The sequence below is a fragment of the Leucopleurus acutus genome (assembly GCF_964270905.1).
Source record: "Leucopleurus acutus genome assembly, chromosome: 6".
Lineage (NCBI taxonomy): Eukaryota > Metazoa > Chordata > Mammalia > Artiodactyla > Delphinidae > Leucopleurus > Leucopleurus acutus.
This window is the reverse complement of record NC_139149.1, coordinates 45,764,435-45,879,998: the sequence shown is the minus strand read 5'-3', so window position 1 is coordinate 45,879,998 and position 115,564 is coordinate 45,764,435. Positions and strand designations below refer to the sequence as shown.

The 115,564-nt window shown below is 39.6% G+C and overlaps 2 protein-coding genes across 5 annotated transcripts in view; one reads left to right on the top strand and one right to left on the bottom strand.

The window, feature by feature from the left end:
• Nucleotides 1-16,843, top strand: part of CCDC148 (coiled-coil domain containing 148) — a gene marked incomplete at both ends in the record, with an annotated part of 267,375 nt that extends 250,532 nt beyond the window's left edge. The window contains 3 exon segments of the mRNA XM_082840901.1: nt 10,611-10,728; nt 12,816-12,956; nt 16,697-16,843. Of these exon segments, the coding sequence (XP_082697027.1) occupies nt 10,611-10,728; nt 12,816-12,956; nt 16,697-16,843 (406 nt within the window).
• Nucleotides 16,844-53,609: 36,766 nt separating this feature from the next.
• UPP2 (uridine phosphorylase 2) lies at nt 53,610-97,716 on the bottom strand. 4 transcript variants are annotated; one of them, XM_082840910.1, is made up of 8 exons: nt 97,370-97,716; nt 92,372-92,489; nt 79,934-80,092; nt 72,950-73,064; nt 69,578-69,787; nt 67,088-67,234; nt 55,910-55,952; nt 54,937-55,090 (listed from the first exon to the last, which is right to left on the bottom strand). In XM_082840910.1, the coding sequence occupies exons 1-8, from the start codon at nt 97,429-97,431 to the stop codon at nt 55,054-55,056; spliced, it is 891 nt and encodes a 296-aa protein (XP_082697036.1). In that variant the 5' UTR covers nt 97,432-97,716; the 3' UTR covers nt 54,937-55,053. The 4 variants fall into 4 exon arrangements, 3 of the variants coding, with proteins under 3 accessions (XP_082697034.1, XP_082697036.1, XP_082697035.1); XR_014326275.1 differs by lacking the exon at nt 55,910-55,952 and adding an exon at nt 66,071-66,216 and having other exon boundaries at nt 54,981-55,090; XM_082840908.1 differs by lacking the exon at nt 55,910-55,952 and having other exon boundaries at nt 53,610-55,090.
• Nucleotides 97,717-115,564: the final 17,848 nt, after the last annotated feature.

The following is a 115,564-nucleotide window of genomic DNA, read 5'->3' as shown; positions in this document are numbered from 1 at the left end:
GAGGGTAAAAAAACAACAGATGTTTACCAGTGTGGTCTAATTATTAAAATCTAATTTGGCCATCATAGGCAGTAGCCCTATACAATTACTATCAGAAAGGAGGGATTAAAAAAATCAACTCTTCTAATATTATAAAGTCATTATTTTTGGAAGATATCTCCTATTTGTAAAATGGTTTATAGCTAGTAATCCCAAATGTTGTGGGCCCAGTCAGTTGTTTAAGCACATAAAAAATTTCTTGGTTCCAAGAAGTTATATTGCTCAAAGTTATACATTTTATGATTTTTAAGTAGCTGAAGTGACTAACTGTACTATAAATATTTCAGGCTAAAATTGTTGCAGCCATGTTATAAGGTATTAAACATTGGGAACATAAATCTCAGCCTTTGGATTAGAGCAAACCCAAAATAATTGGCTAGGCAGAATCTTGGCCCTGTCCATGGTACCCATGGTGCCACAGTGGTTCATTTCTAAGAGGATCTGGGGAGAAATTCCAGACTTCTCCTTAGCCGTGTGTCATTAGGTTTGTTCCTAAGTTTTCACAAAAGGATGTCAACACTATACCAAGCTCAGATGCCCATTAAGGCAGAAGCTGTGCATTTAACTATCACTGTAATATAGTTACATTTGAGGGATTTAACTGAAGTCAATCCTGAAATTACATAGAGAAGAAATAAAAGATCAAAGGATTTGGGGCTTTGAAGGAGTTGGAAGCTGCAGCTATTCATGCCTTGATTGTAGCTGAAGTCATATTTCCCAGACAATGTTTTTAAATTGTGGATTTAAAAAGAGGATTTGTGTTGGAAACTTGGGTGGACAGATGAGGAGGAGCCAGCAAAATATGAGGAAAAGCAGTCAGAAATAGGATGTGCATTCATGAAGGAGGCGGTCATCAGTACCAGGCATTGTTAGGTCAAGTCAGAGGAGCTTTAAAAGGAGGCTCTGAGTTTACAATTTGGAGGCATTGGTGAGAGCAGTTTCCACAGAGTGGAAAGGTCAGAGGCCAGACTGCAGGGGGTTTGGACTAAATCAGACTGAAAGAATTAGAGACAAAGTATGGCTACTGCATTTAAGAAATTTTGCCGGGAAGGGAAAAAGAGGACGGTAGCTGAAAAGAGAGAGTTGAGAGAGATGTATTTTCCCCATTTGAAGAAGTTTGTGTGCAGAAGAAAAGGAACCGTGGAGGGGAGAAGGACTGAAGAAATAGGAAAGTAAAAGATTTACTTCTGGAGCAAGGACCTAGAGACGACTAGGTTTATGGTATTAAGAGCCCAGGTTTAAGGAAAGGATGAATAAAGATGAGTCTTGACAAGATTGGAAGTGAACAAAGCATGGTAGGGAAAGTGAACGCTTATGGCCTTTTCTTTTCAGTAAAGTAGGAGGTGAGGTTCTCTACTAAGAGGGAGACTATCAAGCAGCTGAGGTAAATAAAATCATTCTGGAGGAGTGTTAAATGTCTAGGTAAGGTTCAAACCTCACAAATATATAACAAATTCAATAAAGAATGAGGGTTGGAAATTGTCAGAGCAGATGTGGAAAGAAAAGAAGACAATAAAAGAGTATTAATGATAATGCCTTTGAAGAGATATGCCCATCGATCCAAAGCTGGAGAGAGACTTAAGTAAAATCTGATTGTGCCTCATAGCCTGGGAGAAAAGGAAGAGGTAGAATGACAGTAAACTTCATGAGGGAAAGACCTAGCCCAGTGCCTGGCACAAAGTTCATAGTTCATAAATATTGTTGAGAAATGGAGAGCCTGATAAGCCAAAGTAGTAGCAGGTTGAGTAAGGTTAAATGAGTGAATGTAAAAAGGATGGGAGGTTGGAAGGCAGTCCATTGCTAGGGTTATGCAGCATGCAGCCTTCATCGGTATATGTGGTGACCCTAGAGATTGGAGTCGGAACAGAATCCCTCAGTGTAAAATTTTGGCAGGGAAATGGTGTTCCCAGACCAGGTTCGTTTTGCCTGACAGGCAGCAAGGCAAAACGCTGAGAAGCCAGAGGTGTGCAGCAAAGAGAGCGTTTATTAGCTAAGCAGCCAAGTAAGGAGACAGGAGAAAAAGTCTCAGAGCCCCCTCCCCAGAGGCAAGGGGCTCCGGGTATTTGTGGGATAAAGAATAAAGCAGCAGGATGGTCTGAGGTGTATGGAGCATGGGGAAAGTCGGTTGGAAAAAGGTGCAGCAATCATCGTTCTGCTCAGGTGTAACTAAGCTACAGGCCTCTGCATGTTCAAAAATGGAGATGCTTAGCACGATCTGAGGGTGGAGTTTTCAGCTCGCTGACATCAAAAGGTCACCTAGCGGACACTCGTGCATGCTCAGTTGGAGGGTTGGTTGGTGGTCCTATCCAGTCTTAACCAGCTCAGCTGAGCTAGACACAGCTGACTCCTAGTTCCCAGAAAGCAACTCAGGTAAACATCTTATTGTATAGGCTCTGTGCAGCTTGGAGAACATGCAAGTCTTAAAATGACCTTGATTAGTGAAAGCAGGTGAAATGGATTTGAAAATGATTACCCACAGTTTCAATAGGTGATGCCAAGCTCCAAGTTTGGTCTAAGGAGTGGGCTGTTGAAGCAGGGGAGAAGCAAATGCTGCTGGGGAATCAAGGAACTGTAAGAGTGGAGTTTTGAATAACCCTCAGGAAATGTCGGGCAGTGACCTGGGAAGCCAGTAGTTGATCCCAAGAACCCTATTAGAAAGAGGATAGTCTAACCCAAGTCAATGGATAAAACTTTTCTGGAATTGTTGGAGAGCCAGGAAAATGCTAGCCTTCTTCCCTCACCATTGTAAAAGGGTAACAATGGAAGTAGGATCACCTGGGAAGCACTGGTTTTTAGTTAAGGGAAACATTTGAAAGGAGCAGCCAAGAGTCAGTGAGATGGGGCTGCATGCCCCATCTGTGGAGGGAGTTTTTATCACTAACTTTGTTTAGAGTTGCTGATGCGTGGTGATTAAAAAGAAAAAAGAAGACCGGCTTTTATTATTGCTTTTAATTCCCGATAGACAATGCATCTTTTATTTCTTGTACCCTACTTGAAATGCTATTGGAAAGGAGTATTCTAGGAAATTTTTGAGGCTATGTGAGGGTATAAAAGGATTACTGAAAACTAGATGGAAAGGGTTAGGAGTAGTTTGAAAAGAGGAGGATAAATGTGGCAGAAATGTCTTTCTGCACTAACTTGAGGCAAGGGCTAATACGATATTTGCAACATTCTTTCAGTAACCCTCTCCTCACATCTTGTCCTATATTCTGGATTCCCAGGTTTAAGTCCTTGTTTCACAGCTGTTTATATCTCTGCATTTCTAACTCAGGTGAACTCAGATGGCTAGGTTGGAACTGATTACAACCAACAGGAAAATGTACATGACTCTTATTTATGGGTTTTCACTTCCAGCATGAAAAATATTTACCCCCCCTGGAGTTGCAAGAACTATTCCCAAGGGAAGTGGCTCATAGCAGAAATGCTTTCAAGTTGTTTCTTCCTTTTTTGATTTTACTGAATAGACCCTTTAAATATCACCAGGAGTCTGAGGTTTTCAACCGTCATCAGGATACACCAGTGTTTTGTCCCCTGGAGGGAAAGAAAGAGGTTCAGTAACAGCCGTTGTTGCAACTACCCATCACTGACACTGACCCAAGCCGGGGCGGACCACTGCCACTGAGGGAACCTGTCATCCATGTGTGTTAGGGTCATGGGGGTGGGATGGGGTTGAAAGATTCTGCTCTTTTTTAAAATTGAAGGACCCTTAACTTACAATGTTGTGTTAGTTTCTGGTGTACACCAAAGTGATTCAGTCATACATATACATAAACATTCTTTTTCATATTCTTTTCCATTACGGTTTATCACAGGATATTGAATATAGTTCCCTGTGCTATACAGTAGGACCTTGTTGTTTATTCATTCTCTATATAATGGTTTGCATCTGCTAATCCCAAACTCCCAATCGAACACTCCCCCATCCTCACCAGTGCTTGGAAACCACAAGCCTGTTCTCTATGTCTGTGAGTCTCTTTCTGTTTCATAGATAAAGAACATGTGGTATATATATATATATATATATATATATATATATATATATACACACACACACACAGTGGAATATGACATCACTTATATGTGGAATCTAAAATATGACACAAATTAAGGATTCTGCTCTTGAACGTCAGTAACATGAAAGGAGGAACTTCTAGTGTGGGTCAATCCTGAGGCATATAACTATTTAGCACATGCAACCATAAATAAGAAACCCTATCTGGGTAGTAATTTGTATCTGGTTTTGTCTTGTTAACAGTAGGCAGGTAGAGTCCCTCTAATCAAAATATTTGTCTTTGCTGTAGTTCTCAAAGTGTGGTCCCCAGACCAGCAGAATCAGCATCACCTGGAAACTTCTTACAAATGCAGATTTTCAGACCCCGCCTCACTGCTTCTGGATCAGAAACTCTGGAGGCAATCAAGCAATCTGCACTTCAACAAGCCCTCCAGGTGATCCTGACATTAGCTCAAATTAGGGACCCAAGGGGCCAGGTGGTGCTGCACTCAGACCAGACTGCTCATTAGAATCACCTGGGTAACTTTTAACAAAATACCGATGCTGGAGCCCCCGAACCAGACTGTGATGTAATTAGAGTGGTGTGGGGCCCTGGCATCAGAACTTTTTCTAAGTTCAGATAATTCCAATGATAGTCACAGTTGAGAACTGTCGCTTTAGAGCAATATAAGAAGGAGCTCTTTAATTTAGGACTCTGTGATAAATTCAAAAATAATTTATTAAAACAATTTAATGTATTTTACTAGGATGTTAATTTAAGCATGCTTATATAGAATAACCCACAAATAACGTAAGATTTAAGAGGGGGGATCTTGTCTGGTTTTTATTTTTCACTATTGTTATCCTGAGCACCTGGGGCAGTGCTTGGCACATAGTAAGTGCTCAAGTAACTCTGTTGACTAATTGAATTAATCAATTAAAGACTGGAGTTCCAATAGGAACTTGCCTTTACACGGCACAAAGGAACCAGTAAGCGCTCTGAGCCAGAAGAATAGTATCTTTTTCTGGGGCTGGCATGAGTTCATCTCCTTGTGGTTCTGCGGGTTCTCTGTGAATCCTCTTTGTTCTTGTCCCATGCTGATCTGTACCAGGATGTCCCTGCTTTGTATCAGGATTCACATTACATTTGCAGGAACTGGTCTCTGCTTAGGCCCTTAGCCAGAACACCCACTGAGTCGAGTCTCATCACCCGGATGGTTAGAGGCGCGATACCGGCACTGGTTATGTTATCTCCCTTCTTTTCTCTGGGCTGGCTTCTCCACCTCCTCTCCCCCAGACCTCCACCTTTGGACAGGTGCTGCCACCTGGCCTGCCTATGTTTTGATCTGCGCACTCTTCCCTGTTGGAGTTCCCTAGAGCTCACGGAGAGGTTCTCTTTGCTTGGTGGGCAAAACTTTCTGAGTGGGGTTTAAGCCAAAACGGGATTTCCCAGCAGGCAGAAACAGGTTCACCATGCTGCTGCTGCTGCTCAGACCCCTGTGGCAATAGCACCTCCAGTGTGTGCCTGTTAAAGATTCCTTGTTCAGTGTTGAGTAAGCCACATCACCTAAAAATGAAGTAGCAGATTTGTTTAGAAACTGCCTCTAATTCAGCAGGGCAGATTACTTCCCTGAAACATTTTTGATGGGAGTTCCATACTGGTTAATCTAATTAAGATGTGTTGTTAATGCTGTTTTATTTACTGCTTAAGTTTTAAAAACAAAAACAAAAACGGTAGAACCTCCCACTACCAGCAATTATTCTGAAGTCTTTTTTCCCCTCTTGTTTGCTGTAGCTTCCTTTTAGACTGAAGTTACCTGTGTCTCCAGATAGGAGGGAGGTCAAGATTTTGTACTTAATATTTTGCCCAGTTCTTACTGAAGTTTCACTAAAGCAAAGGGAGGCTGTTACTGAAGTTCATGGTGTTTCCAAACCATTTGCATTTGTATACTCATCTCTTAGAGTGCAATACACACATAAAAATTATCCAAAATTATACAAAAATTCTCCATTTCTACATGAAAGCTTCTTGTCCCTTCAACTACACTCAGGTCCAGAGGCTTAAACAAAATCCTTTTCAGATTATTGTTAATGCTGTGCCTGATTCTGCAGCAGCTGTTGCTTTTGAACAGTATGATGCTTCTCCTCCCCCAAGAGGAGTGGAAAAGGCCTCCTCTGCCGCACTCTCAACCTTCGTCAACTCAAGGAGCATAAAACAGACTGAGAGAAGAACCTAGGATTCCTGTTTGGGAATTCAGTGCAGAGCTTAAAGACTATTGAGTTTTGCCACTTCCTGACATTGACTTTCATAGCAACAGTTTAATTTGGAGAAAAGCTGCTACCTCAAATGGCTGAAGGTATTTATGTGGAAAATTTTCCAAATGATTGACTTTACTGTGTTGCTATTTTCTTTCCCCATGAATATGTGAGTATTTGGCTTTCTCCCAGGAGTTTTTCTGCATCACTTCTCTTTAGGCAAAGACATTTTTCTATCCAGACTGGGAAAAGAAAGATGTACCAAGAGCTTCCCCCTTTACAGTGAATTATTATTTGAGTTTAAACGATAACATCTCTAAGAATGAAGAATTTGAGTGTGTCTGTTTCCTGAAATCTTCCCTTGGCCAATCTTCATGGTAGTCAGAGTCATCTTGATCATCACTTTGGAGCCAATGCAACTGTGATCAGCTTCCTCCAGCACTGCCCTGCCTCGCTCCTCCCCGTTGGCATCAGTCTTACTGAAGGGGTTGTCTCTGCTCCCTCTTACTTCCTTATCTTCCGCTAATTCTTCAGTCACCTCTCTAATGCCGAGGTCGCCAATGGCTCCCTGTTATTTAATCCAATGATTATCTGATATTATAACTGATTTGTAGCATGTGACATTGCTGTTCCCATCTTCCTTTGCTTCTTTGCCACCATTTCTCCTCATTCTCTTAGTTTCCTCCTCTTCTGCCCCTTTCTTAAAAGTTGCTTCCTTGGGTTGTAGCAGAGTGGGGAAATTAAACTGATAATATCCCCCACCTTTTGAAAAGAAATTAAACTTCTAAATAGATGAATAAATATATATGTCTAGAATTGAAACTCTATGAGAGCCGGGTTGTTTTGTTTTAATCAGCATGGATCACCCACCCTAGAACGGTGCTTGGCACAGAATGGGCACCCAGCCAACGAATGAATGAATGATATAAAATTTATAAATACTGAAAATATATATAGAAAAGAAGGGAAAAAAGTTGTTTCCTTGGGAACCAATGCAAGGCCTGCCTCTCTTCTTACTCTACAGTCTCTTCCTGGCTGGTGCCATCTGTCCCTCGGACTCAATCCCATGCCATTGATAAAGATCCGCATCCACTGCTCCAGCCCAGATCTTACGACAGCAGATCTATGTCTAAACTGAACCCGATTCCTTCTCTTCCTGGTTTCTCTAAGTCCCCAGTTTTAGTGAGGGATGCCATTGTTCATCATGCAAGACAGAAACCTTAACTTCCTCTCCCCTCTTCCCATAAAAAACACTAACAATTCCTACTTATTCTATTTTCTACATAAATTTTAAATACATGTCTTCTCTCTAACTCCCACCAGCACCCCTCCCTCTGCCCTAATTCAGGAAACCATCAACTTGCATCTGGATAATTCTCTCTGGTCTTGCTTCCTCGCAATCCATCTTCCATATTATAGGAGAGAGCTTTCTGATCCCATTGCCCTGATCAAAGCCCTCATGCTTGCAAAGCCCCCGCCGTCTGGCCTCTCTTGCCTCCCCAGCCTCAGCTCTTGGCACTCCTCACCTTACATCTTTCATTTTTGGTCATTCCAAATATTTTTCAGTTCTTCAAAAGTACCGTGCTCTTCCACCTTCTGGGCCTTCATATTGCCATTTCTTTTTTTCTACCTAGAACATTCTTTCTATTCTCTCCCCATCTGGAGAGTTCCTGCTCCCTTTTTAGATCTGAAATTCAGACCACTTCCTGTTGGATGCTCCCCTGAATGCCCCAAGTCTGGCAAAGGTACCTCTCCCATGACCTCTGCCCCATTGTCCCATCAGAGCAAGAGTCCCCCTGTGTCATAATTGCCTGGGTCTTTGTATCGGCATTATATGGTCGCTTCTGTGAGGACAGGAGTGTGTCTCCTGTGTTGAAATCGTATCTCCAGTGCTTAGCACAGTGATGGATGCAGAGAGGTGCTCAAATTTTTGTTGAAGCAAGGAGTGAGCCTCACAGTAAAGCATGAGCCAGCTTTCTTTACCACACAGCCTCAGATGCCTCACTCTCAACCTCTTCCTCGCTAGTCAAGCTCCTCCAAATAAAACAGCTATTACTTTCCCACAAAGCAGCCAAAACTTTGCTGCAGACAAAGCAACCTATACATCCAGAGGAAGAGAAACTTTTCAAAGGTTCTGAGAATTAACATATGGCAATTGTCAAATCCCAGGGTGTCTTTTAATTGAACCTTCACAGTAGTTCACTTAGCTTGTACTCAGTGCTTAAACTGAGTAGAACCTCATTAGGGAGGTTGTGTCATGCCTTAGTGAACGTGGAGGGAAAGAGAAATAGAACTTTCTATGACAGGGAGGCGGCAAAGAAGGGGAGCAATCTGGTCTTCAGATTCTTTAATCCATGTAGCTGACTGTACTGACTCCTGAAATGGGAGATGATGGTGGAGAACAGCCACAGCCATGAGGCTGTGAGGCTAGGATCTTCCTTCCAAACCCCATTCTGGGTTTTGTCCTCGAAAAGCATCTGCTGCCTGCTTCCCTTCTCTCCTTTCCCAGAGCACCTTCTTCAGTGCCAGCCTCAGGAGCAACCTGATTTTAAAGAGGGTTTCCTCCCCAGGAGCAAATCATTGAGGGAACCATGTAACTACCAGGTTCAGCCCTCCAGTGCTTTTCTTGGCCTCTCTGTCACTGCTCATCCACTTTCTCTGTTCTAGCCACCATGAACCCTTTCCTGCTCAGGGCTGTGACAAGGTGGGGCAAGTGAGGCCCCCGGGGGTGCAAAACTGAAGAAGTCGCCCACTCTTGGATGCCAGCGCTGCACGTGCAGGAGCCTGAATGCGAGTGCCTCCCTGGACTCACCCCCATTCCGGCTCCTGCTCTGTCCCACCTCGGTCACCGTGTCTCCTGGCCTTCTAGTCCTCCAGACCCAGCTCAGACACTGCCTCCTCTAAAGAGCTCTTGCTGAAGCTCACCAGTCTCTCTCACAGCCCAGCAAGTAGTCATCGCACCTTCCTCTGAATTCTCAGTGGACCTTATTTATACCTCTCTGAAGACACTGTATACCTTGTTTAGTTCTTGGGCTTGTCTGTGTCTCTGTTAAACTACAAACTGTTTAAGAACAGTCGTTTTCTCAGTGTGCTTTCAATATCTAGCACAGGGTTTGGCACACATAAGTCAGTGAGGTGAGTGGGGTTGTCAGGAGGAGAAGAGAGAAGAGCATAGTGGTTAGTTGCGTGGAGGCGAGAGGGTGAGGAGTAGGCATGGGCCCTGGGGCCAGTCTGCCTGGGTTTGACCTCAGGCTCTGCCATTTACTGGGTGTGAGAGCTTGGACAATTTACGTCACTTGTCTATGCCTCCATTTCTTTATCTTTAAAATGGGATCAATAGTGATACCCTAACGTGGGATCAATAGAGGTACCCCAACATGTGATGTCTAATTGAGCTAAAAGAGGTAAAGCCCTTAGCACAAGACTTGGTGCCTAGTGAACACCTCAGTAAATGTCGGGATTCAGAATAAAAAAGGGTCTAGCGAAGGGATATCCATGGAAAATGCAGGTGTGCGCGCTAAGGGTAAAGCACGTTTGTGACTGATGCCATAGAGGAAGTTAAATCTAAACCGTTAATGATAGAAGACAGAGGCAACGGCCACCTACTCCCTCGAGAACCCAGGTGCCTACTGTTTTTGAAAAGACAAATCTTATCTCTACAAAGAAGATGGTTAGGGAGGCTGCCTGAAAAGGCAGCCGAGGAGACCCAAATGAACCTGGGAGTATTAAAACAGATATTTAAATATGCCGCTTTAATATCTGCTGTTAAGGGGGATGGAAACAGAATGCTAAGGGAAAGTCATGTTTTTGCTGCCATCTACAGTCAAAGTGCAGTTTTCAAAGTTTCTTAACACATACACACACACACACACACACACACAGTTATGAATAACAGTATAGAGTTTGGTTTAAAGTCTAGTAATTGAGATACTTCGGGCATATTATTCTAGTATTTTATTTACCAGTGTTTCTAAAATTATGTATATTTAATCAGTAATATAGCCTTTTTAACATCTCAAATTGTGTTAGAACTTATCAGATGACATTTCATACAAAGATTTTAATGAAGAAAGAGATAGATTTGATTTTACCCCATGTTTTCCTGCCCCATGACCTGCAGTTCTATGATTGTTATTAGAATTATTATAAATTGTATTTTATACAAGCATCCTTTATTGTTTTGATATGAGAAATCAACCAAAAGCAAGTAAAAACAGTATGACAGTGATGTCACTTATGAGTTGCCTTCTGTCCCTATGCACCCATCCACGTAATCTCCATTATCATGATGTTTTCCTAACTTTCCTGTGCATTATTTTTAAAGGGTTAAATATAGACGAGAATTATTGGAAAAGCGTTTGATGGAGAAAAAAGAAGTGACCCTTCAAGAAGCACTTGAAGAAGCAGAGAGAGAGAAGCGAATAGAAGCCCTGAGGAAACAGGTGTTTTTAATTTGGAAAATTTCATGGGTGGTTTAAAAAAATGTTTCTAAGTGCTCTTAATAACATTATTACTAGGGCTTAGTTCATGACATCTGCTATATAAAATGTAACTTTCCCAAATTGGGACACTGGTCTTCATTGCTGGGAGCAATTAGATTTATGTTGAACCATTTCCAGTTTCTTAGTGTATTAAAAGAATTTTATCAGCACCTTTAAAATAGCTCTCCCAAGATTTAAATGCATCCATATTACCTCTAGTTTATAAGCTGAATAGTATCCATGTACAGCAGTGAAACTCTGCATCTAGCCGAAGGATTTTACTCTCCTCGAAAAAATGTGGTGGAGATTGAGCAAGATAATCCTCCCTAGGGTAGGAACCTCTGTTTGGAAACATCCCACAGTCAACAAACAGGTTAAAAACCACTTTATAAAAATACTGTTTTTGTGGAGAAATAAAAGTCTCCCATTGCTTTGGCTCGTAAAAGTAGGCAAAAGTTCCGAAGGTAGTAGTCGGCAAGAGCAAGAATTTAAGACCTGGGAAATGTAATAAAATAGTTCTACTTGGTAATTTTTCATAGTTTTTAACCTGAAAGTGATTAGCTCAACTCACAAGCTCTAAAGTCTTCATTGACACCATTTCCCAGCTGATAGGAAATGACTGTCTGGTTTCTCTTCTCTGTCAGTGAAGGCAGTATAGAATCTTGGGTAAGAACTTGGCCTCTGGTGTCCTTCAAAACTGGTACAACCTGGTTCACTACTTACTGACAGAGAAAACTTAGGTCTTTTAACCTCCCTAAGCTTCATTTCTTCCTCTGAAAAATGGGAATCATAATAATAGTACCTACTTCACAAGTTTGTAGTAATGTGCATTCACATTACTCTTCTAAATGCTTTTAGCTTTTAGGTTTTACCTCATTTAATCTCTACCACAACCCTATGATGTAGGAATTATTACTATTCCTACTTCATAGAAAACTGAGGAGGCCCAGAGGTTCCCCAAAGTCACATAGCTAGTAAATGTCAAACTGGATTCAAACCAAGGAAGTCTAGTTAAATGAAATATTTAGTAAAGAGGAAGTGTAAATGCATACAACTATTATATCATCTTTTATAAAATAGATTATAGAAATATATTCCTATACTTTGAATTTAAGTCCTGGTCATCTTAGATTCAACAAAATTTAAATTATTCAATCATTAGCAAATAGTGATATACCATGGTCTTCGGGAGACAAAACTTAATGTCACTCTTACTAAACACATTCTTGTTCAAAATATAATTTTGATAACTACAGAGTCCATATGATTAGGATTCTTTCCATCTGTGAGCCCTTTGAAAGAGGAAATATCTGTGCCCGTTATCTGTAATCAGTGTTTAGAACTACAGTAAAAGACATTTTGGCTAGGAAACCTATAATAATTAAAGTATGTTCAACCCCCAGTTATGTCATTACAATTTCTAAATGGCATTAAAAATGCCATTTTCTTAATGCTAATTCTTGACTTTAGGAATTAACAGGCAGGTGTTATTAATGGTGCATATAATTTACAAAATTAGTGGCTTCTTTTCATTAGGATACAGGTTTGAACAATTTCAATTATCATAAAGGACAAGGGCATTTGGGTTGAAACGACTCTGCAGTTTTTCACTGGAAGGGGAAACAGTGGTTTTTAACAGTCCCTGGAAATCTAGTTGCCTGGTACAATGAAAACTCACCCGTCTTGCTGAATAATGCCAACACACATGACTTTACCCATAAATGACATGCTCTAGATTCAGCTTAATCAGATTAAACTTTCTAGAAAGCTTCATGGGGTTGTTACCATGGCCATAGATTGCTAGTGGTTAAAAATTAATGTTTTCTACTTTTGGTTACTTTCAAGGTGGTTGAATATGTGGGTTTTCTATATAAAATTTCCCTTGACTTTGGATGAAAAAGAAATTTTTATCTAAATTTAATCATAACTGTAATTATGTAATCTTTAATAAAATTTCTTGACTTTAATGGACATTATCATTAATAATGTTGCCCAGAAGCATTTTGCTTGTATCTTGTTCCAAGTAGCCATGCTTTTTCTTCTTTTAGGTTGCTATTGTCGCTCAATTTGATCCTGTTAGAATGATGTCAGACACAATGGCATCAAAAGCGAGGATGGGTATTGGAATCGAAGAAGAATTTATTCTTCAAAAGCCACTCTTCACATTGAATACATATAATGAACAGCAGGTAATTATGGAAATTAGCACGATTGATGCAAAAGCCATGATGATAAGAATTGTAGAAGTGTGTGTTTTGGGTTACAAATTATTTTCAATATTTACATTTAAATACCATCCATATTAGCATAATTTTTATTTCTAAATGAGAGCACATAATTACTGAACAATTCTTAATATAAAATAGTTGATAGGTGACCATAGAACAAAACACTTTATGTAAAAATGTCATTGAAAATTATTTTAATCTAAAAAATAATTTTATAAAATTTTAAAGTTGTGTTAATACTGTATTTTGTTTAAATATTTATCATATTCAGAATTTTTAATGCATAACATAAATCCTATTAAAGAAACAACTAATGATACTGATAAGACAAAGCAGAGGGAAGCTTTCTGAAATTAAAATGAACAGAAAATAATGTATCAGAGCTAATGATGAAACATTTGCTGTGGGAAAAGGTATTAAGAGGTTATTTAACTGTTTCTAGGAACTTCTGAATCATTTTAATCTGTTTCTATAGCTGAGAAAGGATTTTTAAAAGTTTTTTTAGATGGATGGATGGAAGAGAAGGAGCCAGGACATGTGAATGAATGGATATCACTGAAGTTAAGGGAGAAAGTAGTTGTTAAATTTACAAATCTAAGAAAAGCTAAATGCTTATTTAATTATTTAAAAAGCAGGAAACTTCATCCATTCACTCACTGACAAATAAATCGAGTGTGCCTCATTTATGCGCTGCATACTTTGCTAGGGAATAAAAAGATGAACAATACACATATTAATTGGGCAAATATTTATGGAACATATACTGTATCTGGCACTGAGCCTGGTGCCAAGGCTGCATCCTGAGCAAGACAAACTTGTCCTGTGTGGAGGAAGTGAGCAGGGGAGTTGCGCTGGGAAGGAAAGTAGCGTGCATGGGAATAACTCCACTAGGGTGAGATTGCCTCCGGCTAAGGGCTGCAGCGTCAAGAGGAAGGGAATGAACGGGCAGCCCTGAATGGGCAGTCAGAGAAATGGAAAAGGGGAAACTAAGCTCCATCTTAGTTGAGGAATTTTGGCAGCAGTGACAGAATTCATTCCAGATAATTTAAGTTAAAAACAAACAACAGCAAAACTGGATTGGGGAGAGGGGTGGGTGTAGGGAGAGGGATTAATTAGAAAATGCACGGGTATCTCCAGAAGCCAAAGCAGGGAGGGCAGTTGGGCTTACAAAGAATTGCAGTCAGAAGCTGAAAAGCTTTCAGGTACCTGGGCTGAGGAAATAAGTGCTTCACCAAGCAGAAGAGGGTGACCCTTACCGATATGTGTTCAGTGTAAGGTACATGGTAAGGGTGGGTGCTGGGGGATGAGACTGTAGACATAAATTCCGGTCAGACTGTGAAAAGTATAGTAGATCTTACTTGCTAAGACTTTTGACCTTTATCCTGTGAGCAGAGGTGAGACTTTGAAGCAGGTGAATTATATAATCAGCTTTATGTTATAGCAATGTGTCCTGAATGGAAAATTGGTGGAGGTGGAGTCAGGTCCTTTGAAGATGGTGGAGCTCTCATAGAAGTGGCATGGAGTGGGGGGAGGGTGGCCTGGCAGGGGCATGGATGGCTCTGGCTGAGAAGAGGAGGGGGATAATGAGTGAGGGTGATTCTAAACTATGCAGTGAGTGATATTGAGAAGAGCCTGCATTTTGGATTGAAATCCACATCCACTATTTACTGGCTGTGTGAACTTGTGTAAGCTATTAACATCTTTATGTCTTGTTTACTTCATCTGTAAAACAATTTGTAAGGTTCTTGTGAGGATTAGTATAATAAATGTCAATTGCCTAGAATATTGTCTGGCACCTAGTAGTAATTCAGTAAATTATAATCATTAGGTGGTGCTGCCATTAACCATATAAGAATTCAGAAGGAAAAGCAGACTTAGGGAGAGAGCATTTATTTTGTTCATATCAGGTTTAGGTTGAAGATGTCTAATACGCACTTACAGGAAACTGATGGGCTTCATCTGGGTAGGAGAATTGGGGAAATGGAGGTCAGTATGTGAGGGAGATCTTCATTTCACTTGATACGTATTGAAAAAAACAGAATTATGAAAACATTTTAAAACTCAGTTCTGGAGCTGGGGGGAAAAAAGGTGAATCCTGGAGATAATGAGGACGTCAACAGCACACAGGTGGAGCATGAATCCTTCAAAGTGGTTGAGAGTGACCAGGGAGACTCTTTTGGAGCAAAAGAGGAGAAACCTAGGTCTAAGGCTCAAATACGTTGCTTTTCAGACACAAATCTCAGTGTTATTCCTGACATATGCATCGTTGCCCCTAGTCCCTGTATTGATTAGTTGCCAAGTTCTATTGATTCTTCCCTTCATAGTGTTTTGGACAGTTCTCTCTTCCTTGCTACCAGCCAATTTTAGGCATTTATTATTTCATGTCTAGACAATTGTAGTCGATTCTTAAGCACTCTCCCTGCCTCCATCTCTTCTTTCTCTGCCACCTTAATTTATCCTGAACTTGTAATCAGATGCATCTTCTTATGCAACAGCAATGATTATATTAGTTCCATGCTGAAAACAGAAACACAACCTCAGTAGCTCCCCAGACTCCGTGGCATAGCCTTCAAGCCTTTAAAATTCAAGTCCCAGTCTTAGAAGTATCCTTTTTCAGTGTTTCCCAATGGAACCAAGTACTCTACCCAGATTACCCCGATCCCAACTTAACCTATTTCGTCTCTGAGTTTGCATGTGCCTTTCTTTCTTGATCTCTCTTCCTCCCCCAGCCCCATCCCCAGCTTTATAGAAGAGTAAGTTGAACTTTAAAGTTAGCTCAAGTAGTCCTCCTTACCTGAGACCATCCTAGTCTCATTGGCACCAGGAGATGTCTCTCCGTATTCTACTACTCTTGGAGCATCTGTCACATGTTGCCACGGACTGTAGTTATCTGTGTACATTTTTTTACCTCTGTTAGTGTAAGAGCTCCTTGAAGGAGGGGTTGCTTTCAATGGCTTATTATCCCATCCTCTAGGGGGACTTCAAGTTCATGTAAAATGTTTCATTAGCTGAAAGCCATACGTGGCCACCTTCTTATCATTGCAAACAGTGTCTGTTGACATTAATATTCATAGAAGGAGGAATAATGTCCAATCAGCTATAAATGAAAAGGGAAATTGAACTACTCATATGTCTATACCCCTTAGAGTCAGATTGATGGAAGCATTTTCTAGTTCTGCTTGAAATAGAAATCTGGCCTTGGAAGAAAAGTTCTATTGATTTTGTTTTTCAAGTAGTGGCCATGTGTTTGAACTTAATTTACATATTTCCAAATGATGGAGAAATTAAAATGTCTGTTTAAAGACAGATTTACAAGGTTGTGGTTTAGGTTTATTTTAATCAATGGTTGTTTATATTTTATAATTACAGCTAACAATAAATAACAAATCAATGATCGTACTGAAAGTAAGCTTCTTTTATCCCATCTTTTAATAATTTTATTGTTTTATTTTGACTAATCTAGTATACAATATTCTGTACATCTTATGTTGGAAACCACTGATATACTGGAAAGTGATAATGTCAAAAAGGTTTGGATATTTTCAGTAAGTTCAGAATATAGTCACTGTATACACAGAATTTACTGTCATCTAGTCATCTCTCCAGTAAAAACAAATTACACGGCTTGGGGAAATACAGAACTAAATGATAAAATTTACTTCAATGAAATGCTATTTATTTAAATCATTTTATTTCTACAGATAATTTCTGACCGTAGACTTCGTTTTGAGTTAGCACTTCGAGAAGCTGGACTTCATAAAACATTTTATGCCAAGGAGATATTACCAAAAATCGGTCCTCAAAAACCTCCAAGAAAGGATACAGAGTCTACTGTATTCAAAATCTAGAGTTCATCCTCAAATCATGTTATACATAAATAAGATTTTTCTTTGAATACATTTATATGGATAACAATACTACTTTCTAAAATTTTTTCAAATATCAGACATAGAAATCATAGCATCTGTTAAAAACAACTTTTTCTTTTATGATTCTTAGACTTTTATGCACTATTTCCAATATCTTTGTTATGTTTAATAGTACTAAATTCTCTAAAGACTATGGAACTTAATTATGACACATATGGGACATATATTATCATTTAGTAAATTGAATTTTGGAGGTTGCATTATGCCATAAAAAGAGCTCAAAATAACCATTTGCAAAAATTACAGTTTATGTTGCTACTACCTACTAATGTTCATTTCTGCTTGTTATTTCAGAATTTGAGTTTTTTAATTATGGAAGTTTCATTATCATTAATACTTCTATTATTTCTCGATTATTATAAGAGGAGACTCAACCTTTCTCTAAATTTAGAAGCCAATTTGGTATACCATGTTTACTGCAAACCAATCATCCAAACAACTTCATGTTGCAAATTAGCCTGTAAGAATAAATTAGAAATAGCATTTCAAGCATAAGGATATCTGTTTTGGCTTGGAAAAATGTATTTGTATGGTTGTTTGGAAGGAATGTTTTAAAATTCAGAATGCTATCAAAATTTCCATGTTATCTATTAAATATCTAGATGATTTTATAGAAAGGAAGTGTTTCAAATAAAACTCAAGCATAATTTTTTACTATTTCTAAACAATCACACAAATACAAGTAGCTGGTGGTACACAGCAGGAGGTAGTGTCACTATTTTGAGAACCATGGAGTTGATACTTGTGGTTATGATGAAAATATTAGTTGAGGTTTGGGCAGCAGCCTAGATGCTGGCTATGCCCAGACTCAGACCTTATTAATTTTCTTTGTTTTTAAAAATAGTATTAATAATAGTTATCATTCATTGAGCACAAACTGTGCTCAGTACCCTATATGTACTTTACATATAATGTCTTACTTGACCATCATAACAACCTTATGAGATTGTCATCCGCCTTTTACAGATAAGGAAATAGATTCAGGAAGGTAAAATAATATGCCCTACATCAGTTGTTTGTCAAACTGTGGGTCATTAAGTCAATCTAGTGAGTCCTGACCAGTAATTTTTAAATGACACAAAATAAAATAAATCTGAAATCCATGTGTGATTTGGGTTTCATCCCCTCTCAGTTCCACAAGAATTTCTCTTGTTTGGTTACCCTCTTTCTCTCCTATGTCTTCAAGTTCTCCTTCAGCATACATATACGCTCAAATAAATTCCACTTAAAAAATCGATTTCCATTAACCCCACATTTTCCCCTAGCCACCAGGCTATTTCTCTGCTCCTCTTCTTAAGTGAACGTCTTGAAAATGTTGCCTCTAGATATTTGGTTTCTTCTCACTTTCTAGTTACGGTCACTCGTTCTGAGCTAGCTTTGCCCTCACGCTCCACTGACACTGCTCTTAGCAAGGGCACCAGTGAACTCCATACTGACAAATTTGATGACCATTTTCAGTCTTCATCTTACTGACTTCATGGCAGCCTTTAACTCTGTTGACAACCACCCCATCTTGGAACATGTTCTTCTCTTGGCTTCTATGACACCAGTCTGCTTTACCTCCTGTTTCTTTAGTCACTCCTCAATCTTCTTGGCTGACGCCTCCATCTCCATTGATCTCTAAGTGATGGAGAGTTCTGGGATTAGACCTTCTAGCTGTCTTTCTTTACTGTTGAATCGCCCAAGGGAGGATCCTTAAACACTATATTTTAGTTATAAAATTATGTCTGAGTGTCTTTTAATCTATAGGCCTCCCCCTCCATCCTTGTTTTTTTCCCTTGAAATGTATTTGTTTGAAAAAACAAATATATTTACATGCAGAATTTCTTATGTTGGAGTTTTTTGATGGTGTCCTCCTGGTGTAGTTTAATATGTTCCTCTGTTCTGTGTTCTTTGTGTGTGCTATAAATTGGTAGTTGAACTTAGAAGCTATATTAGATTTAGGTTCTTTTTTTTTTTTTTCAAGACAACTTAATTTTACTGTTGTGTTCTGTCATCTGAGCATTTTTTTAATGTTAGCTATTACTAATTCTTAATGCCTAGAGCCATTAATTAATTATAGATTACATGCTAGAAATTCTGTAATTCAATCATTCCTTCTTTGTTAGTGGAAACCTTATATGAAGAAAAATTTCCCTCTTCTCTATTTGGTAGAGAAGATAAGAAATGTAAGCTAAGTGTTTGAGCCTTTTTTTTCCCATTAACTTATGAGGTTTGAAAATAATGAATTGGCTTTCTAATATCATCCAAAGGTGATCAGTTTTGTTGTATCTTTATGAAGTCATAGATTTAAAGGAATTTGATGTTTCAATCTGTTGAAGTATTATCCTTATTGCTGCTCAAATTATCTCCTCCTTGCCCAAAGGAAGTCTTTTCAGTTAGGCTCATGGGTTCTTTAAAGACAACTTAATAGACTTGATAACTTCCTTGCTATTCCAGTTATCTATTGCTTTTTAACAAAACTTAGTGGTTCAAAACTACTTTTTTTTTTTTTTTTAACTATCTTTCATGGTTTTGTGGGTTGACTGGGCTTTGCTGTATGGTTCTTGCTTGGAATTTGTATTAACCTTATATCACTGTTGTAACAAATTACCACAAACTTAGTGGTTTGAACAATACAAATTTATTATTGTTCTGAAGGTTGGAAGTCTGATTTGGGTCTCACTGGGCTAAAATCAAGACGTCAACAGGGCTGCATTCCCATCTGGAGACTCTAGTGGAAAATCTGTTTCTTTGCCTTTTCCAGCTCCTAGAGGCTGCTCACATTCCTTAGCGAAAATGTTAGAAGTAGAATATATTACTCATTTACATTATCTCACATTTTACACACAACAAACAGTCTTAGAATAAAATACCAGTATGATAAAAACAAGAACAATAAAAAATTCTATGCACTTTCTATTCTTTTTCCTTTTGTTATAGTTTTACTTTATATTGTCAAAGATTATGTAAATATTATATTCTCTCTTAGCTCTAATTTAATCTTAGTTCTATAAGTAAATATGTATTTACTGATTGCCACCAATCTTTATATCACTGTCTTTCTTCTCATTTTGGTTGCCTGTTTTCTAGAAAAATCTTCAGAAATTACTCATGGAAACAATATTTTCTGAATTCTTGAATGTTGATAACAGTTTGTCAGAGTTCTTTATAGTTGAAAGTCCGTTTTGCCTGAGTATCAGATACTTTATTTACATTTACTTTCCTTAGCATAAAATGTCAAAGGCTGGTTATAATCCGATTTTAATTTCCCTGATGATCACTTGATCTTTTGCCTGATTGTACCAACGATTTTTTTTTTCTAATCATAGTAGTTTTTTTAAAATTATATATCTGTTTATTTTATTTTTTTTATTTAACATCTTTATTGGGGTATAATTGCTTTACAATGGTGTGTTAGTTTCTGCTTTATAACAAAGTGAATCACACATAGTAGTTTTATGGACTTGATCTTTTTTTCTTTTTTTTTTGCTGTACGCGGGCCTCTCACTGTTGTGGCCTCTACAGTTACGGAGCACAGGCTCCGGACGCGCAGGCTCAGCGGCCATGGCTCATGGGCCCAGCCGCTCCACGGCATGTGGGATCTTCCTGGACCGCGGCACGAACCTGTGTCCCCTGCATCAGCAGGCGAACTCTCAACCACTGCGCCACCAGGGAAGCCCTATGGACTTGATCTTGATATTGGCCATTCTGGGTCAGTATACCTTTCACAATATAAATTTAATTTTATTTCAGGATATTTTTAAAATTATAATTGTTAGTATTATGCTCCCTTTTAATTTTTTCCCTAAGGACCTCTTTTATAGTATTATGCTATGTTGGATCTTCTTTGCTCATAGTCTTTATTTGTCACTTACTCTTGAATCCCTTTGATCTCTTTATTTTTCCCAGGTTTTGAAAATCTTTTTGTATAGAATTTCATTCCTTTTTAAGGCTGAATAATATTCCACTGTATTTACATACCACTTTTTAAATTTTTTAATTTAATTTTATTTTTTAAATCATTTATTTATTTATTTTATTTTTGGCTGCATTGGGCCTTCATTGCTGTGCCCGGGCTTTCTCTAGTTGTGGCGAGCAGGGGCTACTCTTTGTTGCGGTGCATTTGCTTCTCATTGCGGTGGTTTCTCTTGTTGCAGAGCATGGGCTCTAGGCATGTGGGCTTCAGTAGTTGTGGCTTGTGGGCTCAGTAGTTGTGGCCTGCGGGCTCTAGAGCACAGGCTCAGTAGTTGTGGTGCATGGGCCTAGCTGCTCTGCGGCATGTGGGATCCTCCTGGACCAGGGCTCGAACCTGTGTCCCCTGCATTGTCAGGTGGACTCTTAACCACTGCGCCACCAGGGAAGCCCCTATATACCACTTTTCTTAAACCACGTTTTGTTCACGTCTCAGTGAACATTTGGTGTGTTTCCACCTTTTGACTATCATGAATAAGGCTTGGGGTATAATAGTTGCATAGCTTTTATTTATTTATTTTAACTACAGGCATACCTCATTTTATTGTGCTTTGCTTTATAGTGCTTCACAGATATTGTGGTTTTTACAAGCTGCAGGTTTGTGGCAACCCTGCATCGGGCGCGATTTTTACAACATTTGCTTACTTCGTGTTTCTGTTTCACATCTTGGTAATCCTCATAATATTTCAAAATTTTTTATTATTATATTATGGTGATCTGTGTTCAGTGATCTTTGATATTACTATTGTAATTGTGTTGGCACCATGCTCATATAATACGGCAAACTTAATTGATAAACATTGTGTGTGTTCTGACTGCCCCACCGACTTGCTGTTTCCCCATCTGTCTTCCTCTCCTTGGGCATCCCTATTCCAGGTGACACAACAATGTTGAAATTAGGCCAGTTAATAACCCTTAGCCTCTAAATGTTCAAGTGAAAGAAGAGTCGCATATCTCTCACTTTAAATTAAAAACTGGAAGTGATTAAGCTTAGTGAGGAAGGCATGTCGAAAAGCCAAGATAGGCTGAAACCTAGGCCCCTTGTGCCAAACAGTTAGCCAAGTTGCGCTACATGATTCTGCATATTCAAAATGGAGACACAGCATGATCTGAGGGTGGCATTTTCCAGCCCTCTGACATCTGAGCAGGCCCAGTTTTAGGGTCATAGTTCCATCCAGTCCCCAGCCAGCTCACACTGGGCAGGAGCTGACTTCAAGTTCCTATAAAACAGCTGGGCTGTATGAAGCTAAGAAGGTATGCAGCTTAAGCGAGGAAAAGAGAAAGAAAGAAAAAAAATACTAAAGTGAACTCAATCAATGAAGACAGTTTAAAAGCAAAGGGGTTTTAACAAGGTGATCCCTTGTCTGTTCTTCTGTAAGACAAGTTCAAGAATTTCTGTAGTTATCAGCTTCTGTTAATTCTGTGGGGCACAGTTTCAGTGGCTACACTAAATAAGAGATTTTCAGTGTAGGTGAAATAGCCTTCTATTAGAAGAATATGCCTTCTAAGACTTTCATAGCTAGAGAGGACAAGTCAATACCTGGCTGACTCTCGTTAGGGGCTAATGCTGCTGGTGACTTTAAGTTGAAGCCAGTGCTCATTTACCATTTTGAAAATTCTAGGACCCTTGGGTTATGCTCAGTCTACTCTGTCTGTACTCTATAAATGGAACAACAAAGCCTGCACAAACAGCACACCTGTTTACAACATGGTTTACTGAATATTGAAGCCCACTGGTGAGACTTACTGCTTAGAAAAAAAATGATTGCTTTCAAAATATTTCTGCTCATTGACAATGTCCCTGGGCACTTAAGAGTTCTGATGCAGATGTACGATGAGATTCATGTTGTTTTCACGCCTGCTAACACAACATCCATTTTGCAACTCATGAATTTTGTAAGGCTATAGCTGCCATAGATAGTGATTCCTCTGATGGATCTGGACAAAGTAAATTGAAAATCTTCTGGAAAGGATTCACCATTCTAGATGCCGTGAAGAACATTTGTGATTCATGGGAAGGAGTAGGGTTAGGAGTTTGGAAGAAGTTGATTCCAGCCTACAGCGATGACTTTGAGGGGTTTAAGACTTCAGTGGAGTAAGTAACTGCAGATGTGGTGGAAATTGCAAGAAGACTAGAATTAGAAGTCGTACCTGGAGATGTATCTGAATCGCTGATAAAACTAACAGATGGAGAGTTGCTTGTTATGGATGAGCAAAGAAAGGGATTTCTTGAGATCGAATCTACTACTGGTAAAGATGCTATGAAGATTGTTGAAATGACGACAAAGGATTTAGAATATTACATAAACTTAGTTAATGAAGCAGCAGCCGGGTTTGAGCAGATTGACTCCCACTTTGAAAGAAGTTGTACTGTGAGTAAAATGCTATCAAACATCATTGCAGGCTACAGAGGAATCTTTTGTGAAAGGAAGAGTTCAGTGATACAGCAAATGTCATTGTTGTCCTATTTTAAGAAATTGCCACAGTCACCCCAACCTTCAGCCACCACCACCCTGCTCAGTCATCAGCCATCATCATCGAGGCAAGACCCTCCACCAGCAAAAAGATTATGACTCACTGAAGGCTCAGATGATGGTTAGCATGTTTTAGCAATGAAGTATTTTATAATTAAGGTACAAACATGTTTTGAACATAATGCTCTTGCATGCATAATTGACTACTACAGTATAGTATAAACATAACTTTTATATACACTGGGAAACCAAAAATTTCGTGTTACTTGCTTTATTGCAATAGGTGCTTTATTGCAGTGTTCTGGAACCAAGCCTGCAATATCTCTGAGGTATGCCTGCATGTTGTATTTTTTCCAGCTAGCTCTGCCAGTGTGTCATCATCATCATCATCATCTCCTTCTCCTCCTCTTCTCCCTCCTCCTTCTTCTTTTTAAAATTGAGGTATAATTGACATATAACATTAAATTAATTTCAGGTGTACAACGTGTTTTAATATTTGTATATATTATGAAATGATCACCACAATAAGTCTAGTCAACATCTATTACCATACTTTTAGTATCTCGCTCTCAGAATAGGTGATGCAAGCAAAGGTGCATGGGACTAGCAGAGCTGCAGTGGGTCTTCAGGGAAGCAGTCTCCTAGTGAGGGCTGAGCATCTTCTCTGGCCCTCCCAGAAATTCTAGGAACTACCTAACACCCTTTAATAAATTGCTTTCCTATTTCAACTAGCTTAAGTGGGTTTTGCTGTTTGCTACTATGGATGCACTGATACACTGTTCTTTTTTCAGTTCCTCTAATGTACCAACCACAAAATTTCCTCTTTTTTCAGTCTCATGCCCTCTGTAGATAATCCCTCCATCTCAGTAGTCTGTCCTCCCAATTATCATTTTCTCTTTCTCCAAAAAGTAGGATAAAAAGAACATTTACATGGTGTTTTTGGTTTTTTTTTGAATGTCACATTAGTTGCTGACTGCTGTTTTCCAAAGCATTGTTTTCTACTCTATGAAAAGGCGTACTGAAAATTACTTTCTTCTTAAAAAGTTTAGCCCATTTTCTCATACCCAAAGTCCTATGTAGTATTTTTATTTTTAAAAATCATGAAGAGGGTGAGGCTTCCTACATCTGGTATATATTTGGTTATTCTTTATGGGGACTGCATTTTCTTGGGTTTTATTTTGCCCCCCTTAACACAGCTTCATCATCTCCTTAGCTATGCTAGATTTTAAGTGTAGGACACAGAGGTAAAATATTGTCATTCTGAAGGTAAAAGACATTTTTAAGGAAACCTGGGAAAATTGGAGACCTTTTAAGACCAAGACTTTACCTAGAGAGGTTATGAGGAAAATCTAAGATACAGACTTTTAAAGATCTCAGTCAAATCCCAGAAATGATGAAGTTTGATCTAAGGAGAAAAAAAAGGTCTGAGAATACTACTGTTTCTGACATCTGATCGAGTTGTTTTGGAAAAATGGTTGTATGATGGCTGATACATTTGAGGATGAACACTTGATAGATTACTGATGAGTACTGGAGAGGTCCTGAGTGGGAAACTTTTCAGGAACTTAAACATGGAACATTTTGAAACACTTGAGTATTTCACTTTGAGACTCAGTGTGGGACTGGATTATAATAATAGAATTCACAAACTCCATGACCCCTTATGGAATCAAGTCTCAATCATTAGGGAGGAGTGTGGCATCAAATCTGTCCTGTTCATATTTTAAAAATCTCTAGGAAGATGTTTTCCAACCCCTGCAGTAATTCTTTTTTTATTCTAACAAGTGACTGTGTTCTTGTTCTTTGCTACCTTCCATAGTATTTGAGTCTGTTTTTTTAGTGCTTAACCTGACTCAGGTTTGTTTATTTAAATTACTTAAATTCATGTTTCTAATGTCAATGTAGGCCTTACTAATATTACCAAATACCTTTTTTAAAATTTTTTGTCCCTTAGAGAATTTTTTATTTTATATGTGGGAATGTAATTTTGGGGAAAGAGTAGTTGCATTATTTTCCTTCTACTTTGCACGTTTTCCTGGACATGTCAATATTACTTAGCACCACATATGCTTAATACTCCTAATATTTATAAACAATTCCAAAAACAATTTGCTTGCATTTCCTTACATTTTATAAATATTGTATTAATCTGAAATAATTACCTTCACATATATTTAAAACAAATGCTGCAAAAAAAATTGTCCTGTTACTATTGACATGTTATAAGCTTAGTTTGGGAAGATTATTAAAGGTAATATTTATTTTTAAACTTACTAAAATGAAATAAAACTTTACTTGGAAGTAAAAATAATTCACTTGCTAAAGAAAATCCAGCACAATGCAACTTGAAGTCCATGTGGATTGCGACTCTATTATCTGGAAAGAAAAGATCCAGATAATGTGAAGAAAATATTTTCTCATCCATGTTTCATATCAATATAACATTGTTACTTAAAACTGACTTAAAAGACCAGCAGAAGCCTCAGAGCTTCTTTATTTTTATGTTTCTAGACAATCTGCTTTTTTACCCTACTTCCTCTGTCCAAATCTGTGGCTTAATTCAATTCAACAAATATTTACTGAAATTATGGCTTAAGAGAAAACAGAGTCTCTGCAACCATTAAAAAGAATGAGGATTGTGGTGATGGTTACACAATTCTATGAATATTCTAAAAACCATTGAATTATACACCTTAACTGGGTGAATTATATGGTGTGTGGATTATATCTCAGTAAAGCTGTTACAAAAAGAAAAAAGCAAGGAGAGTTACATGGACTAATATGAAAAGAGAACCAAGATATATAGGTGAGGCGTGGGGAGCAACAACAGAAAAATACATGTAGAATGATCTCATTTATGTAAAAAGAATAATGCACATTTCTGGAAGGATATATAAGAAACTATCAGCAACTGTTGCTTTTGAGTAATTGGAATAGGAAATTTTGATGGAGTGGTGGCCAGGGAAGTTTTACTTTTTTCTTCATACGCTTTTTACACTGTTTTAATGTTTACCATGAGCCTGTATTACTTTTATAATAATGGTTTTCAAAGCTGGATATTTTATAGGGTGCTATGTATCAGATGCTGGGGAATGTAGGAGTTCTAGAACCTGCATAAACTATTCACTGTGATGGGCAACATCTAGCAGGGCTTCAAGGTGAATAGGGGTCAGTCAATAAGTGCTTGTTGACTCAGTGAATGGATGGATTGAACTATATGATTTTGCCTTTATATGGGATATTCAACCAAGGAATAGTTATCTGTAGCTTCTCTGGATAGGATAAATATACATGGTAGAAAGACAAAGTTCAAAACCCCTTGTCTTCCTAAAGCATGCTCAGAATTTGACTGGGGAGATAAAACATCTCACATATTTAGGAAAAAATACAAGTAAAAGGCAGTAGATATGAGAGAACTACAGAGCAAGACACGTCGTATCCCGCTTGCTTCACTAATGTCTGTGGTCCAACTCCTCAGCTTCTTGGGACATTGGAACAACTTATGTCTTCTCCATTCCTTCTCTGCTCTCCTTTTCCACCTTATGCACAGAGATAAGAAAGAGCTAAGAAGTGAAAGGAACAGAAAAGGTAGACAGGGTTTGATGGGTCCAAAGGACTGTGTCAAGGAGGAGAAAGAGTTTTACAGTAGACTTATGGCCTAGCATATAAGTTAAAACATGAAGTTGGGACGCCATTGCAAAGGACTTCTGTGGAGACCATGACCAAGACCACCCTCAGAAAACCTCTGAGGGGAAATGGAAAATCTCCTAGTCCTCTACACACATGGAGATAAAGGAAACTGTATAACCTGTGGTGCAGGCACAGAACAAACGATTGTAGAATATTATGCAACCAGAATATTGGGACCCAGAACTCAAACATTAGGCATGGATAATTACTCAAAGTGTCATGGTTTGTTGAGTGGCTTTACAAGGTAGCAGAGGTTTATATTGGGACCCTTCCAGTAGGGAAGAAAATAAATTTCTGTGAGTCCTTTTGTTCAGACCTGGCAGAATTTTCACTCCTGCAGGCTGCTGACCATCATCCCCTCCTTGGTCTGTCCCCGTGACAAAGGAAATGATACACCATTCGGATACTTCCTTTGTGCTGTTTGTGTACCCACTGAGGCTTGATAAAGCTAGAAATTGGTACCTATTGGTATCTGCGAGTTTCACTTCTGTCATCCTCCAACCTAAGCCCCTCCTTCTCTGACACAGGCCTATGGACCCTTGAATAACAGCCTAAGGTGTTTGAACTTTATCATGTTGACAGTATAAATAGTTCATGCTTTATTGGTTACAGAAACAAAGACAGTGCTTTTGGAAGGTTAATATGAGAGCAGGGTACACGTTGGATGGAAGCAGAAAGAAGACTAAGATTGAGGGAACTCTTTATGGTTAGTTAGAATAAATCAGGTGTGAGATGATGTGAAAGTGGGCATCAGTGGAGTCTGTGATTCTTATCACTTCAGGAGAAAAACTCAGCTCTGAATTCATTAATTCCTTTCCCTCTTGCAAAGTTCCTTTAGATGGGTAGGGGAACAGAGGAAGCCTTGAGCAAGTAGATACGCAAATTAAAATATGCATAAGACTCCTGAGCACCAAGGTGTGATAACTGGGCTGGCTCTAGATTTTCTTTTCCTCTTGTCCAAACCAGGTATTTCTGAATCTCAAACAGTACACTCACTGCTCTTCCAGAATCTGTGATCAATCCTGATCCCAAGCACAGGTGTTAAGGAAGCCCCCCTCACTCCACATCAAGCCCTTGAGGCTGCTTCTGTGGCCCACTTGTCGCTCCAGCTCCCAGGGCCTGGTCTCTTGCACCTGTCATCTTGTCTGTGGCTACTTCCCTGTGCTTCCTTGGTGATGGTTTTTCTGTAGGACCTAGAGGTGGTGTTCTCTGACCAAAACCCGCAGCTGCTCCGATCCCTGCCTTCACACATCTCTTGTTACTAACCAGCTGCCTGGAGTTATGCCCCGTCCCATCCCAGCTTGAATCTCTCTTACTCTCTGTTCATTTCAGTTATTGGTTCTTCTACCTTATCTGTCCTTCATTTTGAATGTGCCATACTCTCCATACTCATTTCCACATGCCAACTATGCTAGCTGGCACCAAAGACCGCACCCAGTGAGCCAGCTTCCCAGTTGTCAGGCCTTTCTGTAGTTCCTTCCCTCCACACTGAATCTGGGTGGCATTGTGGCTTCTATAATATAACGGACAGAAGTGATGGCTGTGCCAGTTCTGGCCTAACCATTAGAAAAGGCTTGGCATCTTCTGCTTCTGTGTTCTCAGAAGCCAAGTTGCCTGTGAGAAGTCTGACTACACTGATGAAAGATAGGCCACATGGAGAGCCCTGGAGGATGAGGAGCTCTGTAAAGAGACATGCTATGTGGTGGAGCACTAAAGTACCAGATACAGGAGGGAAGAAGTCATCTGGAACATTCCACTACAGTCAAGCCTCCAAATGACTCCAGCCCCAGCTGCCATATGACTACAACCATATGAGAGACCCCCAGTGAGACCAGCAGAAAACCACCCATCTAAGCCCAGTTAACCCACGGAATTATGAGAAAGACAGTAAGTTTGTTGTGTAGAAGCAGAGATCTGAATCAAAACCTTCAAGCAAGAGATCCTTGACTATATCCAGTCCTTTGCCTGAACTTCTAATAGTAGTTGGGTTGGCCAAAAAGTTCGTTTAGGTTTTTGTAGCATCTTACGGAAAAACCCGAACAAACTTTTTGACCACCCCAATAGTAGTCAACAATTTTTTTTTAAATGTATAACTGAGTCACCTTACTGTACAGCAGATATCAACACAACACTGTACAACAACTGTACTTCAACAGCAACAAAAAAACCCTAAAAAAAACCCCTGTAACTATACATCTCAACCCTAGGTATATATATACACGTACCGGCAAATAAATGAGAAATAGGCTAGATATTAACAATTGTTGTTTTGGGGTAGTAGAACTCTGGGTGACTTTTTTTTTCCTTCGTCTATTTGTCTAACTGGCCCAAGTTTTCTTTAGTGAGGAAATCTATATAATGAAGGTATGGAATTTTAAATTATGTCACAATTGGGAGTACTTTAAGCAAAACTTGCCTAAGTGTACAGAGTGTGGTGGACTAGAAAATCTTTCAAAGTTCAGGTTGCTGTAAAAGGATTGGTTCTAGAACTTGGCCTTAGATGGGTGGGTTAGCTCGGGAAGAAAGCATAAGAAGGGGATATGATGGTTGCACACAACCCTTACTGTCATTCAGTGGGTGGTATTTCCAGGTGTCATGTTGACCACAATCCCACGTGAGCTGGGGAACCCCGGTCTTCTTTTCTGCTCAGGGTTAAACATGCCGAGAGAGGGTGGTTCACACAAGTCACCCACAGAACACACCTGTGACTCTCACAGCTGAATCCAAGTTTTCCTTTTCACCTTTCTGCCCACTTGGCTGGAGCCAGAGGGAAGGGAGGAGGAGGAACACAAGACACGGTCTGTGCTCTACAGCTGATCCACATCCCCTGATCATGCCTCCTGACAGCACACAAACGTCCTCACAGTAAACCTCTGGCAACTGATGATATTTCTTTTCCAAATAAGCTCATTGTTCATGGAAGAGACAGGCTTAAACTTGGGAACATTATCATCTGTATAGCTCAGTATCATCTTTAACCCAAACTGAGAACTTCCGTGTTGGGATATGCAGTGGAACACAGGATATCATCTCTGCTCTCATGGAATTCACAGTTTAGCTGCACTGCTGAGATATTTACATATGAAGAAATTACAATATAGGAAGATTATAGATACTAATTTTTTTAATAGATCTTTATCGGAGTATAATTACTTCACAATACTGTGCTAGTCTCTGTTGCACAACAAAGTGAATCAGCCATATGCATACACAAGTCCCCATATCCCCTCCCTCTTGAGCCTCCCTCCCACCTTCCCTATCCCACCCCTCTAGGTCATCGCAAATCACTGAGCTGATTTCCCTGTGCTAGCTGTTGCTTCCCACCAGCCAACTATTTTACATTGTCTAGTTTCCCCAGCACCACTTATTGAAGAGGCTGTCTTTTCTCCATTGTATGTTCTTGCCTCCTTTGTCGGAAATTAGGTGCCCATATGTGCGTGGGTTTATTTCTGGGCATTCTATCTTGTACCGTTGATCTATATTTCTGTTTTTGTGCCAGTACCATACTGTCTTTTTCTTTTTTTTAAACATCTTTATTGGAGTATAATTGCTTTACAGTGGTGTGTTAGTTTCTGCTTTATAACCAAGTGAATCAGTTATACATATACATATATCCCCATATCTCTTCCCTCTTGCGTCTCCCTCCCTCCCACCCTCCCCATCCCACCCCTCTAGGTGGTCACAAAGTACCGAGCTGATCTCCCTGTGCTATGTGGCTGCTTCCCACTAGCTACCAGTTTTACATTTGGTAGCATATATATATGTCCATGCCACTCTCTCACTTACTCCCAGCTTACCCTTCCCCATCCCCTATCCTCAAGTCCATTCTCTAGTAGATCTGCGTCTTTATTCCCAACCTGCCCCTAGGTTCTTCATGACCACTTTTTTTTTTTTTTAGATTCCATATATATGTGTTAGCATACGGTGTTTGTTTTTCTCTTTCTGACTTACTTCACTCTGTATGGCAGACTCTAGGTCCGTCCACCTCACTACAAATAACTCAGTTTCGTTCCTTTTTATGACTGAGTAATATTCCATTGTATATATGTGCCACATCTTCTTTTTCCATTCATCTGTTGATGGACACTAAGGTTGCTTCCATGTCCTGGCTATTGTAAATAGTGCTGCAGTGAACATTGTGGTACCTGACCCTTGTTGAATTATGGTTCTCTCAGGGTATATGCCCAGTAGTGGGATTGCTGGGTCATATGGTAGTTCTATTTGTAGTTTTTTAAGGAATCTCCATACTCTTCTCCATAGGGGCTGTATCAATTTACATTCCCACCAACAGTGCAGGAAGGTTCCCTTTTCTCAACACCCTCTCTCCAGCATCTATTGTTTGAAGATTTTTTGTTGATGGCCATTCAGACTGGTGTGAGATAATATCTCATTGTAGTTTTGATTTGCATTTCTCTAATGATTAATGATGTTGAGCATTCTTTCATGTGTTTGTTGGCAATCTGTATATCTTCTTTGGAGAAATGTCTATTTAGGTCTTCTGCCCATTTTTGGATTGGTTTAGTTGGTTTTTTGATATTGAGCTGCATGAGCTGCTTGTAAATTTTGGAGATTAATCCTTTGTCAGTTGCTTCATTTGCAAATATTTTCTCCCATTCTGAGGGTTGTCTTTTTGTCTTATTTATGTTTTCCTTTGCTGTGCAAAAGCTTTTACGTTTCATTAAGTCCCATTTGTTTATTTTTGTATTTATTTCCATTTCTCTAGGAGGTGGGTCAAAAAGGATCTTGCTGTGATTTATGTCATAGAGTGTTTTTCCTATGTTTTCCTCTAAGAGTTTGATAATGTCTGGCCTTAAATTTAGGTCTTTAATCCATTTTGAGTTTATTTTTGTATGTGGTGTTAGGGAGTATTCTAATTTCATTCCTTTACATGTAGCTGTCCAGTTTTCCCAGAACCACTTATTGAAGAGGCTGTCTTTTCTCCATTGTATATCCTTGCCTCCTTTGTCATTGATTAGTTGACCATATGTGTATGGGTTTATCTCTGGGCTTTCTATCCTGTTCCATTGATTTATATTTCTGTTTTTGTGCCAGTACCATACTGTCTTGATTACTGTAAGTTTGTGGTATCATTTGAAGTCAGGGACCCTGATTCCTCCAACTCCATTTTTCTTTCTCAAGATGGCTTAGGCTATTTGGGGTCTTTTGTGTTTCCATACGAATTGTAAAGTTTTTTGTTCTAGTACTGTGAAGAATGCCATTGGTAGTTTGATAGGGATTGCATTGAATCTGTAAATTTCTCTGGTAGTAGAGTCATTTTCACAATATTGATTCTTTCAATCCAAGAACATGGTGTATTTCTCCATCTGTTTATGTCATCTTTGATTTCTTTCATCAGTGTTTTATAGTTTTCTGAGTACAAGTCTTTCGTCTCCTTAGGCAGGTTTATTCCTAGGTATTTTATTCTATTTGTTGGAATCGTAAATGGGAGTGTTTCCTTAATTTCTCTTTCTGATTTTTCATTGTTGGTATAGGAATGCCAGAGATTTCTGTGCATTAATTCTGTATCCTGCAAACTTACCACATTCACTGATTAGTTCTAGTAGTTTTCTGGTGGCATCTTTAGGATTTTCTATTTATGGTATCATGTCATTGGCAAATAGTGACAGTGTTACTTCTTCTTCTCCAATTTGTACTCCTTTTATTTCTTTTTCTTCTCTGATTGCCGTGGCTAGGACTTCCATAAGAATGACGAGAGGGGACATCCATGTCTTGTTCCTGATCTTAGTGGAAATGCTTTCAGTTTTTCACCATTGAGTATGATGCTTGCTGTGAGTTTGTCATATATGGCCTTTATTATGTATTATGAGGTAGGTTCCCTCTGTGCCCATTTTCTGGAGAGTTTTTATCATAAATGGGTGTTGAATTTTGTCAAAAGCTTTCTCTGCATCTATTGAGATGATCATATGGTTTTTTTCCCTTAATTTGTTAATGTGGTGTATCGCATTGATTGATTTGCATATATTGAAGAATCTTTGCATCCCTGGAATAAATCCCACTTAATTGTGGTGTATGATCCTTTTAATGTGCTGTTGGATTCTGTGTGCTAGTATTTTGCTCAGGATTTTTGTATCTACGTTCATCAGTGATATTGGTCTATAATTTTCTTTTTTGGTGATATCTTTTTCTGGTTTTGGTATAAGGTGATGGCAGCTTCATAGAATGAGTTTGGGAGTGTTTCTCCCTCTGCAATTTTTTGGAAGAGTTTGAGAATTTTCAATGCTAGCTCTTCTCTGAATGTTTGATGGAATTCGCCTGTGAAGCCATCTGGTCCTGAACTTTTGTTTGCTGGAGGATTTTAAATTATGGTTTCCATTTCATTACTTGTGATAGATCTGTTTATATTTTCTAATTCTTCCTGATTCAGTCTTGGAAAGTTGTACCTTTCCAAGAATTTATCCATTTCTTCATGGTTGTCCATTTTATTGGCACATAGCTGTTTGTAGTAGTCTCTTATAATTCATTGTATTTTATTGATTTGCATCCTCTCCCTTTTTTCTTGATGAGTTTGGCTAAGGGTTTATCAATTTTCTTTATCTCCTCAAAGAAATAGCTTTTAATTTTATTGATCTTTGCTATTGTTTTCTTCGTTTCTATTTCATTTATTTCTGCTTTCATCTTTATGATTTCTTTCCTTCTACTGACCTTGGGTTTTCTTTGTTCTTCTTTCTCTAGTTGTTTAAGTGTAGGGTTAGATTGTTTATTTGCAATTTTTCTTGTTTCTTGAGGTTTGACTATATTGCTATAAACTTTCCTCTTAGAACTGCTTTTGCTGTGTCCCATAGGTTTTCGGTCATCATGTTTTCATTGTCATTTGTTTCTATGCATTTTTTAAATTACTTCTTTGATTTCTTCAGTGATCTCTTGGTTATTTAGTAGCGCACTGTTTAGCCTTCATGTATTTGTGTTTTTTACAGTTTTTTTCCTGTAACTGATTTCCAATCTCATAGCGTTGTGGTCAGAAAAGATGCTTTATACGATTTCAGTTTTCTTAAATTTTCCGAGGCTTGATTTGTGATCCAAGATGTGATCTATCCTGAAGAATGTTGCATGTGCACTTGAGAAGAAAGTGTGTTCTGCTACTTTTGGGTGGAATGTTCTATAAATATCAATGAGATCTTTCTGGTCTGTTGTGTCATTTAAAGCTTGTGTTTCCTTATTTATTTTCTGTTCGGATGATCTGTCCACTGGTGTAAGTAGGGTATTAAAGTCCCCTACTATTATTGTGTTACTGTCAATTTCTCCTTTCATGGTTGTTAGCATTTGCCTTATGTATTGAGTTGCTCCTATGTGAGGTGCATAAACATCTATAATTGTTATATCTTCTTCTTGGATTGATCCTTTGATGATTATGTAGTGTCCCTCCTTATCTCCTGTAACAGTCTTTATTTTAAAGTCTATTTTATCTGATACAAGTATTGCTACTCTGGCTTTCTTTTGATTTCCATTTGCATTGAATATCTTTTTCCATCCCTTCACTTTCAGTCTGTATGTGTCCCTAGGTCTGAAGTGGGTCTCTTGTAGACAGCATATATATGGGTCTGGTTTTTGTATCTGTTCAGCCAGTCTGTTTCTTTTGGCTGGGGCATTTAATCCATTTACATTTAAGGTAATTATCGATATGTATGTTCCTATTACCATTTTCTTAATTCTTTTGGGTTTGTTTTTGTGGGTCATTTTCTTCTCTTGTGTTTCCTGCTTAAAGAACTTTCTTTAGCATTTGTAGTAAAGCTGGTTTGGTGGTGCTGAATTCTCTTAGCTTCTGCTTGTCTGAAAAGCTTTTGACTTCATCGTATCTGAATGAGATCCTTGCTGAGTAGAGTAATCTTGGTTGTAGGTTTTTCTCTTTCATCAGTTTAAGTATATCCTGTCACTTCCTTCTTTTTTTTTTTAATTTATTTTATTTTATTTTTTAAATTATTTTTGGCTGTGTTGCATCTTTGTTGCTGCACGCGGGCTTTCTCTAGTTGCCGTGAGTGGGGTCTCCTCTTCATTCTGGTGTGCAGGCTTCTCATTGTGGTGGCTTCTCTTAACGTGGAACACGGACTCTAGGTGTGCAGGTTTCATTAGTTGTGGCTCGTGGGCTCTAGAGTGCAGGCTCAGCAGTTGTGGTGCATGGGCCTAGCTGCTCCACGGCACGTGGGATCTTCCTGGACCAGGGCTCAAACCCATGTCCCCTGCATTGGCAGGTGGAATCTCAACCATGGTGCCACCAGGGAAGCCCCACCACTCCCTTCTTGCCTGCAGAGTTTCCACTGAAAAATCAGCTGATGACCTTATGGGGATTCCGTTGTATATTATTTTTTGTTTTTCCCTTGCTGCTTTTAATATTTTTGCTTTGAATTTAATTTTTGTTAGTTTGATTAATATGTGTCTTCGTGTGTTTTTCCTAGGATTTATCCTGTATGGGACTCCCTGTGCTTCCTGGACTTGGGTGACTGTTTCTTTTCCCATGTTAGGGAAGTTTTCAACTATAATTTCTTCAAATATTTTCTCAGACCCTCTCTTTTTCTCTTCTTCTTCTGGGACCCCTATAATTAGAATGTTGCTGCGTTTAGTGTTTTCCCAGAGGTTTCTGAGATTGTCTTCAATTCTTTTCATTCTTTTCTCTTTATTCTGCTCCTCGGCAGTTATGTCCACCATTTTGTCTTCCAGCTCACTTATTCCTTCTTCTGCCGCAGTTATCCTGTTACTGATTCCTTCTAGTGTATTTTTCATTTCAGTTATTTTATTGTTCGTCTCCGTTTATTTGTTCTTTCGTTCTTCTAGATCTTTGTTAAACATTTCTTGTATTTTCTCAATCACTGCCTCCATCCTATTTCCGAGATTCTGGATCTTGACTATCTTTACTATCATTTTAGTATCATTACTATCATTACTCTGAATTTTTTCAGGTAGATTGCCTATTTCCTCTTCATTTATTTAGTCTTGTATGTTTTTACCTTGCTCCTTCATCTGTGACATATTTTTTTGCCATCTCATTTTTTTTTTTTTAAATGAGTCAGGATTGTATAAGACAGGATTTAATAAGACAGGATTGTGTTCCTGTCTTACTGGTTCTTTGGCCTGAGGCTTCCAGTACTGGGGTTTGTAGCTATTGAGTAGAGCTGGGTCTTGGTGCTGAGATGAGGAACTCCATGAGACCTCACTCCGATGAATATTCCCTAGGGTCTGAGGTTCTCTGTTAGTCCAGAGGTTCAGACACAGAGCTCCCACTGCAGGAGCTTCGTCCTGCCCCTGGGCACATGATCCAAGATCCCGCAAGCTGCCTGAGGTGACAAAAAATATATAAAATAAAGGAAAAAATAAAATTAGACTAGGAAGCTAACAGATTTGTTAGGAAGAATATAAAAATAAAAATATAGATGAATCAACAACTGGAAGGTACATCAGTACCACAGTAGTAAAAAAGAGGAGGAGGGAAAAGAAAAAAAAAAGGAGGGGGGAAAGACCTTTGTTGTGGAGAGCGGGGCCTAAGCAAGGGTGAGGTTTGGGTGGTGGTCGGGGCCAATGCTCAGGACCAACAGGGCTGGAAAAGGCCCTGGGGGCTGTGGGGGGTGGGACTTAGGCTCAAGGGACAAAAGGGGCCCAGTCGTGCCCCCCACCCCTGGTCTCAGAGGACAGGGGACCTCACCTGGGAGCCCAGCAGGCTTCCTGGGCTCAGGTAGGCAGGGCAAATGTCCTCCTCTCCTCTCCTGCTCCTCCAGTCTGGGAGGGCCCCTCTCGCCTGCCTCTCCTGATCTCCCTGGCCTCCCTCCTATGCCCTCAAGAACCCACACAGCCTGGATGGGGCTTTGGAGGGGGGTTACCAGCCTGGGAGCTCAGCAGGCTCCCCGGCCCTAGTGGGCCAGGCGATCACCCTCTGCTCCTCTCCTGCTCTTCCCAGAGAGTTCCTCCTGCCTGCCTCTTCTGATCTCCCCAGCCTCAGGGCCACTGATCCTATCTGGCCTCCACTTCTCCTCCCCACTTAGTCCCCCTGCATCCTACTGGTTCACTTTGGGGTTCTTCCCATCCCCTTGGGTGTCAGAGTCCCTCACCAGCGGCCAGCACGTGCCCTAGTTGTGGGGAAAAACTAACTCTGCATCTTCCCACACTGCCATCTTGACTTCCATATATCAGTCAGCAACTGACTGCTAACTGCATACCAGGGATATGTTATAGGTGCTTTGCATGTATGAAATAATTCGATATGCAACAACAACCCTGTGAGATATGCACTATTTTTAGCTGTGTTGTGTAATTGGGAAACTAAGGCACAGGAAGGTGACTTACCTTGCCCAATATTACACAGCTCATAAGAACCTAGATTTAAAACCAGGTTTCTGGCTTCTGAGCCCTGAACTCTACTGCCTCCTAGTCTCAGGATTTGCCAGTCTGGCCATCCTCTGATGTCACAAATATCTAGAACTATGCTGAGAATCTATAGGAAATGATGGGACATAGTCACAAGTCAGGCATGGGGGCTCTTCTTTGGATTTTTACCTGGGTATGAACTCAAATGTATCATAATGGTGTGATTTAAGAAGTGCTGAAAAAGTCCCCTAGGAGCCCCCATTATCTGGAATAGATGCTAAGTTCCTTTCAATAGTTGAAGCACTTATGAAAATATGAATCCTCCAGGAAGGCTATTCCCTTTAGCCATCATTTCCAAGGTCTATTCCATAGAACTTTCTTTCCCAAGATCTATTCATGCACCCAATACTGTAGTCCCAGCTAGTGAGTCTAAAAATAAGGCCTCACTTCTTTTTTATATATAAATGGCTTTGCCATAACCACCATCCAGTATTTTTACCTGTTTCTCTTCTACACGTTTTCGGAAATGCCTGCATGTTACACAAATGCGTCCTGGTTGAAGCTTGTCATTGTAGACAGCCCTGTGGCTCCATCCACAGGTCCACTGCTCAGCAGATCATCTTTTGCCATCTCATATCTGGCTTCACTTAGGCAGTTGCTGTTCTTCCTTCAAGCTTTGCTCCAAGCATGAAAACAGAGAATTTCCTTAATTCCACACACTAATAGCCTGTAGCAATTCACAAGACTTATTGAAGGCTTGGAGGCTAAAAGGGGATTATGATCAGAAAAATAAGGAATGAATATACTAGTTGTGATCAGAGACCAACTCTTCCACAGGTCTCCCACCAGCCACCATTCTCCTTGGCATTGTGTGCCATGATGTGGTAGTGGCCGGCCAGCCTACATCCAGGAGGGAACCTGTGTGCCTCCTCCACCTAGAGGCCAGCCTCCAACAATCTCAGTCCCCAAGGGATGAAACGATTCCACCCCTTTAGAGTCTTTCCAGGACTACTGATGGGGGTAAGGAAAGAGGGCTGTGGGGAGGTGATGCAGAGAAAAGTGAAAAATCCATCCCTTCCCAATGGGGTTGACTTGCCCCAAGTGCTCACAAAGTACCCATCAGAAGCTAGCACTCAGTGCCTTCTTCAATGAACTATTCATTATTGAACAACACTGTGTTGGGTACACCAAGAATTCACTGCACCAAACCCAACCTGTTACTTTCCAATCTCTTCTCCAGCATGCTGTGAACACTGGTCCAACCCCATACCTTCTGGTCATGGTTCAGTCACTGCCCCAAATCTCCTATAAGCAAATACCTAGGCAAGAACACACAGAGCACTCAGGAACAAGGACAATGTTCAGGCATAGGGTAGTCTAAATGTAGATTTAGAAGAAAAAAAAAATAGTTCTTAGTGTTATCATTCTGCTAAAAAATAAATCCAAACACATTACTAAATGAAACTTAATATTTCAATTTGAAGCATCTACATTTAGTTGTTTCTACTGTGTTCAGGTCTTCCAAAAAGAACGGTGATGTATGTATATTAAAAAAAAAAAAACCCGCATGCTGTAATATTGTGCATTAAAAGTAGCAGAAAGCAAGCAAGCAAGCTGGGGTTAGAGACAAACCACTCCAAACCCATGCAACTTTGTAACCAGAACACCAACATCAACATAAATGTTACCTGGGGAATTAACTGGGACCACACAGGAGACTACCATAGTGAATGAAAAAAACCCCAGACACAGCAGAGAGGAAGTACTGCTAACACCTCATTTAGAGCACAGGTGGTAGGTGCTGAGAAATGCCCTTGGAAGTGGGCCTCTGAGCTGGCAGTCTGCTTTTGTGGTGGGCCTGGGAGGCAGCATGAGTTCAGGCCATGGCCGCCAAACTGAGTAACCCCAGCTACAGCAGGGCCTCAGGCTGCCAGCTCTCCTCATCCGTACCCTTTGCAAAGAGTCAGATTTTCTCTCAACCTGTTCTTTCACAGAGAGTGAAGTGGTTTCAAGTGTCCTATTTGTGGGGAGTCTCCATTTCACCTCCTTCACTGTGCACAGACTAAAGGCCTGGGCTTTGGTTTCTACACCTGACTCCATGCCTCCTCACTCCTGCCCCCTGGAACAGAGGTCAGCAAACTTTTCTTTAAAGGGCTAGATAGTAAGTATTTTCACCGTTGCCAGTCATATGATGTCTATCGAAACTGCTCAGTTCTGCTGTTGTAGTGCAAAAGGAGCCGGAGACAATATGTAAACACTGGGCCTGGCTGGGTTCCAATAAGACTTGACAAAAACAGGAGAGGCGATTTTGGCTCCCAGACTGTAGTTTGCTGACCCCTGACCCAGAGAAGCACCACTTTCTGTATTGTGTGTTCATCTGCTTCTGGGATATGGGCTTACTCTTTGTGTTTTCTCTCTCTTAAGGATTTCCCCTTATTTCTTGTGAGCTTAATAAGATGTTTTAAAGTGTCTTTGTGTGATTTATCCAGATCTGGGTGTTTCAGGGTGGTAGAGGGAGTTTTGTAAAACCTAGTTCTCCATCCCGTTGGAAACAGAAGTCTGGTATGTCTTTTTCTATCTCTTTAATGCCAATCTTCAGTATTATGTTTTAGAAGTTCTCCCATAAATAGGATATAGCTGGATTTTGTTTTACTTTTCAATCTGATAGTCTCTGCCTTTTAACTGATGAATTAAATTAGTTTACATTCACTATGATTACTGGTATCTTTAAATTTATTTTAGTCACTCTATATTATATTTTCTATTTATCATGCTATTTCTAATCTTTCTTTTTCTTCCTCTTTCTTCCTTCTACAACATTAATCAAGTTTTCCTTTATTCTATCGTTTCCCTTTCAGTTGTTTGGAAATTCAACATTTAACTACCGTTCTGTGGACAGTAGCCTTTATATTTTAAATATGCACAAGTAACTTAATAAAGTCTAGTGTCATTACAACCTCTACTCTCCTCCCAGTGATGGTGGGCCTGTAGGACCCTCCACTGATCACACTTCAGTTTTCCATTTTAATTTTATCTAGTTCTGGGTTTTAATCCCCCAAATTGATATTTCAGTCAGTTTTTACCAATTTCATTTCTCACCATTGCTTCTTGCATTCTACACATTCTTCTGAGCTCATTTCCCCTCCAAAATACATCTTTCAATTAGTTGTTCTTGCACTTCCCTGGTGGCACAGTGGTTGAGAGTACGCCTGCCGATGCAGGGGACACAGGTTCGTGCCCCAGTCCGGGAAGATCCCACATGCCGCGGAGCAGCTAGGCCCATGAGCCGTGGCCGCTGAGCCTGTGCGTCTGGAGCCTGTGCTCCGCAACGGGAGAGGCCACAACAGTGAGAGGCCCACGTACCACAAAAAAATAAATAAATAAATAAATTAGTTGTTCTTTCAGCAAGTATCTAAGTGTAGGGAATACTCTCCACCTTTGTTTTTTTTTGTTTTTTACATCTTTATTGGAGTATAATTGCTTTACAATGGTGTGTTAGTTTCTGTTTTATAGCAAAGTGAATCAGTTATACATATACATATGTTCCCATATCTCTTGCATCTCCCTCCCTTCCCACCCTCCCTATCCCACCCCTCTAGGTGGTCACAAAGCACCGAGCTGATCTCCCTGTGCTATGCGGCTGCTTCCCACTAGCTATCTATTTTACATTTGGTAGTGTATATATGTCCATGCCACTCTCTCACTTTGTCACAGCTTACCCTTCCCCCTCCCCATATCCTCAAGTCCATTCTCTAATAGGTCTGTGTCTTTATTCCCCTCTTACCCCTAGGTTCTTCATGACATTTTTTTTTCTTAGATTCCATATATATGTGTTAGCATACGGTATTTGTCTTTCTCTTTCTGACTTACTTCACTCTGTATGACAGACTCTAGGTCCATCCACCTCATTACAAATAACTCAATTTCGTTTCTTTTTTTTTTTTTTTTTAACATCTTTATTGGAGTATAATTGCTTTACAATGGTATGTTAGTTTCAGCTTCACAACAAAATGAATCAGTTATATATATACATATATTCCCATATCTCTTCCCGCTTGCGTCTCCCTCCCTCCCACCCTCCCTATCCCACCCCTCCAGGCGGTCACAAAGCACCGAGCTGATCTCCCTGTGCTATGCGGCTGCTTCCCACTAGCTATCTACCTTACATTTGGTAGTGTATATATGTCCATGCCTCTTTATCGCTTTGTCACCGTTTACCCTTCCCCCTCCCCATAGCCTCAAGTCCATTCTCTAGTAAGTCTGTGTCTTTATTCCTGTTTCACCCCTAGGTTTTTCATGACATTTTTTTTTTTTAAATTCCATATATATGTGTTAGCATACGGTATTTGTCTCTCTCTTTCTGACTTACTTCACTCTGTATGACAGACTCTAGGTCTATCCACCTCATTACAAATAGCTCAATTTCGTCTCTTTTTATGGCTGAGTAATATTCCATTGTATATATGTGCCACATCTTCTTTATCCATTCATCCGATGATGGACACTTAGGTTGTTTCCATCTCCTGGCTATTGTAAATAGAGCTGCAATGAACATTTTGGTACATGACTCTTTTTGAATTATGGTTCTCTCAGGGTATATGCCCAGTAGTGGGATTGCTGGGTCATATGGTAGTTCTATTTGTAGTTTTTTAAGGAACCTCCATACTGTTCTCCATAGTGGCTGTACCAATTCACATTCCCACCAGCAGTGCAAGAGTGTTCCCTTTTCTCCACACCCTCTCCAGCATTTATTGTTTCTAGATTTTTTGATGATGGCCATTCTGACCGGTGTGAGATGATATCTCATTATAGTTTTGATTTGCATTTCTCTAATGATTAATGATCCACCAAAGAACTGTCAACAGCTGCCAGCTTTTCTCTGATGCACCTGCTAGTGTTGGAGGGTCTCCTGCAGAGGTGGGGGATGCTGTGGCTCACCGAGGGGATAAGGACACTGGCAGCAGAAGTTCTGGGAAGTACTCCCTGGCGTGAGCCCTCCCAGAGTTCCACCTTTGTTTTTTAAAAAGTTTTTATTTTGGGCTTCCCTGGTGGTGCAGTGGTTGAGAGTCTGCCTGCCGATGCAGGGGACACGGGTTCGTGCCCCGGTCCAGGAGGATCCCACATGCCGCGGAGCGGCTGGGCCCGTGAGCCATGGCTGCTGAGCCTTCGCGTCCGGAGCCTGTGCTCCGCAACGGGAGAGGCCACAACAGTGAGAGGCCCGCATACCGCAAAAAAAAAAAAAAAAAAAAGTTTTTATTTTATTATTCATGCCTGAATAATATTCTACCTGGGTGTAAAATTCTGAGTTGACAATATTTTTCTTCATGACTCTAAAGATATAATGTCCTAGATAATCTAGGATCTTTCAGATTCTGTGGCTGCTATTGAGATATCAATCAAATTGTTCATTTGTAGAGAACCCCTCTCTTTCCTTTTTTGTTTACTTTTAACATTTTCTCTTAGTTTTCTTAGATAACTTTACTACAATATTTCCATGTGTGATTTGCCTTTATTTATATTGTGCTTCTCGAATATTTATGTCTTTTACCAATTCTGGAAATTTCTTAATCATTATGTTTTTGAATATTGTCTCTTTATTGTTCTGTGTACTCTTTCTTTCTAGAACTTCTTTTAGAAATTTATTAAATCTTCTCATTTTTTTCTCTTATGCTTCTTACTCTTACTTTTATATTTTCCATCTCTATTTCTGTGCTGTATTCTCAGTTGTTTTTTCAGTTCTATTTTAAAGTTCACTAATTCTTTTTTCAGCTGTGCCTAATCTTCTATTTAACTCATCCACTGAACTTTAACAATTACAAATTTTTTCATTTTTGTAATTTTCCAATTTTGAAATGTTTTGAAATTTTACATTTTATTTGGAAGTAAAATCTGGTTCTTGGTTTAGTATAGTGATTCAGACCATATACTCTGGTGCTATAGACTGAAAATTGTGTTCCCCAAATTCATATGTTGAAATCCTAACCCCCAATGTGATGGTATTGGGAGATGGGGCTTCTGGGAGGTGATTAGATCATGAAGGTATAGCCCAAATGAATCAGGTTAATGCCCTTGTAAAAGAGACCCCAGATAGTTCCCTTTCCCTTTTTGCCATGTGAGGTTACAATGAGAAGATGGCCATTTATGAACCATGAAATGGCTTCTCACCAGACACTGAATCTGCTGGCACTGAACTTGGTCTTTCCAGCCTCCAGACTGAGAGAACTAAATTTCTATTGTTTATAAACCACTCAGTTTATGGTATTTTTGTTATAGCGGCCCAAATGGACTAAGATATTTGGATAGAGAATGTTTTTGTACAAACTTCAGCTCTGTTTCTTATTAGACTTGTGACCTGGAGCAAGTTACTTAATCTCTCTGTGCTCCAGTTTTCTCATCTATAAACTGGTAAAATAATAATACCTCATAACACAATATAACAGTGTTGTTTGAGGATTAAATGAATTAGTATTTGCAAAGCATTTTTAAATTAAAATTGGAATTTATTTATTTTAAAAATTTGTTTATATTTTTGACCATGCCCCACGGCCTGCGGGATTTTAGTTCCCCAACCAGGGATCAAACCTGCATCCTTGGCAGGAGGAAAGCCAGGAGTCCTAACCACTGGCCTGTCAGGAAATTTCCTTGCAAAGCATCTAGAAAAGTGGTCAGTGCTGTGCTATTATTATTATCATCATCAACATCATTCAAAGCAGTATTTTTCCATTTCTCATTTCTGTGTTTCAATTACTTCTGTTACAGCTTTAATAATTTTAAAGATATTCTCTTTGGTAGTCACTTTCTATATCCCATCTAGTAACTCAGATTCTTGAATATAATCTTCCTGTATTTTATGACCGTTTACTGTGCCTCACACAAAAATTGTTACGTACTTATTCTGTGACTTTTTATCATGAGCCTCGTATTCAATGAGGCTGAATATTTTGTGAAAATGCCCTGCCACCTGTCTGTGTCTGTTGTACCATGTAGTTTTGCTTTTACTTATGCCAGGAGTGCCAGGGACATCTCTGTTCATAACCTAATTTTCTGTTTGTATTTTGAAATGGGGTTTCCTGGAATGCAATATAAATTTAAACTCCAACCCCGAGTAAGGATCAAGCATGGATTTTGTATCTCTCAGGGAATTACATGTTTCCCCCCACAGGTTGCCTAGACAGAGGCAGACAAGATTTACTAGGGTCTCCTCTGCAGGTGGGCAGATTTTTTTCTCTTGAGTCTTAGTCCCAACACCTCACCGAAAATGTGTCTACGTAAACTTTAATTCCAAGCCTCCAGGCTGTCAGGTCACTACTCTGGCTTTAAGTTTCTTCCTTCCTGTTAGCATCTTTTGATTCTCTTCCAGAAATGTTTTATGCAGCGTTTGCAGGTGTTTCCGGTGCTTTGGGATATGTTAGCTCTCCATCTTGCAGAACCCTCAGTAGACTTTCTTCTCACAACATTATTTCACAACTGTCTTCCTTCCTTACTAGTCCCCTTCCTTCTCAATATTTCATTTTTCATCTTATTATCTTCCCCCACTTCATACCAGTTTCTTTCCTTCCCTGGTAGTATATTTCGATCCTAGAGAGTCCCATATGTGCTATGACAACCTGAAAAGATAAATAGCCTTATTAAATGGTCTTTTACTGTCATTGAGATGCCAAAGTATTTGTACCAAGGGCAATGCATATTGGGTTGTTGCAGGCAGTTTTCATTTTAGCATCACAGACTTTGATCCTATAGAAATATTTCCTGATTTTGCTCTTCTTCTCTTCTCTTTACTGAGTGTTTTAGATTTCATCATTGTTTCTGATAGCTATTGATGTGTTAGTCATATTCTCTTACTGCATTCCTGACTCTGATAAACTGTGCTTTGAAAAATAACCTTGGTTAATTATACTATCTTGAGGAAGAGTGCCCAGACTGGCTTATACAAAGATTCAGGCCTCCTTGGTAGATATATTCCTATATTGAAGATGAGAATATTAGGCAAAACAGTCTCTCTACTGGTAATCATAACCATACCCAGCTCCTTGCTCTGATTTCTCACTCACCAAGCAAGCTTCTTAGAGCCAATGTGACTCCTTCTGTAGAACACAGAAGCCCATGTAGATTGCCAACCAGCAGGCGTGATTCCATCAGGCCATATCGCATGAACTTTCTTTCCAAAAATTAGGAAATTAGAATTTGGTATTATAAAAACCACAATACAGACCTCATTGAGCTTTTACTTTTTATTGTAGTAAAATATACTTATCATAACATTTACCATTTTAACCTTCTTTTGAGTGTACAAATCAGTGGCATTAGATACATTCACATGGTTTTGTAACCATCACCACTATCCATCCCAAACTGAAACTCTGTACCCATTAAACAATAACTCACCCTTCCTCTTTCCCTCAGCCCCTCATAACCACTTCTTTCTCTTTGAATTTGACTATCTAGATACAATAATTGTCCTTTTGTGTCTGCCTTATTTCACTTTGCATAATGTCCACAAGGTTCATTCATGTTGTAGCATGTGACAGGATTTCATTGAGCCTTTACTTTTATTTTTAAATTTTATTTATTTAGTTTTGTTTGGTTTACCTAAAAATTTTTTTTAATTTTTAAAGGTTACTTTCCATTTACAGTTATTAAAAAACATTGGCTATATTTCCTGTGTTGTACAATACATCCTTGAGCCTATTTTATACTTAACAGTTTGTACCTCCCATTGCCCCACCCTTATATTGCACCTCCCCCCAACCACCAGTTTATTCTCTACATCTGTGAGTCGAGCCTTTACATATATCTTCTGGGAGATAGAAGATTCTTTATTAGCCACAAAGCCATAAGGAGCTTTATCTAAATAGATACTGAGATCACTGCTGACATCTCTCACTCATCAGCCCTTTAAATGCCACTCTCTCCCACAGCTACTGCTCTGGCTCTGTCATGTTTGAACTTTCCTTAGCCTTTTAGCAAAAGAAAGACTTTGGAAGCACATTATCTTCACATGAGAAGGGAATTTTTATTCTGAAGTACGTAAGCTGTTTAACTTATTAGGTGAAAATTTGAAGGCACAGACCTTCACAGTAGGGGAGCTGCCTAGTCTAACAAGAAAGCAATGTCTTTGACAGCCCCAGCTTATCTTTACTCCATCTCTGCCCTGTGAGATGTGCCCTCCTACTGTGAGAGGGAGCTAGTCACGTCCTGGTCACCTACACCAGGTACAGATTTTTGTTACCAGTAATTATCTCAGCCTTACTCCTCCTCCTTCCTCTTACCCCTTCAGACTGCCAATCAGTCCCGCTCTATGTGTTTCAGCCACTTCCCTTTGCCTGGGAATAAGGTCCAAACTCCTTACTCTGACTTTTAGGGCCTCACATAATAGAACCCCAAATCACCTTTCCAGATCCAGCAAAACAGGATTCTTTACTATTCTTATATATGTCCTGTATTGTCCTCCTTTGTCTTATTTCATGCTTTTTCCTTTGATGGCAACACCCGCTTTAGAGTTTCTTTCAAAATTATGGCCCTTAAATAAAGTTCATCTCAAATATCCACCTTGTCCAAGGAACCCTTTCAAATTTTTCCATCTCCATTCAATCATTTCCCCTGGTAAGTCCTTAGAACACTTTTATTTCCACCTCTCTTTTCAAGTTTATCAGATTATCCTTGAATTGTAGTTATCCACACATTTGCCTTAGTGCCTCAAACTTAGTAGGCTGGGAATTGTCTAAAGGAGGTGACTGTGTCTTGCTTTCCCACAACACCTAGCACTGTGACTTGTGCAAAGTAGGTCCTTTATCAGTATATTTGTTCTATCATTTACATGTTAACTTAGAGCATGTCCATGGCACTGCAACCTTGAATCAATCATGGAACCAGTTCTAGAATAGGTGTGACCTCTGAAGACCAAGGGGAAGGAAGGAGAAGGTAGGACCAGGCAGTGTAGGAGGCAGATCTGGCTAGTAGATTCGTGTCCACTGCTGATTATTTACCCAGAGTAAGTGGGACATGGGTAACATTTTGTTTACCCCATCATTGGTTCCTGTTGGTTACAATGTCGGGAGGAAGTGCAAATGCAAAGGACCTTAAACTCAGATGAAGAAATAAAGTTGGGGCTTCCCTGGTGGCACAGTGGTTGGGAGTCTGCCTGCCGATGCAGGGGACGTGGGTTCGTGCCCCGGTCCGGGAGGATCCCACATGCTGCGGAGCGGCTGGGCCCTTGAGCCATGGCCGCTGGGCCTGCGCGTCCGGAGCCTGTGCTCCACAGCAGGAGAGGCCACAGCAGTGAGAGGCCCGCGTACCGCACAAAAAAAAAAAAAAAAAGAAAGAAAGAAAGAAAGTGATATGGAAGTGAAAAGAAGAATCCAGATTTTTAAGGATTTGTACTTCCTTTTTTAACAGAGGAGAGAGCAAAATCAGATTACTCAGATGATTTCTGTAACTCTGAAATGTCCCCAGTGCTTCACAATGTTAATGATTAAGTTACTATAGAGAATAACAGATTTTCTAAGAAATTTTAGAAATTTAGAAAATAAATAGACACAATCTTAAATTACTACCTTCTGGAGGGTAATTTTTGACTAATCCTGTACAAACTAGATGATACCGGTTTCTAGATTGTTTGCCTGATGATTTTTTAAACTATGTTATACTTATAAAAATAATGTCCAAATCATATTTAAGGTTTCAGGGGAAAAGGTGATTTAATGGTGGGCTTTTATTCTCAAGTTAAAATTGCTATGCTCAGTTTTTAGAAAAATAAATGTTAAGTTGATTCCAGACTGAGCAACACCTATTTAGGAGGAGTGAAAAAGCAAATAAGAAATGAGGAATGGGCTTCCCTGGTGGCGCAGTAGTTGAGAGTCCGCCTGCCGATGCAGGGGGTACGGGTTCGTGCCCCGGTCCGGGAAGATCCCACATGCCGCGGAGCGGCTGGGCCCATGAGCCATGGCTGCTGAGCCTGCGCGTCCGGAGCCTGTGCTCCACAATGGGAGAGGCCACAACAGTGAGAGGCCCACGTACCGATAAAAAAAAAAAAAAAAAAGAAAGAAATGAGGAAAACCCTTGAGGAGTAAATAAGGAAGCAGGTTGCAAATTATAAGTATTTTTAGTTCTTCATCTTAGGAGACATTGGATGGTAGACCCCCACTGGCCAATATTTTAGAATTCTTAAGAGATAGAGAAAGTCCAGGAGGACTGAGGAAAGAAATGTTTATAGAGTTTCTTTATTTTTTAAAAAGGACAAAGAGAGACCCTAATGACTAAGGATTGCATTTACTTAAGCTCTGATCCTGAGATGAAGATTGTAGATCAAATCCTCAAAAAATCTACTTATGGTATAGACATCTAGAGGCACACAGGATCCTGGAGAGGAACAGGGTGGCTTTATGAAACTCAGTATGTCAGACAATTTTAATTTCCTTCCATGACAGGGTGATGGAACATGTAGCTTGGAGGCAAGCAATAGAGGCCATTTATCTGTCTTTTACTCAAGCTTTCAATTCTATCATACATGGGATGCCCAGCGGCCAGCCAAGAAAGTGTAAGTTGAACACCATGTTTTTCAAGCTGCAAGTCCTGGAGAGTTCCAGGAGAATTTTAAATACAAGCATACATTCTTGAATAGAGGGTTATATCTTTTTTTAAAGTGCTCTAGCAGTTAAGAAGAAAAATACTAACTTCTGTTTTGCAGTAAAAGAATTATAATTGAAAGATTTGCATATAGAATGACTTTAGCTTCTTACATTTTTCTGAATGGTTTTTGGTCCCCAGATGTATTTTGGAGGCTGTATTAATGGATCCCAGCAGGAACCAGATGGTACAATTAAACTGGGGAACTGAGAGAATTTCCTGAAAGGACTATCCACAAAGGGGTGGGCAGGATTTAGGGAACAACAAAGGGTGGTGTAGCTGGAACAGCTGTTACCAGCCCTGATGTGAGGGGTCTGGAAGGGAGCAATAACCAGAACCTAGAGGACAGCAGTATGACTAGGGCCATCCAGAGGGACTGTGGCCTGTGGTAGGGGACACAGGTATCCTGCCATGACTCAGCCCAAGGAAAGTGTGCAACCCCATGAAATTATATGCAAACTCAGGGGTATACATGTGAATGTGCATTTTTCTGCTGAGCAGGTCCATAGATTTTTATCAACAGTCTCCAAAATGAATCCCAAATGTTAAGAGCTATGTTTTTAAAAGAAGGATATAAAATTTAAACTCACTTTGTTGTATTTCTGAAGTTGATAGTTTGTAGTCCTTGTTAAGTACCTACAGGGTGCAAAGCACTAAATAACATTCTATAACTGGATAAAAATGAACCAGGAGAAGTTATTGAGTGTATTTTGGACCAAAGATTGTGTTTTACTAAGATTGTGTTGTGTGTCAATGGTCTAGTGTGTTTGGGAGTGAAACATGGAGCAGAGGAACTGGTCTGGCTGTAGCAAATTACACGTAGCAAATTACACTGAATAATATACACATGTTACTTGGAAAGGTTGGTCAAGGGATAACATTTGGGCAAAATTAACTTGACAGGTAGTCAGCTATGTATTTGCTTTAATTGGTTGATTGATTGTGGTTTTGTTTGTTTTTTGTGTTTTGTTTATATATGTACACACACACGTGTGTAATTCATATATATGATATATGTCTTAGCTGTGGGTACCATAACAAAATAACAATGACTGAGTGGCTTAAACAACAGAAATTTATTTTCTCACAGTTCTGGAAGCTACAGGTCCCAGACCAAGATTCCAGCTGATTCCATATCGGTTGAGAGCTCTCTTCCTGGTTTGCAGATGGCAACCTTCTCACTGCATCCTCACATGGACTTTTCTCAGTACATGTGTACAGAGAGAGAAAGAGAGTGAGCTCTCCGGTGTCCCTTCTGATAAGGACACTAATTCTATCAGATCAGGGCCCCATCATGTGACCTCATTTAACCTAATTCCTTATAGACCCCTATCTCCAAATATAGCAGCACTGAGGGTTAGATCTTCAACATAAGAATTTGGTGAGGGGAACACAAAAATTTAATCCATAACAATATATATAAATATATTAATATGTATAATTAATTCACTTTTACTGTGTCAGGCACTGTGCACGTTGCTGGAGATATAAAATGGTTAAGATATTGTTCCTCTTTTTGGTGAGAATGCTAAAAATCTACTCTTAGCAAATTTCAAGTGTACAGCACAGAGTTAAACTATAGTCACCGTACTGTACATCAGATCCTCAAAACTTATCATCTTATAACTAGAAATTTGTACCGTTTGACCACTTAGACCAACATCTCCCCATTCCCTGCGCCCAGCCCTTGGTAACCACCATTCTACTCTCTGTTTCTATGAATCTGACTTTTTTTTTGGATTCCACATGTAAGTAATACCATACAGTATTTGTCTTTGTCTGGTTTATTTTACTTGGTATAATGCCCTCCAGTTTCATCCATGTTGTCACAAATGGCAGGATTTCCTTTTTTTTATGGATAAATAATATTCCATTGTGTGTATCTATCTATCTATAAATAGATACAATGCATTGTGTGTATGTGTATATATATATATATATATATATATACACACACACATACATACACATATATAACGCACACATATATATAACACATTTTCTTTATCCATTCATCAGTCAACAGACACTTATGTTGTTTCCATAGCTTGGCTATTGCATGAAAGGTAACTATGTGAGGTGATGGATGTGTTAATTAACTTGATTGTGGTAATCATTCCACAATGTGTATATATTATCAAGTCATCATATTGTACACTTGAAAATGTATACATTTTAGCTGTCAACTATACCTCAGTTAGAGAAAAAAGATACTGTTCTTGTTGAGGAGTAAGAGTCAAGTAAAAGAGCTTGACCTTTATATAACTAGTCCCGTGGAGGCACCATTGAAAGACTTCTAGAAGTTCAGCTGGAGGAGTGCCTGCCAGATTCCCAGACTCTTCATTCTTTTAAATCAGTGCCTTTTGACCCAGGCTGCACATCACCAGGGGAAATTTTTTTAATAGGGTTTCCCAGTCCCACTTCCAGAGATTCTCATTTAGCTGGTCTGAGATGGGGCCCCAAATGGTGGTTTTTGAAGGCTTCCCTGCTGACCCTAACGTGCAGCAGTGTTGAGAGCCACCTGGAGTAAAGGCACTGACACACACACCCCTCCCCCACCCCACACCCCACACTCACCACTACACTACACTACACTCTGGCCTCTTGGAATCACGGCTAGTTGTTCTTCTTCTGATGATTAGTTCACATTTTGTCTTAGAGATGCTGTAAAATTTTTCTCTTTATGAAGCAGCTGCTAGGCAGCCCAGAGCCAATTCAGCGCCTCCTGTTGGCCGGTGCATAGACTGTATGCGATGCATCTTGGTATTAGCTTCAGGCTTTGTGCCAATGATGCCCATTCCCTTCCCTTTTCCTTTTTCTTTCCCACTTAGGTCTAATTTGTACTATCTTGATGTGCTTTTATTTATCCTTGTAAACTGTCTCTGATTCTTTTGGGGAAGAGGGAGAGATATGGATTTATAATGAATGAATGAACAAAGAAAAAACACACCAAAAATACATGCAACACCCATACACAGAAATCACCAGAAGAGTTTTTGCAAGCCTGTCTGTTTCTTGAATAGATTTCTAGGAGGGCGAGACTGAATGAGTGGAGAAGGTGGGGTTAGAGGTGAGGTGAAGAGCTGGCTCCCAGACTTAGTGCAGGAACAGGTGAGTAGTGACTGAATGCCTGCATCTGACAGCACTCCATGGCAGTCGAAGGGTAGAAGGAGGGCAGTCGAAGGGAGGCATGAGCCTCCCAAATGAAGACAGGCTGGGCAGCCATTATCCAAGTTCATGAGAAAGAACAAGTGTTCTCACATAGCCTACAAACGAGGACACATTGATATCTTCCTAGTGCAACCCTAGTTCTAAGGGAACTAGATGTGATGAACTGAGGGGGAATTAAACTTGGAGACCTTCCTGAAGGAGGTGAATCTAGGGTATGGTTTTGACAGAGGGGAAAGACATGTGCTATAGCAGAAAGCAAGAAGTTCTAGACATCACCACAACTCTACACTGATGGTACAGAGGACTTTCCACCCCGTAAAATGAGATGTCCTGGGAGGGACAGCCAAGGAGAGCTGAGATGACAAGGGACTGAATAAGGAAAGGATAAGTCTCGTAAAGACTAGAGGCATTTTAGTGAGAGTTTATGAAGGAAATGTATGAAGCGGATTCATTCTTCATTTAACAAACATTTACTGAGCACCTAGAATGAGACAGGCACTGTTTGGGTGCTTGGGGTACAGCAGTAAATAAAACAAATGCAGTCTTTGTCCTCATGAGCCTTATAGCCTAGGCACATTAATTCTATAGAGACACAAATCATGACATAATTGCAAGCGGTGATGAGTAATTTAAGGAGGCTGCAGAGGGCGTTGTGGGAGGCTGTGGGTGGGGCTGGGAGGAAGCTGGCTTGAGGAGCAGGAGGGCTGTCCACTGGTGGACAGGTTGGAGAGCTATCTAGGAGAATCAACTCATAGGACTTGGCAATTGGTTGGATGTGGGAATGAGGAAGGCAGATTTGTCAAAGAGGTGTCCCAGGTTGCTGGCAGGTGCGTGCGCATACACACACCCTTCCACAGGAGCTGAGGGGAGGACTGACTGCGATTATTTCTTTCTTCTCTCTCTCATAACCTCTCTTCTTCTCTCAATAAAAAGGAAAATAAGGGCTTCCCTGGTGGCGCAGTGGTTGAGAGTCCGCCTGCCGATGCAGGGGACACGGGTTCGTGCCCTGGTCCGGGAGGATCCCACATACCGCGGAGCGGCTGGGCCCGTGAGCCATGGCCGCTGAGCCTGCACGTCCGGAGCCTGTGCTCCGCAACGGGAGAGGCCACAACAGTGAGAGGCCCGCGTACCACAAAAAAAAAAAAAAAAAAGGAAAATAAGATTTTCCAGGAACAGGTAAATAAAAGTTCATATTGAAGGCTTACGGAGAACAGTCTGAAGTAGTTTCCACCTGGTCTAAAAATATATATGAAACACAGTGAAAACCACACTAATGACCTCAATGTTATTCTACCTTACTTTTAGTTCTGATGCTGGTATTTGATGGTGAATTACTGGGATACTTTAAAAATTGCACTCCAAGCATATCTATTGCCAAAAAAGTTCCCAAACTGATGCTCCTCTCAGGAGATTGTTTATTGTCTTTGATTACAAAGAGACAAAAGAGGTCTCTCTCATGGTTGGAATTAAATTTTATTTGAGCCACAACATTATAAATATATGTACACAATGTTACATGCTATTCAAGATTGTAAGCTCTCCTCCACCCTTCCGCCATCCATGCTTCCCAACTCTTAAGTGTATCAGCCTTAGAAGAACCCCCCAGGAGGCATCAACTCATACAGAGCAAGGTGTATTCCCTAAGTGACACCATGCCTGCCAGAGGGTCAAACTGAATAGGGGTACAGGTTGGGTGCAGGCAAGACCTGCTTCAAAGTCACACGAAAGGATGACTTTAACATCTTAAACGCAGGTCTAAATTCACTTGTTATTAATTCCTCAGCCTATGAAGTTAATATTGAAATGAAATTTTAAAAATACAGCCTCGGGCTTCCCTGGGGGTGCAGTGGTTGAGAGTCCGCCTGCCGATGCAGGGGACACGGGTTCGTGCCCCGGTCCGGGAAGATCCCACATGCCGCGGAGCGGCTGGGCCCGTGAGCCATGGCCGCTGAGCCTGCTCATCTGGAGCCTGTGCTCCACAACGGGAGAGGCCACAACAGTGAGAGGCCCACAAACCGCAAAAAAAAAAAAAAAAAAAGTACAGCCTCTTCAAAATGCATTTTCTTAAAAGAAAAAAAAATTGCTAGAAGGTGATTTAATCATTTGTGATTTCTGAAGAAAAATGAAGATCTTTCTTTGCATTTCCAAGGGTTTTCATTTGAAAATCAATGTGTGATCTAGAGTTGTTACTTTTTGTGATAAAATCACAAACATGGGCAAACCTAAGCCTCTAACCCTATTACGTGGTGCACTGAAATCCTGCAGGGGAAAAAAAAGAAGTATGGTCACATTTCCCTAAGTGTAGCTTTTTCATATAGACCTACATTACACTGACACTTTTTTTCTGTAAATATTTTGAATATGCATGATCAATTTCTGTCACTTGTCCAACATCTAGAAGTGCCTGACAACGTTCTAACATGAATTTCTGGATTAGTTTCAGAAACAGAGTGACGGGTAACTGTATCCACAAGTGGTTGATCTATTTTGATGTGAACCTAATTAATGCTGCATATGAAACTCCAAATGTCACAGTACAGGAGTTTTACAGTTTTAATTATTAGACTGACTTAGCTAACTCATTCTAAAATGAAATTTGAATTTAATTTAATGTAAGTTATTAAACTCTTTTACAATAGATTCTTTTTTTAAGAGAAAGGGTTGTATAAAATCATTCAATTATGATTTTAGCATGTAGATGAGAACTATATAAAAATGCCACAAATAATATATGACTTCAACATTATGACTGAAACTACAAACTTGCAGGGAAGGATTGGGCTGCCCAGCTATGATGTCTGGTCACGAAGTCCAAGCCGCTGTTTGATGAATCTGGAGATTAGGAGCTGAGGCCGTTTCTGGTACTCCACCAGAACATCATGGGGAGAGTTGATCTGGTCGCATTCAAGTCTGTTGAGAAGTGTCACACAGACCACAGCAGCTAGAAGAGCAAATAAGACCATTACCAAACAAATGGGTTTATCTTTTGCATAGAAACATTAACCAGACACCCCCGTGTCCCTAGCGCATGTACTTTGTGTTGTTTTCCTTTTACATAAATGCAATCTACTGAACCTTCCAGACTTCCATATGAATTATAATTCATATTTCTGTGGACTTCCACCAAACACTCCACCTAAATAAGTTAATTGAAATAATTTTCAGCACTCTCCCTTCTCCTTTCCCCTATAATTGGCTACATTAAGGCTTAGAAAAGATTTGTGTTCAAGATAAGAACAAGGAGGGATCTTTGCCATCCAAGATACACTATCCTATTTCCAATTCTTAGAGCAGGCTTTTCTTTTTCTTTTTTCTTTTTTTAAACATCTTTATTGGAGTATAACTGCTTTACAATGGTGTGTTAGTTTCTGCTTTATAACAAAGTGAATCAGCTATACACATACATATATCCCCATATCCCCTCCCTCTGCGTCTCCCTCCCATCCTCCCTATTCCACCCCTCTAGGTGGTCACAAAGCACCGAGCTGATCTCCCTGTGCTATGCGGCTGCTTCCCACTAGCTATCTATTTTACGTTTGGTAGTGTATATATGTCCATGCCACACACTCACTTCATCCCAGCTTACCCTTCCCCCTCCCCGTGTCCTCAAGTCCATTCTCTACGTCAAGCAGACTTTTCTTCAGGATATAACTAGAGAGCTAGCCATTTTTTTCCTGAGATGACATTTTACTCCTTGGTGCAGTGTTTGAGTTTGCCTACTGGAGAGGGAAGTAAATAGAGAAGAGATATGGCCACGAACCTTGGGAAATAGCAATAAAGGCGAGTACTGACTCTTTTGAAATCTGAGAAAAAAAAATGAAATGATATGCTTAAATGAAATGATATGCATAAATGATATGCTTAAGAATCAGCTCCATGAAGGAGCACATTTATTAGCATTTAGTTTCTAAAGAATGAGGACAAAATCTTGTGATAGTTACAAAACTAGGGGGAAAGAGCAAACATCTTTCTTTTAAAAAAAATGAAATTCTCATTTTTGAAAACACACCATAAAAGCGGCGTCTTTGGTTTGTTCCAGCAAGAACAAGAAAGAGACATTGGGTCCCCTGCAAATTCTTTATCATCAGTTTCACATGAAATCTTTGATTTCAAGGAATGTGGTTATACGCATTGAAATCAGTGACAACCACTTTGAATTGATAGCAGTGTCACAATCTCTATGTTCATCTGCATCATTTTAAAAAGGATTTCAGTGGATCTGGGATTAGATGTAGCTACAGTCACAAGCTTTGAGGTCATGAAGATAAAGTTGGGTTTGAGTGTGATATTTATTTCTTTGACTTCTGCACTATCTCAGACTTCTGGATTTGAGAAGGCGAAATGGACTGTAATCATAATAGATGCTTTCTTTTTTGTTTGGTTTAGCTCTTGCTATATGCTGGGTATTTATGATACCATTTAGACCTCGTAGCTGTGCCATGAGCTAGCTCTTAGTTTTATACCCTTTGGACAAATGATGAAATGAGGGCTTAGGGAGGTAAAATGGCCCAGTAGGACACAGCTAGTAAATAACCAGTCAATTCCCAGCTTCATAAACTGCTGAGAAGACACTCTACCTCCCATCCCTCCTCCTCTGCACATGGCAAACCATAAGGCAGATAGATCAGTCAAACTGACCCTCCTGTTCAGTGAACTGAAAAGCAATTGAAAATATCCAACTTGAGCTGAGTCAAGTATTTTCATCACCTAGTACCCTGTTTATTCAAAACTCATTCAGTTGTAAAGCAAGTTGGCCCAACAGGTAAACAAGTAAATGGAAGAGCTAGAAACTTCCTCGGCTTTTCAAGTTAATGATCAGCAAGTCTGTGATGGCTGACATGAGCTGGTGGTAGCAGGGAAAAGATGAAAGTCCTTCTCTAATCCTTCACTTGGCAGAAGGATAAAAGGAAACACGTGCTCTGTACTTGTCAAGGAGCGGGAGCTGACTTGACTTAACGTCTTCTCCGGCTATTTCAAGGGTGAGGCCAAAGAGGGACAAGAACAGGTCGTCGCGATCTCAGTGGTGTTTTCTTGATGCTAGAGGACCCATTAACAAGCAGCCTGTAATAATCTTGTCGTCTAAAATTACTATTTCCACAAGCAATTAAAGGGGACTAATTTACCCAAAACAATTTGTCAAAGTTAAGCCTGACAGCTTTGCTACCATAATCCTCAGGTTGGGCAGGGAGTATGCCTCCTGCAGAGAGGCATTCAGTGACCTAGCTGTCACCAAGGAGGTTGTCAGCTAACTGACCTCAGGCTGCAATGAGATGGGAACACACCAGTGTTAACGTGAAGCTCAATGTACCCTCGGCCACACCAGGAACTCCCAGTGATTCTAACTCTTTGATTGTTTTTGGTCCCTTTGCAAATCTGATGAAAGTTGTTAACTGCAACCTCTTTTCACAAAAATACACATACACACAAAATATTGTATATAATTTCAAGGGTTTCAGGGCTCCTGAAGCCCACCCTGAATTATTAGAAATTATTAGAAATCTGTGGTCCCCCATGGATCCCTGCTTTAGGGGATGTATTTTTGGATCACCTCTGTGATTCAGAATGGAGTTCCAGGAAGGTTTTCCCATGAATTGTAGGCAAAGGCAGCAATGTGAGGCAGAAACTCCCTGTGCACAGCAGAACCAAACAGGGCTGGGTCTCAGAAAATGGCAAAGCAGCAAAGGTTGGCTTTGGAGTGTCCAGCCTGGCCCTTAGGACTGCCCCTCTCCCACCTCTCTCCGGCCCTTTACAGGGAGCCCTTCACTTCTCAAGGTTTGAGCTTTTTAGGCAGACCCCATCTTTATTCCTCAGGTGCCTGGTATATAAAACACAGAAACCTCAACAACCCAGAACCTTTGCACTTCCTCTGTCTCCTCTGAGACGTCTATCTCAGGCTGTTGACTGCTAATCAAAAACCAAGTGGAGAAAATTTATATTCAAAGGATCTGATCAAAGCTAAGGAGCATAGGAACAAGTTGTTCGTCTAGACTGGCATTTCTGAAAATGTGCTCCACTGGCCACTTGCGTCAGAACTAGAGCTTGTTAATAATGCAGATTTTTAGGCTTTATCACAGACATATAGAAAAAGGAGTGAGGAATAAGAAAGGGCTGTTAATCTGTACTTAAAACAAGAAACTCAGTTAAATTATTTGCACATTGATATTTGATAGCTATTGCGTTAAAGACTTTAAACTCTATCCTGAATTAAATCAAATTAAAGCAAATGTTCATACCTGCACCCTAGTACTTTAGGTTCAGAGAACCAAGATTTAGCATTAACTCTATCAAAAATTGTCCCATATCTTTTATAAAAGTGTTACTAAAGACACTGTCGATGTAATATAGCTGATAATTTCACTTAAGTTTAACATTTGGATAATGTTTTTATGACAAACCTTAAATGCTTTCTTTATAAGATAATGAGAGCTGTGTAACTCAAAGTGTTTCCATTTTCAACTTGGCCTCTAGGAAACTCAGAACTAAATCTAAGTATTTAGATTTAGTATTGCCCTACCAGGTAGCTCTTTGATATTGAGAACTCCCCATCCACTCCCTTAAATACATGCCTCTTATTCTCTTTACCTTTGCTTAAATTATTTATACATTCATCTTTTATTGAAAGCTGCTGCTAATGCCTTTTAGAAAAAGGAGAAAGTATAAGTAATCTGCTGATAGATAAATATGATACTCTTTTATACCTATGGAATAGTGCCAGGAAAGGGGGTGAGGAGGCAGGAGATAACAGGGCTAGTCCATCTTCGTTTTGATCTGGCTGTGTTTCCTTAGACAGGTCACTTTTTACTCTCTGGGCCTTATTTCATTCTCTGAGAAAGGAGCAGGTTGGACCTCAAAGGTCTTGCTCAGCTTCTGTGCCTCACATTATCTTGGTATGAGGACCATGCTGTCATCTCCAGGAGGTCCAGCTGCAAACTTGGGGACTTGCGCTTCTGCTGGGTGCTGGACCTCCAACCAGAGATGTGTCAGGATGGGCAGAGGATGTGCCTGCTTTGCTAGGGGCAGAGGCTCCAACAGGGAGAACCCAGGGAGCCCCACTGAGGTCACAGGTGGGAAGAGGCAGGTCACAGGTAATGCCAACACAAAAAAAGTTGAATCTGTGGCCCCAAATCATTCTCTAACATGTGAGTGTGTTGGTACAGGAAGGCAGGAGTAGGATAGAGGACAGGAGAGTAGAATTAAAATGAATCAAACAAAACTCTAGACACAGACCTTGATTTAAAATATGTAAAAACCAGCAAAGCAAGAAGAAACAATTTTTTAAAATCCTGTCTTTATAAGCGTAATAAATGAATTACTTACCATTTATGCTTGATTTCCCAGACACACTGACTTATTTTCTTGGTAAAATAATAAGTGTGCATACTACTGAATAAGTATCAATGTAATGCTTTATTTGATTCCAACACTAACCATCTTGGTATGTGGTTAGCCCTTAGGGGGTTTGCTTTCTTTCTAAAGTAGCACAGCTAACTTTTAAAATAGAAAAACCTGCAGGGTTTTTTGTATGTTTGTTTTTTTGGTTCCTCTGAATAGAGATCTGAACCTTGTGCATCCATGGGAGGCTGCTGGGAAGACTCAGCAGGGCATGGTGCAAAGGGACCTCGAGTCAGACAGAGCTCGGTTCCAATTCCAGTCCAGCTACTTCTTATTTACTGTGAGAACTTGGGAAAGTTATTTAACCTCTCTGAGCCACAGTATCTCTCAGGAGATACTGTGAGGGTGAAGAGCTGCAATGGGTTGCCTTTTGCCTTTGTGTAATAATATTTCAAAACCCCAATTTTCCTCATTTTTGAGTTAAGAAACAGTCCAGTTCCAGACTGAGTATAATCTTTAATCCTTGTTGTAATATCTTCTTTACTTTATCAGTGATCATCCTGCAGTTCCCAGAGCCCAATAGCCTTCATTTCTGGGACCAGCAGAAGGATATAAAATGGAATTAAAGCCAGATTCTGCTCCCTTTCACTGAGCTGTAATATTATGAAGACTGAATACATTCCCAAAGTTCCCAGTATCTGTCAAAAGAAATAACACTGAATTCTTCCATTACCCTTAAAGAAAATCCACTGTGAGTGCTGCCAACAACTAAAGACAAAGATTTAAGTGAAACTAATCTTGGATAAATATTATGTTTCATATATTGTCATGCAAGCAAGCTTGTGTCAAAAGGCAGCAGGCACTGTCTTTTAAAGATGGATAAAAATTGAACGTACTTATCACAAGTTCACAGTGCAAAAGGATTAACATCTTTAATCAGAATGTTAGGGGTTTAATTAAAGTAGATTTTGCTTTAAGAGAGGGACAGATATATGCATATTATAAAACCACAGATGAATGCATTCATACAGCATTGTACAGTGGATTTACCTTGTTCTGAAGGTTCAGCCTTTCAAGGTAGAATAATTTTGTGACGGCCACTACTTCCCTCACCCAAGTCCTTCTTAAAGCAACAATGGATTCCCACTATTATTTTTCAGGATAATGAGATCAGGATAACAGTAGTGACTTAGGGGTGTCCGTGGCCCCATTTCAAGCAGTTTGTCCACCTATCAAATATCAGGAGATCCAAGGGCTACAGCTATAGCAGAAGTATTATATGAAACTTACAGCAAAGGGAGGCTTAACTTTAAGGCTTTGCCTCTTCCTAGTTGGACAATCATGTGGCACTCCGAAGTCCTTTAGAAAATTCCAAGCCATAAATGTAGCTGGGTAATGAGGGAACCAGTTGAATTTGTTATAGCTGTCTTCCACGGTCAGTAGGGGTTGAGTGGTCATTCTGTTCACTCATTTGTTCATTCATTTAGTAAATATTTATTGAATGCCCATATGGCAGATATTATTCTAAGTGCTAGAGATATAGCAAAAAAAATGACAAACAAGATCCCTGTGCTCATGCTACTTATACTGTAATGGAGAAAGATGCTAAATACATACCTCTATGCATTAATACATGTAAAATAATATGTAAGTTAATATATAAAGAAAACAGAAATGTAGTCTGATATAGTGGTAAATGTGATGCAGAGAAATGAAGTGGAATGAGTGAATGAGTGAGTAAGTAGAATGAATGTGGGTAAGTTTAGTTTAGGTAGTCATGCAAAACTTCTCTGATGAAGTGAGACTTAAGGTGAGATCTTATATTAATCATAAAGATAAGAAGTGGTAATCCATGTGGTCCCAGGTGAATGCAGAAAGATCTGTTTTTGCACCGGTCCAAAGTCAATGACTGACTCCTCTGAGTTAGGACAGTGAGCCTCTAGAAGACTCTTGTTTAAATAAAAAGTTGTTATTTATTAGCCATCATTGCCTTACTATGAAGTCAGATTGGTTATCCAGTCATCTGGTAGTATTAAAGGGACATCAAAAGACCATTAGAGAAGGCTGTCTGGAGAGACTGGGTGGAAAGGGCCATTGCTGACAGTGGGAGAGGGATTGAGGGGGAGGGGCCCTAGGCCTGGGAGCCCTGAGCTTTCGGTGCCAGATGAAACACATTTTCCAGTGTCGCTTAGCATTGGTATATAACCTCCCTAATAAGTATGTTAAAACAGCTGCTTGTGAAGTCTCTCTCAGCCCTTCCCCAAAGCAAGCTTTTCTACCCCATACAGAGCTTTTCCAAGCTTCACTGCTTTTGCGGAAGGATATAATGAAGTGGGGATGAAAGATAGGAACATGGTAACATCATATGCATGGGGTTTTGGTCTGTTTCCTTGGTGGTTGATCTTCCAGGTGTTGATCTTCCTGTACCAGGAGTGCACCTTTGGAAACGGTGGTGTCTGAGGTAGATAAAGAGTCCCTGTCACCATGAAGAAATTTGGACAGAAATACTCCCAAGAACTACAGAATTACAGAGTTACAGATACAACCTTTAGTGTGCATGTTGGCAGCCCAGAAAGGGTCTGCTCAATGGAAAGGCTGCAGCAGTGGCCTGGAAGAGAGCTATTGGCAGGCTGAAATCAGCTACCAACAGCTCCAATAGCAGCAGAAAAAGGAAAGCGCAGTATGGGGCAAGCTAGACAGGACAGAGTCCAGGAAGGTACCTGCAGCTGGCAGAGAAAGCAAGGTCTCAAGGATTCGTGGCAAGGACAAAAAAATCCCTCATAACAGAATAACGTCGCCGAAGCTTTGGCAACACCCTCAAAGAGAGAAAGACTAGGGTCCAGGGTTCACAAGCCTAGAACTCTTTGGCTGCCTCTTAAGAAAGAACTGATGCTCATCACTAAACTTACATCAGGGCAGCAGTTCGTGACGTGGCATTTTATGTTTGACTAAAGTGGTTACCAAATTTTCCTCCATCTGCATATCAGGTGGAGCCATGACTCAAGTGACCGCTTGCTGTTTCCATAAGAAAGAAATGTGAGGAAACGTTTCCTGGAGCAGAACTATCTGAATCCAGGTGTTCCTGCAGGTCATGTGCTGGTTAGGCTGCTGCTCAGGAAAGGGCAAGCTGCCCGCCGCTGGGGCTCCCACTCCCACTAACTTGTGGAGAGAAAAGCAGATGCTATTGTTTCCCTGAAAGGAGGTATTAATGATGGCCTTCTAAAGAGGACAAGGATGCACTTGCATCCTTTACTCATATGTTACAAGGATTGGTGTGTACGTTCATTCTGAGATGAGAGTAGTGGTTCTACAATTAATCTCTTCTTGTGACCTATAACTCCTGTCTAAAATGTTACCGCATACATTTTGTTTGTAGTTTTGTATATTAAAATTGATTGACAATAAGGACAAGTATTAGAATTAAAGTTCCACTTGTGATCAAATAAGGCATTATTCGGCTGTAATTCTTTACTTCTTTGAAGATTTCTTTGGGGCTGGGACACTAGACTCTCCAGGTATACTGCCAATTGCACTGACGACTCTTCCTTAGTTTCTGCTGGATCTCCCTCACCTCCCTGACTTTTTCATCTGTTTCTACACTCAGGCACTTTGTCATCTCATTTGTTACATGGCTTTAAATGTCATCTATATGCTGTCAACTTCCAATTTTATTTCCCCAGTCCAAATTTCTCACCTAAACTCCAGATTCATAAATCCACCTGCTCACTTAGCCTCCATTTGATGTCTACTACAGTACCGCCAAATCCTCACCCAATTTTTTCTATCCCAACTGTGATAACTCCATCCTTCCAGCTGTTCAGGCCAAAAACCTGGAAATCCTTTTTCACTAGCATTTCGCTCCAAATTCCCATCAAATTGTCAACAAATCCTGTTGGATTTGCCTTCAAGATGTATCTAGCATATGACTACTTCTCACCTCCTCCACTGTTGTTGTACTGGTCTATCATCTCTCCCTAGACTACTATATCAGCCCTCTTACTTCTCTCCCTGCTTCTGCCCTTAACCCCAGTAGGATCTTCCCAGATCAGCAGCCAGTGTGCTCCTGTTCAAACGCAAGCCAGATCCCCTCACCTCTCTATTCAAAGCAATGACTTCTCATATCCCTCAGAGTGAAAGTCACAGTTCTCATAGGGACCACACAGTCCATACTCCTTCCATCTCCTACCCTCTCCACTGCTGTCACTCCCCTCCAGTCACACTGGTCTCCCTGTTTCTCCGTCACACTCTGAATGCTCCTGCCTGGTAACCTTAGATTTGCATTTCCTGAACTCCTTTTGCCCAGACACCCACGTGGCATTTTCCTAAATGGCACCTTCTCTGTGTACCCTTCTCTATTTTAATGTATGGTTTCCCTCCCTGCCTTCGCTGTCCCTGTGCCCTTTCCCTGCCTTATTTCTCACCATCATGCTCCTCAGCATCTAACATATTACCATATTATTATAGATTGCTCTCTGTTGTTGTTTGTCTCCCCCCTAGACTCCGCAAGGGCAGAGATTCTGTCTTTGTCATCCTCTGCTGTGTCCCTACTGCTTGAGTGCTCAGGCCACTGGTTGATGCACAGAAGTCCTTCTTTCTTTAGGAAGATAATAATTGAGACAAATCTTATCAGCCAAAGATTTGATTTAAAAATCAAGCATCTTGTATTGTGCTATGCACTCAGTAGGTACACTATAAAACACGTTTGATAGGTGACATATTTTATGGGCTCTTTTCTGAAAAAAAAAAAACTGAATTCTAAAAAAAGTTGCTCCAACATTTTCTTAGACATCATTGTTCATATTTGGGGACTGCTTCCCACTCAAAAATAATATTTTAGATGGTGCTATTTTGCTTTAGGTCTGAGGCTTTCATAGCCAATTTAATAAAGAATATTTAATTAACTTTTCAGGTTTACCTCTTCCATCCATAAAACTTGAATTTTTTTTAACATCTTTATTGGAGTATAATTGCTTTACAATGGTGTGTTAGTTTCTGCTTTATAACAAAGTGAATCAGTTATACATATACATATGTTCCCATATCTCTTCCCTCTTGAGTCTCCCTCCCTCCCACCCTCCGTATCCCACCCCTCTAGGTGGTCACAAAGCACCGAGCTGATCTCCCTGTGCTATGCGGCTGCTTCCCACTAGCTATCTATTTTACGTTTGGTAGTGTATATATGTCCATGCCACTCTCTCACTTTGTCACAGCTTACCCTTCCCCCTCCCCATATCCTCAAGTCCATTCTCTAATAGGTCTGTGTCTTTATTCCCGTCTTACCCCTAGGTTCTTCATGACATTTTTTTTTCTTAGATTCCATATATATGTGTTAGCATACGGTATTTGTCTTTCTCTTTCTGACTTACTTCACTCTGTATGACAGACTCTAGGTCCATCCACCTCACTACAAATAACTCAATTTCATTTCTTTTTATGGCCGAGTAATATTCCATTGTATATATGTGTCACATCTTCTTTATCCATTCATCTGATAATGGACACTTAAGTTGCTTCCGTCTCCTGGCTATTGTAAATAGAGCTGCAATGAACATTTTGGTACATGACTCTTTTTGAATTATGGTTTTCTCAGGGTATATGCCCAGTAGTGGGATTGCTGGGTCATATGGTAGTTCTATTTGTAGTTTTTTAAGGAACCTCCATTCTGTTCTCCATAGTGGCTGTATCAATTTACATTCCCACCAACAGTGCAAGAGGGTTCCCTTTTCTCCACACCCTCTCCAGCATTTATTGTTTGTAGATTTTTTAATCTAGAGGATGACTATGAAAATAATTTAAAATCACAAAGAATAGTTATATTGATTAGTCCTTGTGAAAGTTATGTTTTACTTCAGTAGGTTTTCTTGGTGTTGGTCAGAGATTAGTGGTTCTATTGGAATAATTTCACCAAAAATAAAAATGCATGCCACACACATATTTGGTTTCTTAATGCCACTCTCCACCCAAAGGAAGCAGAGATTCTTGGAGAAATGGCTGATCCCAGACCTGAGGCAAGGAAAGTGTAAGTGGTACCTAAGAATCCCGTTGTGCCTGAAAGCAAGAAAATTCTCAAGAGTTAAGAGAATTATGTCAGAGGGACAAAAGAGTGCACTAGAAGGGGCTCTTCCTGGCCACATTTGGGATAATTTGAGTATCAAAAAGAATAATGACAGAAACTGCTTATAACACACTGCTTTGAACAAAATCCACCAAACAATAACGACTCCCTGCCACCAAAAAGAAAAAAGAGAGAGAAGAGCGTGAGAAAGAAAGGCTCTTCTTAAAAGAATGCTAGCTAACAAACGTAGGAGGAATGATGGAATTAGAAAATCATCATTTGTATTCCATGCTAAAATCACTGGGAAAAGATGATTGGGTTACAGGATATTCGTTCACACAGTGCCAGATTATCATCCCAGAAGTTACTTGCTACTTTCAGAGAGAAAACATTAATTTTTCAGAGGAGGGAGATGGGCAGTTACCCCTTGAGCCAAGTGATCCAACTTGAAATTACTAACAGTGGAATATCTTCACATTACCTTTTCCTGATGTGGTGCGATGGAAAGTTTACATTACTATGAAGTGTTCTTACCACATAGCTGAATCTAATCAAGCCACTAGACTTTACCTCTGCTTTACAGGAAATAAAGTGAAATCCCACGATGATGAGTACAGACAAATCTAGAACATGGATGTTCTACAAGATAACTGCCTGAACTTTTCAAAAATTCCTCTGTCCTGGGGAAAAAAGAAAAGTAGGGAAACTATTCTAGATGTAAAAGTATAGAGATACAATAACTAAGCAATACAGTGTATAAAGTTAATTCAATATTAGATTAAAATAATCTTTAAAGATATTTTTAGGAAAATCAGAAAATTTAAAAATGGAATGGATGTTAAATGATGTTATGAAATGATTTTTACTTTTCTTAAGTATTTTTTTTTTGGTTTGATAATTGTATTGTGGTCATTAGGAGGACATCCTTATTCTTAGGAAATGATGCTAAGTTACAAGAGTTAAGTGACATAATATTTATAATTTATATACAATGATTCAGGAGAAAAAAGCAAATAGGTGTGTTTGTGTACATATGTGTATATATATGTATGTATATATATATATATATATACACACACATACACAGTATTCTTTCAATTTTTCTGTATTATTGATTTTTTTTTTCAAAATAAAAAAGTTGGGAAAAGCAAAAATGCATGTAAATTAACTCTAAAAACACACTACTCCACTGATGTTTTGTCCTTTGATGGACTATTCTAGGAATATTTTATTTGTGTCATGTCTCAGTAAATTCAGTTGTAGTAGAAAACAGCTTCCACTACCAGGATGAAGAAAGCAGAACAATCTATCAAGTCTTGGCTATGTAACCCACTAGCTGGTGACCTTGGGCAACTTAACTTTTGACCCTTGAGGCTTGGTTTCCTCATTTGCATAACAAATAATGTCCTGCCCACTCACAAGATATTATGAGATAACCGTGCATTCAACCCAAAGTAATATATAGCTGGATTCCTTTTTCTTCTCCTGGAGAGTGAAAATAACTTCATGAAAGAGGAGAATTTGACCCTTAGGCATTCATGAAAGTCTTACCTTTTAGACCACAAAGTCTACACATGGCCGCAAACACCGTAGATTCCATTTCGATATTCCTGATGCCGGCATTATATGCTCTTTTCAAGTAATCTAACCCCTTTTCTCTGGAAAAGGAGCACAGCGCTCCATCTAGTCGACCCTGGCCTGAAAGAGAATGGAGAATGTTTAGCGACTTGATGTCCCACGGTGGCTGTGGCATCATTAAGAGGCTTGCTGTCAGCCCAAGTGCTCTGTGGCTGACTCTAACTCATGGGCCTGCACCCCAGGTAGGATAAATCTGGCCATCTGAATCATCCTATCAAAGGACCTGGGGCAAGGCTGTGCGCAGCTCAAGAGTCTCACACAGGAATCTCCATGGCACTGAGCTCCCCCAGCTCTGGGGCAAGTGATCATTGAATGGCTGCAGCAGCCAGCACTGTGCCCAGAGACAGCAGGACCTGGAGGGTCTCTGGAAGATCTGCCCTTTGAGGAAAATCTCAGGTTGCACCTACGACTGGCAGCTGGCCCAGGGACAGGTGCTGGGGAAGAAGAAAAGGCTCCAAGCCCCAGTGATGATCCTAAGCTACTTGAGGATCAGGGTGGTGGTTTGGACATTGCAGCTCCATCTGTGCATCATGACCATGGGAACCATACACAGATGGTCGATTTGTCCACCTTTTCCCTGCCACACACCTCAGGCTGCACGCCATTCTTTTGCGATCACATTTTCCCTTCTAGGCTGCTCCCGGTGTTTACTTAGCACTTGAATTCCATCTGTACCAACCAGTGGGGCCAGAAGGAGGTGGAGAAAAGCCTGATGCTGTTACTCCTCCTCTACCGTGGCTGCGCTGGGAACAGGCTTCACCGCATCCCACCCCCAAGGGCGTCCTCTTGAAGTAGGGAGGCCAGTAGACTCTGTCACCATCTATATTGCAAAATCCTCTTTTTTATTTTTTTGCGGTACGTGGGCCTCTCACTGTTGTGGCCTCTCCCGTTGCGGAGCACAGGCCCCGGATGCGCAGGCTTAGCAGCCATGGCTCACGGGCCCAGCCACTCCGTGGCATGTGGGATCTTCCCGGACCGGGGCACGAACCCGTGCCCCCTGCATTGGCAGGCGGACTCTCAACCACTGCGCAACCAGGGAAGCCCCTCTTTTTTCCCTTTCCTTTATCTTTCATGCTATTTCCATCCTTGCTGTCTGCTTCTGCTTGTGCCCTCCTTCTTAGGCTGCCTGCCAACACCTCTAATGCAGTGCTATTTTAGCGGATTCAGACTCAGATGTCCCACAAGTTAAGCAGGTAATGTCAACGAGGTCTGCCTGTTGGAAGGGAGCAGCCTCACCTCACCTTCAGTGAATGTAGCCCCAGATGTAGGCCGAGGCTTGCCAGGGCTGCCATGAATAAATTATTTTATATTTTTAATGTTATGTTATTTCAAGAAGCCAAAAATCTGGATTTTCATATGAAATCTCCAGAAATTATAAATGTTGGCAAAATAATTCATATTCTAAAAAATACTGTGCAGCCCAAAGAAAACATTGACTCCAATGGGTACCATTTGCAAGTTCTGGCTTAAACCCGTCAGTGACCCTCCCCAAGAAGGGGCCAGTGGCCTGAGACAAAGTCTCAACCCTATCACACCCAAAGTGGCCCCTATTTTATAACACATATGTGGTGACAACACCTTTACTAACCTGAAGTAATGTTTATAGATAATATATCTCCATATATAACTGTAGAATTCAATATAATAGTCTAAGTTTGATCCAAAGGGAAAAGAAAAGAAAAATAATTAAAAATGGGGTAATATGTAGTTTGATGAACATACTCAAATGCAGCTACACTGTAAGATTTCTAGAATGCCCTCCAAGGAATGGTACCAACCCTGGTTAGATTCTTTCTTGTGGAATGAGCAAGGTCTGTCCTGGAGGGCGTTTTCTCCTGGCCCCTCCCCGCTTGTGGCAAGAGCTGCTACTTGGGAGTCACCATCAATTTTGTTCCTAAACTTGATTTGGGGACATTTTACTCATGGCCAAGAGAAAAAAGAACTGCTGTGAGACTACCCCATCCCTTTGGGATTTCCTCCCCCAAATATCTCTTCCCATTTCCTGGTTCCCACTCTTTCCTGGGTACCAGATCCCTTCCAAGGTACAGGTGACTGTACCTCAAAATGGAAGAAACATAGAAGCATATCCCCCTTTTCTGATTTAAATTAAAGGCATCAACAGAGATAAGATTTTGCCAACATCACAAATTGCATTTGAGTATCCAATTTGTTCTAGGAGGATTAAACCTACTCTCAAAATAAATTCATTATGTGTGTGTCTCCACCACTTATTATGTCCTTACGTTCCTATGCTTTAGTAAGTTGAAAAGGCTGTTTCAGTTCCTTTTTTAATCCCCAATTATGAATTTCTAAAGTGGAGTTTTTAATATAAATTGTGGGTTTGAATAACAAAGTATTGCTGGCAATTTTCTGCTGCTTTCACAGTTTATAAATTCTTCTCACCTTCATAAAAATCATAGGTACACATCGTATGTCCAATGAGGGTTGGGAAGTCAGGAATTTCTTTGCTACAGTTGAATAGTTCCTCAGCCAGTTCTTTGTCAAGTTCAGTACTTCTGGTGACAACATTGTCCAAGATTACCTGTTCAAACCGGGGCTTAAAAAAGGAGTCTACGGCTCTATCTGTTATTACAACAGACCCTGGTGCAATCCCTGCAGTATGGGAATAAATAGGTGGTTACAGAAGAATGTCACTTAGGTTTACTTTTGACACATAGTATGTAATCTCTTCTGCCAACATTAATTAATGCTAGTTGCTAATGATTCTCCCCATTTTCATCTTTAAAATTATTTTCTTTTCCAAATGCAATTAAATAATAACATTCCGAACAGGCATTTACATTTGCTTTCTTTCCAGATTCACATTTACAATGTGATTGGGTTTAAATTTCAAGACAAACATGACTCTTGGACATGCAAATTAGTACTGGCCTTCAGGTTCAAATTTGAATAAAGTAGGTCAGGAATAAACTAAATGAGCCTGCCAGAAAGTAGTTTTCATAAAGTGATGTGACTACTTGATATTTAATCTTCTCTGCAACTCCTTGATTACTATAATTTCTTTGTGTCTCTGTCCTCTCTTCCTTTTGATTCTCATTACATCCATTCCCTCCTCCCCTCTCCCATCCCATGTAAATTAGGCCTCTTGGCTGACCTTCCATTGCTACAAAGTCTGGCTTGCTCCTGGGACTCAGGAACTCAAGTCTCAGAGACTTGAGAAACCACTTTCTGCCAACTGTTATTCTCCTGGCCTGGTGTGTTCCCTCATCCTCCCACACACACTTTCATCAGACCAACTTCAACTCATTCTTCTGGTGTCAGCTTAAGTCACTTCCTTCAAAAGATCTGAATCCACAGAGGGGGAAAAAATTAAAAGGCAACACAGATATATTACATTCAATTTTCCCAGGTCCAGCTTTTGACCTAGTTTTTGACCCATTCTGATTCCTGTTTAGAGCCTGGATGAGGGGATATATATTGATAGGGCCCTAGACTCTCTCTCTGTCCTAATATTCATCATATTTTTTGTAATTACTCATTTGTTTGTCTATTGCCCTGATAAAACATAGGCTCTATGAAGGCAAGAGCAGTGTCTGTCCACTGTTGTCTCCCCAGTAGCATTGTGCCTATCACATTATAGGTATTCAATAAAAATTTGTTGAATGAGTGAATGTTTCCATAGAGATGCCATAGACAGAGATCTGCAAACTACAATCCATGGGCCAGATCCAGCCCATCTTTGTAAATAGAGCTTTATTGGAACACAGCCACATTCATTCATTTGCATATTTTCTATGATTGCTTCCACACTCTAATGGCAAGAGTTGAGAAGTTGCAACAGAAACCATATGGCCTGCAAAACCTAAAATATTTACTGTCTGACCTTGTATAGAAAAAATTTACCAACCCCTACCATAGGGCATAGCCGTATCCTTCTGGGTTCTTAATAAATTCCAATGTGGATCAACATGGGGTTAATTTAGAAGATCCAGCTAGAGCCCCAAGGTAGGCTCTAATGATAGAGCCTCGGTGAGTCAGATACTTTTTAAAGAAATCAAACAAGTATCTTCTTGAATTATTCACAGTGTCCTAAAAACAGGAAAGTGACTGAGAAGGAAGTTGAAAATGTGGAAATCAAAAATGAAGTTATTCACATGACATCCTAATATTTAGATGTATTAGAGCATTTATATCCCAGTTAAAGTCTCTTAAAGGCCAAGGCACTGTTTATTTGAGTACCTCATCATCATGAAGTTTTGTTGGCTCATCTAAAGAGTGGTAACATCAGCAAAACAAAAACAAAAACAAAAAACCCAACAAGCTACACCTCCTTCATCTCCAAATCAAAGTTTTTAAGACAAAACAAACACATCTTATTGATAAGCTAAGAGTTCTTAATGAGAACAGAACTTCAAAATGATGGATAATCCACAACAGCACATTGCTTTAATTTACACAATTCATAGACCTTCATTGTGCTACATGGGCTATATGTATCATGTTACCATCAAACAAAAGAGCTAGAATCCATGACCATGAGCTGGATGGTCAGCAGGTTGCTTTGCCCACGCTGGACACTTGTTAATATCAAGGGGCAACCACAGCAGTCAGGGTGGTACACTGCATGGGCTATGCAGACAGATCCTTGTATCCCACAACTCAAGAATTATGAGCAATCTTAATAACAGTGTTATCCCTTTCATCCCCAAATGCATCATTCCCTACTATTGCTTATTTGGCATAATATTGGATAAACAACAGTCCAGAAGGATGCCTGATCTAATAATGATTGCTAACATTCTCCTTCTCTTTCTGGATGGACATCCATAGATGTCCTTCTTTAATCCATCTGTGAGGGCCTTGGCTGGACTTTATTCCTGTACCACAGCTGTGGAAAGGGCATGATATTTTTGAACATGTTTGTTTCTAGTGAAGCATGACTTAGCCACCTGTGTAATTCTAAGACCAAAATCTCAGTCTTTTTTTTTTTTTATAATTCCCATTCAGTCCTGTCACTCTGTCAACCAAACATTTCCAGTTACAATGCCCTGTGTGTATTTGCATTTGGTGACATAGTAGAATCATCCCCTCACAAGATCTGCTCCTGAAGAAGAGGTTGAAAAAGAAGGTCTCCACTGAACTTTACCTCAGCCCAGGGTAGATGTATAAACAAGGCTCCTGACTAGCTGCCTGACCAGCCAAGGAAGAAGGGAGGAGAGGAGGCTCTGAGAAAACCTTAGGAAGCATCACCCAACTCTTCCCTAAAAGCCTGGCCTGATCTCTTCTGCTGTGTTGGTGAGGAAAAGACCCAGCCAAGAAAAGGGTAGTCACTGACATGAGCTAAAAGCAATGTTTTCCTAAGAGCTATTGATGTCTGCTTACTTAGCTGATAAACAAGGCAAATCTTAGTGATTTATTTCTTTTTCTTGAAAGCACTTATAAAATTCCTAAGCTTCAAAATCTATTTGAACCCTCAAAACTTACTCTTATCCTCAAAACATATTTCCTAGCAAGTTTCCACTCCTCCCCTTAAGAACACCTAAGTCCATCTGGGCAGTGGGCTATGGGATGTCTCACTCCAGGTTTCCATGCAGGGAAAAAGAGAAAGGTTATATACACATGCATTTCCTTAAATTTTTAAAATTTTCTTTAAATTTAAATTTCTCAATTGCCTCAAGCCCAGCCCCCTGACACTTTTTAGCCCATCTGGGTTTCTTCTGGGCTCTGAGTACGTTGGTGTGTTACCACACCAATAGCTTACCCTGTATGGAACAACCACTTGGATTTAATAGTATATAAATCAATCCATCTCACCTATTCCCCCTGATGTACCAATTCTGATAATGGTAACGTCACAGCACCGGGCATGGTACAGTAATTTAATGAGTTCATGAAGCATAATAGAAATGGAGGGGATGCCCATGCCATGCTGTGAAGAGAAAAGGGAAAGTCATTATACATCTTGCAGAATGATAACACACACAGGACATATTTACTTCCTTCATTACAAGTTAACAGCCCTCAGGTAAATTTACATAATCATTATGACTTTGCCATAGCTGAGGAAAACGTAAGTCAGCTCTAACCGATGCCCACATGACATGCTGATAGATGGCTCCATCTGTGACGATGAAAGAGAGACATCTCCCTGTCAGTTAAACTGAGTTCAGCCCTCATTGTCAAGAGCAGAAGGTGGGGGTGGCGTGGTGTACTGATGTGTCAGGGCAGTGCCATTTCTCAGTTCCCCACTGGGCTCTTCACAGTGAGTTTTGAAAAAGAGCTCTTTTCAAGATTGACTTGATTTTGAGGAAATATAAATTTGGCTACCATGTATTTAGTCCTTTTCCACTATACTAAATGAAAGAGTAAATCCATCTCATTACTCTCATGTGTCCTTGTTCATTTGTTGATAATTCTGTTGAGCTCTGAAAGGCACAAGGGTAGAGATGTGGGTTACATCTACACCTAACAATTTGGAGTATATAATGGATACACATTCAGTATATAGATCATGACTGCAACTCTAGTCTTCCTCAGCATTGGAAGAGTAGAATCAATGTCACAGGATAAGGGTCAACACAGGTTAGAGGATTTGGCCGCTCCTGGTGGTTACAATATGTTCTAATAACACTCCAGAAAGGTCCTCCATGCTGGAATCTGTAGTAGCTGGAGCTAAGTTTAGAATGGGTGTCTATTTCATTCTTAATATAACACGAGAGAGTCAAATGTAGTCTTCAGTATTCTACTCTTGGGCACAAAGACTTTGTGTGCAGAAAAGCACCAGGGGCATCTTGGCAGTTAGGTGATGGCTGACACTAATTCTTCATTAACAAATCTAGAAAACTATTACAGCCATGGCCACGATATTTTCACCTGAGTTCCCTTCTTCTCACCATCAAGAATATTAAACTATGGAAACTTTGAACCTCTGGGTTTCCCATTTTTGGTTGCCATGGAACATGTTCTGACTTCCAAATGCATTGTAAGTCTCCTAGAGGCTATCAATCAAACCGGTATTAGTTGTATGTCCAAGATTCAGTAACACAGTAATACTGCGGGACTTTAACACCTCACTTATACCAATCGATATATCATCCAGACACAAAATTAATAAGGCAACACAGATTTAAATGACACAATAGACCAGATAGATTTAATTGATATTTCTAGGACATTTCATCTGAAAACAGCAGATTACACTATCTTCTCAAGTGCACTGGTAACATTCTCCATGATAGATCACATCTTGGGTCACAAATCAAGCCTCGGGAAATTTAAGAAAACTGAAATAATATCAAGCATCTTTTCCGACCACAACATTATGAGATTAGAAATAAATTACAGGGAAAGAAATGCAAAAAACACAAACACAAGGAAGCTAAACAATACATTACTAAATAACCAAGAGATCACTGAAGAAATCAAAGAGGAAATCAAAAAATACCTAGAGACAAGTGACAATGAAAACACGACAGCCCAAAACCTATGGGGTGCAGTAAAAGCAGCCCTAAGAGGGAAGTTTATAGCAATACAATCCGACCTCAAGAGCCAAGAAAAATCACAAATAAATAATCTAACCTTACACCTGAAAGAACTAGAGAAAGAAAAAAATAAAACCCAAAGTTAGCAGAGGGAAAGAAATCATAAAGGTCAAAGCAGAAATAAATAGAAACAAAGAAAACAATAGCAAAGATCAATAAAACTAAACGCTGGTTCTTTGAGAAGATAAACAAAATTGATAAACCTTTAGCTAGACTCATCAAGAAAAATAGGGAGATGACTTAAATCAATAAAGTTAGCAATGAAAAGGGAGAAGTTAGGATGGACACCGCAGAAATACAAAGCATCATAAGAGACTACTACAAGCAACTCTATGCCAATAAAATGGCATGGACAGAAATGGACAAATACTTAGAAAGGTGTAACATTCAAAGACTGAACCAGGAAGAAACAGAAAATATGAACAAACCAATCACAAGTAATCAAATTGAAACTGTGATGAAAAATCTTCCAACAAACAAAAGTCCAGGACCAGATGACTTCACAGGTGAATTCTATCAAACATTTAGAAAAGAGCTAACACCCATCTTTCTCAGACTCTTCCAAGAAATTGCAGAAGAAGGAACACTCCCAAACTCACTCTACGAGGCCACCATCACCCTGATTCCAAAACCAGACAAAGATACTACAAAAAAAGAAAGTTACAGACCAATATCACTGATGAATATAGATGCAAAAATCCTCAACAAAATGCTAGCAAACAGAATCCAACAACACATTAAAAGGATCATACATCATGATCAAGTGGAATTTATCCCAGGGATGCAAGGATTCTTCAATATACAAAAAATCAATCAATGTGATACACCATATTAACAAATTGAAGAATAAAAACCATATGATCATATCAGTAGATGCAGAAAAAGCTTTTGACAACATTCAACACCCATTTATGATAAAAACTCTCCAGAAAGTGGGCATAGAGGGAACCTACCTCAGCATAATAAAGGTCATATATGACAAACCCACAGCAAACATCATTCTCAATGTTGAAAAACGGAAACCATTTCCTCTAAGATCAGGAACAAGACAAGGATGTCCACTCTTGCCACTATTATTCAACATAGTTTTGGAAGTTCTAGCCATGGCAATCAGAGAAGAAACAGAAATAACAGGAATACAAATTGGAAAAGAAGAAGTAAAACTGTCACTGTTTGCAGATGACATGATACTGTACATAGATAATCCTCAATATGCCACCAGTAAACTACTAGAGCTAATCGATGAATTTTGTAAAGTTGCAGGATACAAAATTAATGCAAGAAATTTCTTGCATTCCTATGCATTAACAACAAAAGATCAGACAGAGAAATTAGGAAACAATCCCATTCACCTTTGCAACAAAAAGAATAAAATACCTAGAAATAAACCTACCTAAGTAGGTAAAAGACCTGTACTCAGAAAACTGTAAGACACTGATGAAAGAAATCAAAGATGACACAAACAGATGGAGAGATATACCATGTTCCTGGATTGGAAGAATCAATATTGTGAAAATGACTATACTACCCAAAGCAATCTACAGATTCAATGCAATCCCTATCAAACTACCAATGGCACTTTTTACAGAACTAGAACAAAAAATCTTAAAATTTATATGGAGACACAAAAGACCCCGAATAGCCAAAGCAATCTTGAGGGAAAAAAAATGGTGCTGGAGGAATCAGACTCCCTGACTTTAGACTATACTACAAAGCTTCAGTAATCAAGACAATATGGTACTGGCACAAAAACAGAAATATAGATCAATGGAACAGGATAGAAAGCCCAGAGATAAACCCACACACATGTGGTCAACTAATCAGTGACAAAGGAGGCAAGAATATACAATGGAGAAAAGAGTCTCTTCAATAAGTGGTGCTGGAAAAACTGGACAGCTACATGTAAAAGAATGAAATTAGAACACTCCCTAACACCATACACAAAAATAAACTCCAAATGGATTAAAGACCTAAATATAAGACCAGACACCATAAACCTCTTAGTGGAAAACATAGGAAGAACACTCTTTGACATAAACCACAGCAAGATCTTTTTTGACCCACCTCCTAGAGTAATGGAAATAAAAATAAACAAATGGGCCCTAATGAAACTTAAAAGCTTTTGCAAAGCAAAGGAAACTATAAACAAGACGAAAAGACCACCCTCAGAATGGGGTAAAATATTTGCAAATGAATCAATGGACAAAGGATTAATCTCCAAAATATATAAACAGCTCATGCAACTCAATATTAAAAAAACAATCCCAATCCAAAAATGGGCAGAAGATCTAAAGAGACATTTCTCCAAAGAAGACATGCAGAGGGGCAAGAGGCACATGAAAATCTGCTCAACATCACTAATTATTAGTGAAATGCACATCAAAACTACAATGAGGTATCACCTCATACCGGTCAGAATGGCCATCATCAGAAAATCTACAAACAACAAATTCTGGAGAGGGTGTGGAGAAAAGGGAACCCTCTTGCACTGTTAGTGGGAATATAAATTGATGCAGCCACTATGGAGAATAGGATGGAGGTTTCTTAAAAAACTAAAAATAGAATTACCATATGATCCAGCAATCCCACTACTGGGCATATACCCAGAGAAAACCATAATTCAAAAAGAGTCATGTACCAATATGTTCATTGCAGCACTATTTACTATAGCCAGGCCATAGAAGCAACCTAAATGCCAATGACAGATGAATGGATAAAGATGTGGTACGTATATACAATGGGATATTACTCAGCCATTAAAAGGAATGAAATTGGGTCATTTGTAGAGACATGGATGGATCTAGAGACTGTCATACAGAGTGAACTATGTCAGAAAGAGAAAAACAACTATTGTATATTAATGCATTTATGTGGAATCTAGAAAAATGTTACAGATGAACCGGTTTGCAAGGCAGAAATAGAGACACAGATGTAGAGAACAAACGTATGGACACCAAGGGGGGAAAGCGGCCGGGGGTGGAGGTGGTGGTGGGATGAATTGGGAGATTAGGATTGACATATATACACTAATATGCATAAAATAGATAACTAATAAGAACCTGCTGTTTAAAAAAATAAAATAAAATTCAAAAAAAATGAACAATGCTAAAGGAAAAAAATAAGTAAAAATGATAAACCCCCCTAATAAAGACAGCAATTAATCAGTTAAATAAAAGCAACTACAATATCAACAAAGAGAAACAAATAAAACTTATATTCTATCACCCATTGACAAAATAATACCAAAACATTAGAAAAAATGATCTGAATTGATACGTGAAATACACACAAAACAGCTGTTATAGCAGACTATTTGAAGAATAGAGAAAATTTGAAGGAAACTTTAGAGAGTTACATACATACATACACACATACATGCATACAAGTGTAGATGATAGATGGAAGGATAAAGAAAGAAGGAAAAAGAGAAAGAAAGGAAAGAAAGAAAGAAAAAGGAAGGGAGGAAGAAAGGAAGAGAAAGAGAGAAAGAAATCAGATAGATGGGTAGATACATACACAAAAGATGGAAACATGTATATCAGTAATTCTGAATATGGCTACAGTTCCTTATTTGCATTTTTCTGTATTTTTTAAGTTGATCAAAATTAAAAACATTACTTAATCAAAAAAAATGTATATCCAAGATTAACAAGACTGGACTCTACCACTAATGAGTAAACTCTCTAAATCTCACTTCCTCAATTGTATATTAAGAAAATGAACCATTATTTAATCTGTTAGGTTCCTCCTAAATCAGATATTTGATAGGTTTATGATTATCACTTAATATGTGGCATGGTGATAAAATGACAAATGGGCTTGTATGTTTCTGCTAGACTCTCTCTCTTTCTCTCTTTCTCTGTCTCGCTCTCTCTCTCTCTCACACACACACACACACACACACTCCTCAGCAGCTGCTGGAGAAGAAGAATTTTCAAAGAAGTGGTCTCAACTGGAAATCCTCTTTCTGCCTAGTGAGACTCATTTCTAATTGTCTGACCCCTCTGGACATGATGCATATTTCAGTTCTTTTTCCCTGATGGACAGCAGGATCAGTCTACTGCCGTTTTTATATCTTACTCTGAAGTTTTACTACTTGTTTATGATAGTTTCACATTTTTATAAATTTTACTTTTCTGTCCTTACCCATTTATTGTGCAAAAAAAAGGACAAAGAGTTGTAGTCTAAAAGTCAAGCAAAAGTTAGCAAGACAAAATGTGCCAAGATCTGGGGATACTCAGTTTCTTTCTAATGTAGCTTTCTGTAATTGTTGAATGAACAAATGAACGAATGGATTCTCCCATGTGAGCCCAAAGCAGGTTTCATGTATTTTGTCCCAGAGGGGAGACCAACTTGGCTGTCCCACCGGTGTTGCATAATTTTCCCTTCTTCAGTCTAGGCTTCCAGCCATAATCATCCATCCTTCCATCTCCACGTACTGTAGAGCAATTGATAGATAGTTATTCCCCGGTGCGGGAGTCACATATAATCCAGCTCCTTAGAATTATCACATCTCTGCAGTGGATTCTTCCCTTGTCACCTGGCATGCTTAGCTGTGCCCCTTATGAGGGCTGCAGTGTACAGATATGTACAGACTCAGAGCTATTGTTTCAGAATACAGCCCTGTGGCAGAGAGACCCACTTGGAAGGCAAGCTGGGTGCACACGCATGTACATTCCACTAAGTGTATGCTATCCTGAGTCCAAGAGGGAAACGGTCTCTGTGTTCCCTAAAATTGCAAGTCATTCCACTTTCATATTGTCTCAGGACACTGTGTGTCCAGAGCTGTTAACATATTCTAAATACAGGAGAGCAGTTTGCAAGAGCTCCATGGAAATGTATTAGCAGCTTTTCAGTGAGCTTATTACAGTGTTAAATGGCACAACTTGGGTAATCCTGAAAATTGGCCCCTGTGTACTAAAAGCCCAACATTCCCAAAGCTGGATAAAGGGTAGAGGAGAAAAAATTGCTGGTGGCTTATTAATCAGTTACAAACTAAAGAGAGGAAGTGTGCTTTGAGGGTTTTTTCTCCTAACTTGCATAGCTAAGTGGTAACTAATAAAGCAAACCAAAGTAGCACTGAATGTTATTTTCTGCCCCTAGGACTTTTTCCAACTATGAATGTCACACCTGGACACTTAATTTATTGTGTGAAAATGCAAAGCAGGAGGGGAAAATGAACTCCTGTATTTGGAAGTTCCCACTTTCTTTTGCTAGCTTGTGATGACTACGTGACGTGCAGCCATTGAGTACTTACACTGATAGAGAGCACGGGACCAATTTTGTACATACAATATCTGTCAGTCCCGGCGCAGATGTCCTTGACGTCTTCTTCACTGTCTTCCAATCTGAGCTCCTTGTGCATAAACAGTGCAAATGCTTTCATTCTGTTAGGGCTTCCACCAACGCAGACAAACTGTTAATAAAAATAAACAATAACCTGCCTTAGTAACTGGGATAAAAAGCAAGGGTCAGCTTTCAACTTTAATGTTTTTATTTTTCAATTATATTCTTAAGGGTATATGTAGATGTTATGGGTTATGTTCATGAGTTAACTAATTGGCATCATTAACCGGTAAATAAGGCAACCAGAAACATAGTTTATGTACATAATTAGTAATGAAAAAGATAATCACAAAATCAAAATAAGTGTTGATTTTGTTCAGGTGGGTGTTTCCTGGTGTTTTTGTCATGGTGAACATCAAGAAGCATCTTAAGTGGACATAGGCAGCTTATTGTTGGGCATTAGCGGGCTATAGGCTTAATGTGTCAATTCCGAGGACATGGAAATACATAACATGAGAACTATAAGTTTAGATGTGTTTTCTGATTCCACATTCCCAATCATACGTTTTTATTATAAAATATACTATGTTAATTTAAAGCTTTAAAGAAAACACATCAAGACTTTCCAACTTCTCATTCAGAAGACATTTTCATGGAACAAGCCTTATCATTGTAGACTAGAAATCTCACTACGGTATTTCTTCATTTCCAACAATTTGGTTTTATTATTGTCTTATTCACATTTTAACATCTCTGAAATTACAATATGGATTGTAGTCAAGGGTGTCAAATCTAATAAAATATGGTAATAAAATTGTCTGGTGGTTGCTTGTGCAATAGCCTCTTAGGGGTACATCAGTCCCAGGGATGGGAGAGGTGGATGTCAGAGAGAGGATGGACATGGCCTAAGAGCAGCGTGGATGAGCAGCCAGACTGGTGGGGACCAGGGCTCAGCAGTGGGGAGGAGGAGTGGCAGCAGATGTCAGAGACCCGAGGAAGCACAGCCCACAGAAAGGTGCCAGGTGCAAAGTCATTCTGGAATCTGAGCTGAGCAGTGAGGTGCACAGAGTCTGAAGAGGCTCCAAGTCAGAGAGATAAGGCAACACAATGGTTTAAGGACTAACCTTTGAGGTTAGAGAAGCCTGGCTTTGCACCCCAACCCTGTATCTGATTAAGTAGTTTGTTCAGTGTTATACATGTAATCTCTACATGCCTCAGATTATCACCTCCAAAATAGAAACAAACAAACAAACAAAAAAACCGTAGTATCCTTCAGAGGGTTTTTGTGAGGATAAGATGAGATTGAACATGATAGGGGACAAAGCCAGGCACTTTCTGAGTGGTCAACAAATGGCAACTTCCGTTTTTCATATCATAGAGCAATTTCCTGGCCCTGCTTTTGAGCTTGCTTATTTGTTTCTGTATTTTTGGAATTTAGTGCAAATGAAACTAGTTCAAATCCAGTAAGGAAAAGGCAGCTGGTAGTGCCTGACTGATGTGGGCAGCATTAGGCAGAGCTTCAGAAGGATTGCCAGTGAGGCCCCTCACAAGGATAAAGAGTATCTGCCCAAGGAAATAACTAACTGAGGTTGTAGAATTAGGTGCCCGATTCACAATTTACTGTGAGTATTGGGTGGTCTCATTACATGATGCATTTTGTTTCCATTTAGCAATAATTCCTATGCCACCCTCATTCTCGATGGTGGGATGTAATTATCCTTTTATCCAGGCCCTCTGCCTCTCTTCTACCCTCATTATTATCTTTTCTGTGTCTTCTTATGAGTTTCTCTGTTGGGGCCTAAAGTTGGTAATGAACTGCAATGAAAGTTAGCCATCAAGGCTGAGTAGCAAAGAGGATAAGACCATGGTCTAAGGTAAGTTTTTAAATTAGCATTGATTATTAGTGAAATATTCCCCTCTGTTCGTATGGATAGTTAAGACTTGGCCCAAGATCCAAGTACAAGGAGGTCATTTTTGTTGTTGTTGTTTCCTTTTTACAAAATACAGTAGTTTGAAAATAACCTCAGTGTGTGGTGCCAGTAAATGTAAATTACAACTGTTCAGATTGACCATAAAACCAAAACAGATGTTGGAATAGCTTGTGGTTTGAATTCTTCTTTGAACTTAGATATTGCTGTAATCAACAGGAATTTCTGAATGTTTCTGGAGACATAAAGATGATAAGTGTAGACAAAAGCGTTTTTGTTCTTGAAGACTTACTTCTAAATCAGACTTACTAAATATCACCTATTGACACAATTTTCAGTCTGGCTGCTTTGACGAGGAGTAAAATATGGCTGAAGACCACCAACCAACAATGACTTTAAGTGACACTTTCTGTGATTTATGTCCCCCCCAAAAATTATCATTTGTCCTGGTTTTATCAAAGAAGATAGAAATGTCTTGGGAAGGAGTCTGAAGCATTACAAAACTATGTTAAGGACTTTGCCTAAAGACTGCCAGAATGAACTCACTTTCAAATATGCCTAGTGTCTTGAAAGACTTAGCTTTGCCATGTTGTATTTATCTGGTCCTACTGCAGTATATGTATTTTGTCTGTTAATAAAGGAGTATAGAGACTTAAAATACATATTACATAGTATTGTAAGATAATGCTTTTCCATGTTACTTGAAATTTCTAGGGAGAGATTGGAGGGTACCAGTTAGTGATCTTATAAAAGATATATTTGGAGGTTGAATTTGAGTAGATAACTTCTAAAGATACTCCACTATATTTTTCAACTGATTGATTGATTCAAGTCTATATGACAAAAGACATTAGCTGTTTACCAAAACTCTTCCCCCTTCTTTCTGGGCACACTACTAAACTCAACTTCCCAGCCTCCTCTTCAGGTAGATGAGACCATATGCCTGAGTTCCAGCTACTAGAATGTGAACAGAAATGGTGTCACTTCCAGTTCTAACACATAGAAATCTCCCATTGGTGATCCTATAGATTGTCTTCTGTTTGTCTGCTGAATGGGTGCTGACACCCAGTGAAGCTTTGCAAGGCACTCCTTGAAGATGACAGAGCAACAAGATAGAAGGAGCCTGGGTCCCTAATCACCAGTTGGAAGAAAGCCACTGATTGACCAGGAGCACCCACTTGGTACTCAGTGTGAGTGAGAAACAAACTTACATTGTGTTAAGCCACTGATATTTTGAAGTAGCAACTAACAAAACCTTTTAAGTACAGTAAGTAAGAAAATGAATAAAATAGGAATGGTTGTCAGAATCTTTAAGATTTAAAATTTTACACACCCAGAGTTCTCCTTTTCTTTGAAGATAGTGCTATTAATAATGATTATCATCTCTGTGAAGACAAGGCTGAGTTTTCAGGTACTGATGGATTATGTCCTCTCTTATTAGCTAGAATTGCTACCCTGGGATTTAAGGGAGTCGAGAAATTGAACCTAGCATGTTCTTATTCAAAGATAAGAACGTAACTGGAAGGAGGCAAGTTTCTGAGAAGAGCATCTATAAATATAAGTCAGGCTTTACCTGTTGCCTCTAAAGAATAGGTTAAACAGCCAATTCTGATCATTTGGAACTACGTTACCTGCTCCCCAATCTACACCCCCACACACACAAACACACACTTTTGCCTCCTATCCATCAAAATGGCCCAATCAATAGAGTTGTTCTCTAGTAGAAAAAAACGGGTTCTAAACCAGAGCATGTCTTTTTATCCAAAAGAGAATCTATTGAAATGGTCCACAGCCAGGTGGATTATGAGCTTATAAGGTTGGATAGTGGTTATGATGAAGTATGAGAATAAGTGCTGATAAAAATCTAGGCAGGTAGAGGAGAGACACATACCTAGATATGTAAATAATAGATCACTTTCTATCTCAAAAACATCAGTCTATTTAGTTATTAATTAGATGTTCATGTTAGTTTATTAATTATGATAGATCATTTAATTAATCAGAATTATCCTTATGTAAGGGTCCTGGAAAAGTCATTGTGAAGCATGAACCTCAAACCTAACATTTGAATTCAGGTAAAGTCCAATTAATGAGTATCAAAGACAGCCTTGATCAATTTACTCTTGGAGCATAAACATCAGAAACAGCAGTAGGAAAAGATGAAGCAAAAGATTGAGGGAGGCCATGAAAGAGCAAAGAGCCGCTGACTGCAGAGGAGTAGGGAAATGGGCGGGTCACATCAGATCAGCCCACACCATCACACCTGTGCCCTAGGAAAGATGGGAGGGGGAGGGAGCAATGTAGCCCCTACTGTTAATGAATATCATAGATTTATTTCTTCTCCTCCCCACCCCGCCACCCTTCCTTCCTTCTTCTCCTCCTCCTTCTTTGTCTAGCTAACCGCCTCCTCCTCTTCCTCCCCTTTCTTCAATGCCCCCTGTCAATTAATGGACTATTCTCAGTTATGATGACTCAAAAAGCCCAGCTAGTGCAGTGGGCAAGAACCCTGGAAATTGGACTTAGAAGAATTTGGTCCAAGTCCTAGCTCTGCCACTATATGGTGTAATTTGTTAACCACCTTTGACCACTCTGAATTCAATTTCCTTGTTTTATGGAGGAAATGAATATCTGCTACACCCACCTAAAAGAGGGAATGTGAAGATTTGAGGTAGTGGGTCTGAGAGCTTTTATTTTTGTTCTTGTAATTGCTAAAGGAGTGAATAAAAGTCAGATGAAAACTGCACAATTCTCTAGCGGTGGGACTGTGATTAGGTGTAGGCCTTTTAGAAAACAAAAAAAAAATTTTAAGTTCATTCCCTTTGACCATTTCTGTAAATCTTAATAGACTTAAATGTAAAAAAAATTATAGGTACAAAAATATCCATTTGAGTGTGTTTATGATAGAAAATACTTCAACATTAAAGTCAATAGTAGACTATGTAATGTGTGGCACAGGCGCTTGGCATCCATAAACCATGTGTTTCAAAGAGAACATTATAATATGGGGAAATGTTAATGACATAAAGTTAAGTGAAAAACACAGACTGTAAAGTTATGTAATTCCAACTATTTAAAAATCTATTTGTTAAAAAGAACTGAAAGAAAAGAAAATGGGTTGATGGCATCGTTGTTTAGCTGGTAGGGGTTTTTTAAGACGTGTTTTTAAAAATCATTGTTCTAGATTGGTTCAAGATGACAGAGTAGAAGGACATGCACTCACTCCCTCTTGCAGGAGCACTGGAATCACAACTAACTGCTGAACAATCATTGACAGGAAGACACTGGAACTCACCAAAAGAGATACCCCACACCCAGAGACAAAGGAGAAGCCTCAGTGAGATGGCAGTAGGGGTGCAATCACAATAAAATCAAATCCCATAACCACTAGGTGGGTGACTCACAAACTAGAGAACAATTATACCACAGAAGTCCACTCACTGGAGTGAAGGTTCTGAGCCCCACATCAGGCTTCCCAACCTGGGGGTCCAGCAATGGGAGGAGGAATTTCCAGAGAATCAGACTTTGAAGGCTAGTGGGATTTGACTATAGGACTTTGACAGGACTGGGGGAAACAGAGACTCCACTCTTAGAGGGTACACACAAAGTAGTGTGCACATCAAGACCCAGAGGGAAGGAACAGTGACCCCATAGGAGACTGAACCAGACCTACCTGCTAGTGTAGAGGGTCTCCTGCAGAGGTGGGGGGTGGCTCTGGCTCACTGTGGGGACAAGGACACTGGAAGCAGAAGTTCTGGGAAGTACTTCTTGGCATGAGCTCTGCCGGAGTCCACCATTAGCCCCACCAAACAGCCTATAGCCTCCAGTGCTGGGCTGCTTCAGGCCAAACAACCAACAGGGAGGGAACTCAGACCCATCCATCAGCAGACAAGCAGATTAAAGTTGTACTGAACACTGCCCACCAGAGCAACACCCAGCTCTGCCCACCACCAGTGCCTCCCATCAGGAAGCTTGCACAGCCCTCTTAGATAGCCTCATCCACCAGAGGACAGACAGCAGAAGGAAGAAGAAATACAATCCTGCAGCCTGTGGAACGAAAACCACATTCACAGAATGATAGACAAAATGAAAAGGCAGAGGACTATGTATCAGATGAAGGAAAATGGTAAAACTCCAGAAAAACAACTAAATGAAGTGGAGATAGGCAACCTTCCAGAAAAAGAATTCAGAATGATAGTGAAGATGATCCAGGACCTTGGAAAAAGAATGGAGGCAAAGATCGAGAAGATGCAAGAAATGTTTAACAAAGACCTAGAAGAATTAAAGAACAAACAAACAGAGATGAACAATACAATAACTTAAATGAAAAATACACTAGAAGGAATCAATAGCAGAATAATTGAGAAGTGACCTGGAAGACAGAGTGGTGGAATTCACTGCTGCAGAACAGAATAAAGAAAAAAGAATGAAAAGAAATGAAGACAGCCAAAGAGACCTCTGGGACAACATTAAACACACCAACATTCACATTATAGAGGTCCCAGAAGGAGAAGAGAGAGAGAAGGGACCCAAGAAAATGTTTGAAGAGATTATAGTCGAAAACTTCCCTACCATGGGAAAGGAAATAGCCACCCAAGTCCAGGAAGTGCAGAGAGTCCCAGGCAGGATAAACCCAAGGAGAAACATGCCAAGACACATAGTAATCAAATTGACAAAAATTAAAGACAAAGAAAAATTTTTAAAAGCAACAAGGGAAAAATGACAAATAACATATAAAGGAACTCCCATAAGATTAACAGCTGATTTCTCAGCAGAAATTCTACAAGCCAGAAGGGAGTGGCACGATATATTTAAAGTGATGAAAGGAGAGAACCTACAACCAAGATTACTCTGCCCAGCAAGTATCTCATTCAGATTTGATGGAGAAGTCAAAAGCTTTACAGGCAAGCAAAAGCTAAGAGAATTCAGCACCACTGAACCAGCTCTACAACAAATGCTAAAGGAACCTCTCTAAGTGGGAAACACAAGAGAAGAAAAGGACCTACAAAAACAAACCCAAAACAATTAATAAAATGGTAATAGGAACATACATATCGATAATTAACTTAAATGTCACTGGATTAAATGCTCCAACCAAAAGACACAGGCTCAAACAAGACCCATATATATGCTGTCTACAGACAACCACTTCAGACCTAAGGACACATACAGACTGAAAGTGAGGGGATGGAAAAAGATATTCCATGCAAATGGAAATCAAAAGAAAGCTGGAGCTTCCCTGGTGGCACAGTGGTTGAGAGTCTGCCTGACGATACAGGGGATGCGGGTTCGTGCCCTGGTCTGGGAGGATCCCACGTGCCGCGGAGCGGCTAGGCCCGTGAGCCATGGCTGCTGGGCCTGTGCGTCCGGAGCCTGTGCTCTGCAACAGGAGAGACCACAACAGTGAGAGGCCTGCGTACCGCAAAAAAAAAAAAAGAAAGCTGGAGTAGCAATACTCATATCAGATAAAGTAGACTTTAAAATAAAGAATGTTGCAAGAGACAAGGAAGGACACTACATAATGATCAAGGGATCAATCCAAGAAGAAGATATAACATTTATAAATATATATGCACCCAACATAGGAGCACCTCAATACATAAGGCAAATGCTAACAGCTGTAAAAGAGGAAATTAACAGTAACACAATAATAGTGGGGCACTTTAACACCTCACTTACACCAATGGACATATCATGCAGACAGAAAATTAATAAGCATGGACTTGAGGACACGGGGAGGGGGAAGGGTAAGCTGGGACGAAGTGAGAGAGGGGCATTGACATATATACACTACCAAATGTAAAAGAGATAGCTAGTGGGAAGCAGCCACATAGCACAGGAGATCAGCTCAGTGCTTTGTGACCCCCTAGAGGGGTGGGATAGGGAGGGTGGGAGGGAGACGCAAGAGGGAGAGGATATGGGGATATATATGTACGTATAGCTGATTCACTTTGTTATACAGCAGAAACTAACACAACATTGTGAGGCAATTATACTCCAATAAAGATGTTAAAAAAAAAGAAAATAAGGAAACAGAGGCTTTAAAAGACACAAAAGACCAGATTGATTTAACTGATAATTATCAGACATTCCATCCCAAAATAGCAGATTACACTTTCTTCTCAAGTGCACAGGTAACGTTCTCCAGGATAGATCACATCTTGGGTCACAAATCAAGCCTCGGGAAGTTTAAGAAAACTGAAATCATATCAAACATCTTTTCCGACCACAACACCATGAGATTAGAAATAAATTACAGGGAAAGAAACGTAAAAAACACAAGCACATGGAAGCTAAACAATACGTTACTAAATAACCAAGAGATCACTGAAGAAATCAAAGAGGAAATCAAAAAATACCTAGAGACAAGTGACAATGAAAACACGGCAACCCAAAACCTATGGGGTGCAGCAAAAGCTGCAATACAATCCTACTTCAAGAAACAAGAAAAATCGCAAATAAATAATCTAACCTAACATCTAAAGGAACTAGAGAAAGAAGAACAAACAAAACCCAAAGTTAGTAGATGGAAAGAAATCATAAAGGTCAAAGCAGAAATAAATAGAAACAAAGAAAACAATAGCAAAGATCAATAAAACTAAACGCTGGTTCTTTGAGAAGATAAACAAAATTGATAAACCTTTAGCTAGACTCATCAAGAAAAATAGGGAGATGACTTAAATCAATAAAGTTAGCAATGAAAAAGGAGAAGTTAGGACGGACACCGCAGAAATACAAAGCATCATAAGAGACTACTACAAGCAACTCTATGCCAATAAAATGGCATGGACAGAAATGGACAAATACTTAGAAAGGTGTAACATTCAAAGACTGAACCAGGAAGAAACAGAAAATATGAACAAACCAATCACAAGTAATCAAATTGAAACTGTGATGAAAAATCTTCCAACAAACAAAAGTCCAGGACCAGATGACTTCACAGGTGAATTCTATCAAACATTTAGAAAAGAGCTAACACCCATCTTTCTCAAACTCTTCCAAAAAATTGCAGAGGAAGGAACACTCCCAAACTCATTCTACGAGGCCACCATCACCCTGATTCCAAAACCAGACAAAGATACTACAAAAAAAGAAAGTTACAGACCAATATCACTGATGAATATAGATGCAAAAATCCTCAACAAAATGCTAGCAAACGGAATCCAACAACACACTAAAAGGATCATGCATCATGATCAAGTTGGATTTATACCAGGGATGCAAGGATTCTTCAACATACAAAAAATCAATCAGTGTGATACACCATATTAACAAATTAGAGAATTAAAAACCACATGATCATCTCAGTAGATGCAGAAAAAGCTTTTGACAACATTCAACACCCATTTATGATAAAAACTCTCCAGAAAGAGGGCATAGAGGGAACCTACCTCAACACAATAAAGGCCACATACGACAAACCCACAGCAAACATCATTCTCAATGGTGAAAAGCTGAAAGCATTTCCTCTAAGATCAGGAACAAGACAAGGATGTCCACTCTTGCCACTGTTATTCAGCATAGGTTTGGAAGTCCTAGCCATGGCAATCAGAGAAGAAAAAGAAATAAAAGGAATACAAATTGGAAAAGAAGTAAAACTGTCACTGTTTGCAGATGACATGATACTGTACATAGATAATTCTAAGGATGCCACCAGAAAACTACTAGAGGTAATCGATGAACTTGGTAAAGTTGCAGGATACAAAATTAATGCACAGAGGGACTTCCCTGGTGGTGCAGTGGTTAAGAATCTGCCTGCCAATGCAGGGGACATGGGTTCAAGCCCTGGTCCAGGAAGATCCCACATGCCGCGGAGCAATTAAGCCCGTGTACCACAAATACTGAGCATGCGCTCTAGAGCCTGCAAGCCATAACTACTGAGCCCGCATGCCACAACTAGTGAAGCCCACGTGCCTCGAGCCCGTGCTCTGCCACCACAATGAGAAGCCCACACCCCGCAGCAAAGAGTAGCCCCCACTCGCCACAGCTAGAGAAACCCCATGCAAAGCAACGAAGACCCCATCGCAGCCAAATAAATAAATAAAAATTAATGCACAGAAATCTCTTGCATTCCTATACACTAACAACGAAAGATCAGACAGAGAAATTAAGGAAACAATTCCATTCATCATTGCAACAAAAAGAATAAAATACCTAGGGAAACAAAAGACCTGTATGCAGGAAACTATAAGACACTAATGAAAGAAATTAAAGATGATACAAACAGATAGAGAGATATACCATGTTCTTGGATTGGAAGAATCAATATTGTGAAAATGACTCTACTACCCAAAGCAATCTACAGATTCAGTGCAATCCCTATCAAATTACCAATGCCATTTTTTACAGAACTAGAACAAAAAATCTTAAAATCTGTGTGGATACACAAATACCCCAATAGCCAAAGTAATCTTGAGGGAAAAAAACAGAGCTGGAGGAATCAGACTCCCTGATTTCAGACTATACTACAAAGCTTCAGTAATCAAGACAATATGGTACTGGCACAAAAACAGAAATATAGATCAATGGAACAGGATAGAAAGCCCAGAGATAAACCCACGCACCTATGGTCAACTAATCAATGACAAAGGAGGCGAGGATATACAATGGAGAAAAGACAGTCTCTTCAATAAGTGGTGCTGGGGAAACGGGACAGCTTCATGTAAAAGAATGAAATTAGAACACTGTCTAACACCATACACAAAAATAAACTCAAAATGAATTAAAGACCTAAATGTAAGACTGGACACTATAAAACTCTTAGAGGAAAACATAGGAAGAACACTCTTTGACATAAATCACAGCAGTACATGTTTTGATCCACCTCCTAGAGTAATGGAAATAAAAACAAAAATAAACAAATGGGACGTAATGAAACTTAAAAGCTTTTGCACAGCAAAGGAAACCATAAACAAGATGAAAAGACAATCCTCAGAATGGTAGAAAATATTTGTCGACAAATCAATGGACAAAGGATTAATCTCCAAAATATATAAAGAGCTCATGCAGCTCAATATTAAAAAAAACAAACAACCCAATCCACAAATGGGCAGAAGACCTAAAGAGACATTTCTCCAAAGAAGACATACAGATGGCCAAGAGGCACATGAAAATCTGCTCAACATCACTAATTATTAGAGAAATACAAATCAAAACTACAATGAGGTATCAGCTCACACCAGTTAGAATGGGCATCATCAGAAAATCTACAAACAGCAAATGCTGGAGAGGGTGTGGAGAGAAGGGAACCCTCTTGCCCTGTCGATGGGAATGTAAATTGATACAGCCACTGTGGAGAAGAGTGTGGAGTTTCCTTAAAAAACTAAAAACTAGAATTATCATATGACCCAGCAATCCCACTACTGGGCATATATCCAGAGAAAGCCATAATTCAAAAAGACACATGCACCCCAATGTTCATTGCAGCACTATTTACAATAGTCACGTCATGGAAGCAACCTAAATGCCCATTGACAGACGAATGGATAAAGAAGATGTGGTACATATGTACAAGGGAATGTTACTCAGCCATAAAAAGGAACAAAATTGGGTCATTTGTAGAGACATGGATGGATCTAGAGACTGTCATACAGAGTGAAGTAAGTCAGAAAGAGAAAAACAAATATCGTATATTAACACATATATGTGGAATCTAGAAAAATGGTACAGATGAACAAGTTTGCAAGGCAGAAATAGAGACACAGATGTAGAGAACAAACGTATGGACACCAAGGGGGGACAGCTGGGGTCAGGGGGGGAGTGGTGGTGGTGGGATGAATTGGGAGATTGAAATTGACATATATACGCTAATATATATAAAATAGGTAACTAATAAGAACCTGCTGTATTAAATTTAATTTAAAAAATAAAAATCTTTGTTCTTATTTATATTTTCCCAATTTTAAATAATGAACATGAGTCATTTTTATAATTAACATATATATTAAGATAAATAATACTGACATAAAATTTTCCTAGTAGCATTCCAGAAACAATTATTTCATAATATTTTTTATGAAATAACAAAAATCTTAATAATATGAAATATTGAATAATGGTTGTTTTCAAGAAGTGGTATAAGATAGTATTTTTAGTTTTGTTGAGTTATTTCATGATTTGATAAAATGAGAATTAGTGAGGTTCATCTATAATTGAAGATGTTAAATAGTGAACTGAATCGTAATGAATTCTGAACACCCAGCAGTATTGTCAGTAAAATTGTATTTATCTTTAGGGACCAGAAGAGTCAAATAACCATGTTTGCATTAGATTTAGTTTGGGAACCTTTATATCTTGTTAAGGTGGAAATGACTGTTCATGATGTACGCATTCTAAATTGTTTCAGAGAACGAGCACAGCTTTTGTTCTTATTGGGACCTCTGACATTTCTCTAGCCAAAGGTGTAAAGTTTATGTTAGGAAAATAAGGAGAAATATCACCAGAGGAAACTCAATTGTTTTTCCTAAAGTTAGAAATACTTTTACCTTTACATCCCCAAACATTTCTGGTAGGTTGTGTGTTTTTGTTCCTAAATCCAAGTGATAGAGAACATCTTCATCCATAGAGTCCAGGTAAGGATTTTTAACATGAACAAAACCTTTTCTGAAAAAAATAATACAAAGAAGGTGTAAAGGAATTTGGAGGGATACCACACAAAAGGGAAATATCAGTCTACACCTATGATAACCACTAGCCCAAATATTGGACAAAAACCTTCATTTAGGATTAATTGATTTGTAAGGAAGCAATGTGGTATAATAATGAATAAAAATGGCTAATATTTGTTGTGCACTTACTATGTACCAGGCATAGCATTAAGCATGAAAATTTTACAATGTCATGAAAACTGCATATAATAAACACATTACCTCGTTTAATCCCATGACCATTCTATTAGGTAAGTAATACTAATAATTCATAAGAAGCCAAGGCTTACAGAAGTTGAGAAACTTGTGCAAGATTATACAACCAGTAGATTACAGAACAGTCATTTCTACCCAATTCTGTCCAGCCCTGGTGGCTATTTTCTTTCTTCGAAAGAGAGGCTGTGTAACATAAACTACTGGACTCTGGAATCAGACTGCCTGGATTCCCCTGCCAGTTCAACCATATATATACTAATTGTGCAACCTTGGGTATATTATTTTATCTTTGTTGTTTGGCTTCCTCATCTGTAAGATTGGTATAGTGAAAATAATAACTGCTTTGCAAGATTGCCTAAGGCCTGAATGAGATAATGTTTGTAACACAGCTGATGTACAGTGAACATAGAATAACTAACTCTCATTCTTATACTTCCCAACATGGAGGACCTGACAGGTACTAGCTTTAGAAAGACTGACATGAAAAAGTAGGGTGTGGCAAAGAATGCAATGTGTTCATCAAACCCCAGTTCTTTTTCCTCCTGGGCACATTGCTAGACCACATTCCCAGCTTCTCTTGCAGTAAAGTGAGGTCATATGACTGAGTTCTGGCCATTGGAATGTGGGTGGAAGTGATGTGTCTACTTCTAGGCCTGGCTCCCAAAAAACTAGTATCTCCCTCAAATTTGTTTCTCTTCCTCTCTCTCTCAATGGATGTGCAGAGTAGACACCAGTCCTTTACTCCATCAGCCTGTTTTGGATTGAGCAAGAAGCCACTGACATTTTAAGCAGCATTAGCCTGCTGACCAATAAGAGGTTCTTTGTTAACATACTATGAAATGATCTTTTTTCATTAGAAGATCTAAATGAGAAGTAAGTGAAGCAGGATGATGGGGTCAAAACAGAAAGCTGAGTAGGATCCTGGAGAGACTGAATGTAGGTATAATAGAAAAAGGAAGACTAAACAGGCACAGAGTTCTAAAGCAACAGGATTTAGAGCTTATAAAAAAGAAATGCTCAAGAAAAAGCATGAAGGAAAAGAAGTGAGACTAAAGAGCTTGGAGAAAGGGGAAGTGATCAAGTGAAAGACCTAATTTTAGTAATCATGCAAAACCATAAGAGTACAAAATTATTGTAATAAGGAAAGTAAGACTTAAAAACAGAAGGTAAGGTAAGAGGACACTTCAAAGTAGAAACTCTATTTTCCAGCAGCCTCCTTCCACCAGATGCCCAGAAGAGAATGTGGAGATATTACTAAGAAGCCAATGGAAAGACAAGCTTACCAGAAAGAAAGGACTACAACTAGAAGGCCTTAAAGCCATTCTTTTTTAAAAAATTCATTTTGTTGTAGTATAGTTGATTTACAATGTTGTGTTAATTTCTGCTGTACAGCAGGGTAATTCATTTATACATATACATACATTCTTTTTCATATTCTTTTCCATTATGGTTTATCCCGGGATCCTGAATATAGTTCCCTGTGCTGTACAGTAGGACCTTGTTGTTTATCCATTCTATATATACTAGTTTGCATCTGCTAATCCCAAACTCATAATCCATCCCTCCCCCGTCCCCTCTCCCCATTGGCAACCACAAATCTGTTCTTTATGTCTGTGAGTCTGTTTCTTTTTCGTAGATAAGTTCATTTGTGTCATATTTTAGATTCCACATATAAGTGGTATCATATGGTATTTGTCTTAAAGCCATTCTTGATGTCAGCCCATCACTCCATTATCCAGTGCAGTTCAGTGGTTATCCGTTCGCTCCCACTCATCTTGGGTGTGACATCCCAGCACCACCCTGGCCATATCAGCCACTCTGGTGATGCCGTGGCTGCCAGCCTTCCTGCCCTTTCCCCTACTGCATGAACACTGCCTCAAACCACAGTGGATCCAGCCATCTTTACCAAGAACCATCTGGAACTTCTCTGCTCTACGGTCCTCCCATTTCCCTCCAAATACCTTAAAACATCTTAACAAAAACCTTGTATGTTTCTGTATCTCCAATGGTCCTCAACCTGACTGTGCATTAAGATCACCAGGGGGTTTTGAAGAAAATACTGTTGCTCAGGCCCCAATTAATTTAGACTCTGAAATTATTTTTTAAATCTTCCTGGATGATCTGATGTGCAGCCAAAGTTAAGAACCCCTGCTTTAGGCCTTTGTTCCTGAAACATCCTTCTCCTTGCCCTCAGTTTTTCACCTATTAGTATCCTACTCATTCTTCAAGGTCAAATTCAAATATCACCTCCTCTGTGAAGGCTTTTCCAAGTATCTTTCCTCTCTGGTCAGTATGAATTCCCCCCCACTGTGCTCCTAAAGCATTTATTTGGCATTTCATGTGTTAATTTTCTGCCTTCCCAGAAAGATTTTGAATTCCCTCATGCAAGCTGTCTCATGTATCTTTTTAAATTCCTAAATATTTAAAAATTTTATTTGTTAAATTAACTGTTCAGGAAGTAGAACAGCAATACTATTAATTTCAAAAACATTTAGGACAACAGATTCTTAATTAGTTAGTGGATCATAGCTGGTTTCAAACAGAAAGCATTCCATGATGCACTTTCCTACATCAGAAAAAGCATCAAAGCCTCAAAGCAGAAGGACACCTTCTTTCTTCTCTTGCTGAGGGGCAAGAAGATATTTACCCACTGTCCCTTGCTAGACAAAGTGTGGTCAATGAACGAGGAGCGTCAGCAGCATCGCCTGGACAGCTTGTTAGAAATGCAAAATCTCAGTCCCTACCCTAGACATACTGAATTACAATCTGAATTTTTACTAACTCTTACGTGATTCCCATGCACATTAAAGTTTGAGAAACACTGCCATACACTTTATCTTCCAGTTTCTATTATGCTTTCGGTTTTACTCTCCCAAAACTGCTTTCACTATCTGGAGACTTTTCCTTTGGATTCCCAGCTGAATCTATGAATCATCACTCTATGAAAGAGTGTCATTCATCTACTCCAGTGAGTCAAGCTCTTAACTACATATCAGAGTCACCCGTGGTGCTTAGTACTGATACCTGGGCCCAACTCCTAGAAATTCTGATTCAGTTGGTCGAGGAGTTCTGGGACTTTGTATTTTTTAAATCACTGATCTACTCCACCTCTCCTATCTTCAAGAAGAAATTCTCAGATTGGGATAACCATTCATTATATTCTCTTGTGTTAATTATAATACTCCTCTTAATTCATTCTTTAGTTTTCTCTGATGTCTGTCCCAATGTCTAATGATCTCTTGGTCCAAAAATTGGGGCAGGGAGACATCTATAGAAGATTTTTATTCCATTAGGCTCATCAAGAAGCACTTCTAAGATGATCACTCTATCAGTGGCCAAAGGAAGGACCAATTTGGGGTATCATGCCAAATTTAACCCAGTATGAATCAGACAATTGCAATACTTCAATCTTTCCAAGATACATAATTTTTATTAAATAGACTTGCATTTACTGTTTTCTCCTCTATCTTCTTTTTCAGTTTTTCCCAAAAACGTAAGCCAAAGATGCAGTTGGGAATAAAGTCTTTTAGCAAACTATGACATGCTATATAGCATGGTCAGTATTAAATATTGGTGACCAAAGTAAAGTGCTGGGTGAGCAGTCTTTCCATTTTACCATTACCTTCATTTTCATAATGTTTCCCTTTCCTTCTCCTTGGCTCCCCTGAAGAAATGAATACAGTGGGAGGCTACCTCTGTTTGGAATGGGTACGTGGAGCATTTTGTGAAATGCTGTCCTGATGGAGCCTTTAAGCCAGACATTTAGAAGGAACTTACAAAAATTCCTTAAGCCTCATGAAGATTAATGCTCTATTATGTTCTGTGAACCTGGGGCAGGAATTGGAGCTAAATTTGCAGACAGCTTTGGCAAGTTTATGTCTACCCCTGAGATGAATAACCTACACGGTATTTTAGAAGTGCATTCTATGTAAAGTCCACCACAAAGCACGTGAAATCACTTCATAATAAGCTGCAACACAGTTATATCTCCCTTAGACACTGGGAGGCCCCTTTAATTATTTCTCAGATACAGCCCACGGTCCTGGGATTAACGACTGAACTCCAGGCTGAATTCCAGGCTGAACTGTGAATTCGTTCATTCATGCATGTTTTGTGTGACTTGTTTTGCCCCACTTTCTTTTTTCTTTAATTGAGATGTGATTGACATATTGCCCCACTTTTTTTTTTTTTTACGGTACTCAGGCCTCTCACTGTTGTGGCCTCTCCCGTTGCGGAGCACAGGCTCCGGATGCGCAGGCTCAGTGGCCATGGCTCACGGGCCCAGCCGCTCCGCAGCATGTGGGATCCTCCCGGACCGGGGCACGAACCCGTGTCCCCTGCATCGGCAGGCGGACTCTCAACCACTGCGCCACCAGGGAAGCCCTGCCTCACTTTCTTAGATGAGCTAACCCCTTCCAAGAACTGAGAAATGAAAATACCATTGAGAAGAAAATTGGCATTGTTTTTATTTCGTTTTGTATTCTGAACTGTGTTCCAACTATATGATCTCTAAACTTAAGAAACTTACATAACTGTAGAAATCCATCTTCTGAATATTTAATATAAAATCCAAAGAACCTCCCATCTCATCAAAACCAATAAAAGATCAAAATTACTCACCCAACATATGTATTCCTCTCAGATCTCATGGATGTATTGGAAGCAGGAAAACTCGAAGTCATACTTTGTATTATGAGGATAGTCACTCTTAAGTTGATATCAGGAAAGAAAAATATTGTGATTTACTATTAAATTATAGATCAAATTATGGTAGAATGACAATTTAGAATGCCACTCTCCCTTAAAACTTGTTTTCTTCCGAAATTGCTAATGGAACTTTTCCCTTAGCATTCTAAACTCCCTCATTAATTCAAAAATATTCTCCCTGACATGGCCTTTTAAACTACAGCCCAGCTCTCAGAGCAACACTTCCCTAAGAAGATAGGTTCCCTTTGAAGGTGTGGCATCCTACCTCTTTAATAGGATAGGTTTGTTAGCTTGTTAACTGTTGACCAACACACCTTTCCCTTACATCTGGCCTTGGTCCAGCATGGGTCTGGGGTAACACACAGACTTATTTACTTTTAGACAACTGTATATGGTTGCAAGTCCTCCATTGATTTCTGTAACAAATCCACCAGCTTGTCTCAGAATGTGTTCAGTACACGTGAGAACTTTCAGTTCCCAAACATTTCATTTTCTCACCTCATCCTACCTCTCATCAACTTGTTTTCATTCTTTGTGATCACAAGTGAGAAAAACACACAAAGTCAGGACCTCAGAACACCCCTTCATCTGAACTTTGCCCGTTCAAATTCACACAGAAGTTCTGATAAGTAAACAAAGCCTGTTTCCCAGGACCTCTTTATTTAGCTAAACCTGAGGCTGCCTGTAAAATCCAATGAAGCAGCTGTCCGAAGTCAACACAGGTAGAATAACAAAATACAGACTAGTATTTTCAGAAAACAGGGTACCTCTGTTAAGAAATCCATGAATTTACTATGTTTGCTGCTGCTTCTCACTTTATACTTCTGGGGACAGAAAATCTAAAAGACTTTAGAGGAACTTTATCCTGTTTCCCTTTTGGCTCAGCTCTGATGGCAATCAGCTGAAGTTCTATGATGGTGAGAGCATTAGGAATATTAGTCTCATGACTTTCAAGCACATCAGAGCTTAAAATGTCCATAAATGCCCAAACAGCAGCAGATACAAGGCATTTCATAACGTGCATGGATTTCTCTGTAAGAATGTGTGTAACAGTGAAGAATCAAATGCCCACATCTTACTAGGGAGCTCCATCTTAAGAAATACTCCTCTTCCTGGTGATAGTCGTTGTAGACAGACCCCTCGAATTCCATGCTGGCCTCCTTTGGTCCATCTTGGTCAGCTAGCAAAGTTTACAGATTGAGAAGGAAAGAGAATAAGTAGGGAACCAGTGTAGCAGCCTAAATCTTGCCACTGCCACCACCAAATGGACATTTGTCACTTTGCCCTAGGCATCCAAAAATCGCCAAGGAAACTGATCTTGGTGAAGGTAATGACAACTTTGAGGGAAAATAAGCCTGCACATGTGTGTTGCTTGTAACTTGGAATGGTAGTTCCTGTTTGTAGTTTATAATAATACATATTTTCTCTGACCTCATGACCCACCTCAGAGCGGTGTACCTGCTGCTCTTTCCCAACACCCACTGAGAGTTTTCAGACTCAGCATGCCCACTTACCACTGCTGGGGCCTTCCCACTTGTATTTGGTATTCCATGCTCTATCTCTCAATTTATTGTTGGGTATAATGAGGACGAACCCCACCCAATTCCAGTCTGGCATTTACCTCTGGCTCTGACAGGTGAAAATATTAGCTAATTAGATAAGTGCTAGATGATTAATTACTCCAGCAAATTAATTAGACTAATTAACGTGTTGGTTTCCAATACAAATTCTGTCAGCCAATGATCTTTTTTTTTAATTGAAGTATGTTGATTTACAATGTTGTGTTTCTGGTGTACAGTAAAGCGATTCAGTTACACATATATATGTATATATTTATATTCTTTCTCATATTCTCTTGGGTTATGGTTTATTACAAGGTTCCTTGTGCTGTACAGTAGGACTTTGTTGTCTATCTATTTTATATACAGTAGTTTGTATCCGCAAATCCCAAACTCCTAATTTATCCTTTCCCACCCCCTTTCTGCTGGGATAACTGTAAGTTTGTTTTCTGTGTCTGTCAGCCAATGATCTTCATCACTGACAGTGCCAGGTAATGCCAGCAAAGATTTATGGACCCCATATAACAGCTCCCCGGGACGTTATGTAAGTGGTCATCATCTGGGTGAAATGCAGAATAGTCTTGTACAATCTATGAAAGCAGAGTATTAATTCATGTTTTCTGAGTAGTCTTCTTTTTCCTAGTTTTCAGTCTTTTTAAGACTCAATCCTACTCTTATGATAGATTGTTCCTCGATAATTTTTTTTAATTATCCATATTGCAAAAGGCTAGTCACCTGAACAGAATGGGAAAAGTTTTCATTTTTAGAAAGCATGCACAAGGCAAACTCACGCCATCACTGGGCGTTTTGTGAACAAAGGCCACGTGCCAGGAAGAGCCCATGACTCAGCAGCACAGCTTTGAGATTAGCAGAGGCTGTATCAATTCCACCAGATCCATGCTCCACAGTGTCTGGCCTGGGGCAAAACATTTCTCTTCCCACTGTCGTCCTCCATTGTGCCAGCAATTTCTTATTCTCGCTCTCATGAAAATTTTCTCTCTGCTTTAATTTTGCCCCTGAACCTCTAATGTTGGAGAAAAGAAATCAGAGTCCTGGCGTGCAACTGGGTAGCATTTGGCTCTCTCCCCAGTTGACACATTTTCTGCTGAATCTGTGCTGTTTACTCATGTAGACTTAGGACCATACCCTCCCCCTAAAACAGTGCTCCTATCACGCTGGGGAGGGACATAACTAGGAATTTGGGGCTCTTAGAACCTTGCTGTAAAGCCTGGGTATCTACCGAGTATCAGACACTGAGCCAAATTCTTTTTTTCTTTTTTTTAATAGATTATTTATTTATTCATTCATTCATTCATTCATTTATTTTTGGCTGTGTCAGGTCTTTGTTGCTGCGAGCGGGGGCTACTCTTTGTTGCAGTGTGTGGGCTTCTCATTGCGGTGGCTTCTTGTTGCGGAGCACGGGCTCTAGGCGCGCGGGCTTCAGTAGTTGTGACTCGCAGGCTCTAGAGCTCAGGCTCAGTAGTTGTGGTGCAGGGACTTAGTTGCTCCGCGGCATGTGGAATCTTCCCAGACCAGGGCTCTAACCCATGTCCCCTGCATTGGCAGGCAGATTCTTAACCACTGTGCCACCAGGGAAGTCCCCACTGAGCCAAATTCTGAGAACACAAAGAGGATGAAATGGATGGGTGTCTTCCCTAAAGGAATTTACACTCTAGTGGGTAAGAGAGATGGGTGGTAAATATGACGGGTGCTTTGAGAACTCAAAGGAGAGGTCCTGAATCCAGGCTGGAGGAAATGGGGGGGTGGGGCGTTTCTAGGAGGATGTGATGCCTAGGCTGAATCCTGAAGAAAGATGAGGTCCCCAAAAATATTGCTGAAGGTGGAGGTGGGGTGAATATGAGAAGCCTGTGCTCCCTGCCCATGGAACAGTGTGCAAAATGCACAGAAGTGACAGAAAAAGCATCACATTGAGAGAACTATTAGTAACACTGTGTGGCTTTACTTCTGTGTATTTGCACCAGAACATCTCAGACAGGGCCTTTGGTGGCTTTCAGTTTTTGAGATTCTGGTATTTTGAAAAATAGAGAAAGGCCAAAACAGACTTACAGTAATTGTAATATATTTTAAATGTTGACATTGAATGAACTGGCATCTTAACTCTTTTAATAAATGATAGTCAAGTTGTGCTATTCACAAGATATTGCAGGGCTATTAAAACATTTCTTAATTCATCGCACACTATAAGTTTAATGGAACACAGTTTAAGAATACCTATGTTCTTCCCTTTCTTTCAGTGTAATCAGTGAATTATGGGTATATGCATATAAAGTCTAATTTTAGACCAAAGGCCCCCCTGGACCCACGGGGCTGGGCCTGCCTCCTAGAGGCCATGCTGTGGTGCCCTGTTCCCTCCTCCCAGACAATCCCTTCTGCCGTGGCCCAGAATCTCTGCTCTTAGGGAGCCTCTCCATGAGGTACCCATTGAAGGTCACATCCATCCGCCTGAGGCTGCAGCAAGCACCCTCGCCCAAGAAACAATCTCACATACACACACACACACACACACACACACACACACACACACACCCCAGCACCAACCTCACAGCCTGGTGGAGATAGGGGTGAGAATGCACAGCAAAGTCCCCACATGCACTCCCTTCTTTTTTCCCTCTTTCTGTGCAGGTCTCTCAGGGTGGGGATGAGGTAACAAAGAGTCCCTACCTCTGCCACAGAAGACCCCCAGCTCCACCATTTGACCCATATAGCACCATCGATGGCTTGATAGAGCTCAAAAATGACTTGTTATCCATTCAGATGCTAAGCAGTTTTTTTTTCTTTTATTCATTCAGCAAATATTTACTGAGTATACACTATGCTCCAAGAAGTCTAGGAAGTGCTGGAGATAACGGTGTGAGTAGGATAGTTCTGGCTTCTGTGATTTCTTCCACAAACAGATTGACACTCCATGAATAGAGGAGATGCAGGTTATCACCCATCTCATACTACCTTTCTATAGTCTGTAACACATGTATTAAGTGTATCTGCATCATTCTATTCTTTAGACCTAATAACTAAAACTTACTGAATCTTTGGCTCTTTCCTTAAGTGTTTACTTTCTTTTTTTTTTTTTTTCGGTACGTGGGCCTCTCACTGTTGTGGCCTCTCCCGTCGCGGAGCACAGGCTCCGGACGCGCAGGCTCAGCGGCCATGGCTCACGGGCCTAGCCGCTCCGCGGCATGTGGGATCTTCCCGGACCGGAGCACGAACCCGTGTCCCCTGCATCGGCAGGCAAGTCCTTCAAATGGAAAGGACTTAACTTACAACTGCCCTGCCTGCTTTGGTGGCCTTTCTTACTGGGAATACAACTCCCACAGTGTGATGAAAGCTTACATTTCCTGTTCCCCAATGGCTGATCTTAAAACCAACACCAGTGCCTCAGTGATTTAATAGCCACTCTGAGAAGCCAGCAAAGGTCAGCAGTACACCCCGAGTGGCTTGATCAACAGAGGCGCTTAAGACTGAAACCACTTGACTTCTGAATATACTTGACTTCAATTTTTAGAATGTTTCTGTTCTTAATGATGTTAGAGAAAAGGAAACGTGAGACAGAATACCAAACAAAATTCTAGAAAAGCTCTTTTATTGGAAATGAAGCATGATAGTTTGAATCAATAGCAGACAGGAATAAAATTAAAATGCTTTCTCTAAGTTCAAAATAATCACTCTTGACTCAGAATGGAAATCTGAGGACAAGGAAAAATAATGCAAAGAATAAGAAGCAGAATGTCTGTAACAATAGTGATTAATTCAGCATTGTGCCAGGCCAGATTCTGGACTATCTCTTTCAGTCATCACAACAAGCCTCTGAAATGGGTCTTATTATTTTCCCAATTTTCAGATGAGGCAGTTGAAGCCCAAAGAGGTTAAATGAGGTGCCTAAGATCCTACAATAAGTAACCTGAGACTGGAATTCACACCTAGGTCTGCCCCACTACAGAGGTGTGAGAACTCTTTCTATTTCACCACTGTTTTTAAATTTTGGTGTCCTTTAAAGAAGACAAGCGTCCAAGGAGTATGGCATCAACAAGAAAAGGGAATTTGATGTGCATCTTAAAGGTGGTGTAGGACTGGGATGTGAAGAGCATCTCTGCAATACTTTACCGTGCTGGTCTGAAGGGTTGTTGATTTCATGCATTTCCGGGAAAGGAAGGCATAGCTAAGCCATAGCTGGTGTGAGCTCTGGGGAAAACGCTGAAGTGAAATTGCCCCAGTAAAATGGTAGCCCAGTCCTAACGCAGATTTTAAAAATCATCTCACTGCCAAAATTTAAGTTGACCTTTAAAAATGTGCCTCAAACACACTTTAACTTACAGTTTAGCTCATCTCAGGCTTACTACTTCCCATGGTTTTACCCCCAAAGCTGAGTCCAGTTCAACACCCTGCCTGCAGCAAGTTCTGTCTTGCTCCTGAGCTGTCCCTGAAAAGGGAATTAAAAGGCACAGAGCTGAGAGACTCCTAATCATTCCGATGACTTTGGACCTTGGAGATTAAAGCCCGTGTTTGTTTCTCAGCACCAGATGAAAGTGCCCCAAGTGGAAGGTGAAGAATATTTTAAATCAGACTCGCACTTGGAAGGAAGCTCTGTGAGTTTGACAAACCTCACAACATGAGAGGGGGGCTATTTTCCTTGGAACAAAAGGAAGGTTCAGTTCTAACCTCTCACAAAAAAACAAGGTTATTACTGCTGCAGTCCAAAAGGGCTCAGATGGGAAAATAATGCTAATACTTCATGGAGGTGGTGAATTCTAGGCCCAGAAAGTCATGAAATGTCAAAGCTGCCTGATTCTAATTTGGGTTTAGCTGAGGCACAGAGAACAGCATGTTTTATGGTGCTCTGCTAACACTACTAGGTGCAATACATTGAGTTAAACATTAATTATTTTGCTGAAGAAGTAGGAAGTCTTGAGTACATAATCATGATTACAGTTAAATTTCTGTTAATGCCTCACCTTAGGAATGTCATGACTTTCCAAAAGTGTGATTCCTTTGAACACTTCACCTTAGCTTTGCATTTCATTCTCTGCTGTGATGATTGTTGGTGCTTCTCTGAATATTTTGTGTTAGTATTCTTTACATTTTAAATTATGAAATATTTCAAACATATAAAAATGTGCAGTTGTAACAGATGACTGTGAAGTTGCCACACACATTTTACAATTTCTAATATTTTGCCATATTTAATACAAAAAAAAATTTTTTTTTAATGAATTCATTAAAACCCTCTCCACCTTCTTTCTCCTTGGATTACTTTTGCTTTCTCCCCAGAGGTAACCACTACTCTGAGGTTGATGGATATCTTCCTAGGGCACGTTTCGTAACTTCTAGTTGTAAGTGTATATATGTATATATGTGTGTGTGTTATATATATATATATATATATATATATATATATATATATATATGCTATACATGCACAGCACGGGCAGATTTAAGGTATATACATAAAACCTGCTCATGTAGTTATAATGTACTTATAAATACATACTTTAAGGTATATATATATATATATATATATATATATATATATATATATATGGCGAGAGAGAGAGAGACAGGAGAATACCATATATATTCTTTGCAGTTTCCTTTTTATATGTTGCCTTATACCTTACATTTTTAGGTTGCTTCCAGTTTTTCCCAGTGAGCATCCTTATATATATATCTCCTTGTGTATGCAATGAGAGTTTCTCTAACGTCTGGACATATATTTGCACGTATTCAATTTTACTAGGTATTATTACACTGCCTTACAAGGTACCAAGTTATACGTATGCCAACAGTGTATAACGTGCCTTATTTTCCCTTATCCTTGGCAATAAATCTGGTGTTATTAGCTGTTTAATTCTTTTGACAACGTGATGGTCATAAAATGGTATCTCTTTGCTTCATTTTACATTTCCCTGATTATTAGGAAGGTCAAGCATTTTTTGAGTTAAATACATTTACAAGTATTTTGACTACTGATGTATTTTTATTCATTTCTTCTATCTTATTTTGTGTTTCTAATTATATAGAGAGATATAGAGAGCACTTCTCTTCACTTCTTTCCTGCCTTCTATAGAATGATTAGGTTCTCTGTAGACTCCATGTCCCTCTGTTGATTTTGAAGTTATATATACTATTTCTGTTCTTCTAATAGTTACTCTTACATTTTAACAAGCATGCTTGACTTAACAAAATTTTTGGTTAATTAATGCCTTGACTCTTCTCCCAAATAACACAAGAAACTTGGAATTCTTTAACTCTAGCTATTACTTCATGTTTTCCATGTGAAGCAGCTTAATCTACCCTGTTTTCAGGTCCCCCCACCCCCATTAGTCATTATTATGGCTATTGTGGTATTTTCAGTTAATAATAATTTCCATTATCCACATCTGCCAATGTCTTTGATCATTGTTGCTTCTCATATCTTACTCCTTCCTTCTGTGTTTAATTTCTTTCTTTCTAAAGCACATTATGTAATAGTTCTTCAGCATGGGCTTTTGTCTGAAAAATGCCTTTATTTTGCCCTCATTTTGCAGTGATTTTTTAGTATGGTATAGAATTCCAAATTGATGGTTATTTTCCCTCAGTCCCCACAGGATATTAGTTCATTGTCTTATGGTACCTGTTGTTGCTGATGAAGAGTTTGCTTTCATTTACTTATTTATTAGAGTAAGTAATCTGTCTGTTCTTCCTTGTGGCTTTGAAATTTTCTCTTCATATTCTCAAGTTTGCATTTAGGTGTGAGTTTTAAAAAAATAAAATTCTTCTCAGGGCTCGTCGTGCTTCCAAATTATGAGAAAATAGGTCTGTTATAAACTCAGGAAAATTCCCACTATTTCTTCCTTGGATATATTGTCTTCTCTGGCACTCCTGTTAGATATATGCCAGGCCATGTCAGTCTGTCCTCCTAATGTCTTAACTTTTTCATATTATCCTATTTCTTTGCTTCTCTGCTACAAACTGAGAAATTTTCTCAAGCTTTTCTTCTTCACTCATTCTCTTTTTAGGTGTGTTTAACCTGCTGTTTCATTCATCTGCAATCTGTTGCAGTAACATCTTAAATTCTTCACATCTCCCTGTATCCATACCCTATTCCACGTACCTATGCAATGCAATGTCCTCTCACCATGAATGGGGGTGCCTGTCCCCACTCTTGACTCGGGGCTTAATCATTTCACTGTTTTGATCAAGAAAAGGAGGCAGAAGTGACAGCGTGTCGGTTGTTTGTGCCCTCGCCCTATCGTTGTCATAAGAACATGCTCACTAGTCTGCTGGAGGATGAGAAACATGTAAAACGGAGCCCGGTCACCCCTGTCACCCCAACTGAAGACAGCTTGGATCAGCCAATAGCCAGCTGACCACGCCCCCATAAGTGAGCAAGCCCAGCCAAGGGCAGCAGAGTCACCTAGCCCCAGCTGACCCTAGGAATGTAAGGAACAAACGCCTGTTGTTGCACAGCTCTCCAGTCCAGGGCAATAGCATTACTCTGGCAATAGATAACTGATACACCACCCGCTGGGGTTCTTTTCAATGAATGTTTTTCACTTGTAGATATTCTAATTGTTACTTTTTCAAATTTGCCTATTCTTTGTAATTCCTATTGTTTCTATATGTTTCTATTCTGTCTTTTGTCTACTTAATCATTTTAAACATAACCATTTTATAACTTCTTTCAGACTGTTAAATTATCTCAAGTTCTTGGGGTGCTCATCTTTCTGTTTGTTGTGTCCACTGACTTATCTCATAAGGGATTGTTTCCTCATTTTATGTATAATTTTAACTTTTGAGCCCATATTTGTTTTTTCTATGTGTGTTCAGTATAGATAGATTTAGGAAAGTGTTCCAAGGCAGTGGTCTTGTATTTGCTTCTGCTGGGAGCTCCAAGTGTATCCCTAGTCCAGGACCAGATTTACATTAATTTCATGTCCTGAGGATTTCAGCACCAGGTGGCTAGCATAAATTGTTATTCTATGACCACACATCATACTTTGTTTCAGTTTCTCACTGGAAACTTTTTCTATTCATATCTGCTGACAGAGACAAACTTCCTTTACATTTCAAGACTGGTCATCTGAACCTTTAATCCTCTTTCACTGAAGGTACAGAATTGCCAAGGTCCCAGCCTAATGCAAGAGTTTCAGGTCCAAATTCCACCTCCTATGGGTCAGGACCATATGTGTGTGTGTCCCATAAAACCCCAGCACCTTGGCATGAGGGTCTACTCCAAGGTAGATCTTCACTGGGCCACGATGACATCAGCTTGTGAGCTGACACTCTTCATTTCTGAAATTCAGGATTAGCTTTGTTCCTTAAAGTTCACCCAATATTGACTTTTACACAGTATTCCTTTTTATTTACTTTAGGAGAAATGTCCATGTTACTCAGTTTTCCATGTTGCTTGCACATGCTTTGTTTAGTAAGCACAGACAATTGCTTGTAAAAATTAGACAGAGAATATTTTTGAACTGACCCAGTCCTCAGGCAAAAGAAAAACATGGTTCATTACAAAGAATATGGCTCAGTTAACAAACTGAAGAATAAAAACCATATGATCATCTCAATAGATGCAGAAAAAGGTTTTGACAAAATTCAACACCCATTTATGATAAAAAACTCTCCAGAAAGTGGGCATAGAGGGAACCTACATCAACATAATAAAGGCCATGTACGACAAACCCACAGCAAACATCATTCTCAATGGTGAAAAACTGAAAGCATTTACTCTAAGATCAGGAACAAGACAAGGATGTCCACACTCACCACTATTATTCAACATAGGTTTGGAAGTCCTAGCCAGGGCTATCAGAGAAGAAAAAGAAATAAAAGGAATACAAATTGGAAAAGAAGAAGTAAAACTGTCACTGTTTGCAGATGCCATGATACTATACATAGAGAGTCCTAAAGATGCCACTAGAAAACTACTAGAGCTAATCAATGAATGTGGTAAAGTTGCAGGATACAAAATTAATGCACAAAAACCTCTTGCATTCCTATACACTAATGATGAAAAATCTGAAAGAGAAATTAAGGAAACACTCCCATTTACCATGGAAACCAAAAGAATAGAATACCTAGGAATAAACCTACCTAGGGAAACAAAAGACCTGTATGAAGAAAACTATAAGAGAGTGATGAAAGAAATTAAAGACGATACAAACAGATGGAGAGCTATACCATGTTCTTGGATTGGAAGAATCAATATTGTGAAAATGGCTGTACTACCCAAAGCAGCCTAGAGATTCGATGCAATCCCTATCAAATTACCAGTGGCATTTTTTACAGAACTACAACAAAAAATCTTAAAATTTGTATGGAGGCACAAAACACCCCGAATAGCCAAGGCAGTCTTGAGGGGAAAAAAAGAGAGCTGGAGGAGTCAGACTCCCTGACTTCAGACTATACTACAAAGCTTCAGTAATCAAGACAATATGATACTGGCACAAAAACAGAAACATAGATCAATGCAACAGGATAGAAAGCCCAGAGATAAACCCACGCACCTATGGTCAACTAATCTATGACAAAGGAGGCAAGGATATACAGTGGAGAAAAGACAGTCTCTTCAATAAGTGGTGCTGGGAAAACTGGACTGCTACCTGTAAAAGTATGAAATTAGAACACTCCCTAACACCATACACAAAAATAAACTCAAAATGGATTAAAGACCTAAATGTAAGGCCAGACACTTTCAAACTCTTAGAGGAAAACATAGCCAGAACACTTTATGACATAAATCACAGCAAGATCCTTTTTGACCCACCTCCTAGAGAAATGGAAATAAAAATAAATGGGACCTAATGAAACTTAAAAGCTTTTGCACAGCAAAGGAAACCATAAACAAGACCAAAAGACAACCCTCAGAATGGGAGAAAATATTTGCAAATGAAGCAACTGACAAAGGATTAATCTCCAAGATTTATAAGCAGCTCATGCAGCTCAATAACAAAAAACCAAACAACCCAATCCAAAAATGGGCAGAAGACCTAAATAGACATTTCTCCAAAGAAGATATACAGATTGCCAACAAACACATGAAAGAATGCTCAACATCACTAATCATCAGAGAAATGCAAATCAAAACTACATTGAGGTATCACCTCACACTGGTCAGAATGGCCATCATCAGAAAATCTGCAAACAATAAATGCTGGAGAGGGTGTGGAGAAAAGGGAACCCTCTTGCACTGTTGGTGGGAATGTAAATTGATACAGCCACTATGGAGAACAGTATGGAGGTTCCTTAAAAAACTAAAAATAGAACTACCATACGACCCAGCAATCCCACTACTGGGCATATACCCTGAGAAAATCATAATTCAAGAAGAGTCATGTACCAAAATGTTCATTGCAGCACTCTTTACAATAGCCAGGTCATGGAAGCAACCTAAGTGTCCATCATCGGATGAATGGATAAAGAAGACGTGGCACGTATATACAATGGAATATTACTCAGCCATAAAAAGGAATGAAATTGGGTCATTTGTAGAGACATGGCTGGATCTAGAGACTGTCATACAGAGTGAAGTAAGTCAGAAAGAGAAAAATAAATATCGTATATTAATGCATATATGTGGAACCTAGAAAAATGGTACAGATGAACCGGTTTGCAGGGCAGAAATAGAGACAGAGATGTAGAGAACAAACATATGGACACCGAGGGGGGCAAGTGGGGGGCGGGGTGGCGGTGTGATGCACTGGGAGATTGGGATTGACATATATACACTAATTTGTATAAAATAGGTAACTAATAAGAACCTGCTGTTTAAAAAAATAAAGAAAATTCAAATATTCAAAAAAACCCCACAGAATATGGCTCAGGACAAAAGTTGCTTTTGGGTTTTTTTTTTTAAATAGCCTTTATTTTTGTTAAGCACTCAAAATAGCCTCTATCTCTTTTAAGTACTAAAGAATTGACATAAGCAGGTTTTGGACTTATGATAATGTTTTTCCAAGCATCTCTCATAACTCTGTTATATTCTGTGATTTGCTTTATGAGAATATGTCTATTCCTTTTTTTTCCTAGTAACACTTGATTCCTATTCTCTAACTCATTTGAGTTGTAACAACACAGCAAATCAACATTTAGAATAGGACAGAGGCATGGCACACCATATTTTTAATAGTAAATTTTATTTGAAAAAAAAATTTTAAATGCCTTTAAATGAATACTTTTTAAATGCCATAATGTGTGGTTTTCTAACAAATAACGTGGGTTACTGGGCATCTCCCCTCTCTTTTAGGCAGAGCCTGATCTTTCTCCTTTCTTAGGGTGAAGGAAGGGACTGGGGGACAAGTATATTTTATATATATGAGTGTATATCTGTATATCTGTTAATCCCAAACTTCCAATTTATCCTTTCCCCTCCTTCCCCCTTGGTAACCATAAATTTGTTTTCTGTCTGAGTCTACTACTGTTTTGTAAATAAGTTCATTTGTATCATTTTTTGGATTCCACATATAAGTCATATCATATGATATTTGTCTTTCTCTGTCTGACTTACTTTACTCAGTAGGATAATTTCTAGGTCCATCCATGTACCTGCAAATGGCATTATTTCATTCTTTTTTATGGCTGAGTAATGTTCCATTGTGTGTGTGTGTGTGTGTGTGTGTGTGTGTGTGTGTATACCACATCTTTTCAAGCAAATTGTTTGTTGATAGGCACTTGGGTTGTTTCCATGTCTTAGCTATTGTAAATAATGCTGCTATGAAACTAGGGTGCATGTATCTTTTCAAATTAGAGTTTTAATTGTTTCTGGATATGTACCCAGGAATGGGATTGCTGGATCATATGGTAGCTCTATTTTTAGTTTTTCAAGGAATCTCTATACTTTTCTCCACAGTGGCTGCACCAGTTTGCATTCCTACCAACAGTGCAGGAGGGTTCCTTTTTCTCCACACCCACTCCAGCATTTATTATTTGTAGACATTTTGATGATGGCCATTCTGACTGGTGTGAGGTGATACCTCATTGTAGTTTTGATTTGCATTTCTCTAATAATTAGCAATGTTGAGCATCTTTTCATGTGCTTTTTGGCCATCTATGTCTTCATTGGAGAAGTGTCTATTTAGATCTTCTGCCCAATTTTTTTTTATAAATTTATTTATTTATTTATTTTTGGCTGTGTTGGGTCTTCATTGCTGCATGCGGGCTTTCTCTAGTTGCGGCAAGCAGGAGCTACTCTTTGTTGCAGTGCGCGGGCTTCTCATTGTGGTGGCTTCTCTTATTGTGGAGCATAGGCCCTAGAGTACATGGGCTTCAGTAGCTGTGGCTCATGGGCTCTAGAACTCAGGCTCAGTAGTTGTGGCACACAGGCTTAGTTGCTCTGCAGCGTGTGGGATCTTCCCGGACCAGGGCTAGAACCCATGTCCCCTGCATTGGCAGGCAGATCCTTAACCACTGTGCAACCAGGGAAGTCCCTTCTGCCCATAGTTTGCAAACATTTTCTCCATTCTGTAGGTTGTCTTTTCATTTTGTTTATTGTTTCCCTTGCTGTGCAAAGGCTTTTAAGTTTAATTAGGTCCCACTTGTTTAATTTTGCTTATGTTTCCATTACTCTGGGAGACAGATCCAAAAAAAATTTCCTGCGATTTATGTCAAAGAGTGTTCTGCCTAAGTTTTCCTCTAGGAGTTTTACAGTATATGGTCTTACATTTAGGTCTTTAATCCATTTGGAGTTTATTTTTGTGCATGGTGTTAGAGAATGTTCTAATTTCATTCTTTCACATATTGCTGTCTAGTTTTCCCAGCACCACTTATTGAAGAGATTGCTTTTCTCCACTGTATATTCTTTCCTCCTTTGTCACAGATTAATTGACCATAAGTATGTGGGTTTATTTCTGGGCTTTCTATCCTGTTCCATTGGTCTATGTGTCTGTTTTTTGTGCAGGTACTATACTGTTTTGATTACTGTAGCTTTGTAGTATAGTCTGAAGTCAGGGAGAATGATTTCTCCAGCTCTGTTCTTTATTCTTAAGATTGATTTGGCTATTTGGGGTTTTTGTGTTTCCATATACACATTTAAAAACATTTTTTCCTGTCCTGTGAAAAATGCTATTGGTAATTTGATGGAAGTTGCATTGAATCTGTAGATTGCCCTGGGTAGTATGGCCATTTTAACAATATTTATTCTTCCAATCCAAGAACACAGTATATCTTTCCATCTGTTTGTGTCATCTTCAATTACTTTCATCAGCATCTTATAGTTTTTGGAGTATAGGACTTTTGCCTCCTTAAGTAGGTTTATTCCTAGGTATTTTATTCTTTTTGAAACAATGGTAAATGAGATTGTTTCCCTAATTTCTCTTTCTTCTATTTCACTGTTAGTGTACAGTAATGCAACACATTTCTCCATATTAATTTTTTATACTACAACTTTACCAAATTCATTGATGAGCTCTAATAGTTTTCTGGTGGTGTCTTTGGGATTTTCTATGTAGAGTATCATGTCATCTACAAACAATGAGCGTTTTACTTCTTCCTTTCCTATTTGGATTGCTTTTATTTGTTTTTCTTCTCTGATTGCTATCACTAGGACTTCCAAAACTATGCTGAATAAAATTGGTGAGAGTGGGTGTTCTTGTCTTTTTCCTGATCTTAGAGGGAATGCTTTCAGCTTTTTACTGTTGAGTATGATGTTGTTGTTATAAATGTGTAATAAATTTTAAAGTTATTCACATTAAATGAAATTTAAATTTGGTTCCTTAGTCACATTAACCACATTTCCAGTGCTCAATAACAGTATGTGACTGATGGCTACTGTATTGAAAGGCAAATAAACACTTCCATCATAGCAGAAAGTTCTATTGGACAGCAGTGGTCTGGAGCAGTGAGCAACAAACTTTTTCTCTAAAGAGCCAGATAGTAAATATTTTTGGAGTTGAGGACCAGTTCCCTTCACAACCACTCAGTACTGTATTTGTAGCATGAAAGCAGCCATAGTCCATGTGTAAATAAGCAGGCATGGCCATGTTCCAATAAAACTTTATTTACAAAAAACAGACTTTTGCCTAAGGGCTGGATCTTCTGGCCTAGAAGATCTGAAAGTTCCCACATGCTTCAGTGTAGGGACAGGAACCACTGAAAGATTTGGACTAGTGGAGTCCCAGGATAGGACCAAATTACCTGATTTTGCACCCAAAACAATGCAGGTCCAGGTGCAATTTAGCAGACCCAGCCTACCAAGGACCAGACTTAGCATTGAAGAACAGCACACAAACTTGCACACACAGAGTCAAGGCCATCTTGAGAAGGAGCAGGGAGAGAGGGAAGAAACCCATAAGACCAACCTCAAATAAGCCAAATGATGTAAAAGAGACTGTTTAAGTGGAACAGACAGTGATGCCATTTGTTGGCAAATGTAAATGTCATCACCCACTGTCCCAAACCCACCACCTCAGTCTACACTGAAGGAATAGAGTGAAACTCAGGAGGAACTTTAGATCAATTCTAGAAAACAAATAAGCCATAATTTCTTTGCATCTCTGAGTTAGAGTAAATAAAATGTTAATACTGCTACACAATATTTTCTCACATGCACATGAAACTTAGGAAAGAAAATCTTTGCACTCTTTCTAGGAGCTCTGGTTTGAGCTAATTCATCTCTACAGCCCCTCCAGGGCCTCTCTGTGACTGATGATCTGCACTGAGGCATTGTGTGAAGAGAACACGGGCCTCGGAGAGAGAGAACCTGGGCTCCAGCTGTGCAGCTTCTGCTGAATCTCTTAACCATTCTAGGCCTCAGTGACCTCATCTGCCACACAGGAATGTGAATCAAATGATTCCTAAGTTCTTATCCAGCTCAGATAACAATTTATGATTCATCTAAAAGACATTTGGCTGGGGTTGTAGCCTGTGATTATAATTAACATGGTGAACAAGATCACGTGTTAATGAGTAAAGTCTTAGCTTTATTAGTAAGTTTCTATCAGTTCACTGAAAAGTTCTGACATTTTATATTTGGTTGGTTGTGGGATCATCTTATCATTCAAACTGTATTAGTCTGCTTGGGTGGCCATAACAAAATACCAAACGCCAGGTGGCTTAAACAACAGACATTTATTTCCTCACAGTTCTGGAGGCTAGAAGTCTGAGATCATGGTACCAGCATGGTCAGTTCCTGATGAGGACCCTCTTCCTGGTTGCAGATGGCCACCTTCTTGCTGTGTCCTCACATGGCAGAGAGAAATACACAGAGAGAAAGAGAGCTCTCTGATGTCTCCCCTTATAAGGGCACTTACATCATGAGGTCCCATGCTTATAACCTCATCTAAACCTAATTACCTCCAAAGGCTCCATGTCCAAACACCATCACACTGGAGATTATAGCTTCAACATATGAACTTGGCAGAGGGACTCAATTCAGTCCATAGCACAAACCTTGAAATTACTTTATGCTTGGATGCTGAGTTCTTGGAATTTTGCTCTCTGGTTATGTACAAAACCAAAGGAGATGCTCTTCTCATCAGTAGGAAACTTTTGAGGAAGAAGTATCAAATTGAGTCTCACCTTTTCTGAGGTTCAAAGCAGAGGTAGGATATGGAAATGACTGCCTTGGTTATCAGCTATCGTGATAGCTAGTATTTACTGGGTAGCTTATTTCCACGAAGCACTCTTCAAAGTGTATTATATGAACCATCTCATTTTACCCTACAACAACCTTATTAGACTTACGTAGAGATGAAGACACTAATATGTGGAAAGCCTAAGGAAGTTACATAAGGTCCCATAGCTAATATGAGACTGAGTCTGGATATGAAACCCCACAGACGAGTTCCAGAGCCTGTCCTCCTAATCACCGTGCTCTACGGCCTCAGGCTGGACACAGATTATGGGGAGAGTCCACATACACACACACACACCCCCCACAGATGTGCTTGAACAAATTAACATATTAATGCCTATAAGCTATTTATACTTTATGATGGACTTTAATCAACTCAGCAAAATGCTTTTTCTTAACATCTGGCTAAGATCAGAATTTCAGGATATGGGAGTTTTGATGAGTGGTGAAGAGAAAGAAGCTATTATGGTTTGGGGCAATTGAGGGATGAGAGGCCTGGAAAGAAGGCTGAATTTAGGAGCCATGAACTACGAGGGTATGAGACAAAGACTTAAGTGCTTGAAGAGAGGAGAAGGGTGGGAGAGAAAAAGGAGACCATAATGAGGAGGACAGTATAGAAAGCTGGGTGCTCACTCTCCAGAGTTCTGTGTGCCAGACACTGTTCTCAGGACATTACAAATGTATTCTCTAATTTATCCCCACAATAATCTTTGGAAGTAGATTTTACTACTTCCATTTTGTAGCTATTGAATCCTGGGGATATTAAAAACACACCTAAAGTTACATACCTGGTAAACAGACAAACTTTGAACTAAAAATATCTGTTCTCTGTGTACAGCCTTCCTAGGACATGGTTCATTTACTTCTGCCCTTTGGCCCAACATAGCCAACATCAGCCACTAAAACCTATCTTTGTGCCATCAAAGTGTTGAAGGTTGGTCTTGCCTTGCCATCCAGATGCGATATATGGCTTATGTTAAA

Excerpts from the sequence above, each read along its gene's own strand:
- UPP2 (XM_082840908.1), bottom strand. The coding sequence starts at position 97,431 with ATGACTTCGAGTTTTCCTGCTTCCAATACATCCATGAGATCTGAGAGG. Across the intron at positions 69,788-72,949 it reads TGGTACATCAGGGGGAATAG|GGATTGCACCAGGGTCTGTT; the intron begins GTGAGATGGATT and ends CCCATACTGCAG. Across the intron at positions 55,091-67,087 it reads TAGACTTTGTGGTCTAAAAG|CTGCTGTGGTCTGTGTGACA; the intron begins GTAAGACTTTCA and ends TTGCTCTTCTAG.